The sequence below is a fragment of the Oryza glaberrima genome, chromosome 1 (genome assembly GCF_000147395.1).
Source record: "Oryza glaberrima chromosome 1, OglaRS2, whole genome shotgun sequence".
Classification (NCBI taxonomy): domain Eukaryota; kingdom Viridiplantae; phylum Streptophyta; class Magnoliopsida; order Poales; family Poaceae; genus Oryza; species Oryza glaberrima.
In genome coordinates this window covers 25,957,427-26,095,720 of record NC_068326.1, presented here as the reverse complement: position 1 = coordinate 26,095,720, position 138,294 = coordinate 25,957,427, and the positions used below count along the sequence as shown (strand labels likewise).

At 44.7% G+C, this 138,294-nt stretch overlaps 19 protein-coding genes and 1 pseudogene across 22 annotated transcripts; 8 read left to right on the top strand and 12 right to left on the bottom strand.

Moving 5' to 3' along the window:
* Window positions 1–971: 971 nt before the first annotated feature.
* LOC127784455 (threonine synthase, chloroplastic-like) lies at window positions 972–2,882 on the top strand. Its single transcript, XM_052311774.1, has one exon. The coding sequence runs from the start codon at window positions 1,046–1,048 to the stop codon at window positions 2,630–2,632; it is 1,587 nt and encodes a 528-aa protein (XP_052167734.1). The 5' UTR covers window positions 972–1,045; the 3' UTR covers window positions 2,633–2,882.
* A 29,016-nt stretch (window positions 2,883–31,898) lies between these two features.
* On the top strand, window positions 31,899–33,561 carry LOC127777287 (AP2/ERF and B3 domain-containing protein Os01g0693400). The gene has a single exon (XM_052307266.1). It carries the CDS (start codon window positions 32,112–32,114, stop codon window positions 33,297–33,299), a length of 1,188 nt encoding a protein of 395 aa, XP_052163226.1. The 5' UTR covers window positions 31,899–32,111; the 3' UTR covers window positions 33,300–33,561.
* An 11,240-nt stretch (window positions 33,562–44,801) lies between these two features.
* On the bottom strand, window positions 44,802–48,092 carry LOC127767160 (lipid phosphate phosphatase 2-like). 2 transcript variants are annotated; one of them, XM_052292415.1, is made up of 8 exons: window positions 47,641–48,092; window positions 47,126–47,438; window positions 46,948–47,035; window positions 46,750–46,859; window positions 46,553–46,646; window positions 46,172–46,360; window positions 45,991–46,050; window positions 44,802–45,694 (listed from the first exon to the last, which is right to left on the bottom strand). In XM_052292415.1, exons 2-8 carry the CDS (start codon window positions 47,357–47,359, stop codon window positions 45,501–45,503), a joined length of 969 nt encoding a protein of 322 aa, XP_052148375.1. In that variant the 5' UTR covers window positions 47,360–47,438; window positions 47,641–48,092; the 3' UTR covers window positions 44,802–45,500. The 2 variants fall into 2 exon arrangements, with proteins under 2 accessions (XP_052148375.1, XP_052148367.1); XM_052292407.1 differs by having other exon boundaries at window positions 44,804–45,694; window positions 47,636–48,091.
* A 4,562-nt stretch (window positions 48,093–52,654) lies between these two features.
* Window positions 52,655–53,605, bottom strand: LOC127785053 (uncharacterized). The gene has a single exon (XM_052312507.1). The coding sequence runs from the start codon at window positions 53,603–53,605 to the stop codon at window positions 52,655–52,657; it is 951 nt and encodes a 316-aa protein (XP_052168467.1).
* A 12,303-nt stretch (window positions 53,606–65,908) lies between these two features.
* Window positions 65,909–69,944, top strand: LOC127774715 (uncharacterized). The gene is made up of 5 exons (XM_052301001.1): window positions 65,909–66,695; window positions 67,299–67,475; window positions 69,204–69,299; window positions 69,374–69,526; window positions 69,636–69,944. The coding sequence occupies exons 1-5, from the start codon at window positions 66,198–66,200 to the stop codon at window positions 69,765–69,767; spliced, it is 1,056 nt and encodes a 351-aa protein (XP_052156961.1). The 5' UTR covers window positions 65,909–66,197; the 3' UTR covers window positions 69,768–69,944.
* A 132-nt stretch (window positions 69,945–70,076) lies between these two features.
* On the bottom strand, window positions 70,077–75,047 carry LOC127774705 (uncharacterized). Its single transcript, XM_052300991.1, has 9 exons — window positions 74,541–75,047; window positions 74,374–74,451; window positions 72,620–73,318; window positions 72,422–72,524; window positions 72,139–72,239; window positions 71,889–72,063; window positions 71,322–71,492; window positions 70,701–70,801; window positions 70,077–70,629 (listed from the first exon to the last, which is right to left on the bottom strand). The coding sequence occupies exons 1-9, from the start codon at window positions 75,030–75,032 to the stop codon at window positions 70,564–70,566; spliced, it is 1,986 nt and encodes a 661-aa protein (XP_052156951.1). The 5' UTR covers window positions 75,033–75,047; the 3' UTR covers window positions 70,077–70,563.
* Window positions 75,048–77,518: 2,471 nt separating this feature from the next.
* Window positions 77,519–79,955, bottom strand: LOC127764335 (protein PLASTID MOVEMENT IMPAIRED 2-like). The gene is made up of 2 exons (XM_052289206.1): window positions 79,654–79,955; window positions 77,519–79,507 (listed from the first exon to the last, which is right to left on the bottom strand). Exons 1-2 carry the CDS (start codon window positions 79,783–79,785, stop codon window positions 77,741–77,743), a joined length of 1,899 nt encoding a protein of 632 aa, XP_052145166.1. The 5' UTR covers window positions 79,786–79,955; the 3' UTR covers window positions 77,519–77,740.
* Window positions 79,956–83,166: 3,211 nt separating this feature from the next.
* On the top strand, window positions 83,167–86,670 carry LOC127784952 (uncharacterized; annotated as a pseudogene).
* Window positions 86,671–89,277: 2,607 nt separating this feature from the next.
* Window positions 89,278–90,197, top strand: LOC127757617 (uncharacterized). The gene has a single exon (XM_052283170.1). The coding sequence runs from the start codon at window positions 89,449–89,451 to the stop codon at window positions 89,950–89,952; it is 504 nt and encodes a 167-aa protein (XP_052139130.1). The 5' UTR covers window positions 89,278–89,448; the 3' UTR covers window positions 89,953–90,197.
* Window positions 90,198–93,232: 3,035 nt separating this feature from the next.
* Window positions 93,233–97,805, bottom strand: LOC127756501 (phytochrome-associated serine/threonine-protein phosphatase). Its single transcript, XM_052281847.1, has 10 exons — window positions 97,479–97,805; window positions 97,095–97,241; window positions 96,915–96,982; window positions 96,179–96,236; window positions 95,423–95,533; window positions 95,289–95,339; window positions 94,558–94,701; window positions 94,344–94,439; window positions 94,157–94,228; window positions 93,233–93,616 (listed from the first exon to the last, which is right to left on the bottom strand). The coding sequence occupies exons 1-10, from the start codon at window positions 97,557–97,559 to the stop codon at window positions 93,533–93,535; spliced, it is 912 nt and encodes a 303-aa protein (XP_052137807.1). The 5' UTR covers window positions 97,560–97,805; the 3' UTR covers window positions 93,233–93,532.
* A 2,192-nt stretch (window positions 97,806–99,997) lies between these two features.
* Window positions 99,998–108,178, bottom strand: LOC127767450 (general transcription and DNA repair factor IIH helicase subunit XPB1-like). Its single transcript, XM_052292800.1, has 19 exons — window positions 108,027–108,178; window positions 107,809–107,919; window positions 107,513–107,681; window positions 105,929–106,151; window positions 105,788–105,844; window positions 105,131–105,274; window positions 104,973–105,053; window positions 103,879–103,966; window positions 103,076–103,413; window positions 102,906–102,981; window positions 102,625–102,818; window positions 101,983–102,146; window positions 101,840–101,912; window positions 101,642–101,755; window positions 101,074–101,154; window positions 100,890–100,949; window positions 100,729–100,812; window positions 100,491–100,633; window positions 99,998–100,393 (listed from the first exon to the last, which is right to left on the bottom strand). Exons 1-19 carry the CDS (start codon window positions 108,040–108,042, stop codon window positions 100,309–100,311), a joined length of 2,301 nt encoding a protein of 766 aa, XP_052148760.1. The 5' UTR covers window positions 108,043–108,178; the 3' UTR covers window positions 99,998–100,308.
* Window positions 108,179–108,289: 111 nt separating this feature from the next.
* On the top strand, window positions 108,290–112,149 carry LOC127767460 (uncharacterized). Of its 2 annotated transcripts, XM_052292812.1 has the most exons (12): window positions 108,290–108,432; window positions 108,562–108,660; window positions 108,822–108,906; window positions 109,001–109,070; window positions 109,397–109,457; window positions 109,668–109,721; window positions 109,950–110,103; window positions 110,278–110,374; window positions 110,751–110,860; window positions 111,189–111,295; window positions 111,408–111,518; window positions 111,600–112,149. In XM_052292812.1, exons 1-12 carry the CDS (start codon window positions 108,346–108,348, stop codon window positions 111,714–111,716), a joined length of 1,152 nt encoding a protein of 383 aa, XP_052148772.1. In that variant the 5' UTR covers window positions 108,290–108,345; the 3' UTR covers window positions 111,717–112,149. The 2 variants fall into 2 exon arrangements, 1 of the variants encoding a protein (XP_052148772.1); XR_008016456.1 differs by lacking the exon at window positions 111,600–112,149 and having other exon boundaries at window positions 110,751–110,856; window positions 111,408–111,517.
* A 257-nt stretch (window positions 112,150–112,406) lies between these two features.
* LOC127767472 (reticulon-like protein B9) lies at window positions 112,407–113,747 on the bottom strand. Its single transcript, XM_052292825.1, has 5 exons — window positions 113,631–113,747; window positions 113,340–113,520; window positions 113,080–113,221; window positions 112,769–112,838; window positions 112,407–112,636 (listed from the first exon to the last, which is right to left on the bottom strand). The coding sequence occupies exons 1-5, from the start codon at window positions 113,728–113,730 to the stop codon at window positions 112,470–112,472; spliced, it is 660 nt and encodes a 219-aa protein (XP_052148785.1). The 5' UTR covers window positions 113,731–113,747; the 3' UTR covers window positions 112,407–112,469.
* Window positions 113,748–113,770: 23 nt separating this feature from the next.
* LOC127767487 (non-specific lipid-transfer protein 2-like) lies at window positions 113,771–114,894 on the top strand. The gene has a single exon (XM_052292844.1). The coding sequence runs from the start codon at window positions 114,402–114,404 to the stop codon at window positions 114,738–114,740; it is 339 nt and encodes a 112-aa protein (XP_052148804.1). The 5' UTR covers window positions 113,771–114,401; the 3' UTR covers window positions 114,741–114,894.
* A 59-nt stretch (window positions 114,895–114,953) lies between these two features.
* On the top strand, window positions 114,954–115,821 carry LOC127767479 (non-specific lipid-transfer protein 2-like). The gene has a single exon (XM_052292833.1). It carries the CDS (start codon window positions 114,961–114,963, stop codon window positions 115,480–115,482), a length of 522 nt encoding a protein of 173 aa, XP_052148793.1. The 5' UTR covers window positions 114,954–114,960; the 3' UTR covers window positions 115,483–115,821.
* Window positions 115,822–116,133: 312 nt separating this feature from the next.
* Window positions 116,134–117,011, bottom strand: LOC127784864 (PR5-like receptor kinase). The gene is given in 2 exon segments (XM_052312305.1): window positions 116,134–116,546; window positions 116,549–117,011. Coding segments are annotated over 2 exon segments (876 nt in total).
* Window positions 117,012–117,867: 856 nt separating this feature from the next.
* Window positions 117,868–119,234, bottom strand: LOC127784782 (acidic endochitinase SE2-like). Its single transcript, XM_052312190.1, has 2 exons — window positions 118,277–119,234; window positions 117,868–117,935 (listed from the first exon to the last, which is right to left on the bottom strand). The coding sequence occupies exons 1-2, from the start codon at window positions 119,232–119,234 to the stop codon at window positions 117,868–117,870; spliced, it is 1,026 nt and encodes a 341-aa protein (XP_052168150.1).
* Window positions 119,235–120,156: 922 nt separating this feature from the next.
* LOC127762468 (LEAF RUST 10 DISEASE-RESISTANCE LOCUS RECEPTOR-LIKE PROTEIN KINASE-like 2.1) lies at window positions 120,157–128,254 on the bottom strand. Of its 2 annotated transcripts, none has more exons than XM_052287005.1 (3): window positions 127,412–128,254; window positions 121,870–121,902; window positions 120,157–121,531 (listed from the first exon to the last, which is right to left on the bottom strand). In XM_052287005.1, the coding sequence occupies exons 1-3, from the start codon at window positions 128,196–128,198 to the stop codon at window positions 120,477–120,479; spliced, it is 1,875 nt and encodes a 624-aa protein (XP_052142965.1). In that variant the 5' UTR covers window positions 128,199–128,254; the 3' UTR covers window positions 120,157–120,476. The 2 variants fall into 2 exon arrangements, with proteins under 2 accessions (XP_052142965.1, XP_052142958.1); XM_052286998.1 differs by lacking the exon at window positions 127,412–128,254 and adding an exon at window positions 123,946–125,291 and having other exon boundaries at window positions 120,167–121,531.
* A 3,502-nt stretch (window positions 128,255–131,756) lies between these two features.
* Window positions 131,757–135,128, bottom strand: LOC127762485 (LEAF RUST 10 DISEASE-RESISTANCE LOCUS RECEPTOR-LIKE PROTEIN KINASE-like 2.1). The gene is made up of 3 exons (XM_052287011.1): window positions 134,268–135,128; window positions 133,687–133,719; window positions 131,757–133,154 (listed from the first exon to the last, which is right to left on the bottom strand). Exons 1-3 carry the CDS (start codon window positions 135,109–135,111, stop codon window positions 132,100–132,102), a joined length of 1,932 nt encoding a protein of 643 aa, XP_052142971.1. The 5' UTR covers window positions 135,112–135,128; the 3' UTR covers window positions 131,757–132,099.
* Window positions 135,129–135,136: 8 nt separating this feature from the next.
* LOC127762513 (uncharacterized) lies at window positions 135,137–136,702 on the bottom strand. The gene has a single exon (XM_052287026.1). The coding sequence runs from the start codon at window positions 135,792–135,794 to the stop codon at window positions 135,174–135,176; it is 621 nt and encodes a 206-aa protein (XP_052142986.1). The 5' UTR covers window positions 135,795–136,702; the 3' UTR covers window positions 135,137–135,173.
* Between the last annotated feature and the right edge of the window lie 1,592 nt (window positions 136,703–138,294).

Below are 138,294 nucleotides of genomic sequence, written 5' to 3'. Positions count from 1 at the left end.
ACAACTTTGACTTCTTATTTCTATAAAAATATTTATTGAAAAATGATATATGTATATTTTTATGAAAGTATTTTTCAAAATAAATCTATACATATAATTTTTACATTTTCAAACTCAACAACTTGAGAGTTATTCATGATTTATATTCCCAAGGTTTGACTTAAACATTGTCCTAAACGACTTCCTTTATGAGTATGAAGTAGTATATCTATCTAGATTCATTAACATTAATATGAATGTGGGAAATGTTAGAATGACTTATTGTGAAACGGATGGAGTATTTATTAGGATGATCCAAACTATAAGATGATAATAATTATTTTCTTGGTCTTTGAGTTAGGGGTGATTATGCCTTATACTCCCTGCATCTACTTTTGATAGCCATATTTCCAAATCTGAAAAAAAATTATTTTTGATAAGCATATTTTAATTCAACAACTTATTATCTTAATGGCTTTCTTGGATTTAATGCTTGACTCTCTATTCTTCCATAAAAGATTAGCTACATGGGCATCGAGAAATGTAAATATTAATGAATCGCTTGTTTACTAAGAATAATTAGTAACATATTTAAATAGATGATAAGTGGAACCATTTATTCTTGGTCTGTGTGTCAATATGAAATATTAGTATCAAAAGTAGATGGAGGGAGTATTCTGTAAAGGAGGGAGTAATTATCTTGGGACGGGGGAGTATATAGAATATGAATGTTGCAAAATTGCGATTGTTGTCCATGGTATTAGCATTGTTTATAGATGACATGGTATCTACATTAGTAGCAAGCCAAAACTAGCTTGACTACTGTTACTGTATTTGGATTTAAGCTCACGGAGAGAGTAAAAAAACTAAACGCAAATATACCATCACAAAGAATCTGCCCCACCTGTCGGCCTCCTAACGGCTGCGCGCCCAATTAACGTCCAGATCAATCGAATCCTCCCTCCCCTAAAGCCTAAAACCTCCCCATCCACGTCACCCATCCTCCTCCCTAATTACTCCCCCCATCCCCTCCTCCTCCGCCGCCAAGCACCTCGCCTCCTCCGCCATGGCGACCGCCGCCGCCGCCACCGCCTCGTCCCTCTCTCTCCTCTTCGCCCACCCACACTCCTCCAACCCCAGGCCCTTCGCCGGCGGGTCGCACCTCCGCCGCCCGCTGCGCGCCGCGCCCGACCGCGCGCGATGCGCCTCCGACGCCGCCACGACGACCACGAAGCACCGCCGCCCCGCGGAGGAGAACATCCGGGAGGAGGCTGCGCGGCTCCGCGGCCCCGGGAACGACTTCTCGGCGTGGTACGTGCCGTTCCCCCCGACGCCCGAGGACGACCCCGACGAACGCTACTCGCTCGACGAGGTGGTCTACCGCTCCAGCTCCGGGGGGCTCCTCGACGTGTGCCACGACATGGAGGCGCTCGCGCGCTTCCCGGGCTCCTACTGGCGCGACCTCTTCGACTCCCGCGTGGGGCGCACCGCGTGGCCCTACGGCTCCGGGGTGTGGTCCAAGAAGGAGTTCGTGCTCCCGGAGATCGACTCCGACCACATCGTCTCCCTCTTCGAGGGCAACTCCAACCTCTTCTGGGCGGAGCGCCTTGGCCGCGAGCACCTCGGCGGGATGACCGACCTCTGGGTTAAGCACTGCGGCATCTCGCACACGGGCTCCTTCAAGGACCTCGGCATGACGGTGCTCGTCAGCCAGGTGAACCGCCTCCGCCGCGCGCCGCTCTCACGCCCCATCAACGGCGTCGGCTGCGCGTCCACGGGCGACACCTCCGCCGCGCTCTCCGCGTACTGCGCCGCCGCAGGTATCCCCGCCATCGTGTTCCTCCCCGCCGACCGCATCTCTCTGCAGCAGCTCATCCAGCCAATCGCCAACGGCGCCACCGTGCTCTCGCTGGACACGGACTTTGACGGGTGCATGCGGCTCATCAGGGAGGTGACCGCCGAGCTACCGATTTACCTTGCCAACTCGCTGAACTCCCTTCGGCTTGAAGGCCAGAAGACGGCAGCCATCGAGATATTGCAGCAGTTCGATTGGCAGGTGCCGGATTGGGTCATTGTTCCAGGAGGCAATCTCGGGAATATCTATGCCTTCTACAAGGGGTTTGAGATGTGCCGTGTTCTTGGGCTTGTTGATCGTGTGCCGCGTCTTGTATGCGCACAAGCTGCAAACGCAAATCCGTTGTATCGGTTCTACAAGTCAGGGTGGACTGATTTCCAGCCACGTGTAGCCGAAACTACATTTGCATCTGCCATACAGATTGGTGATCCAGTATCTGTCGACCGTGCAGTGGTCGCCCTGAAGGCAACTGACGGTATTGTTGAGGAAGCTACGGAGGAAGAACTCATGGATGCAATGTCACTTGCTGACCGCACCGGAATGTTTGCCTGCCCACACACCGGGGTTGCACTTGCTGCTTTGTTCAAGCTTCGAGACCAGCGCATAATCGGGCCTAATGACCGCACAGTGGTTGTTAGTACAGCGCACGGGCTTAAGTTCACACAATCGAAGATAGACTACCATGACAGGAACATCAAGGACATGCTGTGCCAGTACGCTAATCCACCGATCAATGTGAAGGCTGACTTTGCTTCTGTGATGGATGTTCTCCAGAACAAGCTGAATGGTAAGATCTGAGCTTTAGTTAACCCCCCATGGCCGTTATCTTGCTTATTGTCACCATGAACTCCTTTTTCTGCATCTTATTCAACTGCAGTTGATGAACTTGGTGTGTCACAGTAATCTTTAATTTGTAGTACTAGGTTTTGAGGCTCTTCTAACTATACACATAAGTGGATAGAGCTGTTCCTTGTACTTTATATGTGTATCATATAATATGACAATAAGTGGTTATGGCCCTAGCACTTGATTGAATAATTGTTTCGAATGGATACCTGTGACTGCCTTTCCGATTGCTTTTATACTCACTATTGTCTGTCAAATTGTCAATGACAATAAGAAACCCTCTTTGGTTGCATGGTTTGAAGTCTGAACTGATAGAATTTATTAAACACTTCAGTTGCTGCAAATCGCTTTAGTTTTGTTAGTCAAGAATTCTTTTCTGAAAAGCATAATATAATCCTTGTTCTCAAGACAACAAGTGTTATGTAGCACCGTTGTAAGTATCTAAGAAAATAGTTTTATTAGAACTACATAGCAATGTTCCATGTTCAGAGTAAACTATAAGTGGATATCCTAAATTTAGTTCGGTTAAAACTGTAAAATCTCTAGTGTGCTGGACCTATCACTATTTCTGAATAGATTGTCATAGAGGTTGACCGCAGTACCAGTCTTTCCGTTTAGTAGCTTTAAGCCTTTAAGCTAGATTGTGTTACAAACCGACCAATCACTCTAGGTGGTTTGAATATCCTGTGACAACAAATAAAATGTGAGATTGATCTTTTTGAGTTATTATCATCACGGCATAATGTTTCTAGTATAGCCTTTCAGCTTGATTCTGAGTTGGAGTTTTTATACCCTATGATATTGGATAACATTGAGTTTTGTCTCCCTGTAACTTACTACTACTACTACTACCTCTTTTTTTTTTTTTATTTGGCTTCAAATTGAAACTAACCAACGTCATCTAAATAAAAATGGAGGGAGTACCATTTAGTATTTGCATAACTCTTCCTTAATTTGGTTGTCTGTGGCTTCCACTTCAGTTTACTGTGCCTAAAACAGTAAAGGTAATAATAGTTTCCCATCAGAAACCGGATGCTACGTTCCTCACTGGAGACTACATGGCCCCCATAGACCCAATAGTTATCCTTGTTACGTGTTTATCACTGCAAGTTTGCTTTGCATGTCTTACTCAGAACATAGGCACATTGTATATTGTTTCTTAATCAAGACACACAATCTTGTATAATACTCACAACTGTTTGTTCTGCTAAAAGTCGAAGGCCTTCTCGTCAGTCTACAGAACTTCGGTGAGCATGATACGATGGTAGACTTAGTTTATCTTCGCCGTGAGTCGTGAACTGCACAAGGGGAAGCGAAATATTTGCTAACCAGGTCAGGTCCTCGTTGGTATGAAGCCACTGTTATTACCACATAAGAGTCAGGTTCTCGTTGGTCTGAAGCCACTTTCCTTTCGCAAAACGGTTCTGTTGAGGGCACACAAGGAGGAGATGCAGTTATCTCAACAATGTCCGTCACTTGAGCTAGAGCTAGGGAGTCTTCTGCCAACCCTCTTACTGATAGTTGATTCCTTCCCTTCCCTATGTTAACTGTCAAGGCGAGGAACCGAGGAATGAGTTGTTGGACTGAATCCAGCTTCACAAATTGTAGAATTCTTTAGATTTGGGCTATCTGTTCCATGTCACCTTAGTTCTAACCAGTCAGACATATTGTGGGCTTTGACACTTTTACCATGTTAGTGGGCTTATACTACTAGTACTAATAAGTTCATCGGAGGTCCCTTCACTTGTCAACGAATCCGATTTCCGTCCTTCAACCAGAAAACCAGATATAAAGGGTCCCTCAACTATTAAAACTGGTGCAATATAGGTCCTATGGCAGTTTGGGCGGCGATTTTCGCTGACGTGGTGCCTATGTGGCTAATTTAACTCGGTCTTCATATGACGTGGTCAGTGACGTGGCACTTACGCGGCAATTTTTATTTGGAAAATAATAAAATTTGTGGCATGTCAGTTACACCAAAAAATTAATTCAAAAATGGTGGGCCCCACATGTCATTCTCACCCCTCCTCTTCTTCCTCCTCTCTCTCCCCAACTCCCCTTTCCTTTGTCCTCTCTCCAGGCCGGGCGAGGCTAGGCGGCGCGCGGCAGTCGGGAGAGGAGGGCGGTGCGAAGCGGCCGGGCGGGGCGGCGCGCGACGGCCGGGAGAGGCGGGTGGCGCGGCGGCCGGGCGAGGTGGGGAGGCACCCATGACCCCGCACCGCCGCAGCACGTCACGCAGATGCGCGCCACGCCACACGAAGGTTGAGATGGCGCTGGCAGTTGAAGCCGACGGTCTGGCGCACCATGCTCTGCTCCTTGTGTTGGTTGCCCGCGCAAACCAACATGACGGGGAACTCCACGGTCAAGCTGTTCCATGGTGGCGAGCAATGAGTCGTCGAGCAACATCGACTTGTTCCCATCCACCGGCGACAACCGTCGGTTCGGCTCCAAGACCAACTCCGACGACGATGACGACATACCACCGGACTGAAGGTAGTTGTACCACTCGCGCCTCGAGGTGGAGCCTCCCGTCAATGACCCATACGACGAGGCCACCTCTGACGCAGTGACGCGTGGGTGCGTCGGCACCCGGTGCTCGTCCGGCTCACCGGCAAGCAAACCCTTTAACTCCGAGCCGCTGCTGCCGTGCCTCATGCTTGACGGTTTCATCACGCCGACGCCACTCCACTACGTGTGCAACCACGGCGCCGTGCCCAAGGCGGACTGGTCGACAAGGATCGTGGAGGTGACCGGGCTCGTCAAGCGCCCCGCGAGGCTCCACCGGCGCGGAGCCAACTTTTATTCAACCGAGTCAGCCATTGTTGCCGAAGAGGGGAGAGAGAGAGGAGAGGAGAGGAGATGGGGAGAAGGGAAAAGGAAGACGAGAGTGTTAACCATTGGACGAGAGTGTTGGGGCCTGCGTGGGTCCCACGCTGACTCAGCTTACCATGTCAGCTAAAACCAGACGTAAATACTGCCTAGGACCTCATATGATCCGGTTTTGTAAATTGTGAGGGACTCGTTATATTTGGTATTTTGGTATAGGGACGAATTTCAGACTCGACAATAATTTGAGGGACCCAAAGTGAACTTATTCCTACCATATATTGGTTAGGAATAAGTCCACTTTGAGTCCCTCAAAATATATGTATAATCTAATTCGTATCCCCAAACTGTAATACCGGATATCTTAACTCCTCAACTATTAAAATCAGTGTATTTTGACTCCCTCAGTGGCTTCAAAGCAGTTTTATATAGGTGTCATGTTTACCTCGGTTGACTTAGCATATGGACCCATTTGTCAGTCACCCTTCTCTTTCTTCTCTTCATTTCCTTACCCATATTTCCTTACTCTCTCACCCATATTTCCTCATGATGGCAAAATGGCAGCATAGCAGCGGCGAGATAATAGGGTGGTCCGGCAACACAGGGTGGGAGTTGGGGACTCCGTTGTTTTGGCACCCAGAGACGGGCACAGTAGCCATCGAGCGGCAGCAAGTTGAGGGAGATGGGTGGCAGCGGCTTGTGAGCTTGTCTAACCCTGGGGATCCAACTTCCAAGGAGGGCAAATGAAGGTGGCAACCTGTAGATCTCGCTGCCCTCGATCGACACCTATAGCTCCATGCCGTTGTCGCCTCAACCAGTCGAACGAGCTTTTCCTTCCAAATTAGTTGCATAAACGGATTTCTCTCGATTTCCTCTCCTTTCCCCCAAGAAAACCCCATCAATATTGTGTTAAATCCCGTGAATTTCGGCCCCGTTTTAATCCCGAAGAACTCAGGATGAACCCTAGTTTTCCGCCACTGAATCCATCTGTTTCTAGCCCGGTCTCTTTCTCCTCCACCTATATATAGCTTACCCAAGGTCCTCTCTTCCGATTCTAACCCTAGTCCGAGCTCGTCCCATGCACTAGCCGCCTCCCTGCGCACTCTTCGTCGAAGGCCACCGCTCCAGCCGAGCCAACCGTGCCACCACGTCCGTCATCATCACTGTTTGGTTCGTAAGACGAAAGAGAATCTCAACTGCACCTTCGCTTCACTTGGACATCACCGGAGCGCCGCCGTCGACATCAACCCGAGGCCACCGCCTTTTCAAGCTTGTTGCCGCTTGCCGTTGTAATTGCATCAGTAAGGATCGTCGTGTTCCCCTCTTCTCGCTTGTGCCCTCAATTTCCGGTGTCGCACCTTCGTTTGCCGTAACGCATGGCCACCGCCGCGTACAACCACCAGGCACTGCCACCGTCTACAAGACACTGACATATGGGGTCCATGTGCTAACTCAGCTAGTTAACGGGGCCAAAGATGCCACATTGGACGAAACCACCTCCCAAACCGTTCGAGGAGTCGATTTGCAACGGTTTTATGAGTTGGAGGATGGGTTGTATCGGTTTTGCGGTTGAGCAGGGTTTACGATACCGACAGGCCCTTCCGTTCCGGGCACCGGCGGAATTCGGAATTTCGCGAAATCCGGTGGAAAACCGGTAAATTCCAAACAAATTTTATAAACCAAAATTTGAATACAAATTCCCTAAGTTGCCGACAAGTTCTAGAAAACTGGTCGGTTTTGGCGAAATTCTGATCGAAATCATCGAAATTTCGATCATTAATTTGTAATAGAGGTAATTTTCTGAAATTCTTTTTTTTTATTATGTAAGTTTTAGTAAATACACATAATACATCATTTTTTTTTCAAAAATTTATATCCCAATAAGTTCTATGAATACCATAGTATTTATAAGATTTTATTTTATTTTTTCTTTTTTTATCAATTTAAATTTAAATTTAGATGAAACTTCTCGGAATCTCAAACGGTTTCTACTTTCGAGCCTCGTTGGAACGTCGAAATTTCGCGAAATCCGACCGGATTTCGTCGGAATCGTAAACCCTGCGGTTGAGGGATGCGATTCAACCAGGGGCATAAGTTGAGGGAGTCAAAGTAGACTTATTCTCTCTGGATATGACATATTGTGGGCTTTGACCATGCTATTGGGCTTGTAGCAAAGTTGTTACACTTTATACCCTTCAAACATGATACCATGCAAATATAGCAGTATATCGACTAGGCTAGCTAAAGTTTATCTGCCCTTGCTCTTATAAAGCCATAAAGCTGCCTTTGATTTTTATTTTTCTTTTCCTTTTCTGGGCGAGACTTCCACTGAAAAAAGTTCCTATATTTTTTTTCTCAGTCAAAATCAGCCAATTCGAGTATAATGAAATTTATTTATTGAACTGTAAAGCTATCGGGACTAGTAAAAAAGATAGCATGAAGAAATTATCAAACAAAAGGCACGAAGAAAGTAACAGCGCATGTCCACTGAGTACATTGGAGATTTGGAGGTGGAGACGAAACCCAAATGGAAAAAGATACTTGGATGTAGTACCATTTTGCTTCGAGCCTGACGGCGATGATCAACCACAACTTAGATTAATTCCCTTCTTTTCTGACTTCTGTTGTGGTCTCTTCACAACAACAGTAGTAGTTATAACAATCTGCTAACTATCCAACGGTGAACGCTACTTTGGCCCACCAAATGGAAAGATGATTGGATCCCAGCAGACTTCGCTTTCATGTTGTGATGTCGCCATGCATGTTTTCTCACTGGCATTCCCATCTGCATTCCCATGCATGCTTAATTACCAGTAATTGACGGCGGAAATGAGAAAGCTAAGAATTATGCTGACAATTTTGGGAAAGCTAGATGATTCCAGTAAAAGTGAGCTATCTGTTGGATCCAAGTCAACTAGTCTGTTCAAGCACGGCGGCTACCTTGTACGTACTCCACGTAGGACGGACAGCTCTTATGATTGACAGCTGGTCTGGAGACGGCCACAGGTTAGTAGTCCGTTTCACTGTCCGATTAATTACTGTCCTAATAATTTTTTTGGGACGGATGGAATATCATTTTACCAGGTCTTGCACGTTTACCTGCTTAGGAGGGGCTGTTTAGTTGGTGAAATGAAAATTTTTGAATGTCACATCAGACGTTTAATTGGATGTTGGAAAGGGTTTTGGACACGAATAAAAAAAGCAAATTTTATAACTCGCCTGAAAACCGCGAGATGAATCTTTTGAGCCGAATTAATCCGCCATTAGCACATGTGAGTTATTGTAGCATTTATGTCTAATCATGGCCTAATTAGGGGGTGTTTGGGAACTAGGGACTAAACATTAGTCCCTCTCACAAAAGCATAAGTCCCTCCCTTAGGGACTTATGTTTAGTTTAGCCTCTCTCTCCCAAACACCCTCTTAGACTCAAAAGATTCGTCTCGTGATTTACAACTAAACTGTGCAATTAGTTTTTCTTTTTATCTATATTTAAACAGGTGGTTCCAGAAACGACGGTCCGCGGCTCGTTACGCTAGGATCACGTGAAAGAAATGTGAGAGTGTTTGTTGATGCAATACTTGGGATGACATTGCTGGCATGTGACAGAGCAGTTTGCTAGCTTTGCATTCCCACGATCATCCGCTGTGTGCACCGAGACTGAATAGTACCCTCACGAATTCCGAGGTCAAGAATCACCGTACTAGAGGCGAAATCACATGGAAACTGCTCTTCCTGAACTCTCAAGAAGAACAAGTGGCATCGCGAAGACTTTGACTCCTGACTCGCTTCACACAGCACACATACGTGCAGCTGTGCCACTCTAGTCATGTGACCGAGCGAGTGATCGGCTGGGGCAACGACGACTGGTGCATTGTAAGCGGTCACCGATTTTCCGTTGTGCGCATGGCACACATCGGTCGAGTTAAGAGGCGGCGTTGACGCGCGCGACAGATGATCGGGTCAATGCAAATTACTTCCTTCATTCCTTTTTTTTTTAAAAAAAAAAAGAAAAAAAACTTAACCTGAAGATAGGTGACATCATATTTTTTTGCGGGGAGGTGACATCATATTTAGGTTGAGTTTTAGGAAGAAAATACTATTCCCTCTGTTTTAGGTTACAAGACGTTTTAACTTTGGTCAAAATTAAACTGCTTTAATTTTGACCAAGTTTGTAGAAAAAGATAGTAACATTTTCAACCAAGACAAGTTTATTATGAAAATATATTCAATTATTGATTCGATGAAACTAATTTATTATTATAAATATCATTATATTTGTCTATAAATTTAGTCAAACTTAAAACAGTTTAACTTTGAAACTTGAAATAGTTTAACTTTGACTAAATTCAAAATATTTTATAACCTGAAATGGAGGGAATGGAGGGAGTATAATGTAATGCATGCAGCATCGTGTGAGCGAGTGCGTGGTGCGAGGCCTACTGCTGAATTGCATGTAATTTCTCCATGGCTGACGGTGCTGTAGTTAAGGGCTTACGGCTACGCTAAGAAATACTTTCTCCGTCTCATTAAAAAAACAATCTAGTATTGGATGTGATACATCTACTACTACGAATCTGGATATGCATATGTCCAGATTTATTATAGTACGTATAATGTGTCATATCCAGTCCTAAATTTACTTTTTTTTTAAGAACGGAGGGAGTAGAGAGAGATAGACATCATGAACTATTGTTACATTTGCATTGGCAACACCAGTTGCGCGTTAGGAATAAGCCGACACTGAAGAAATTTAGGGGGCAAGGGCAAATGAAAGATTGAAGGGCCTTGGTTTCTTTAACCACGTAATTTTTTTTCTTGAACTCGTAAAAGCCTTACGCATTGGCATATTAACATAAAAAAGAATTTTGTAACTGCAACCTGCTAATGTAGATCATGGGTTACAAAGGAGAGGAAGGGCACACCGACACACTAAATAGACTAGGAAAAGGAACCAGACTCGTAAGAACAACAAGCAAAAAAGGAGAAAAGGAGAAAGAGCCAATGACCACTACTCCATAAAAAAAAACCAATTCTAGCTACGAATCTTGTTCATATTCATAGCTAGGATTAGATTTTTGTTTAATGAAAGGGTAAGTGCCAAAAAAGATCTCCTAGAGGATTAGGTAATGCAGCAACCCAAAACTCTCCTTGCACAATGCGATTAGCCACTGTCTCCATTGTGAAAAGTATCCCCTTGATGATACGAGTGTTTCTTTCTAGCCACAAGTGCTAGGTAACAAGGAGATCGAGGGAGTCGAACCTCCTTTCTATTGTGATCCTGTGTTGATGATTGACCAACATCATAATCCCTACTCCCTTCATCTTAAAATTTTGTAGTATTAGGTTGTGTTTAATTTGATACTAGTTCCTTTATTTTGACGCGGAGAAAGTATGAGCTAATGGAAAAGCTATCACCATATAGTTGTACACTGTCGCAGATTTTAATTGTAACTGTTGTGTCATTTTGTTGCTTACTACTCCTTCCATTCCATAAAAAATATAATCAGAATTGATTTTTTTTACCATGTTTCTTCACCCTTGGCTGGCAGAAATCAGATAATACAATGCCCCCAGAAGCCAACAGCTTATCTCTGATCCAGTCCTGACCCACCCAAGTAGAACAGTGGCTCGTGCAGCTTCCAGGAAGGAAGTGTCCAAATGCATTGCGTCTGTACTACCAAGAAGTAACTATACTAGTAGTACGAGTAGTACTAGACAAGAGACGATCTCTATCTCCCTATGGGCAAAATCAGGTTGATTTGTTGCTGCTATTGAAAGCGGCCGGGTGGTGGCCGAGTTTTTGTGGCGCGCGCATCGCCCGTCGAGATAAACGTCGACTTGGGCTTGGCTGGCCGGAGGACCACGTACGCGGCTGGCATGGCAACGGGACAAGCGATCTTACTCGGTATTCGGGGTGGGATATGCGTGTTGCCCTTGGGATGCTTTCCGCCTTTCCGGTGGTGTGGGCAGATGGGCACGCTGGTTCGGCTTCGGCACAAATGGATCATATTCTAATGCATGTGCCCGAGTGAGTACCTGACCTCCTTGTTTTTAACTACTTTTTTAAGTGCCAATTTGTTCGCTGCGTGTTCGTTGTTTAAAATTGTGGAGTTCGGATGAGAATCATGGTTACAACGTGGACTACAAAAATGAAAAATCCTAGAGAAAGTGGATGAATAACTAAGCAGTGTGAGCATACTTCACCTGTACTTCAATATTTGTGCAAATTTGTGGAGATGATATGTGTGTGTATGTGTGTGTGGGAGCTTTTTACAATCCTTTAGGGGAGAAGGTACCATATCCTTGACCGTTAATTACGCATGATCTAACAGCTCAAAGAGCCCAGTACCGCCCAAATATTGTGCCCATGCAAGAGCAAGTGTACCAATCGTGTGTTGGTCGTGGGAGGGTAAGATTATAATTTCGCATCAACCTTTCTCCCGATTCCGATTGAGCGACCTCCCGATCTCCCTCGTACGCTCGTACACCACCTCCCTGCCTCCTCCATTGACCGCTACCTCCAGCGCATCGCCGCATCGGTGTCGACCATTGTATCCTCTTCTCCATCTCTCTTGCAAACATCAACGGTCATCACCTCATCTACTCCCTCCCATTCACGATCCGATGCCACCAGCTACCATCTGCTCCACTCATGCTCAACCACGATGCCGTCTGCCGCTGCATTCTTCGCTCATGCTTGAACACCGAGACCTAGGTTACTCAGGTGGTAGCCACAATATTATATCCCTTTTAATTAACAATTAGCACAATAATTTTGGCAATATAGATTATTTTGTATATTACCTATGTACATACATAGGTGGATCAAATGTATAATAATAAAATATATATTAACTCATAGGTTTGCGAAGAATGGTGATAGACGAGTTTACATATAACTGGGATAAAGTGATTTTTTGTTTGAATATAATAGATATTATCATTTAGTATATCAGAGTCTATGTTCTTTTTCATGATATAAATAATCTATTATTCGCATAGTGAATATGATGAGATTTAACTATTTTTGTATTTTTTTATAATTAATAAATAAATTGTTCGCACATCTTAGCGGTCTTTCTTTCTAGTTGAAATAATTTAGGTAGCTGGTCTAGAAGTGCATCCTTTTATTATTTGGTTATTTTCACACATCTTGAACACATGCTAGGCTACTGTACACCTCGGGGTGCATGCATGTCCTTGTCGATCTTTTAATTTGCATGCTACCCAAATACTGTATTTATGGAAATTTCTCAAAACATTAACAAACATATATGTGGAATCATCTATCGATTCACAAATATACACAACTAACTTCAATCTACAGGCCTGTAAAAAAGACAAATCCTAATTAAACTTGTGTGCGCGCGCCTGTGTGTTTGCGTTTTTTCAGTAAACTTGGTGGGCGCATGTGTGATCTTAGGGTTAGGGGCTGCGTACATCTCCATGGCATTATTATTGATTGGCGAGACAACACAATGGTTCTTGCTATGTCGTTACACTTTTTTTTTTTTTTTTTGAGAACCATGTCGTTTACACTCGTTACTCCTATATCATCAGGTTTCATGTGGGCGGCCGGTGCAGAAGGCTTAAAAAAAGCACGTGTTTACTAGCCACTCTTCGTCTCGTCGGCGCCCTTCACAAAAGCTTATTGTGATCCGTTGTACGACGGGACGAACGAGCCTACAGTGTTTACACTGTTTGAATCTGACTCTGATTTATCAAGAGAACCGTCTCACATGTACAAATTAATGGTTAGTTACCACAGTTCACGTTCGCCTCGTTGGCCCTAGCTAGTTGCACCACGAGGAAATAAACATGTACTAGTACCTGGACGAGTGAATGCGTCATGGGAAATCTTAACTAAAACTGCTTTGGTTCTACGATAGTAGGTAGATGCGTCCAATGCAATCGTTGCAACAACAGCTAGCTACATTTTGCTCCATAGATTGGCACTTCCGAGTACATTAACATTACCATATTGTTGTGACTGTCACGTTTTCGATTGTTTCTCGCGTGACGCACTAACTTGGCTCACTAGCTAGTTTAGCTGGTAGTGGCGGATACATGTACTTCACACGCACAAGTACTAGTGTATAGTTTGGTGCATGTCCATATCATCATGTGTAGCTGTCCAAAGTCCAAACACCAGCAGATTATCTCTTAGGATCCTTGGCTTGTCTTTCTTTACTAGTGCCTACTAATCTCACGTGCTATATCTCAAAACTAGGAAAAAAAAATGTTCCAAGTCAACTACAAGAAAACAGAGTCCACTGTCAAAAGTCAGAAGAGCGCTTCTTAATCAAACTATGCTAGCTGAGCCTATGCGTTCTTTAATTAGCTCGCCAGCGCTAGATTACAGTCAGGGAACTGAAGTCAGAATATACATTTCAGGCCATCAGATCACTACACTAGTTATGTTCAACCACAAGAACAGTGTGCTATCTACTACAACTAGCCACAGTGCTGTAGTCACCGGTCAAAAAGACTACACGAGAATCTCCATGTTCATGCGTGCGAACAATTAACTCCTCCAAGATTGTCTATACGAGAATCTCCATGTTCATGCGTGCGAACAATTAACTCCTCCAAGATTGTCTATTGAAACTCCGAAATTAAAGTGATTCACAAACAGATCCAGTACACACGCACAAAGCAGAACTGAAAGGTGTTCTAGCTACCGTCAATCAGTAGGCTGATGATATACTACACCAAATACCAGAGAATTAATTTGTAAGACTACCCCATTGTTTAGGAATCCGTCTGTGGAAAACAAACTTCACATGGAAAGGAGAAAAGAAATGGCGCAAGTACAGCTCCAAGCAGGGCAACCACCACCACCACCACCCCGCATATCTCTCGGGTCAAAAGTGCGTCTTAAACAAATCGCTGAACCAAACCGGGGTCAAGTTAAATATGCAGGCGCGCCCAATGATCTCATCTGCCGACGACGATGACGGAAAGCTAGCTAGAGCCCAACGCTTTTCTGCTAGCAGATCGCTCACATTCACAGGACCGATGAGCTCTAGAGTCTAGAGCGTCTAGATGATGGATCTGTACGCTAACTACCGCCATGTCAGCCAGATAAACTCCAGGGATTAATCTGTTCACAGACGACGCTCCAGTCGGCGGCTCGCTAGCTAGCATGTGATGTTAACGTACGGGCTTACGTGTGCACGCAGTAGATGGAAGGAAGTGCTCGTAGTAGTAGGTAGATTAACTAACAAAAGGGACAAAAGCGAAAGCTCGCGTACCATTTGCTTTGGTGATATGGAGGAACACATGCGTGGGCGGCTGGGCTCGCGCACGCGTGCTGCCTGTACATGCAGGATGAGCCCAAAAAACCCTTCCCCTCATGTAACGATCTAGCTGCAGGGTACCTAGTACGTGCTGGACGCTGAGAGGGATACTAGCGCAGTAGAAAAACGTGCTTGCGCGCGGGCGCGGCTTGCGACGACGAGATAAGGATGGGGGGACGGGGCGCCGTACACGTCCGGGCGAGTGGGATTACTCTCGATCGGCGTGGTGCAGTGCAGGAGCAGGACGGCCGGTGCGCGGTGCGCCGTGCGCCGCGTGGTGTTTCCTTTGGTTGGATTCGGATGAGATCGGCGGGGTTTTAGCGCGGTTCTCCTCGACCTAATGGCTTTAGCTGTGGCCTTTCTCGTACGTGCCGTGCCGTACGCCGTGCGTCTAGCCACGTTTCGCTGCACAGTGGGGCGCGCGCGCGCGCGGAGGAGGCGACACGTACTACGGGCCTGTTCGGTGTGACTAGATAGCAGCCAGCCGCTACAGTAGCAACATGCAATTTCTACATAACCGCTGATCCAATGCGACCCTCAGCCCGCAGGTTGATCTGTGTACCTAGGCGTGAAGCGTGATAGGTTGGGGAACGGTTGAATCGCTGCCGCGCGTGCGTACGTACCGATCGTGATCGATCTAGCTAGAGCTGCGCAGGGGACATTATTCAATCTAGCAGTGCGACATCCCGGCATGCACCATCCCCCGTGGGACACTAAACCCGCGTAATAGAGTCCCGATTGATAATTCGATATGGATGCCGGCTGACCCTCCGCTAACAAGTTTTAATTCATATGCCTGTTTAATTTTCTTTCACTAGTATGAAAAATGTTATCGTGCTACTATATCACAAAATAATTACATTTCAAAATAAATTAAAGACAGATTAGCAACAAATATAATTTACCATGATAATCCTATTTAATAGCTGCACACATATTCCATACGTACACTTGGTTAAAGGAAGATTGAGACCATAAGCCAACTTAATTGCTATTCTTGATTAAAAGAAATGCAGTATTTCACCTCACTAAAACTACACTTTTTAGATTAAATGATACAAATTAACTCCTCTGTCTTAAAAAAAAAGTTCCAATTTTAGAATATATATGGACATTATATATGTCCAGATACATCTTTAAGATTAGATTTTTTTTATGGAAGGAGTAATTATTTTAGGACAAAGGTTGCGTATGTTAACGACTGTCGAGGAGTGGTCCTCTCTAGCGGAAGATCGTGATATCTCCCTTTTGTGAGTTCGGCCGGGGGAAAGAGCTCGCCTCTAGAAATTGCGTATCCGCCCTGAAGGCTGCTAGGTAGCGTGTGCGCGACAAGATTATACAGGTTCGGGCCGCTATGGAGCGTAATACCCTACTCCTGTGTGTGGGATTAAGGTTGAGTGTTACAAGGGTTCCTAAACTCTGGAGAGCGTTCCCGCTTCTCTTCTCCTAGAGCTCAGGCTTACTAGGAGTCGTCCCCTTTCTCGGTGGGCAGGGTCCTCATTTTATAGCTCAAGGGGATACCACATGCACCGCCTCTACCTACTCTTATACGGGGTGGGGACCCACCCTACCTTGACCAAATCATGATCTGTGCCTTCGCCCGGAAGCTAAGCCGCACCCCATCCTTGAGCGGGACCCAGCGCCGCCCCCCGCATGACACGGGGGACAGCACTGTCATTCCCTCATAAATGGGTGAAGACTTAGGGTGGTCCTCCTCTCGTGGAGGAAGCTCCGAATGACACTCCGATGGGACGGGTCACACCTACCTCCACTCCGCCGGAGACAGAGGCGACATGGGGACATAGCCGCCCGTCCAATCGGTCGTGTCTGGGACAGGTCGGTCACAGACCGGTCAATCCTGACTGACGTGCGTCAGTCGGGCGGTACCGCATGTCTGCCTCTACCGCATTAAATGCGGCGAGAGGCAGTTGGGGCGCCGCGCGCATTGATAGCGGTTCAGCCTGGGTCCCCTCCCTGCTCGCTTCCCCCCGCCACATGGCAGTTGGGCGAGGGCCTCGGGGCAAGGCGGCACGAGGGCCCAAGAGGCATGACGTGGCACCCCGAGGCCCCGTGGCCGCTTCTGCGATCCGCGAGGTCCGGGGGTAGGGCCAGGCTGTAGGGCCACGCGGCTGGATGGGAAGGCAAATTTCCCTCACTTTGCATACCTCCGAGCCCATATATCCGACGATGACCCTCAAAATTTATAAGTTGTCCACATGCATTCTCGTCTTTAAACAAAAATATACCCCAAGTATCTAGGCCCAGCATCCGTCTCAGGGCATACTTTGCACCTCTTGATTGGTGACTTCCGAAAATTAGCATCAACATTAGGGACATCGCATAAAATTAAGTTAGGAGGTTATAATGACATCGACAATGATCATGTAAGAAGGTAGTAATTATTCCCTCCGTTATAAAATATATTAAGTTTTGGTTTTTAGAAATTGTTTTAAAATATAATAACTTTTCTATCAATATTCTCTTTTCAACCAATTATACCTCTCCACCGTTCAATTTCTTCACTTACTTCCATTTTTCAACCAATCACAATCTTCTCTCATTTAATTCTACTTACTTTTATAGTACCATGTTCAACTCTACAAATTTTTATATTCTAGGATAAGATAGTAGTAAATAGAGTTCATCAACATCACCCATGGCTGCATTGCTTAATTAGGCTATGTTCGGCTCCCGCACACACAAAACGGAGCGACATATTTTCTTATAGTTAACTACTCTCTCCGTCCCAAAATATAAGAACCTAGGACCGGATCTATCCAGATTCATACTACTATAAAATGTCCCATCCGATCCTAAATTCTTATATTTTGTATTTTTCTAAAAAAAATCTATACGAAAGTTGCTTTTAAAAATTATATCAATCTATTTTTTAAAAAAATACTTAGCAAGTTTTGTATATTTTTTTCAAAAAACATATCATTTAGTAGTTTGAAAAGTATACGCACAGAATACGAGAGAGAGGAGTTGGGAATAAATACTGCCGAACATAATGCACTAGCATTAGAAGAAGCCAAAGAGGATTACGACCTCGTTCAGAACTAGGAGTTTACATCCTTTTCTTTCTCGTTCTCTACGCACATACTTATCGAGCTACTAAATAATGTGTTATATATAAAAAGTTATTTTAAAAATATTATAACCTATTTTTTGTTTTTTAAAAATTAATACTTAATTATTTATACACTAATAAGTTACATTGTTTTCTGTGCGGGACAGGTAAGTTATGGACATAGCCATATGTGCGGGGACCAAAGAAAGAAGGCTTTCGAAAGAGTTGGATTGGATCGAATCAAGCAAATGATGAAACAGTGCACCACGAGAAAGGGAGAAATATCACAGAGAGCAAACTATTGAATGGTTACATAGCCACTCTTTTTCTGAGCCTATTGGTGGTGGTAAGTGGGGATGAGGTGGTTTTTTTAACCGCTATATGTATTGACTTTGTTTTTTTAAGCGGGCAGTGAAAATTGCATGATTATGTTTTAAAAAAAGTTTGGGATGAGAAGGTGGTGCAGCGGCCTCTAAACTGTTTAACTGCCCTATATCATACTTTGCTTTTTTTTTTTATCAACCCTCGATATTGTACCACCTTCCAATGTAATTTAGGATTGACCTTTCATTGTTTTGATCAGTGATCACCCATCTCACTAGTATGTTGTATAGCTCTACTCGTGATCACACCGTTTTATCATTTTTCACGTTTCAGCAATATAAATATTGATATAACTTGTCAAACACTGTGAATAAATTTGCTCTAATTTAGCATCTATCACTGTCAATCAGAGTATTTACCACAATAATTGAAATATGCAAAGCAGCTAGATAGTTACTCCTACCGTTAATTATTTTTCAAACTCAGACGTGTGCTGTTTCTATGTGAATGCAGGCCAGCCAACCGCCCAACCTCAAAAGGCTGTTTAGCACACCTGGTATTGTTGTCGGTTGCTTGTCACCCTTTTCTATGAGGGGAATGAATTCGTCAGCAGAGAGGGGGGGGGGGGGGGGGGGGGGGATAATGGGACGCGCTGCGGCTAACGATCGCTTTCAGGCTTTCACTCTCTCCACTCCAGTCCAAATCTAGCAACAAGACAACCCCAAGTTTCATGCACCTCCGCTGGGATAAGCCACCTAGCTCTCCCCGTCACACACACACTGGGAGTACTTCAAATGTTTTCATGTGAGCTGATCTGATAAGGGAATGCAACAGATTGTCTCTTCTGTTTGAAAAATTCCAAGCGCTTCAGTACACAAAGAACAGTCTCAACCCATAATATCTATAATCAGTGTCTATGGTGCCATATCAATAAGACATCACAATAGAAACTACACTCTACAACCCATGGTTTTTTAAAGTGGGCCATTGATAAATACATCATCTCACTTCTCTACTAATCATATTTATTCATCATCTATTATGAATACATTATTCTCCCCCAATACAAAACTTGATAGTGTCTAGTGCATAGGTTATCGTATTGAAGCTGTGTCTTGCATGAGACACAGTTTTTTCCTCTCTTCACTCTCTCTCTTAATTAATCACATAAGTTAAAAGTTCTAAATGACAATGTAGTTAATGCCATAGACACCATCTTAGATGGAGGGTTAGGACTGCCCTAATCCGCTCAGAACTTGAGAAGCATTAGCAACCAGATGTCCTTCAAAACTTCCATCAATAAACCCCGATGCCTAGAGCGATATTTAAGCGAGCAACTGCCAGTATTAAACGTGCACAGACGTCACCTCCATGATAATACAAGGTCAATTAGAAGCATAGGCCAATGGGATGTGCAAGTTATCTTGCGTTCTCATCAACCTTATCTGTGGCAGAATCGCCAAAACCAACAGCCCAATCACAGGTAGAATCTCTCCCTCCATCCCTGCTTAAAAAAAGAAGCACCACCACGCTTTCTCGTTATCCCTAGCGACAGCGAAGCCACGCATGGCGCTTCTCTCCCATCCCCCTCCTCCTCGCCGCATTATTCAACAAGTAGTAGCACTAGTGGTCGCAAGCATGGCCATATACATGCCCTGGTCAGATTAGAGAGAGACAGAAACAGCAGCAGCAGCAGCTGGATGAGGAGAGTGATCGAAATGAATGAGAGCCGAAACGAAACGAAACGAAAAGAAGCGGCCAATGGCAATGCCAGGCGGTCAGCCACACGTCCTAACAACAGCTGCAGATTATTCTCATCAGGGGGAATGCACTTGGCCCATGTGAACGCCACGCCCCCTACCTCATCCGCCTGCCCCTCTGCCGGGCCCACCCCTCGAATCCCCGTACCACAGCGACACCTGCTAGCTTTCTCCATGCTTCGCTTCCTACAACAGTAGAGGCAGCCTGCAAGCCTGATGCCCTGATCAGCGATCACACACCACGCGTGGTCGCGTGCTGCGGGTTCCTGTATACTACTACAGTACCATCCTTACTACTCCTATACAGGTAATCTGAAATAGTGCTAAGCAGCTTGCCGAAGCTCAAACACAAACCTATACTGTAGCTGACACATTGGACGTTTCACATTTTTATCTGCAATGAAGAATGTACTATGGCTGTGTTTAGTTCACACTAAAATTAAAAATTTGGTTAAAATTAGAACGATGTAACAAAAAAGTTAGAAGTTTGTGTGTAGGAAAGTTTTGATGTGATAGAAAAGTTAGAAGTTTGAAGAAAAACTTTGGAATAAACACGGTGTACGTACTCCAGTAGATGAGATACGGGCAGTTGGTTGCGTTTCACAACACCTCCTGTACGGAGTGGTGGTGATCCAGGTATGCATGGAATTGTGCATCTACTCCTCTTTACAAAACAAATTCACCAAGAATCCAGCCAGTCGTGTTGGTTTATTTTTAGAATAAAGAGAGCACCTTCTATATACATGTCATCTATGTACTGGATAATGTTACGTCACGCTCTAAAGTAGAAGAATTTTGAAGGGAAGAAGTGGTAACATGGTGTGGTGAAGTGCAAGACCGTATTTTTCTTTATTGGTATACACTCTTTGTCCAAAATAAATTTTTCTATGTCCAGATTCATGTATAAAGATTATCTTATTGGGGATGAAGGGTGTGCTAGTTATGGGCTCTCAAAAATCTGAAAAGTATCATTTTTTTTCTCTCTTTTTTACCACTTTAAACAATGGCATACTCCATCTATTAAAAAAATAGACTTACAAGACGTAGATCGGGTGCATTTCCTATAGTTATGGTGGGCTAATCCGTTAGAGGACCTAACAAAGGCTACACGAAAGTTAGAAAGGCAATGGCTAAAAATAAGGTTGTAGCTATATAACACTAAAAAATTTCAACATAAATATTTTAGTTACATTATAACTAATGCATAACTAGCATGTAAAAATATCAAACCAAAGTGCTAACTCAGTTGATAAGGCACACATTTAGCTGTAGCTCTGACCGTAGGTTCGATTCCTCCTACTATCGCATTATAGAATTTGTTTCCTACTCCCTTATCTGTACAAATTTCGAAATGAATCCAATGATTTGGAGCCAAATTTGATAGTGTCAAAACCTTACTGTCCACGTTACCTACCCAAAACCACGCGTCAAAAGGAAGGAGCAGGAGCGGAGAGAAGGCTCTATACGCTCCGCCAACATGATCGACATGCAAGTTTAGGGCTGATAGTGGGCTCCGCCAACTGTCGTGTGACAAGACCAAGCATACCAACCCCTGTGGGTTAGGTTCCACTTATATATGCATGCATGGGCACCGTGGTATCTCTTTACGGTTAAAAAAGGAGGGTCAATACCACTAGAAAAGAAGGAAGAGCTAGTCTTAGAACATCTCTATAGTCTCCACACATAAACAAATCGGCTTTAGAGCCTAAGAACAAAGAGAAAATCCCCTATGTACCCATGAAAGTTCACCTAATCCCTTCTATACCCCTGAATTTTGTTCAATCCCCTACATACCCTGAATTTTAGTTTGGATCCCTTCCATGCCCTTTCCACTAGTTGACTGTTAAATTCTTTTGAAAAAGTCCATTTTGCCCTTTGCTATGAAGAAACATAATAAATTAATGAAGTATATTATTGGAATGTAAAAATTTATCGGATGGGATTATTATATTTATGAATATGTGATGCACCATATTATTTGTGACAAGTTTATTTTTACATATGATATAAAAAGTTAATACTTATTTATTAGTTATTAAAAGTTCTTTTATGTAGCATATGTGTTTTCATAGTAATACAAAAAATTTGTTTATTACTATCAGAACACATATGCTAAAAAAATCTTTTAATAACTTAATAAATAAGTATTAATTTTTTATGTCATATCTACAAGTATATTTATCGTAAATAATATGGTGCATAACTATCTCATAAACATAATAGTCTCATATAATAAATTTCTATGCTCCAACAATATACTCTATTAATTTATATATATGCTTCTTTATACCAAAGGGCAAAATAGACTTTTTCATAAGAATTTAACGGTCAACTAACGGTCAACTAGCGGAAAGGGCATGGAAGGGATTCAAAATAAAATTCAGGGGTATGTAAGGGATTGAGCAAAATTCAGGGGTACAGAAGAGATTAGGTGAACTTTCAGGGGTACACAAGAGATTTTCTCAAGAACAAAAGTACACCAATATCCTATATACATTTTAGCAAGGAATCTAGACAAGAATATATAAGTAGAGTGTTACACTTTCCAGTGGCCTGTTCAGTAAATGGGTTATGAAATTGGAAAGTGGAGCACCTGATGTATGCCTGGAGGTACTGAGAAGGAAATATTTGAGGAATTGAAATTTTTTCACAAGAAATGGGAATGGTGGCTCTCAATTTTGGATGGGTTTGCTGAAATGCAAAGGGTGGCTTTCCAGGCTGGTCACAAAGGAAGTGCACAGTGGGAGAGATGTGAGTTTTTGGAAGGATGTTTGGTGTGATAATATACCTCTGAAAGTCAGATTTCCTGATCTCTTTGAAATTAGTCATGATCAAAATGCTACTGTCAAGGATACGGTGGTAGGCAGAGAATGGAGCTTGGAGTTTAGAAGAAATTTAGATGAACAAAGGGTTAGAGAGGTTAGGGAGCTTGTAGAGTTAATTGGGAAAGCTCAACTGGGAACTGAGAATGACAAGGTCTGTTGGCCTCATACTGAAAAAGGGGTGTTCACCACAAAATCAATGTATAGAATTTTAACTTTTGGGGGTATTAGGGATACTAAAATGGGGGAAGTTTGGAAAGGTAGAATTCCTCTAAAGATAAAACATTTTTTTATCTAGTTAAGAGAGGGAGACTCCCCTGTGCTGAGCAATTGGTGAAAAGGAATTGGAAGGGAGGAAATGAGTTCTGTAAACTTTGTTCACAAACTGAAAGTACTAACCATGTTATCTTTCATTGCTCTTTAGCTGTTTTTTTCCTGATGTGTGCTTAAGGAGGCTATAAACCTGAATTTCTTACCAGGATCATTGTGGGATTGTTTTGGGCTAGTGAGGGGTGACAAGTAATCTAGGGTTTGGTTGTTGATGATGGCTAGCTTCTGTTGGGCTATCTGGCTAACTAGAAATGATCGGGTTTTTAACAATATCTTGGTGAAATCACCCTTGCAGGTGGCCTACAAAGCTCTGTCTTTCTCTCAGAAGTGGAGCGTGCTGTTAAGAGAGGAAGAAAGAGTAATCTTGGGAGGGTGGCATGAAGCTGGGCTAGGGAAACTGGTTCAATTAAAACCACAACATCTACCATCATCTATCTAAGTTGTTTTTGCTTGTATCTAGTTTGTCCCCAGTGCAAAAGGGTTCTATTTGGGTGTTGTTCCTGCAGTGTGCTGTATCTGGAAAGCTGGATATACCCAGCAATAATGTAATGTGTTGTGTTTCTTTTCGTTTTGTGTAAGACTTTGTTCCTGTAATCCTTTCGGCTTTCTCTCCCAAAAGCCGAATCAATGCAAGTTGATCTGTTCCAAAAAAAAAAATTGTCTAAACCATCATCTTTTGCAACCCTTGTTCATTTGCGTGACGCCAATAGCCTCGTTTCTATTCATTCGCTCCCTGGCTGAATACATCAAAGGGGGTGCCACTTCTCCCTGCTAGAGGAGCTTCGGCTCCAACAGTGGCGTTACTACAAACCAACAATGCAGTTTATTGGTTGTTGCAGCGAAACAAATAGGTTGTGCGGCACAAAATACCACAGCATGAACTCCCGAACATCCAGAAACGACAAAATTTAAGCTTCAATTCAGACAAATCTTAAAAACCAATGCTATCACTATCGATCAGGCCTGGCATGCTAACACTATCCTCTCTCTAAAAAAATAACCTAGCTAGGTAGGGATTTAACATCACGTAGGATATTACAGCTTCGTTGTTTAGCTAGTGTTAAATCCTCATTTAGAATAGCTTTTTTAAAGATATAGAGAGATGTCGATTATAAACTGAGCATACATGGTCACACTAAGGCCCCTCAATATTACACTTGAACCTACGGTATATAGAGGAAATAAGTTAGTCCGAGTAAATTTCAAACTCTGGATTTTGGCGCTCAGTAATATCCATATCCAAATATATACGCTTGCAGAAATTTCTATGACGTGCCTGGCGATACCAGTATATACGTACAGTATCTGTGGACGGAACAACAATATGCTCTCCCGTTCGATCCCGTTCAAAATATCCACCTCGATTCCCAGGAAAGTTCAAAATCCAACTCAGTCAATCTTGACGCGTACTATTCTAATCCCTTTGGTTGTAAAAAAAAAAAATACATACCGTAGTAAATATTTTTTTCCCCAGGAGACGAAGACCTGATGAACCCCGACGTATAGGATACGTATCTCCAATGCGCCCCTTGTAGGTGCAGAAAAGGATTTTCTCTACCCACAGTGACACTATCGAAGTCAGATTGATGCGCAGCAAACATGGTAATACCTCCGTTTTAGTTATTAGACTTTTTTATTGCCATATACACATTAGTATCTATACGAATATAGATAATACTAAAAAAGTTTTATAATATAAAACGGAGGAAGTACTAGTTTACTCTAGTTTCCTAGAGAGAGCTGTCCTATATAGAGGGTGTTTGGGAGAGAGGGGCTAAACTTTAGCCCCTCTCTCAAAACCATAAGGTGGTGTTTGGGTGGAGAGACTAAAGTGGGGCTAAAGTTTAGTCCCTCTCACAAAAACATAAGTCTCTATGGGAGGGGCTTATGTTTTTGAGAGTTTAGCCCCTCTCTCCTAAACACCCCATAATACGCCTTTCATTCACGTATTAAGTTGCCAAAAATTAAACTACACAGGTAGCATATTTTACCTGGATTTTACAACATCGATGTTTGTTTGCCTTTTCGTTTTAAGGTATCATCTTAATTTACTTAGATGAAAATCTAGTCATGTTTCCAATGACAGTGCCGGACAAATATTTTGGAGTAGTTATGTCTAGCGTTTTATGCTATTATCTTGGTTTTTAAGGTACTAGAAAAATATTCATGCGTTGCAACGGGTGAACTCTACTTTAATCTTATTATTGTTATACGGTATAGCTAGGGTGAAATTCACTGTTGGAATTCGTTTGGATATTTTTTTAGAAAATTATAGGTTACAATTAGGAGTCCGACTTTTATCTCAAGTTAGTATGTGAGTTTTTTAAAAAGAGATTTATTGTACGACTCCATTTGTATTTTCAAAAGCAATAGAACTTAAAATCCGTTTGTATTTTCAAAATCGAACAAACTTAAAAAATCAACTTAAATATGGATGACTTATCAAAATACCGGCAAAAACATCTTCAATTTTTATAATAGTAGAGATTATCTTGCTTTTATTTAAGTGAGTTGCTGTAAAAATAACATCATGATATTTCTTGGCTGTTTGCAGAGACCGAATATAATTTTATTTCTAACAAAATTATTTTTATTATCTACTCCTTCTGTATCTAAAAAACCAAACTAATACTAGATATGACACATCATAGTACTGTAAATCTGGATATACCTTTATCTAGATTCGTTGTACTAGAATATGTTACATCTCGTTCTAGATTTGTTTTCTGTGGGATGGAGGGGAGTATAGTGGTGGCGGTAGTGAATTTGCCACCCCCACCTACTCTCATGGTAATTTTTTAATTTAGCGCTTAAACTCTCTTAGTATCAAAATCAATCAAATTTTAATGGATAGTCACAAATAAAGTCAAATTAAGATGAATATTTCTTATAGCAAAATGATTTAATGATACTCCCTCCGTCCCAAAATAAGTGCAGTTTTGCACTATTCACGTTCAACATTTGACCGTTCGTCTTATTTAAAAATTTTTTATGATTAGTATTTTTATTGCTATTATATGATAAAATGTGAATAGTATTTTATGTGTGACTAAATATTTTCACAAATTTTTCAAATAAGACGGACGATCAAACGTTGGGCACGGATATCCACGAATGCACTTATTTTGGGATGGAGGTTGTAAGTAACATATTTCATGGAGAATACATATTTTGTTTATTTTAAGTAATATTATAAGATATTTTTTTTACTTATAGTAAAACATGCACATATAACTAGTCTAAAAAAAATACTACTACTATTCTTTATCTGTTGCCCATCAAGAAGACGCACCAAGTCTCCGGTTTAGACCCCCCAAGTCTTCCCCCCCCCCCCCCCGCGCGCGCAACAGCACTCCGGTTTTAGTAATGCATACGCCGCAGTTTTAAATTGCCTCATTAACTTTGTAGTGGTACCTTGCTTCCCCCACTGGCACACTACCTAGCTGGATCGGGGTATACATCCAACAGTGGCATATATCTGGTGTGTGTTGTGTTGTTTTCAGTTTACACAGGAGTATTAAAATCCCACGAGACGAGAGGAGAGATAGCACAGCTAACACACTCATCACTAGCAGCCGCGCGCGTGAGAGAGATACTATGGAGAGCGGAGGCCGCGCATGCGCCACGCAAGTTGCAACGTGCAAGTCGCCGCTGCAATTACTCTACTGGTTCGTAGCGAGTCCACTTGCGCGCGTCGCGGTCGCGGCGGCCAGATCGCTCGCGCCCCGGTTGCTGCTTGGCTTTGGCATTGGCATACGCATTCTCTCTCAAAGTACGCCCGCGTCGCAACAAATCTGGCCAAATTTCTCGCGCTGTTGTTTTCGCGGCGCGGCCCGGGCCGCGGGGGTACCAGCGGGCGAACAGTGTACGGCCAAAAAGCACAGCGCACACCCACATCGGAAATTCTAAGGCAACTTGCAGGGGTTTGGCACGCGCCGACTTATCAACCACCACTACTCAGTACTCACCATCGCGAACGTTATCTCTTCGACGCGGATCGACCGGTTTGTTCAAGATAGAACCGATCGACGTGCAAGGGTGCAGCACTGGAGGGGGCAACCAAAATCGTTTTTTTCATGCGGCTCAGCGACCCGCCTGGACCCACAGGTCTACGAAAATCATCTTTTTTCATACGTAGAGCCCAACCGCATGTGAAAAACATGATTTTTATATGCGGTCACCTATATCAACCACATACAAAAATAGTTTTGGTGAAAAAAAAATAAAATAAAAATCCCCAAAAGAAATTTAGCAGAAATCCAAGATTTCCATTCTACCGAAACCCTAGCTCCTCATCGTCGTTGCGGCGGCCACCGCCGCAACACACGGTGCCACTTCTAAGGGTGGGGGCAGCCGGATCCGCACACCACCGCCGCTCCCGAGGACGGGGGAGTCAGATCCCCTCACCCCCAAGGCTGCCTCCGCCTCCGCTAAGGCCACCATCGCCGCTCTCTCGGACGGGTGCAGCTGGATCCGCGCGTCAGCACCGCCCACACCCGAGACCGCCTTCGTCGCTCACCGGCGGCGCCCACCTGCGAGGTCATCACCTCTGTCTCAGCCGTTGGAGGTGGAGAAGAGATAGGGTAAAGAGAAGGGGGAAGAGATGAGGTGGAGTGGGAGAGGAAGGCGAAGAGAAGCGGTTTTGGAGAAGAAGAGAGAAAAAAAAGAGTGATACGGTGGAGATAAGGAGGAGAAAAAAAAAGGTGTGGGAGAAAAAATAGTGCGGGGATGCGTAGGGCCCACTTGCTTGCTGCTCCAAGTTGCCGGTATGAAAAAATCTATTTAATTTTCCATACAATCTCTTAATAAGTCCGTCTAAAAAATAGACTTATTTTCGTATGTGATCTTGATAGTAAAAGAAATATCGTTTTTATAATAGTTCCAGTAAACCGCAACGTTTAGTTCTCGTTGTTTCGCACATCATTTCATTTTTACCTGTCGTTGAGGATATCAACACTATATCGATCTAACATGTGCCTTGACCGTTACCTCTTACTAATTTGTAGTGGTCGTACGTCAAGGGGTGAGATTAATGTCCATCCCCGGTGTCAAGGTCTAGACTTTGTGTTGTTTCCCACTAATCTTCATTACGATTACATATAAACGCGGCGTAGTTCAGTGAACAAATTAATGCATTCCACACTCCACTAGGGATTGGGTATGCCACCAACAAGATGTGTGCGCGTAGAGTATATGATAGTTTGTTAATCCCTCCGTTTTACAATATAAGTCATTCTAGCATTTTCCACATTTATATTGATGTTAATAAATCTAGACATATACTAGATAAATATATATGTTTAGATTTATTAGCATTAATATGAATGTGGAAAATGCTAGAATGACTTACATCGTGAAACGGAGGAAGTACGCATCTAGAGTACGTTTTTATCGTAGTTAGTACCTCCTCCGTCTCATAATATATGGGATTTTGAATTTTTGCTTGCAACGTTTGACCACTCGTCTTATTTAATTTTTTATAAAAATTATTATTTATTTTATTTGTGACTTACTTTGTTATCTACAGTACTTTAAGCATAACTTCTTGTTTTTTATATTTGTAAAAAAAAATAAATAAGATGAGTGGTCAAATGTTGCAATCGAAAACTCAAAATACCTTATACTGTGAGACGGAGGGAGTACCTTTTGTTGGTAGCTAGGTTAATCTATATCGTTTTAACACGAGAAATTCAAATATTCTGCAGCTCAGCTGGCCTCCGGGTTGTTGAAGTTTGACAATAGAAATGCTAAAATGTTACTAGCATTGCTTACATTCATATAAATATTAATAAATATATGTACACATATATGTCTAGATTCATTATTATATATATATATATATATATATATATATATATATAATACTATAAAGTCTTATAATATGAAACAGATGAAGTATCATTTTTCTTCCCTTTCAATGTAGGCCATCGATAATCTCCAATGAATGTATTTTATTGTTGTTATTCTTCATCTTATATCTAGCGCCAAGGAACAATGAAAACATGTATTTAAAAAATATCAATAAATAAAGGAGTAAATTTCACTTTACGCTATGTTATTGACCAAAGTTGCACAATTGAGTAGGTTGACTCGTTTTTTCCATCGACGCTAGGAACCTTGCAATTCGTTGGGAAGGAGCTCCTACGTTACCTGGATACTCCTCCTAGGCCACGTATCCGTATTAGATACGGCTGCGGATACGGATACGTATTGCATATGCCCTGATACATATCCCATACGTATCAGCCATTTTCACGATTTTCAGATAATAAAAAATATTTTCGATACTTCTCCGATACGCTGTAACCCTAAAATCATCGATCAAAATCCCCAGCCAACACACAGCGAGCAAAAACCCACCAACAACGCCACCTCCCTGACCCCAACTCTGCTCGCCTCTTCCTCGCGTCATAGCGCAGCGCCGCCGCCGCCACGCCGTGCAGCACCGCGGCCCTCCGCCGCCGCAACGCCGCACAGCACCGCCGCCCTCCGCCGCCGTGCCGCACCGCCATCCCCTTCCGCTGCGCCGCGCCGCCGTCGCCCTCCGCCCCCGGCCACAGCGCCGAGCGCCGCCGGCCGCAGCCTCCAGGGCGCAGTGACTCCGTCGGGCTGCCGACTGTCAACCCCAGCCTCCGACGACGGCCTCAACTGCTTCTCTAGAAGACTAGAACTCCTACGTATAGCACATTATCCATGGGAGAGCTACCTGATGGGCTGATCTCCTGTCAGAGTGCTAAAAGATTTTTGGTGCATTGGACCTGTTCGATGATATGGCACTATCAATGATACAAACACCAATTAAACTTATTTACCTATTGACAGTTGAACTTGATATCCTGACTAGTTCATGCCATGTAATGCTATCTCTTTTTTCTCTATTTATACTCTTGCAGTTATTTATGTTTTCTTTCTATATTTTTTATTTTTTAAATATATATAAACGTATCCCCGTATCAGTGTTTTCCAGGAAATGTCGTATCCTCGTATCTTCGTATCGCGTATCTATATCCCCGTATCAAGGTAACATAGAGGAGCTCCATCCCCATTGCTCTTTGTTGAGTCCGCGTTGTTGTCGTTTGTGGTTATATCCATAACAGCAGAGTTAGCAATCAAATCTAACGTGCTTCTCTCTCTAGCTTATGCACTGCTACTGAAGATGCATGTAGGAATCGTGCACGGACGTACAACAATGGCTGGACGCTCAGATAATGGCGATGGCGCTCTGACCAAGTGCGTGAACCAAGAAGAACTGCATCATGATGAACATTTTAGTTTTGTTTACAAGTGGAAAAATAAAATCTCCAGTGCTGGCAACGCACGTTTATATTACCATTATGGATACAATTTTGAGATGATATCATCAAAGTCGGAGCTAAGGAAAGTAAGACATTTTCCAACCGAATGAGAGCCTCATTAGTTGCTCATATTTCATAATAAACCAAAACATGTTTATTTGGAGCAAATTAAAAGACAATACTAAAAATAAATTACGTTGAAAATATCTTAAAATCAACTTTAAAATGAAGTTCGAAATTCAAATCTTGACTTTTGCTTTGGCGTATTAGGCTAACTGATGGGGCTCTGAGTGAAGGAGAAAGAGTGGAACTTGAAATAATGGATCAGAACCCTTTAATGTTATATTAGCATTGATTGAAACACAAATTTTAGGGGCCCTAGTTTTTGGAGGCCTATGCCATCTCTTTACCTTGCACTTATCTAGATGTGGGCCTATTTATATTTTTAAAAATCTAACTATATGAAGGTTTTTTGCATAATATAATCTTTATATATATGGGGACAAAGTATATTTGAAACCAAAGATAGCACTAGGGCATCATCTTTTTCATGATTTATTACTACATACACCATTGCTACCTTGGTCACCATACGCATAACTGATTTCAATTAATTGTATATTTGTGTTCATGGTTTTTACTTTCCAAAAGTTTTTCCACGCTAAATTTGTGCCTCAGTTCTTTTGGCATCATGTAATAAAGCTATACTTTTCTTTCTGTCATATGGTACAAAACATGTCCCAGTATACTTTACATGGTGTTTCCACTTTCCAGTTCCTTGTTTCTATCATTCTCACTAGGACCAAAGAATTCCCCTGTTGACGCAATATCCCACCTGATTCCTCCAAAATTTCCAGAAAAGACGCATACTAGTCCATGCATGGCACAACAGAACACTCCACAATGCACAGGTCATCACACGCAATATATATCCACCCGAACAGAATAAACCATGGATATTTAAGCAACACTAATGCAGCCATTGCTTTGATCAAAGCAACTGCCAAATCAAACCCAATAAAAAGAAGAAGAAAAAAGAACACAGAAAGGGGCCAAGTGTGACATGGCGAGCTGCCCCCAAGGGCACATTTTCCAGGCCAAGCCAGCTCACATCACCAGAGCAACAAGAACAATCTATCCTCCATCTTTATCCAGCTACCAGCTCTCGATGAAGCCATCCCGCGGTACCCATGGGCTGAGCTGACTGCCCCCACAAACCAACACTTGCCACTCCCTCCCTCATCTCCCCTGTGCCGTGACGTCGTTCTATCCAAAGTCCAACACAACAGCAGGGCATTTTTTATACGGTTCCAGCCACCGAAAAGAGGAAAAGATAAAAAAACACACACACACACACACACCAGAACAAAAGTAGTATAGCAAACCATCTGCTTCCTCCTCCTTCCCTCCACGCGGACATGGTATAGCCGTATAGGGGGCGCAGTATGGTAGCCCCCATTGCCCCCATACACAAACACATTCCGGCATCTATCGCAAGCCAAACCACCCACCCACACCCCCCACCCACCGCTCCTATATATCCCTCCTCCCCCTTCGCTCCCTCCTCTCCTACTTATCCTACGCTTGCCGCCTATAGCATCGCCAACAGAAGGAAGCAAGAGATAGTTCGAGTCGAGTTGAGTTGCATCCGTCCGTACTGGGGTAGAGGAGAGTAGGAGTGTGCTAGTGTGTGAGGTCTACTGAAATGGACAGCTCCAGCTGCCTGGTGGATGATACCAACAGCGGCGGCTCGTCCACGGACAAGCTGAGGGCGTTGGCCGCCGCGGCGGCGGAGACGGCGCCGCTGGAGCGCATGGGGAGCGGGGCGAGCGCGGTGGTGGACGCGGCCGAGCCTGGCGCGGAGGCGGACTCCGGGTCCGGGGGACGTGTGTGCGGCGGCGGCGGCGGCGGTGCCGGCGGTGCGGGAGGGAAGCTGCCGTCGTCCAAGTTCAAGGGCGTCGTGCCGCAGCCCAACGGGAGGTGGGGCGCGCAGATCTACGAGCGGCACCAGCGGGTGTGGCTCGGCACGTTCGCCGGGGAGGACGACGCCGCGCGCGCCTACGACGTCGCCGCGCAGCGCTTCCGCGGCCGCGACGCCGTCACCAACTTCCGCCCGCTCGCCGAGGCCGACCCGGACGCCGCCGCCGAGCTTCGCTTCCTCGCCACGCGCTCCAAGACCGAGGTCGTCGACATGCTCCGCAAGCACACCTACTTCGACGAGCTCGCGCAGAGCAAGCGCGCCTTCGCCGCCTCCACGCCGTCGGCCGCGACCACCACCGCCTCCCTCTCCAACGGCCACCTCTCGTCGCCCCGCTCCCCCTTCGCGCCCGCCGCGGCGCGCGACCACCTGTTCGACAAGACGGTCACCCCGAGCGACGTGGGCAAGCTGAACAGGCTCGTCATACCGAAGCAGCACGCCGAGAAGCACTTCCCGCTACAGCTCCCGTCCGCCGGCGGCGAGAGCAAGGGCGTCCTCCTCAACTTCGAGGACGCCGCCGGCAAGGTGTGGCGGTTCCGGTACTCGTACTGGAACAGCAGCCAGAGCTACGTGCTAACCAAGGGCTGGAGCCGCTTCGTCAAGGAGAAGGGCCTCCACGCCGGCGACGTCGTCGGCTTCTACCGCTCCGCCGCCAGTGCCGGCGACGACGGCAAGCTCTTCATCGACTGCAAGTTAGTACGGTCGACCGGCGCCGCCCTCGCGTCGCCCGCTGATCAGCCAGCGCCGTCGCCGGTGAAGGCCGTCAGGCTCTTCGGCGTGGACCTGCTCACGGCGCCGGCGCCGGCGCCGGTCGAACAGATGGCCGGGTGCAAGAGAGCCAGGGACTTGGCGGCGACGACGCCTCCACAAGCGGCGGCGTTCAAGAAGCAATGCATAGAGCTGGCACTAGTATAGAGTTAGCACTATTAGCTCGATCTTCTCTAGCTAGTGTCTTTTTTGCTCCCATGCATCATAATTCAGGTGGTAGCTAGCTTAGTCCCTTGTTGATCCTATCTACTAATCTCACTTGGTTTTTTTTGTTAATTTATTCGCCCATGTTCTTGCTTGCTTTGCTGTAAATCTTTTCATCCCAAGTGTACACTAATGAAGCATAGCCCTAGAAGGCTAGACCAACTGACACACAAGAAGAAGAAGAAACATTTGAAATTATCCATCATCATATCTGTCAAATGTCAATTAACCACAACCACTGGAGATATTTCCCCATCTGCAGCTTCTTTTTCTCCTTTAGCTTCTCTGATGCGTTTGTGCAGTCCGCGAGACGTGACGTGTTGTGTGCCGAGACCGATGATCTCTCTCTCTACCTGCACCTTTGCCCCAGGTGCATGCATGTCCCGGGGGGTGCCCTATGTTTGTTGTTTGATTGGAAAGGGAAAGCTCGTGGTGGCCTGGAGCTATCTGATGGGCGCGCCCATGGCGGCATGCATGCACAAATTGCACACACTGACACACGTAGCTGTAGACATGATATGCTAAACTTATCAGCAACAGGTGGGAAGCCGGAAACAGTGACTTTTGCAGGGATATGCTCGCCAATAGAGAAGATAAAAAAGAAAATTTAAAAGAAAAGGAGAGAGAGAGAGAGAGAGAGAGAGATCTGGAAATGAACAAAAGCAACGCGTTGCAAGTACTACTGCTCTGTTCCCACGGTATCTAAGCTTATCGCGCATGCTTTTGCTGGTCCTGGCGCCGCATTGCAACAAATCGCAAGCTGGGGGGAAGGAATGGTATGGTATGGTGGGTGGTGGTCTCTAGCTATCCAGATGAGCTCGGTTAGGTGCCTGTTCGTGCCTTGATTAGTTTAATCAGCTGCATGCAAGGCGTGATCTTTTGGCATGTGCAACACATTGACGTCGAGAGGTGATCAGAGTGCCAGTATATCATGCTTGATACTGTAGGAGTAACTAGCCATGGTAGTGAGTACACTACCACTAGCAGGCTAGCAGCTACCTCCAGCTCAGCCTGAGGTAGGATTGTTGGCAATGGTACCGGCTATATCTGAATCTTGCTGTGATCGATCTCGAATTGATACGGCCATTGGAATCAAGCTGCTGCGCTGATGCGCGCGGCATATGCACACACCATCATGTCACGAGGAGACTGACGAGAACCCATCATGTCACGACATTAAACCGCACCGTTTAATGTTGTCTTGACGACGACCCGGCCGGCCTGGGCGAAAACGAAAAACCCAGCGGAATCAACGTTGTTTCGACGACCGGCCCTCCCGGCCAGGTGAAAACGGCGTCCAGGCAGCCGGTGGAATCTTTGATTGGAACACGGCGCTGGGGTTTCTGGAAGAATAATTGGTGGAGACTTGTAGTAGTAGGAGTAGTATCAGATCGGGTACTATAGCTTGGAGCAGGAGGCCGGCAATGATACGCCTCTCTATAGTACTGTTGCACTGATCGGTCCGTGCAAAATCTACGGGAGATGAGATGGAGATGCTGCTACTACGAGCTTGCAATATCAGCGACGACGACGTACGGATGCGAGGTGATCCACTGGTGATTGATGGGTCAGGCCCTAGTCACCAACAGGTAGTAGACTCCAACGTCGCCACGTACGGAGAGAGAGAGAGAGAGAGAGAGAGAGAGAAATTATACAATGTGTGTGAAAGAAAGAGAGTTGCTGGCAGGCACGGCTCTTGAGGAGATCAGGGGGCCCTCCGACCTGAGCAACAATAAGAGCAAGTCTAGTAGTACAGCCCACTACTAGCTCCAATTCATCTATATCCAATCTAATAGTTAATTCATATAATAATTGCTTACTCTACTATTAATATATAGTCCCACCTGTCATATACACATTGTGTCTTAGAGTCTGTACTGTAGCTGGCTATATATCAGTAGTCCGCTGCTCTTCTCTCTCATCGTTTATATCATTAATATATGTTTATAGCTGGCTAATAGCCTGCTATTGTACCTGCTCTAAGTTTAATAGTATATATAGCCAACTACGGGCTCCAATTCATCTATTCAATCTAATAGCTCATTCATACAATAGTTACATACTACACTATTAATACCTGGTCCCACCTGTCATACACACCCTGCGTCTTGAAGTCCGTGCTACAGCTAGCTATAAATTTGTAGCCCAGTGCTTTTCTCTCTCCTCATTTATCTTAAAATATGTTTACAGCTGACTTATAACATGCTATTGTACCTGTTCTAATCTGCACGCGGCGGCAACATGGGGAGTTGGGGACAAGCCAAGCAAGGGGGTCGCGAAAAGTCGTAGTAGCTCTTCTCGCCTGGCAACCTAAATTTTTGCTGGTGAATGGCGATGGCGTAGCTTGATACTGTCTCCGTACCATTTTAAATATAATTATAATTTTTCACGCTTAACTTTAATCGTTTGTTTTATTTAAAAATATTTTTTAAAAGAATTAAAAGAAAGTCGTGAGTAAAGTACTATCTATATTTTATCATCTTATAACAACAAAAATACTATATATAAAAAAATATAAAATAAGACGATCGATTAAAGTTGGGTACGGAAACTTACGTTTGCACTTAAAATGGTACGGAGAGGGTAGTACTTGCTCCCCTTCACGAATATATGGGATTTTATGTTATTTATAACACATTTTATGGTATTAAAATTATTTTGATATTTTTAAGACTTATATATTATTATGAAAGATCATGTCTAACAATACAATTGATGGTGCTCCGGTGTTTTTTACTAGTAATATATAAACCAGTAATGATCTGAACCGTTCATTACTGAGGGTAAATTAGTAATTTACTAATACAATAATTAGAGGATTTTTCCGGTTAAATCAATATGTGGTCATCCATTGTGTTTGTATCGCTCACATTTTATTGAAATAGTAAAAAAAGAGAGAGAAGAAAACAAATGTTTAGTTACGGCTAAATAACGATAATACCCTTTCGCACCAATTTATTTTACAATAATGTTATTTCACGTTTCTACTACCACAAATTAGGATGGTAGTATGAATAAATCTGAACTTTGTTTTCTACTGCGCGTAACGAGTATCGGAGTGAGACTCACAATGTTTAACACTAAAATTCTTTATATTTATGTTTAAGGGTAAGTGAGAGAGAGGAGAGAGCAGAGAGTGACCCAATGGCCAATGGACACAGAACCTTAACTTTAATATTGATGAGTGAAGTAACACGAACAACCGACACCCACTCGAGCAAACTGTAGGCCTCTGCTTGATTAGAGTATATATTTGTTCATGAGTAATTTGTTGATACTACTAATAGTGCATTGTTAGAAAGAAATTTTAGAATCTTTTTGTGCTTATATTCCCTCCATCCTAAAATATAAATAATTTTACAATTTCAAAATTTTTCATATGAATTAAATGAAGGATAGTTGTAATTTGTTGATATGGAAAAATGGATTACCAACCACAGCAACGGTTCAATCGTTCGTGGTCACACTCGTCCGTTAGGTCGGTATTTTTGCAAGCAGCCATGTGAGGCTGCCCGGTATTTCTTTTTCCGCTGCTTAAGAAGGCAAGCATGCATATACACTGCATAGCGTTAAAGTGTCCTTAAATCACGACGCGCATGTAAACTCCATTTCTACACACTAGCACAGGACATTATACCACTACGAAGCAATGCATTGATTTACTGTAGTTAGCCATATTATACTCCTACTACTACACTTCGGCTGTGTTTAGTTCAGCACAAAGTTTAAATTTTGGTTGAAATTGAAGATGATGTGACTGAAAAGTTGTGTGTGCATGACAAGTTGATGTGATGAAAAGGGACTGAAGTTTGGATCAAACTTTGGATCTAAACACAGCCTTCTTACATTATGAAGTACCATCAGTTAGTTATGGGTACGCAGTACTGTACGTATCACAGCAGCGAGGCTGCTAAACTGCTCAGCCCCAGTAAAGCATTCATGTTAAGATGTACGCAGGTGTACGCAGGTGATAGGAGCTTTTGTTGCATTCCAAGCCCTGAAACCCTGAACCAAAGCTGTCTTTTGAGATCGGCATTCTTTATTGCTGTCAAAACTCAAGAACAGCCAGCGCGTTGCCTCAATCCCCAAGCCTAGCCCCCACCCATACCTTCCTGGAAGTTTCCCACTTGGTCACACAGGAAATGTGCAAACCATGCGGTAGACGAGCTAGCTTCTGGTTAAAGTCATTTGGCTCAACAGCCACACAGACGCACAGTAGTATTGGGCAGAGAGAGAGAGAGAGAGAGAGCGCGCGCGCGCGCAAAGGACACAGGCACAGGAACAAAAATACCAGAGGGGCAGCCTGTCTGACTTGGGAGACCGATCGATCCATCGACAGGATTACCGGCACGCGGCTGCGTGTGGAAAGTGGAGACGCGAGCAATGCAAGAAGCAGCTGCTCCTTTCCGGTGGCCAGCGACCCAGCGCCGCAGCTAATCGTTTTCTTTTTTTCTATCTTTCCCTGCGGCTCTCGCTGACGCCGTAGCTGCTGCCTCGCTGCGTGCTGGCCAATGCAGGGCCCGTAGTGGCCACATGCAGCAGGTCCAGCCCCTGCCGTGTTGTTTCTGCCCATCTGATTCTCATTTTTTAACTCTCTCCCGCGTTAGTATGGTCGATCGCCGAATCATGGAAAACAATCAAACATGCACCGGCAAGACAATCTTTTTGCCTTGCTTGAGAAACATATTAACTAGTGCTAAACGCAGATAGGGGTTTTTGCACAATCTCTAGCATGCATGTGGATGGTTGCTGACCGGCTGTTATGGCAAGTCAACCCAATGTTTTATGCTCGGATCTCGAAGTTTGCATAGTTGCATTGCCTACTGTGGTTAGGTCGTTTTCCTGGGTCTTCCAAACGTTGGCGTTTTGCATGCGAGCCCTTGAGCTTTTGGAAGATTCATAAACAGTATCGTCGTTTCATTTCTCGCAGGTCGCAGCATACAGCAACAGCAAAGTCTCTACAATGTCACCTGCGAAAGAGACGGTGGGTGACAGCCAAACTCTTCCCGTGGTGTATGACTTGATCACGTGAAGACAAAAAAACTAAGACCCGGCCGCTAGCTAGGGTTGATGCATCAGCAATTCAGCATGAATGTGCGAGTAGTACTAATAGTCTGCATTTCTGCTGCATTTCGTGCTTACGTACGTATACGTATACATACGCATGTTTATTGCGTAGATAAATGCAGGTCCTAGTGGTGTACCGTGGGCTACAATCTGGCCACATCGATCGATGGCCAAGTGGCTGTGTATACTCTAGTAGACCTGGGTAGATTCTTCCAGCTGATTCACAAAAAAATAAATGGTTCAGTCAGGATAATACTGGTCAAAGTCCACAAGTCTACGGTTTTTTTTTTCCTGAAATGACAGTGGGGATTTTATTTTTACCGTCTTGTTCGTTGTTTGCTATAGTAGCTAAATTATAATGTGTGGTGGTGTACTGGTGTGTTGGCCAAATTGCAGCAGCTTACAACAGGCATAAAAGAATTGTAGAACGCGGCATCTACCCCTGAATTTCAGCTAAAATATATGCGTACTTGCTGCAGGTACAAATGTACACCCGCATATGGAGTACTTGTCTGGTGAGTTGTACATAAATACAAGGAGCAAATTAAAAAAAACATGGGATTATGCTAAAGTCTTAGGGCTAAATTACAAGATCACCTTGTAGCTACCAAGCCTACTACCACATACACTATCTTGTCACCAAAGTAGTATTGTGAAATGGACAAATTGGCATGCTCTTTCTCCCCCCTTACCGAATCAAGAAGCAAGAGATATATTTAACTACCAACTAATTGATCAATCAGTATGCCCTGCTTGCTGCTGCTCCGGTTAGGCGATTAGTTAGTTAATTAATCCTTTGTGTGGCTCTTGGGGGATCAAAAGAGGATGGCGCCACATGTGCTCAACCTTCACTTTAATCGCAAATTGGGGGCCGGATAAGCACGTCTTTGGTATACGTAATCCATGGACGCCTGCGACGCCATTGGCGGCCATTGGACACCGGTCAAACTTCACAGGCGATATTTCGATGTCGATCTCGCCATGCCATCCTGCTGCTGCTGCCTAATTAATCAACGTGCAGGTAGCTATAAGCTATTGTAGCGCATCAAAAGCGAACTTGCCCAAGTGGTTACATTGTTTAGGTTAGCTCACCATCACTGGATAGTTTCTTATCTTTCTTTATGTGTGTCTAGCTGCACTCCCAGTTCAGTACGTCCGGTCTGAAAGCTACACATCTCTCTATCTCTCTCTCTCCACGAGCTCTTTCTTTGACTTGGTAGATAGCAAAGAGATCAAACCGGATTAACTAGCTATTTGTAGTTAACTTTTCCCCTTAATTTAGTCGTCGTTGAGTTGTAAGGCACTATACAACTTGCACTGCGTTTTCTGTACTGTACACATGCATGTTGGAGTATACATATATTACATTATTACAGGCTTGCACGTATGACGGCACGACAACAACGAAGCGTAAAATCACCAGTCGTTTTCTCACTTGATGCGCATACAAGTTTGAGATTCACATATCGCCGGAAATTTTTTGAGTAACCAAATGATGCTCGCATCAAAAGCAGTCAGAATGGTGTGGTATTATACTACAATATGGTATGAGAAAACGGAAAGCTACGTAGATATGCACACATAGGTACTAGTTAAACAAATACTCCAGTACACTTTACTTTGAGTGCTTGCTGTTAAGAGCTGACGGCCGAACCTGCTGGCCCATCCATTCACATCTTCAAGGATCAACCGTCATCGTCAGTTAATCAAACCATATAATGTGTACGTCGTCCTAATTTGACAATGGATTATCAGTAGTACTATAGTACATATACAACGTACTTAAGTGAAGTACAACACATGGTGATGGTGAGGGTTTTCCAAAAGAAAAGGGACATAAAGTACAGATAAGGATTGTATGAATTGCCAAAGGATCTAGCTAGTTTTGGCGTACAAAAGAGAAAAGTGACAAAAATAATCGCAAATAAGAAATGAAAACTGACAAAAATCTTTAAAGTCAGCTAGCTACCTTTATATGCTGCTGCAGATGGAAAATGTGCTCCAAAAACGACGATCATCTGCTAGTCTCTGTTTAGCACCAACAATTAAACTGCTTAATTTTTAGTACTGATTAGCCCTATATTACCAGATTGTCAATACTGCAAAGCTAGCTAGTAGTTGTTTGTATGGTTGTATCATAACCAAATCAAATTGGCATAACAATTTTTTTTAGATCAGAATAATTAAAACTTGTCTACTAGATCTGAACAATGTACCTGGTCAGTCTTTCCACTCAATCAAACTGTCAAAGTAGTTTCACCAAATAGTTGGGCTCGTACAGGTTGATACTAGTATTAATTAGGTCAAGTAAACCTTGCATATCTACCTGTGAAGTTAATAGTACATCTACAATGCACCACGCTGATTAAACCACAAACCGACAAGCCCGTGAGTACTATGCTATCCAGCGTTTTCATCCGTCCCGGTGGTTAGCATTTGACCGTCAAAAGCTATAAACTTCAGAAAACCATATGCATGCGTAGACATCTATCTACTGTTTGCAGCAAATGCATCTACAAAGACTCAAGAAGTCACGAGTAGTTAATCTAATCGATGGCTTAATTCGAGGACTTCACGCCACGATTGGGTCAGCCGTGCACAGTACAGATCGGCACAACACAACTTGTCTTAGGACTTAGGCTTAATTACTTTGGACGCCGGATTAGCGTCCGAGTCAATCCCGTTTGTCATCATGTAGCCCATCCGGCTGATCGATCGATTGAATAATCACTCTCTCTGAAAGTCATGTGCATGTTGCTGCCAACTTCGCCTTCCGTGGTGGGCTCTGTGATTTGACAAAGCTTGCATCAGACAGCTGGAGGACGAGATCAAAGAGTTCAAGCCACACAGATTGAGACTAGATTGTGGACTGTCCCCTCTGCATTCCTTTTTTTTCTTCACCTAATTTTGCTTCTTTAATTTGGTCAGTGATCTTTTCTCTCTTCTCGTAAGTTTTTGGCAGTTGTGCAGCAGAGATGACCAAAGAACCCAATACAAACATACTTTAGTTCAGTGAGACTACCATCTAATCAGCTGTTATATGCACGACAGAATCCATACCAGAATCAACAATTTTCTTCATACCAGAATTAAACAATGTTCTCCCAGGTTTTTCGGCAAGGAGACGACCTAAGAAACCTGAGAATTGACACATACTACTCCTCAACATCCCTGAATTATTCGCAATATAGCATGGGGACAGGTATTTGGTTGTTGATATATTAATTCAGGTCCATATATCAACTGTAATCTGGTCAGACCACAGATGGACGGATCACTGAATTTTTTGATGGGGGCGGGTGCCACAGAAATTGATGAATTGTGAATCCAGTGGTCACAGACAATTCAAAAGTATGCTGAAGAAAAATCTCTCAATGTCAGAAAAAGCCATAAGTCGTCCACCATTTAAATCTGATTAATTTGAAGCCCCGCGCTGGACCATCTATCTGTTGCGGCGGCTTCAATGGTTCCAGCATATAAAAAAAAACAGCATGCTTGGGTGAGAAGTTTGAGCAAATTTGACCTGGTGTTCTGGAGAGCTAAGACAAATGTGATGTTCACAAGAAAGTTACATTTATGAAATAATCTACCACCTTTTGTTGCCTAACGTGGTTGATTATGTGGAGAGGAAAAAAGGAGTAGGTTTCAGCTGTGGTGTAGTCAAAGTAATGGCAACATAATGGCGACCCATATCTTGTTGGAAAGACATTATCATTCGTGTCATAACAAAATTCTTCTCTCGGAGTCATCTAAACAGCTCATATCTGGCTCATCTCCACTAAAAGTTTTCTGATCATCTCTCGGTCTTAGATTAATCGAGAGCCACCCGTTGCCCGTTGGTATGTCAGGTTCAGCTCGCAGGTTTTTGTCTGTTCCAAGTTAACTAGGGGCAGGTTAGGCTCAATTTGGCCATGTTGCTCCGATGCCTGAATATGTTCATTGATTCAAACTTTACCACCTTATTCAAAGTATACAGCCTGTCCAAGGAGGCAGACAGAGCAACATGGTTTTTTCTTGGAACAAGGTGAGCAAACTCAGAGCAACGTGCCACTGCGATAGATTCAGATGGACGAAATGCAAGTGTCGGCGACCTCCATTACCTTGCAAATTCAGGGGGAAATGTTCCGATGATCATCACCTGATTCACATGGCAGGCGAACATATAGTACAGCAGAGAATCATATTATTCATATTCAAGGGTGAGGTCATCAGGGCACTTTTGGCTGACACCAATGATAAAAGATAATGAAGCATCATTTCAGTGTTCAGGCCATGTTGATCTCATGTTTCTTTGTGTCACATGAGTACTACTACTGCAGACGACGCATCTGCATCAGCACATATATGCTCCAAAACAAAATGCGTGTCATGATTACAGGGACCAGACAGATAATTTAGATATATGATGCCGATCCTCTACTCACATTTACACGTACTGGTATCACATGTTTTATGCTCTGTGACACGGAATTTGCACGACGCATAGCGACAGAGAGAATGTGTTCATGTTGGAACAATGAAAAATCTCTTGCAAAAGCTAGAAGCCTGATATGCTTGCAGCTTGACATAGCCTATCCACCCAAAACTCACTTTGTTCAGGAGTCGCAATTTGATCGGCAAACTCAGAATGCTCAACAGATCGCAGTTCAGTGCAGGCTTCGACGACTGAGGCTGCCCGTTCCTGGCTCAGTCCATCGGCGGCCGGCGATGGGATTCTCTGCATCAGGCGGCCGGATGTTTTAGGCAGCAGGTTTGCATAAATGGGCCGTGCCGGTCGCACTCAATCCCGTTCAGCCCGAATTAAAATGGGCCGCACGCAAGCCACTGTCCCGTTTCGGCCCAATAAACGTGGCACGCATGTAAGCCACAATTATGTCGCGGCGGCCTAACGAAAAAGAGAACACACGCTATCCAGAGTTAACGGATAATGCTGGGTGTCGGACGTCCGACGGAAGGGGAGAAAAATCGGACATGTGCCTACTATTACATTCAAAGAATTTTTCCCCCACATGCTCACATCTCTCATTTATTCAAAAGATTTTTTCTCGTAAACTAGTTATCTAATCTACTATCTGATTGCACCACTAAATTCGTTACAATTAAATATTTACAACAAGACCACACATGATTATATTTTGAAAAAAAATATTTTAGTTTTTTTATTGATTTTTTTAATGTTGCATATGGTCTCTTTTGATGTTTTAAACCAGTAGTTTTACAATGTTTCAGCTAGTGTACTCATGATGTTTCACTATGTACGGATTAAATGTTGCAGTGAATTTTGATATTATGGAACGTGTCGCATTGCAACAAATCACCCACATATTTTGGAAACCATCTATTAAGGGATTTCGTTTCATTTTTTGTTTCACAAAAAATGTTTCACCTAATGTACTCACAATGTTTCACTATGTATAGATCTAATGTTGTAGTCAATTGGAATATTCTTTTGCAACAAATCATCCACATATTTTGGAAACCCTCTATTAAAGGAATTCGTTTTATTTTTTTCCAAAAAAAATGTTTCACCTAGCGTACTCACAATGTTTCACTATATGTGGATCAAATGTTGCAGTGAACTGGAACATTCTTTCGTGTTTTTATAAAAGATGAAACAACGCCTAATTTAAATGATTGAAACATTTTCGATCTACTTAGTAAAACAATTCCGATATACTTGGTAGAACATCGTACAATATTTAAAAATAATTCAATAATAAGCTAAAAAAATTTCGTCGGAATATATCCATGTGTGGTCTTGTTTTAAAATTTTAATTGCAACGAATTTAATGGTGTAATCGGATCATGATTTAGATATATAATTTAGGAGAAAAAATAGTTTAAAGTTTGCTTAAAAACTTTAACCACCCTAACAGTTACTAGTATACATGCATTATGTGCGGATAGGCTGAATTAGTTTGTATGTGTGTAGGCGCGTCTGCATGCGCTGACGAAGATTGGGGCGGACGTCCGATTTCTCCGTAAAAGATCGGACGTCCGATCCGTAGACGCCCCCAGAGTTAACGGGCCGCTTGTTAAGCCGCAACCCCGTTCCGGGCTATTCAGAGTTGAGACGTGTTCAGATCTTCATGAAAGTGAAACATTTCCAGTTTTTTATGATCATTGTAACTCAAAGCTGCTTGTTTTATGGATCCTCATGAAACATGTCCTATGATCATTGTAACTCCAAGCAATAGCCCTTCTTATGGATCCTTATGTTAAGAACACTAGCTGATGTTTGTTTCACATCATCACATTAGCACACTTATGTGTTATGCTCAATTTTAAAACAAGCATTTTTTTTTTGAAAGGAACCAGCACAAGAATGTGCTTATTCATTGGATATAGCAAGAGAAAAATACAACCCCTAAGGGTAAAGAAAAAGCAAAAAACAAGGAAAGCTGTACACTATACAAACTGCGGGATGATCTCTCCAAGAAGCTTGGCGCCTGCCAAGGCCCACATGCCAGCCTCTTCTTTTATCTTTGAAAGGAGATACAAGGTTGCGGCTTCCTTATAATCAAATATCCTCCTATTTCCCATACAATGAGTAGAATAAGGGTGCGGAGTCCCTTCTTAGGGACGCCAGACACAGAGGCCAGTATTTCCCACCAATCTTTGGCCGATTGCGCCACCCCCAGCGTCGGGGTTCTAGTTGGTGAAACCCTACCCATGTCGCAACGAGGTTCCAAATCCTTCTCGTATACCTGCACTCGGCGACGAGGTGCAAAGCCGTATTATCTTCTCTTATATGCAGAGAGGGCACCTGCCATTATTTTTCCAACCCCTGGTCGCAAGCCGGCCAAAGGTCCAAACCCTATTCTGTATGATAAGCCAAGCGACAATGTGACCATCTACTGTCAGGCATACTTCCGGATACCCAAATGTAGGTGCATTATTTTAATCTGGTATAGATTTACATGAGAAATAGCTAACATCATCATGTTGAAATGTACAAGTAACAATTCTACACGGTATATGTACCAAAGTGAACCTGAAAGGTCTCCGTATAATTCTCAGTCTATCAAAAAGTGTGTCAGGTATGTCTGCTACCAACAGTAGCAGGTTTTTATCTCGTTATTGATATCTACGACCAGCTTCCATGAAATCTAATGCTTGGCCTTGGCCCGTGTTTCCCATTTCCAATCCATTAGGGCTTCTAAAGGACCCGTTCGGTAGAGAGTTAGGGCGATCCACGGACGTGGGTTGCGCGTTGTTCTCCAGCTGATCAGGGTTGAGAATGTGCCGGGCGTATGCGTGAGGCCATAATCCTGTCATCGAAAATTTGAACAATGTAAAGCCGTCAGAAACATTAGGAGAGACAGATATCTGAAGCTCGAGAATATACAAAATTACAGTACAACTTCAGATATTTCGTACAGAACATGGTATTATCAATCACGCGATGCCCAGGAAATTGTCCATAAAAATTTCAGGTCAGCGTATTACAGTACGAAAGATATGTCAAAATACAGTATCAAATTGTACTACTCAAAATGACCCTTTGGAGGTGATTTTCATCTCTGCAATAATCATGAAGAAAAGTAGTATGAACTATGAAGCATACCGTTTTCATCAGATGGCATTGGAAAAAATTGGAGGTAGCAAAATGAAGAAACCACCAACCCTGCAAAGTTTTAACAGTAAAGTTAGAACCTTCCAAGAATTACATGCAGCACACTTGTCAGTACCTCCTTTACTTGTTGCGAGGTATAATCTGCAAAGGTAACACTATAAAATTAACCTACCCAAAATTCCACCGGTGAACACATCTTGCCAATGATGCCAATAGTCATCTACCCGAGAAACAGCAACCAAGGCTGCAAGGAGCAGAGGGAGAATAATAATGCAGAGTTTTGCAACATGGCCTCTTCTGTCAAAAACTTTTATTTTACCAGCCAGATACCATGACAAGAAACCAAGGCCAGCAAAAGACCCTGAAAAACAAAAATAAATTCGTCAGCGATCCACACTAACTCCACAAGAGCAGGCAGCACGTAAAAGCTCTTGCAGTCTAGAGTATGACCAATCCTATGTGTTTGATAATGCTAACTGAAACTCCACTGAGATTTCGTAGTAACAAGGTAGAGAAGTACATATGAAATTATCAACTGACAGAATTCACTTACAAGAAGTATGGCCACTCGGAAAACTCTTGTGACCTTCTTTGATAACGCTCGCCTTACCATGACAAAGCACTCCTGTAGTGAAATTATCGTAAGCCTGAAATCCAAGAAAACCCGTAAGTTCCACATACATGACATATGCAACAAAGGACTCCGATAAAATCATGCTTAGAGAATCCAATTGAAAGCTAGAAATTTACAGGTACTCCGTCAGGAAAACAGCGCCAAAAGAAATCTGGACGCGGTCGACCAACCCCATCTTTAATGGCATCAGTTATAACCGCCGTGATAAGAACTGAAAATAGGAGACCTGCAAGGGCATTGCTAGGTTTCAGATAAGAAATTACAAAATGTGTAGACTAGCAAAACAAAACAGAATAGAAAGAACATGAGCTCACCTAGTATGGCATGATGGAAATCATACACATTCCTCTTCTTGAAGTATATTCCAGTGATGATAATCATTGGTCCAATGATACCAATTATCTACAAAAGCATGAATTTTCAAGAAACTTTAATTACCTGTACAGGCCAAAGGAAATCTGTTGGATAGAACTAGAAAGGTAAGATGTTTACCGGCACCGCCCAAAATGGGACTGTGTTGTCTTTCATGGGGTATCTGAGGTCTGTCATCATATCCGATCCAACAAATCGATGGAATGGTTCTATTATGTTCAGTATTCCATCTACTACGACTAGAAGAACCAGCACAATCCAGTCATACATGTGTAGGCGAGCAATTTTGGATCCATGAGATGTTATGTACGGAGTTGGAACTCCCAGATGGATGGATGCCGATGGTGCCGGCATATCGTACGTATTGACTTGAATTCCCAGATTAGGTTAAGCAATCCAATTCGCAAGATAAATCAGATGGATGATATTTTGCCTGTTCATCAAACGAAGTACAGAAATCATACTCAGAACCTTGAATTCGTGCTATTTAACAATAGTTGTACTTGTCCCTAGAACTCTAAGAACTAGCCATGCATCCAGGATAGCCGAACCTCAGCATCATCAGTAATTAGCATCAACACAGCAATACGATTTTCTTCTGAAACGGACATGAGAGGTAAGACACCGAACCTTACACGACGGACAGAACGGCCGCCTTGGCTTGCCGGCCGGGCAAACCACTCGTCGTCTGCCTTCTCTTCCACTTCTCCTCTTCTCCGGACACCATGCGATACGATCACAATTGAGATATCCTTCCGTGCGGGGGATGAAAAAGTAGCAGAGGCCAGAGGCGATTCGTTCTTGGCTGCTATAAATTAATTGGGACGTTTGAAGACGAGTGGGAGAGGGCACCGGCCGGCGGCGCGGCTGACTCTTGGAATTCAAGGATGTCCAACTGTCCAAGCATAGGAATTAGGAAGGATCGGCAGTCGTAGAGGGCGGTTGGAAATTGACCGGACGGTCGTTAGCTTCCTCCTCGAGGCGGGGGAATTTGGTGATTTTGTTATCTGGGGAAGGGGGAAAGCGCGTGCTTCCAGATGGATTTGGCTGAGTTTGGTTGGGTTGTTGGCCGGGCCACAAGCCCACGAGGGAGAACAATTGCCAAGCCCCCCATCCCAGGTATGGTTTTGAGTTTGGTGCATATCCTGTAACAGGGGCACCAAAAAAAAATTGCAGCCAACTATCTCAAAATATAATCGGTTTCAGTATTGATTGTGAAAATGTTGACATTGATATTGATATATATATACAAGGTGTCCTACAGATCATGCAATTTGAAAACGGGCATAATGGGTGCATTTTTGTACTTTGAAAATCTGTTCGAATATCTGTAGTATTAGACATTTTAGGGGGGGAGGGGGGGATTCATTATTACTAGAGTTGAGAAAAAACGAGAACAATTATCAAAGTTAAACTCAATAAGTTTTCATAGAAAATAAACAAGTTTGCAACTAAAATTTGCATGGATATCAAGTATTTGATGCAAAAATGATATTGCTTTGTTTTCTTTTTTTAACTAGCAAAATGCCTGTGAGTTGCAACGGAGAGAACTACTAAAGACAATGCTCGCAAGTTACAACGGAAAAAGCTAATATAGATTCGTCATGATTTTTAACCTGTCTAAGTGATTGTTGATTCTGATGCAACCTTTTCACCTTCTCACTTTCTTTCGCAGTCAGATACATAAATCCTTTTTTTCCCCCTTGGAAGGCCTGGTCAGATACATTCTATTATTAGTTCACAGGAACAAATTCAACTTAATTAGAAAGTATAATAAGATTTTGAATCGAAAAGTCTAACCATAATAGGCTCCTTGAAATGCTATGAAACCCCCTTGTCTATGTACGAGATTTTTGATGTACAGCACAATGACATGATAGGTGGGGAATCGTGATTGAAACAAGACGGAATATCAGAATATGAAAAATTTAGCAAAACATACCTAGTTTTTCTTAAGGACTTACTTGGATGTTAACAAATCATAGGAGCTTATCGTGTGGTTCGACTTGTGGAGGCTTAATGTGCTGAACCTTCTCAAGGCAGGCTAACAAGTCCGCACCTTTTCGTAGGATCATGAGCAGAATAGTTCGGAGCAGCACAGTTCCTCCTGTCTCTGAATAGATTGAAATAGGAGGTTGATTATAGCATACTTGAGGAATCACTCCTCAGCTTGAAGAGGGATGTCTCAATCCATCATCGGCTTTTCTCCCCCACACAGAACTGTCGTCCCTGACCCTGACCACATATTTCTTTGATTCGCCCACACTGAAATGAAGAACATTAGATGAATGCGAAGGGGAAGCAATGGCAATTAAACATGCATACCATTTCGAACCGCTATATGATTATAAGTGAAGGTCGTCCCGTGCTATCATTCCCGGGCTCCCGGCTGCCATCTCCACGCTCGACCAATCAATCACAAATATGTGAATGTGAGATCGGTAGTAGGTTCCCCTTCCATAAGAGAAATCAGGCGGAGGATGGGTAGTAGTATAGTAGGATGAGGCTACTCACTTTCTGATTAATTTTAGACGGAATCGGCTGGGTCAGAGAAACTCGCCGCAGGTGACGCGGGTTGCATCCTCCCCGGGCAGTTGCGGTGAGGGAATGGAATTGAACCGTCATAGCGGGATGGAGCCCGTTGCCGGCAGCTTCCAGCGGCGAGCGTGGAAACCCGATTCTCCCAGGCGGCAGCGGCAGCGGCGTGGCTCGTGACGGGCGGTGGCGCGTGGATTAACCTGTCTCCCGCTATGTCAGGCGATGCAGCCATGCAGCCATGCAGGCGATCGAATCGCCAGCCATGGAGCAAATCGTAATAGAACAGGATTGGTGCGAGTGGGACCACACACGATCTATGCGGACTCGTTCACTTCTGTTTGACGGACGGCGCGATGCGATGCGAGACGAGACGAAGTCGGTCGCATGAAACTGAAATAAAATCGGATGAAAAACCAGCACGACGATGGATGAAGTGCGCGATGAGTATAGAATCACATTCAATTTTTATAAAAGAGCTAAAGATTTTACCACAATACAAAGTTTAGAAACTACATGTGAGTCAACTCTTTTCAGATTATGTACCGGATTAATGAAATGGAATATTTGCTTCACACTTCCAAAAAATACATTTTCTAAAAATTAATTCTATCAGGCCACTTGTTCAATCTATTTGTTTGTTTGTAAAATATTTAATTTATCCGTGTAATCAAGTAGATAATTTGCCGCAACAATCTGCTCAATAATCTGTTTCAAACTAAAAGTAATAAGGTTCTAGTAGAAGAACACATAACAAAAAGGGAAAAGTACGAATTACCCCCCCAACTATCGCGGTCGACCGAATTACCCCCTGAACCACGAAACCAGACATTCTTCACCCCCAACTATGCAAACCGGACAAATTACCTCCTCGACCCAATCCGCAGTGGTTTTGGTCTACGTGGCGTACGCGTGGCAGTCTAGTCAGCATTCTATTCTATTTATATAAAAAAAATATGGGACCCACATGCCATACTCTTACACTCTTTCTCTCTCACTCACTCTCTGTCTCACTCTTCCTCTTTCTCTCTCACGGGTCGGCGGTGGCGGGGGATGAGGAGTGGAGGATGGCGACGGAGGAGTGGAGGACGACGACGAAGGGGGATGATGACAATGCGTTGACGGCCATGGAGGTGAACGCGACCGACGGCGTTCTACTTCTGTGGCAGCGTCGGCTGCTGATTTTGCTCCGTGCGCGCAGGTGTGGTCGCCGTGGTACACGACATCGCCGTCCTACCCCTGCCGCCGACGCCCCCATGTGTGCCCATTTCCACCTCCAGTTGCCTCAAGATGCCTTGCATCTGCACCAGCTCCGCCACCAGCACGCATCTCTCGGCACCGTCCACACCCGCCCACAACCTACCCCCGCCTCCGTCCGTCCGTCCCGTGCTGCCGCGGCCTCCTCGTCCCCCGCCGCCCCCGCCTTCGTTCGTCCATCCCGCGCTGCCGCCGCCTCCTCGTCATGGCCTCTGTCCATCCGTCCCGTGCCATTGCGGCCTCCTCGTCCCCCGTCGGCGCCGCCGCCGCCTCCTCGTCGTCCCCCGCCGCCGCCGACCCATGACCGTGAGAGAGAGAGAGAGAGAGAGAGAGGAAGAGTGAGACAGAGAGCGAGAGAGAGAAGAGAGAGAGGAAGAATGAGAGAGTATGACATGTGGGTCCCACATTTTTTTTATAAATATAATGCTGACTGGGCTGCCACGCGTACGCCACGTAGACCAAAACCACCGCAAATTGGGTCGAGGGGGGTAATTCGTCCGGTTTGCATAGTTGGGGGGTGAAGAATGTCCGGTTTTGTAGTTCAGGGAGGTAATTCGGTCGACCGCGATAGTTCGGGGGAGTAATTCGTACTTTTTCCAAAAACAAATGTTACAGTATGAAGCAAAGGCTCTAGTACAATGTAGTGATGTACTACCCTATATATAGGAACAATTTTATATAAACTTATATCCATCAAAATACTTCATAACATACTAAGATAGTGGCAATTGTCGGTCATAGATTTAACAGAGTCAATCCCATTGACAAAACATCTAAAAATTAATATGAGATTAAGGTTATCACACAACTACACAAAATAGGCAGAGTTTTTAGTATCAACATAATAAAATCCAAATGCAAAGGACTAGCAATTTATTAAGACTCCAATCATCCAATAGTCACTAAATTATCTAAGATTTCTCCAAACCATTGCACACTAATATTAATAAAGAATAGTTCAGACTCAATGATGTTCCATTTAAATCTATGGAAACTTAACTTGACACCTAAAACTTTGAATTTTATGAAAAATAAATTTCCGGTGGCATGAAAAAAAATAAGGATTTTGTTCTTTCAAATTGTGTTCATCAAATGCTCGTAAAACCATGTACGATTATTATCCCTAAGAGTGAGGTATTGGAGGGAATCTATTTCACATCTATTGTACTGTGGAATTATTCTCCCTTAATACCCTCCAAACTGAATAAGGCCAAAGAGATATTGGAGGAGATTTATTTCATAACAATTCTGGTGTGGAATCATTCCTCCTCAATCCCCTCCAAACCGAACAAGGTCTGGTATAGTTAGGAATCATGAAGGGTAATTTGTAACATAAAAAAAATACACCACTTGGAAGATGGTCCATAGAGTGAACCGTATAGAAGATTGAACTCAAAAAGGTTAATACCTAGCTAAAATCGTGGGTGATATACAGACCTCATTGGGAAGCAAGTACTTCAAGATATTACATTCCAGGCAAAGTTTTATGGGTACAGTATAATGGAACCTGCATGTACGGATGAAATAAATAGGCAACATCACAATTAAACAGAAGTGTTAGAAAAAAAGTGTACGGAACACATATTGGTAACAAATGTGAATGGTTGTATGAAAAGTGCACGTCCTACAAAAGAACATAACCAGTCCTTTTTCCTGCAAAAACTAATTATCAAATTGATAAATGGATGAATCTTAACAATCAGAGCTAAAACAAAGGAAAATTAATCTCTTTCCTAGCCATCTATTCATCTGTTACATTCACCCCTTAAAAGTACCGGATAATCAAGCAAACAAAAACAAAATAACATAATATCCAACATATCTAGACACACGGATGCACACGCATGCATGGATCAATCAGATAATGAACGGCCCCTGTGGGTCGAGCTGCCGGCACATCTCAATGTAAGCATAGTACAACACGCGGGTCTTGGCGCCAGTGCAGTGATTCTTGGTATTCTTGCAGAAGAACTTGAGGCCTTCTAGTGTGCAACAGCCCAGCATCTGGCCAAGGAAGAGGAACAACCAGTTGATCTCACGCTTCTCGTTTGGGATCTGTGGCCACATGCAGGCCTTCTTGCCGCACGAGCCGCAGTCTGGCAGCCGCGGGCACATCCAGTGCTCCGGGGCACGGTCATCCATGATGTGGATGTTGGCCGCAACATAGTCGCGCACCTCCCGGAACTTTGCGTCCAGATCGTACGCGATGGGCACCTCCGCACTGCAACGATTGCAGGTGGCTTTGCCCTCCACAGACGTGATGCCCTTCAGCAACATGCTCTCTAGGGTGCAATGCAACACTGGCAGATCAGCCGATGTCACCCATGGAAATGACGTCGCCATGACTAGCACTTCATTGTCCCCATTCGCCTCCTCACCGCGGCCTCGTGGGGACTGGCCTTCATCGGGGTTGTTGAGGCGGCGACGATTCGAAGGTGGAGCAAGCAGCGAGGAACGAGGACTATTACGGTAGTGGCGAGTCGAACCCGGAGCAGAGAGCGAGGAAAGAGAAGATTGTGGCACCTGCGGTGACGAGGGAGGGAGCGCGGGGACGAGGTCGAAGTGAGGCTGCATCAAGAAGACCACCGGCTGTGTTGGCGAGGGAAGCAGCATGGGGACAACCACAGGAGTTGGTGAGGAAAGCAACGTGGGGGCCGCAACCAGGAATGATGAGGGAGGCGGCGTAGGGGTCACCACCAGGGACGGTGAGGGAGGCGGCGTGGGGGCGCTAGAGTAGATGGATCCGAGGGTGAGGGTGAGGGGATCTTCGCCGCCGCCGCCGCCACCATGGCGTCCCTTCCCATCCATTCCCCTCCTATAGTAGCTACTAACCTATTTTGTTTGCTGCATTTAAAGCCTGAAGAGCTAGGGTTTTAAGGACAGGTTAGAGCCGAGGCAGGCAGATCGAAAGGTTGGCCGCGTCCACATGAACACAAATCTAAGATATCAAACCACAGAAATAGCAGGTGTTTGCTTGCGTCCACACGGGGTCACACCTCGTCTCCCGAAGAAGATTCTAACAAACCGTGACAAAATAGTATAGACGGCATTTTGACCATATCTCTCGTATGCATTTAAATTAATCTCTATTACTGAAACGGTACATGTTCAATTGGTCTCACGAATACGAAGGAAAACAATCCAATTCGAGTGAAGTCTTGCTACATATTTCGCTGAAGATGGTATGAATGGAACTGGTGAGACCTTGTAACAACTAACGAACACAAAACATATTTGGCACAAAGGTTTTATTTGGTTTGCTACCATCCAATGGATTACTTTCAATTCATATAAACCAACATATTTGGCAATGCCTTTCTTTTTTCCACAAACCAAATGGACTACTTTAAATGTTGCCGAATTTTCGGTGTAATTCATTTAGGTCATGAACTGAACAAGTCCTAATAACCGCATTTAAATGTTGTCAAATTTTTGGCATGGTTCATTTGAAATGTCAATTTCCCTTTGTTGAAACAGCCAATTCAACAACAAGTTATGATGCGCTATAAATACATTCCACATAACCGAACTCAACGGGACGGACGCGTTCAAACTTACAAGGGGCGGGAGGACTACAATGTAAACAAAAGTTTTCTGAGGGATCTTGTTAGCAGTTTACCTTAATTCAATGTTTTGTGTTCTATTGGATAGCTTTAGCAGTTTATTTTGCCGATTCACAAAATAAACTACCCATTTCGAGCAGATTAGAGCGGCTCAATTAAATGAATGGTCTTTACACAGTGAAGTTTTACGAGCATATATAATGTGGAATGCAATCATGAAATAAATAGGCCACATCAAAACTACAAAACAAAAGTGTACGGAACATATATTGGTAATAAATGTAACACACGATAAGTGTATAAAAAGTGCATGTCCCATAAAAGAACATAACCAGTCCTTTAATTTTCCAACAAAATGTAATTCATCAAGACCAATAAAATCTTTTTAACTATTGATACTAAAATGAAGGAAGGATAATCTCATATTGTGTCATCCGTTAAGTTCACCCGTCAAAATTAAATTATGCATGGATGCATTGATTGATCAGACATTGAATAGCCCCTGTGGGTCGAGCTGCCGACACATCTCAATGTAAGCATAGTACAACACGTGGTTCTTAGTGCCAGTGACACAGTGAGGTGATTCCTGGTATTCATACATAAGAACTTGAGCTAGTACAGAGAGCGGGGAAGGAGGTTGTGGCACCTGTGATAATGAGGAAGAGAGAGCGGGGATGATGATGAAGTGAGGCTGCGTGGAGGAGACCACTAGCTGCGTCGGCAAATGAGACAATGTGGGGATGACCACCGGCGTCGGCGAGGGAAGCAGCGCGGGGTCCACGAATAGGGACAGTGAGAGAGGTGGCGTGGGGACGCTGGAGTAGATGGATCCGAGGGAGAGGGGATCATCGACGTTGTTGCCTCCATGGCATCCCTTCTCTTGTTGTGCCGCTTGCTGCCTTAACCCCTGAAGAGCTAGGTTTTAAGGACATGTTAGAGGCAAGATAGGCAGATCGGATGGTTGGCCGCGTCGACATGAACACAAATCAAGATATCATGCCACAGAAGTAGCAGGGGTGTGTTTGCGTCCACCTATGGTCACGCCTTGTCTCGTGGAGAAAACTATAACAAACCGTGGCAAAATAGTAGTATAGACGTCATTCTGACCATATATGTTGCCTGCATTTAATTAAATCAATCTCTATTACCAAAATGACGCATCTTCAATTGATCTCACGGGATACGAGGGAAAAAAATCCAATTCTAGTGTAATCTCGCTGCATATTTCGCTTAAGACGGTATGCATGGAGCTAGCGAGGCCTTGGTTTTCCACATGTCAGTCACGCTCTGTTTGGTTTGTAACAACTAAAAACAGTAAACTTATCAAATTATTGATAAAGGTGGGCAAAGGTTTTATTTGCTTTGCTACCAAAAAAGCATTCTAGTGGATTATTTTCATTTCATCTAAACCAAAATATTTGTCAATGCCCTTCTTTCTTCTACACACCAAATGGACTACTTTGAATGCTGCCAAATTTTTGGAATGATTCATTTGGGTCATGACCAAACAAGCCCCAAAAGCCGCATTTAAATGTTGCCCAATTTTCAACACGGTTCATTTGGAATGTTGGTCTTTTTGTTGTAACAACTAATTTGCTATCAACCGTTAGTTATAATGTGTTATAAATACATTCCACATACCTGAACTCAAAAGCACGGACACGTTCAAATTTTGAGAGGCTGGAGGACTACAATGTAAAGTAAAATTTCCTGAGGGGTCTTGTTAGCAGTTTACTTTGATCCAATGTTCGGTGTTCATTGAACTACTATATTGGATGGTTTTAGAAGTGACAAAACCCAATGAAAACCAAATCCTTTGATGTAGAACATCAGGCATATGTCCAGCGCTAGATAATCATCCTTTGCATTTCCAACAATAGCATTAGTCTAACTTTGTTTTTTCGTCTTTGGCCCAAAAGCAACTGCCTGCTTGGTTCATCCCATTTGCAGTCGTCCACATCATTGGGGATCTACGGTTGTTAGGGTATGTGGCACGCTAGTGGCTTCATGTCACTCTCCCTGAACGGCTATCGTTGAAGTTGTCGCTCGACCTGCTCAAGCTCCTCTCTCGCTGGTGAAACGCATTCGCCGTTGATATTCCCCATGCACAGGGATACGTGGTGCAGCTGACAGCGATGGCAGGGGTGACATCTCAATGCTTGTTGTTGGTCCTATCATCGATGTTGGCTTCAAATTGGGCAACCCAGCCACACTCTTCATCTTCATCTCTGCTGCTACTGCAGGTCAACAACATATCGATGTCTTGCTATCTCAGAATAGCTACATGGATCTCATCGAAATATTGCCCTGCTCTTTCTTTTTCTGCATAAAGAGCCATCATTCGATGCCTTGCGTCTGCTTCTTTCTCGATAGTCGTAACGCTTTACTGAACCTAGGCAACAAGGAGCCAGGTTGTCCAAACCTTGCAAAGGACTATGACGCACCGGACAATTCCTGCTTCATCTATGCTCGCTTCCCTACTTCTTCGCAGGCGAAAGGACAAGGATTGCTTCCACGCAGCACTTGACACGCTCAAGGCATTTTTGCTGGCAGCACCACCATTTGACAAGGCTAACAGCTGAGGCCGACGAACACCAGCAAGAGCGACAGGAAGCCTGAAACGGTATCACATACCCCGACGCATGGTGGCTCTAGTGGTCAAAGCTCCTAGATGTTGTGGACATCTACGAATGAGATGAATCGAACAATCTATGTCTTCTGGGCCTAAGATAAAGACGGTGTGTCCCTCTGGCGTAGAAGGATTTGGTTCCTTCCCAACGATAGACTAGATTTCTTCTATTTTTTGCTAATTTAGATATATCCATGCCATATCGATCTTTTGAATAGTTATTAAAAACATACCGGTGATTGAACTGGTGCGTCCGACGGTTCACTAGTCGGACCAGCAGTCCATCGATCAGGACAAGGGTGCATACTAAGTTTTTATGTAGAAGATTTCATAAAATTGTGATGGTTGTAGGTTTGATGTTGATTTGTGCACGAAGAGGGTTACATGTTGTAGCAAAACATGCTTGGCTCACATTTCACGTTTGACCAAACAATTTTTGAGAATTTAGATCATCAGGACAATACTTATATTGGCTCCTCGTATATAGGGGTGGGCGTTCGGTCGGACCGACAAATTCGGTCTCGGTCTTCGGTTTTTCGGTTAGTTTGGTCTTTGGAAACTCAGACCAACAAATTCGTTCTCGGCCTCGGTCAGACCGAATTTTTTCACAGCCGTTGGAGAGTAGAGACGGAGGCGACACCAAGGCAGAGGCGGCGCGATGATCGATGGGTGCCCGCGACAACAGCGCGATGGAGGCGGAGGCACTGCCGGTGCTGGAGGCGGAGGATGGAGGCAGAGGTGGTGCCGGCACTAGAGGCGGAGGCGGCGCACAGGGCGGCGGCGACCTACGGAAGGCGAAGGAGCGGCTGCGGGAGGCCATCCGGGAGCTTCACCATCGCGATCGGCATCACCAGCACGGGGGAGGAGGGGATAGGGATGGGAAGGGCCCGGTGGATGGAGAGGAGGATGATGGTGGTAGTGGGTTGGATAAGGTCGTGGGGTGGATAAGGTTTTGCTTTTGCTGAGGAGGTATTGGGCCTAATGGGCCAGTGCTATATTTCGGTTTTTTTTCAATTCGATTAACCGAGCCCCAAAACCGAATTGACCAAACTAAATTCGGTTAGTAGAAAGTGCTGACCGAATTTTTCGGTCTCAGTCATTTCGGTTCGGATTTTTTCTGCCCACCCCTACTCATATACATGTTCATAGCTTAAGTGATGCAAATCTAGTCTTACTATCTTGGTTTGTTAGCTTTGGTGCTAGTTGCTACCGTCGTGGACTCATAGCAGTAGTGTTTGTACCACTTCCAATTTATTTCTACCATTTTAGAGCGTTAATCTAGGGAAGAGCACGGAGGGTTAGACCAAAAGTGTTTTTACCACTTTCAATTTGTTTCGAGTTTTTTTAGAGCGCCAATCTAATCAAGAGTACAAGCGTTCGCAAAAAATCTAATAAAGAGTACAAAGGTGTAGACTGAAAGTGTTTGTACCACTTTCAGTTCATTCGTTTGTATTTTAAGCGTACCCCTCCATTCAGCCCATGAAATTGCCAGGACCAAACAAGGCAACAACTCCATCAAGCCCGAGGTCCGTACGCAGCCCGGTAGGCCCAGCACGCACGCACGCGCGCGCTAGCTAGACAACAACAAGGCGAGGCGCCACGCCACCAAGGCCCAAAGCGCGGCCTCGGCAAAAGAACGGTTGAGCTGACCGGATCAATACAACTCGTCATCGCGTGGCGTCGCAGCGTCGCCTCTCGTCGGGGAGCACAAACCCGGCCACGCGCCACGGCGCCAGCGAGGGGAGGAAAGGAAGAGGCCGCGTCGCACCGGGGCACGCACGGGCGGCGGTGGCCGGTGGCAGCTGCACTGCACGGGCTCTCGAGCCGTGCGCATATGCCCCGCCCCCGCGGGCGCGCGCGCGGCTGCCTTGCGATCCCATCCACGGATCGGATGGCTGTCTGTCTGGCAGGGCAGCGGCACGCGCGGACCGGTCTGGGAGGGCGCCGCCACGCAGACGCGGACAAAACGAGGCCTCCCTCCTCCTCCACCGCCGGCTTTTGCAGATGCGAGGACGTTGGCAAGTTTGTAGTGGAGGTGGAGGAGTACCCATTTTTTTTGTGCTACCGGCCGCTCTGCATCACTGCGTGGCGTCGACCTCTCGTCTTCCAGCGAATGTTCGGTCTCTATCCAGGTTTAAAAAAAAAAAAAGCACTCCTATTGGTAGATTGATAGTTGCATTTTCTCACCGGCAGTAAACCACCACTTATTATTAGTGACAGATCAAGGGTAGAGATACTGGTGTAAGTGCCACGAGAAACACCTGAGGAAGGCCGGGATGCTGCCAAATGTTGTTTCGACACATTAAAATATCCCATCTCTTTCTCACGAAAGAATGAATAGACAAATGCGTGTCAATCTATATCAAAGCATGTGTAGCGTTTTGGACGCTCTCAAAATGTCGATCTTTACGTAAAAGGAGCAGGACAACGTACAATTATGCCCCATCATTTCGGCAAGGAGACTATGAATCATGAACTCGTTTTCATTGCACATACCCCTCCTCAACCATCTTTAATCATTGTATTTTTTTTCACCCTATATATTTTCTTTTCTCAGGATGCCGAATGCTATGCTTGCCTGGTTGCATTGTCCTTCGTAGATCATGTACAGCAGTACAGGCCCATACCGTAAAAAAGTAGGCAGGCAGGCACTGTTCACTATTCAGGTGTAGAGAGCATTTTCATATGCATGTCTCACTTCTGAGTTTGACTGGGCTTTTCGGCGTTGCTTTGCTTCCAACCTGTAAAGCCTCATTACCATTTAGTAAAAAAAATGAAGTTTGAACTGCTCGTGAGAGGTAGATGCTGTAGCAGTATCCGTTGCCACTTGCCAGTGTGTCATGTTTCTTCTACTAGTAATGCCAGAGAGAAATTTCGTCAGCCTCATCCTAACATGATTAATCAATGTAAAGGTATTCTACTAGCAGCGTCATCATCTGAATATCTGTCCGCACAATGATATGTCTTTTTTAAAAAGAAAAGAATGTACGCTGATGAAATCATCAGAAGTTAGAGTAGGCATGCTACAAAACACCAAACTGAAAATATGAAAATGCATATAGCATCACACCATAAGATATTAAGATAGAGTACAGAAATGTTGCTTTCCTCCAATCGCTTGCAGGATGAGATTCCCACGGGAGATATATATCAATATATGCATGGCTAATTGGCTGCAGCGAAATGATCGAGCCCGTTTTAATGGATGCGCCGTCTCGCAACGTCCAACGTCTCGTGTTCTTTCGGTTGGTCATCCATCGAAAGGGAGAGATGCGAGATGGAAAGCTCAACCCGAGCTACCAATCTCTCTGTCTGCTGCTAATAATCCTCAGCTCCTCCTTATCCAAGGAGCTAGCTTTGGATGAGCCTGAATGCCTGATGGCTCCGGGTTTGTGCTTTAAATTTCTTTGTATAATTCCATTAAGATAACGGCTGCATATTTTCTACAGTCGGTTTTATATCCATCCTTGTGATCATCTATGATCCATGACCTCTCAACCATCAGTAGTGTTTTGGATTTTTGGATGCACCGAGTAACCTACTGTCCTACCGATGTGTCATGCATGTGTGAGTACTGAAAGCTGCCCTTAAATGGTACTAGTAGTATTTGCTTACATACATCACCCTATTGGACAGATTAGCCAAAAGATATATAGGAGTATATATAGCTGGCCAGTTCTTGTGTAATCGTGTGGTATATTCCTTGTGTTACTAAAAATCTGAAACAGCTTCCCCTGTTATGGGAAACAATACCTTTTTGTCTTTGACAAGTCATATTGAAAGCACGGCCAGAATACGGAAAACATCAGCCTCGACAAAGAAGGGTGAAAGCTCAATTTAGTCCATTTTACAGCGCAGTCTGAAGAAAGAAAGCCGATGCTGCTCAGCGTCACTAGTCACTACTGCCTATAGCTTCCTGCTGGTCACATCCACTGGACACTGCTGCCTTTTTCTTTCTAATCTTCCTCCATGAATTGAACCATACAGCGTGCTACCTTTGTTTAGGCAAAGGACACACAGCAAACCAAAGTATAATTAGCAGTAGGGAGTCAATTACACCACGCATCTGAAGACAAGGAAGTGAAGAATAAAGATGAGGTGAGCTGAAGCCCAAGTGCAGGAATGATACTTAACCCTCCTCCATCCCTGCCCTCCGTCGCTTGCTTGCTTGCTTGAGGTCGCGACCAGTGACCACAGGCCCACAGTGAGTGATAGCTGAGATAGGAGGCATCTCCTCTTTCTTTCTACTGCCTCGTCGCTTCTCTTTGGCTGCCAAAAGCGGCTGCGAACTGTATTCCCATCGTTTAGGTTTTAGATGCGCGCCCACTAGATCAAAAAGCAAAGAATATTTCTCCCATGGAGAAGAGCGCTCCGTTGGACTCAAGCTCGTCGTCAATAGTGGACTTTTGATTGGGCGATGCTGGTACAGCTGAATACTTTAACGTGACGACCTGCTGACTTCTCTCTGCTGCTTAAACCTGCATGGGCAAAACCAAAAAACGACACCCATCCGTAAGACCGTACAAGTAAGTATATCAGTCCCACGGTCCCACTCCAATAAGAGAGGAAATGTAGGGTAAATTACTGTGTACTGTAATCTCTTTAGGTTAGCACTTCATTCTGTAGTAGAATCAACAGCAAACGCTGCCCAATGTCCATCACAGAAAAAAAGAATCCAGAAAGATCGAGTAGAGAATCCACTACTACTATACAGTCCAAAATTTGAAGCCATCCAAAGAGGGTCCATCAGCATTCGGCAGTGGAGAGGGTTTTTCTTTTTTTCCCTTTAGGTTTGATTAAGAAACAAGATCAGTACAAATTCCCCAATCAAGGGGACCTCTGCTTGTCTTTGCATGCATCGGTGCATGAGTAAAAGAGCGAGATGGAAACGAAAAAGGAAGCAGGGTATCTTGTATTCTTGCAAGCTTGTCCCCTTTGACTCGGGGATCTCCTCCCTGCGCACTCTGGCAGGATCCAAGGCAAACGACGCTGTGCGCCTGTGCGGCGTGTGTGCACTCGATTGCTTGTACACACCTATGAACAGTTCACGTACACGCTGTTAGCTAACGTGGATGAGTGATGGAGCGAAATGAATTTGTCAAGGCCTTTTACGTGCTGGTGGATCCCCCAACTGAGTAAGGATCTTTTGAATCAAAGGATTTATATAGGAATTTTATAGGATTTAAATCCTATAGAAAATTTTCCTATTTGGCTCTTTGATTTAAAGGATTGAAGCTTTTCAAATCCTATGAAATTCCTATGGAATGACACATTGCATGTGGTTTTTGGAGGAAATATAGCAAGAGCTTCAACCTCTTGGAAAATTTACTTTGAGTCTATCTCTCTTATCCGATTCCTGCGTTTTTCTCGCGCTCCAATCAAACGACCATTCATATGTTTTTCCTATGTTTTGCAATCCTCTGTTTTACACTTCAATTCCTATCAGAATCCTATGTTTTTTTTATTCCTCTATTTTTTCAACCCTGCGATTCAAAGGGGCCCTAAAGGTATTTCGGTTCAAAGTACCCTGCCAAAACGTTGGAAGGGTTGAAACATGGCAAGTTTTAAGATTACCAATATTTGGTACATTGGTCATATTTGATTGGAAAAAGTACGAATTACACCCCCTCACCCCCACCCTCCGAATTATCGCGGTCCACCGAATTACCCCCCTAAACCCGAAAACCAGACATCGTTTACCTTGAACTTTTACTACCAAACAAATTACCCCTCTCGACCCAATCCAAAGCGGTTTTGTTCTACGTAGCGTATACGTGGCAGTCCAGTCAGCATTTTATTTATAAAAAAAATGGAACTCATCTGTCATACTCCTCTCTCACTCTTCCTCTCTCTCACTTTTCCTCTGTCTCTTCTCTCTCACTCTCTCACTCTTCCTCTCTCTTTCTCGCCGGTCGGCGGCAGGCGGGGGACGCAGAGCGACAGCGGCAGTGACGGCTGGGGACGAGGAGGCGGCGGCGGCTGCGTCCATGACGAGTAGCTGCCCCTCGGCGCAGGGATGGATGGAGACGGGTGTGGGCGGCAGCGCGAGACGCGGCGGCGGCGGGTGGCCACGACGAGCAACTGCCCCCTTAGCGTGGAGACGGACGGAGGCAACGGCAACAGGGCACGCGGAAGCGGTGGCTCGGCAGGGTTAACGGAGGTGGCTGCGGCGAGTGACGCGGGACGACGAGGCGACGGCGACGGGGGACATGGAGGCGGCGACGGCGCGGGACGGACGAATGGAGGCCACGGCGAGGAGGTGGCAGCAGCGCGAGACGAACGGACGGAGCCAGGGGCAGGTAGTGGGTGAGCGTGGATGGCGGACACGGAGGCGTCACGCACGGGGCGGCGGAGACCTACCTGCGCCGGATGGAGTTCCCTGCACCGAGGCGGTGGCTGCTCGTCTTGGTTGTCGCTGCGTTCCGTGCCGCCACCCACACCCGCCTCCATCTGTCCCCGCGCTGAGGGGCCGCTGCTCGTCGTGGCTGCGGCCGTCGCCGTCTCCTCGTCCCCCGCCGCCGCCGCTCCGTATCCTCTGCCTGCCACCAACCGGCGAGAAAGAGAGAGGAAGAGTGAGAGAGAAGAGAGAGAGGAAGAGTGAGAGAGAGGACGAATGAGAGAGGAGTATGACAGGTGGGTCCCATATTTTTTAATAAATAAAATGCTGACTGGACTACCACGCGTACGCCACGTAGGACAAAACCACTCTGGATTGGGTCGAGGAGGGTAATTTGTCCGGTATTGAAAGTTCAGGGTGAATGATGTTTGGTTTTCAGGTTTAGGGGAGTAATTCGGTCGACTGCGATAGTTCGGGGGTAATTCATACTTTTTTCCTATTTGATTTGATACATCAGAAACCAAATTTTTGGTAGAATCAAAGTTTATCTTCTAACCAAAATCATCATATGCAATATTCAAACTACCAAAATATTGATAATGAGTATTTTAACATCAGTCTAAAACGGTCTAAGTTATGAACTTGGTTATGTTTCTCGTGGTGAAACCTGTTTATCTAAATTCAGATTATAAACTTGACATGAGTATTCGTCGATAGCGAGATATTACATGTTCTTTCAGTTATTGTGGTTTAGGACTCCTAATGTGTTTCTTTGATGGCACACCACATACCCCTCCTTGATATGCCAAAACTTGCAGTGGTACTACTACTGCTCAATAACTGCCCACTCCGTATCGGCCTATTGGTGAGCTGATGTTCCTTCTCCTGTGTCACCAACCAAACACGGGAAATCCATGCGTACACATGATCCTCGTTTGTTGTCCCGAGGCATTGGCTATGCTTGCGGAGGCACATGTTATTGGGATCCATAAAAACCAAATGTGAAGTGTATTTGTCTCAGAATGTGAAAATATAGGAGCATTTTCATAGTCTACTGGAGTACTATGAAATATGTTTGATTATACTATAAAAATACATTTTGACATATTTTATGTAATATGAAGATACTCCATATGTAGAAAAATAATTTGATTACGATGAAGATTAAGTGATGGCACACAACTAAGAAAACCATTAACACATGATTAATTGAGTTACTATAAAGCAACTCCTATATAAGTTTCACACGAAATATACTAATTAGTAGTTTGAAAAGCATGCTAACGAAGACAAAAATCTTCATCTTAATCAAGTTAGAAGAGGGCCTAAGTGATCAAAGCTTTTTTCCCCTTTCTGCACCCTATTACTCCCTCTGACTAGTATAACGGATCTGGGTATACTCTATATCCAGATTACATGTCACATTCTAGTATTAGTAGGAGTGTTTCATAAAGAATTTAATTTGATATTTTTTTTGGGGGGGGGGGCCTGGTAAATCAAGACATCTATCTATAGTTATTAGGACCGGACCAGACCGGCGGTTTGACCGGAAAAAACCGGAACCAGTGTTTCATAAAGAATTTAATTTGACATTTTTTTGGGAGGGGGCCTGGTAAATCAAGACATCCATCCATAGTTATTAGGACCGGACCGGACCGACGGTTCGACCGGAAAAAACCGGAACCAGGGCCCTCACCGGTCCGGTACCCTTAACAAATTGGGCATGCAGTCAGACCAGATGAAACCGGTTAATCCGGGTGTTATTTTTATAAACCGGAGATGGGGATTCGACCTCTGGTCGTGGGTTTAAGAGCACCGTGCGCTAGCCAAGCCACCGTTGTACAGCTTGTGCCATTAGTAAGGGTGTGTTTAGTTCCATACCAAAATTGAAAGTTTGACTAAAATTGGAAGTTTGAAGAAAAAAAGTTGGATGTTTGAAGAAAAAAAAGTTAGAAGTTTATATGTGTAGGAAAGTTTTGATGTGATGAAAAAGTTGGGAACTAAACCCGGCCTAAAACATAGTACTTTCTATATTACCAATCAAACCACCGTTCGACCGGGCAAACCCCCTTTGATTCAAAGGAAATTCATAGGAATTTTAGAGGATTTTATTTCTATAGGAATTTTTCCTATAAAGTCTTTTGAATAAAAGAAATGAACCTTATGGAATCCTATGAAATTCCTATGGAATGTCTCTTCCCATACAAGTTTTGGAGGAATTTTAACAAGAGGTAGAACCTTATGGAAGAAATCCTTTGAGTCTTTATATCTCCTCAAATTCCTGTATTTTTCCTGTGGTCTAATCAAACGGTTATTTCTATGTTTTTTCTGTGTTTTGCAATCTTCTGTTTTACACTTTCATTTATGTCAGAATCCTATATTTTTCCTATTTCTCCGTTTTTTCATTCCAGTAATTCAAAGCGACCCTAAACCAATTAACCAAGAGCTTTACCGGTTCATTTACCGTCCGGTCTTTTAACAACTACTACTAGTACGTACGTATCCATCCCTCGATCAAATCCAGTGATGCACCGAACCCGCGACAAGAATTCACTTACCAGTCACCACCTCTCATTTCCTCGTGCTGCTTCCACCCCTCCCTCGTCGCCTTGCCAGTTGCCAGTTTGCCACCCTTCCACTCGCTCGCGCTCTCTCTGTCTCTCTCTCTCTCCCCAACATCTCTAGCCTCCGCTGTCTCGCACAGACTTCTTTCTCTCTACTCTTCTACTAGTACACTACGCAACAAAGCCAAACGCTGAAGCGCACACGCGCGGACGGGAGGCGCGGCGCTCCTCTCCCCTTCTCTCCTCCACGCACCCCCGGCTTCCGCGCTGCCATTACTGCCCCTCCACCTACCTCTCTGCGCGCCTGATGGCCGGCGACCGCCGCGGCGGCGGCGGCGTCGTCTCGGCCGACGGGGAGCGACGGCGGGGGATCCGGCGCCTGCTGCTGCCCCGCGGCGAGGGGTCGTCGTCGTCCTCGCCGCCGCAGCCGCCGCCGCTGCAGGCGGAGGAGGGGAGGCGGAAGGGGTTCGCGTCGGCGGCGCTGCGCGGGCTGGGTTGCACGTCGGCCGCGGCCTCGCAGGCGTACGCGCCCGGGGCCGGGGCGGCCGCGGCGGCGGCCGTGCGGTCGTCGGCGGACTGGCACGGGCGGAGGCGGAGGAGGGGGAAGGAGAAGAGGAAGGAGAGGGGAGGAGGAGGAGGGGGCGGGGGAGGTGGCCACCTCGTGGGTGGAGGGATCGGCGCCGACGTGTGGTGCGCGCCTGGGATACCGTTCGCCGCGGAGGCGTCGTCCGTGGACTGCGTGGTGGCGCGGCACCAGATGGTGGGGAGAGGCCGTGGCGGCGACGCGGAGAGGCCGCACAGAGAGGTTCGTCGCTTGCGTGCGTGGATGGATGGATGCCGTTGATCCTTCGCTTCTACTTGTTGATTTCGCCTCATGTTCGGATCTGTTCGTGCTCTTGGAACCGATTGGTTTTGCTTGTTCTTTGCTTTCCGGTGGGTGGTCGATCGATTCGGAGTTTTCGTCTCTCATTTACTTGTGTTTCTTTGTGCCTTTTCTTCCACTCCTTTTTGTCTGTTGGCGAAAAAAGATTTAAATTCAACATTCAATACTCTGTTCTTTTTTTCCGTTCTTCTGTTGCTGTTTTCCTCCCACAATCAATTCTGGCGGCTTTAAAAAAACCGTAGCATTTGCCACTGTTCTACCACTTGTATAGTCCTGAGTTCCTGACGAACCAATTAAAGCCAGTCTTTAATGTCGTGTTTGGTCAGTCTAATTAAGTTCTTGTTATCTAAACATGTGACATGTATCTCTTCTGGGCGTACTGAATTCCCCTGTACCGATGCGCGCTGTGCGCGAGCGGAATCTTTGCCATGTTTCTCTGAAATTCTCTCTCCCTCCTCACCAAGTTGATGATGATCTCACCCGCTACGCTTTTTTTTTTTTTTTTTTTTTTTTGCCTTTGCGCAGAGACCGTGCCTGTCCAGGAGGGTGACCGTGCAGGAGCAGATATCGTCGTCGTTCATGGACTCGCCGCCGCCGCCGCACCTCGACGTCGCGCCCTTCTTCGGCGCCGACCTCCTCCCCTCCGGCCGCCTCCGCCGGATGCGCGGGTACCGCCACTCCCCCGTCGGCCTCGAGGAAGAGGTAAAAAACGTCACAGGCTCACAGTAGTAGCAGCAGTACTAGTACTGGCACAGTAGCGCACACTGCAACAAACGTTCGTTCGTTTCCTCGTTGCCCCCACACTGCATTTTGCTTGCTTGCACACTTGTCCTGAGCCACCGCATTGCATGCATCGGTAGATACATTTTTCCAACGTACTCCTAAGTCGGAGATGGACACGGCCCGCAACAAGTGCGAATGCTGACAGCGGTTGGTGGTGCGACACGCTGCCTGCCTGCATAAGATTCCCGTGCGTAGGGTAGTTTAGCGCGTGATCTGACATGCGTATTAAGCAGCTGTAACGCGTGATAGATTAATAGTAGTAGTATTAGAAGTGGAGTAGATTGATTGTCTGGTGGTGCGCGAGTGAACCTGGGGGGTGGCCGGCCGGCCGGGTGGGCGTTGGAAGTGGTTGACTTGCATCTTTCGTGCGCTAAACGTGACGTGAGATCGTGGCCTTCTTGGAGGTTAACTAATCGGCAGCCTTACACAGGCGCGCACAATAATTGTATAAGCGGTTGCAGTTGCAAGCCATGGCACCTGCATTATGCGCGCTGGTTAGCGTAGTGGCCGTACACTCGTTTAGGATTAATGCGGCTGAGAAGGGAGGGAACGAGACAGTGGGATGTGGCCACAGCTTCGGAAAGAGACCTCTCAACCATGGTCATACACTTCCATGAATGCTTCTCGTTGTGTGTATACACCGTGCCAACTACAAGTATAAATGCTGGATACTCTTGCTGAGCTGATCAGAAATGTTGCCGGTAATGGTCAATTGTTGTCTCAACGGTGCTAGTATTTCAGGATGCGGGCAAGGAGTGCTGGAGCACACCTGGGAATGCCAAGCAATAGTATGGTTTATTCTATCTACTGTCATGCTGTTCTGTGGTGGATCGTACGGTTGGTAGGAATGGGCATGCTGGTATGGTGCGTGAATGATTGGTTGCCTCCGATGGCAGATCGAGAGTCCTAGCAGTTCACCATTTATGATTAGTGCTCGGCTGTGCTGCTTGACTGAACTATTCTTTTGGTGCTTAAGGGGGACCAACGCTCCTTATCATGTTCCTGTTGCTTCAGTCATAATCAGATCTAGAGTTGTAGTCATTCCTTCTGGTCCTTCTGGATTTCATGTGGGCATGTGATTGGTGATGACTCCTTAATAATAGCTCAACATCAAGATCCACAAGGATTGTCGGTCCCGCACTGCCATTGCCTATCAAGATATATATTAGAGGGGATTTGCTTTAATGTGCTTTGGTGCCTAGTTCAGGGAAGTCCATTTCCTTACCTATAAACATTTTTTCTATCTAGTTTTACTTCTGTGCTATACCTCTGTTTTCTGACTTAGGTTTTCCACTGTCATAAGAATTCATATTTGATTTTGGTGCACATTCCAAACAGTCGTAAAGAAAGCTACTATATATTTATCTGGTGCTTCAATCTAACCTTTCTATGTAATCGTAAAGAATATAAGAGATACTTCAGTGCAGCTGTAGAAGCATATTTAGCTGCACACTTTGTACTCTACTTGGAAGAATAACCAGCCCGATGGTCAGTGATTGAGGGTTAACTTGTGCTAAGCGGTGCAGTTGTTAATCTGTGATCTTCCTGGCAGACATATACATAATTATGCATGTTGCTAGCTCAATAAGCAGCCTTATCAAAGGTAGCGAGTTCAAATACTTAATGAAACTGTTTTTGATATGGCAGATCATGATGTTTCAGACAAGAGTTCTGTTGGGAGGAATGAGCATGTATGATCGGTACCAGGATTGGCGCCTTGATGTTGATAACATGACATACGAGGTTTGTCTCTTTGCCTTGTAGTATCACTTTTCACCACCAACACCACCATCATCATCAATTGCTTCGTTTTACAGGAGTTGCTTGAGCTTGGAGATAAAATAGGTTATGTCAACACTGGATTGCGTGAGGATGAGATAGTTCGCAACCTTAGGAAGGTCAAACACCCAGCCTTTGACTCCTCGTTCCGGTATTCAACAGAAATGGAAAAGAAATGCAGTATTTGTCAAGTATGCCACAACCTCTTCTCTTGAGTTATCTTCTTCCCTTCAGTCATTATACAGGGTATCCAGTGTCTGGCATGTTAACAAACTTCATTCTCATGTCAATGTGTTGCAGGAAGAGTTTGAAGCCAATGAAGAGATGGGGAGGCTGGATTGCGGCCACAGCTACCATGTTTACTGCATTAAGCAATGGCTTTCTCAGAAGAACGTTTGCCCAGTTTGCAAGACTGCCGTTACCAAGACTTGAAGTCCGGACTCCGGGCAACGACGATTGTATACCTGGGTCAAACTTTCAAAACATGTTTGTTTGTGCTCTGTACAGTCAATTACATATGTTATTGTATAAACACATCATCCATTCTTTTGCATTTGCAGATAGAAATGCCATATTGAGGCATCCTTTATCAAATATATGTTACTCTTATCTCAGGTGTCAATATTGGCACAGTCCGGGACAGCAGCTAGTGTCTTGTGCAACCTCATTCGATCCTTCACGTGTTAGTTGCTTTAGCTTGAAACAATCAGATGAGCACGTCTGAATATTACCACTCTGCGAGTTTCTTTTGACAAAATCGTGTTTTCAGTTACGTTTCCAATGAAGCTGATTCGGCAAGTAGTCAATACTGTATTAGCAGCTATCTAGCCAAGATACTAGCTGCTGCGGTGCTGCCATTACAAATACTTGTATCTTCCTGGCAAAAAGACCTTTTCTTATTTATCTGACATTACTAGTGAATAGTGATATGTGTTTCTGGCATTTCTGCAGGCGATGATCAGTGCCACCGTGCCCGTGTAAGCCTCTTGTCTTTTTTTGTGAAGGAATAAAACATTTACATATATAGGTTATAAATCAACTGTTGTGGTAATAAACTACAAGCTTGGACCTTGGATATAGAAAAGGGAGCGAAACGAATAACACACTTTTGTACCTCACCATTCCATTACCATTTTGATGATTTCAGTTCCAATATAGGATGAAATTGTGCACTCGTGCAATAGCGTGTTGGAGCTCTAACATCTAACATTTACGCCAATAACAAAACTTAGGAAGACACTTCATCATGCTGGGAGAGGAACTCTATTATACAAGGGTACACTTCGTGGACAGCCTACATGATAAAACATACCACAGTAAACAAACAGCTTTATATCCTTTAAGTACTCATTAATGTAAACATACCTTTCGCCCTCCAACCAAGTCATAATGCGCATAATGAGGGCCTTCGGGCTTTCCAAAAACCTTATATGTCACCAAATGCTGAGGAATTAACTTCACCGTTTCTGCAAATACAAGAAAATGTTGTTGTGATATGTATTTATGAAGAAACTAAAAAATACATAATCAAACAATGAAGCCAAAGAGAGATCATAGTATATGCATTATCTAATAGCATGGCGTACTTTAGCTAGGGATATAACCCAGACCAGTATAGGCCGTGTTTAGTTTCCCCCCTATTTCCAACTTTCCATCACATCATATCACATCAAAAACTTTCCTACACACATAAACTTCCAACTTTTTTTCCAAACTCCCAACTTTCTTCAAACTTCCAACTTTTTTCAGGAACTAAACACACCCATAGATGAGAACTTGAGAATTGCAGTTAGGCAGTACGATATGAGCTAATCTTGTGACTACAGATCTTTGGGGTCCAAGAGTCAGCTGCATTAAGTAGTTCACTATAAATGACTTTCACTTGGCTAACTTCAGATGATAACCTGAATAGGTATTCATTTTATAAAATTCCAAAAAAGTCCTCATCGCGAAATAACAGTGCAAATATGGAGCTTATTACCATACCATAAACAGCTTCCGGGGGGCAAATCAGATCCTCATCTCCAGCAAGGGCAAGTATTGGCACTTTGATTTTGTGCAGATGCTGCTTGAAGAAAAAGGTACCAGCCCTGTTGCGCAGCCCACCATCACGGAATGCAGTTGTCAGCTGTAGTAAAACCTTTGCTGGCACCGTGCCTGAACAATCATGCATCAAGTCATCACAAGAACTTCAAGGGCTTCCTTATTGAAATTCATGTATCATAAAGATGGCAGGCAGATAAAAATGAACCAGTGCAATCAATACTCCTACAGATGGTAACAGAAACTTCATGGTGGAACAGTGCCATATGAGCATATCATGCAATAACATTCAGGCTATGTATATCTATCACATGCTTACAGTATAAGGTAAAGATTAACCTGGCTAGGCTATATTTGTAAAATGTGCAACTTCTTAGGAATAGAAGTGTTCGCTTGACCATATCATCATACTACACTTGGATGGCAAGTTCCTCCGTGAACAATATCAGGTTGTTGTACCTTTTTATGAAACAACTTACAGATATGACAAAGCTTAAATATGAAACTTACAGAAGTTATTCAAGACAAGCTTCGAAAGCAGATCAGGATCCATCATGTCCTTTGATGAAATTTGAGAGCGCAGCAATGACAGAATATAGGGTGCACGAGACGATATAGGGTAAGTGGTAGACAGTAATGTTCCTAGAGGGATAGCAGGAACACGTAACATCTCAGCTGGGTCTGCCTAATAAAATTGAAGATTAGGTTCCTCTATATGTATATTAGTACAGTAAATTAAATTGCACGATGGTCAACTTACAAGAGGCAATAGCAGCTTGAGTGATGAGTTAGATGTTGTGTAGTCAACTGATGAGGCCAAAGTAACAATTGCTACCAGCTCTGGCTCAGCACCTTCACATCCTTTTGAGGCAGAAACACAGAACAAGAATCATGTATTGATAACAGAATGTAAATTTCTGATTCATAGCATAAGAAATATTCAAGACTATCCTAAAAAATGTGGAATATCAACATTGTTAAATAAATATGTTGTTTTCTTGCTATCTGAGACAGATCAAAAGAAGATTTCCAGTTATACATACCACACTTTGAAACCATTGCATATAATAATATTCCCCCCATTGAATGACCAATGGCAAGCAGTTTGCCATCCTTTGTTGGGCTTTGCTGTTTAATATAATTCATCTGCATGATAAAAAGAGAAAAGATTAACACTTTTTACCAGGGTTCCCAGGTATCAATCGAGTGATCTTTATAGATGGAAGGCTATGTTAACAAACTGCGGCAGGTACATCCTCCTCCAAATAATGGTCAAAGTCCCAATCATAGCTAATAATGAGCTCCAATTGTTTCTGTAGATCTTCTATTGTTGCAGACAGGCGTTCTTGCCAACCAAATAGCCGAGGTGATATATTCTGTTGACCTTCCCCAAGAATATTCACAAGACGTTGACTTAAATGGCTTATTTGATCTGATATTGCTGATGTTTGTGGCAATTCCAGTAAGCCCAAAATTTTTTCTGAGACTTCCTCAAGACTACTAGTTAATGAGGCATCAGGAACAAGTTCTGACACTTGATTAAAAAAGCCATCAGCGATACTTCTCAGTCGACTATCTTTTACATAACCTGAGAATGTATCACCCAATCGTGCCAAAGTATTTGATAACTTTGTCACCAGCTGTGGTTCTTCTGATGCATTACTCTCTATTACATCCTTATCTTCTACTACTGGAACTTCAAATTTATCTTCTACTACTGGAACTTCGAAATTTTGAGCTAGACAAGTGGAATCATCCTTGGCAGGTCCAGCGCCATTTAATTTCTGTGTAGTAATCTCATCCAATGCAGAACTTCGAGACATGTCAGATGTGGTGTCAGCTACAGCTAGTTCAGATCCACGCATGCTCAGGCCTGCACCACGCACTTCGACAATCCATGTGTCAAACCCTTGCATGGACATATGACGTGCAAATGAAGCCTGACAAAATTATTATAGTCAAAATCAAGGGAAAATATAAACAGAATTCTATAACCATGACCGGCAATAACAAGTTCGTTATACAATTTTTGCTTATGAGTAAACAATATAGAATATCAAACAGACAGTGACCAAGGCATGAGTAAACAAACTTCTAAAACGAAATACATTTACATTTTTTTTAGAAAAAAATAAACAGAGGTATCTTTAAAATAAGAGTAAGCAAAATGCCCCAAAACATGTGTTTTTTTAAACTTACCGCTATAAAAGCACAACTACTACATCTTTTATCTGAAGCCTGAAGTAGGGCGCACCAGCATAACTTTTACTGGAAGATGTGTACAATTTTACCAATGTATCTATGCAATTTTTTTTCTTGCACAAACTCGTGTTCTGAATTGTGTGATATGTCCGCGAGATTCTTACTCAAGAAATTCTGCCCAGCTGTATCGTAGCTTTAATGCTATCTTTTATGCACCAAAACCCCAGTTTCTGTTCTCATGAAATTTCATAGCTGTCAAAAATGGAGTATTTTTTTCCACCAAATTTCATAAGAGATGCACTTAAACTTTTTAAATTTTCGTTATTCCCTAGTTCTGCTGATCTGCTTTGTGCCATGCTTGAATCAGCATTTGGAGCCTTATTGCATCCTAAACATTGCAAAGTAAGGAAGCATTTTCACACTAGTTGGTCCAGAAAGTTCTGTTTACTGCAGCGATTTGTTTTCCAACTTATTTTTGTTCAGTGTATTTACAGCATGGAGTAAATTCTCTGTTGTTCCAAAACATAGTTACTTCTCCACATTAAGTGTACAGAACTATAAAATTGTAACAACAATGATCAGCTCTTTCCGAATTTTATTCCCTAATTCCCAAGATAATTGCTAATTTATACTCAGATTAAATCATTCATCCTATCTGGAACTAAGCGGTAAGCGATTTGTAGCGATTAGCTAAACCTCATATTTTTTTTTGTCAAAAAAGAATAGAAAAGTACTCTTTGCCGATCGATTATGCACACAACTCCACAAGTTAGGATCATATAGATATACTAACCCCAGGAGACAGGTCAAATCCAATCGCATTGGTGGCCACTCCCGAGAGCAGCATCAGCGGGTGATTCCTCTTGGGCGCCTGCACAAACCAAGCTAGAACCAAATCAACAACCATAACCACTAACCAGCCGCCACCCTCTCCGCTGGGAGGGGAATAAGCACGCGCACCTCAGGCGGCGGGCGGTACCGCCAGAGCGCGAGCCGCCACTCTGTGCCGGGCACGGGCACGTAGTGCAGCTCATCCGCCGTGCAGATCGCGGGCTTCGCCCCCTGCTCGCACGCGGCGGCCGCGGAGGCGAGGGCGCGGGATGGCGACGGCGAGGATGGTTGGGGCGGCGGCGGGGGAGGCGGCGAGGCGCGGTAGGAGGCGAAGGCCCGGACGCGCGGCGGCGGCGGGGGAGCCGGAGGGGGAGGGGCGGACGGGGAGGAGGCGCACGCGGTGGCGGCGGGGGAGGAGAGGTGCGCGAAGGCGGCGCCGGCGAGGAGGACGCGGAGGTTGGCCGCGTGGAGGAGCGGCATGGCGGTAGGAGTTGGAGTCCCTCGCGCTCTGGCCGCCTCTGCTGCGTTCTCCGGCTTTGGTTGCGCCGCTTCAACATCGAAGGCCGGTGGTGACACTGACCGATGGGCCAGTGTATGTGGAGAAAATTGACATTTAACCATGTTCGGGATGGGGTTTCGCTGGAATGCTACTTCCGAATATGGCTTTGTTATAATGTCATTGTCAAATAAAGCCAACTTGCTAGAATGCCATTTCAACCATTTTAACTGATTTCCAAATGTTTTTTTATCGTGCTCTGACATATTTGCCCCTAGTCATTTTGTTGACTTTGCAGGAGAAAGGAGAAAAGGGATCGATCCCCATCCGGTCGCCGGCGGTGGAGTGTAGCGGCGGCGACGACGGGGCGTAGCTACGAGTCGGTGGCCGCCGGCTCCTCGTCCTCGTCACCACCACCACGCCAGCATCCGTCGGCTCGCCGTGGGCGCGACGGAGAGGGCGAGGAGGGAGGGGCGGAGCTCGCCGTGGGAGCGACTTAGGCAATGGGGCGTGGTGAAGTGGTGGGGAGCTATGGGAGGGAGGCATAGGGGATGCCGGCGAGGCACTCAAGGAGGAGGTCGTCGAGGAGGATGGAGATGGGGGTCGGCGATGAGGTGGGCGGTGCCGGCGCGGCTGGGGACAGGGACGGCGCCGGCGTGGGTTGGGGAAGGCTGCTCGGCTCAGCGGCGCCATCTGCATCGGCGTAGGAGAACATCCCACCTGCCCCAAACATGTTGGCGCTACCGCCGTCCCCGTCCCCGTCCCCATCCGCAACGCCGCCTTCTCATCCCCAGTCGCGTCGCTACCGTCCCCGTCCACACCGCCGCCTTCCCCGTCCCCGGGCGCGCCGCCGCCATCCCCGTTTCCGGTTGCGCCGCCGAGCCGAACGGAGAGGAGGAAGACAGAGAGGAGAGATGAGATAGGATCAAGGATATTTTGGTCATCTCAGCAATAAAAAACATTAAAAAAAACATTAAACTGAGAAGAAATGGATGGAATAGCATTGCAACATGTTGTCCCTGTTTGAGGGTGGTATTTCAGCGAAACCCCGTTTTGACAATAGCTAAATGTCAATTTTCTCGTCTATGTGGCAGTCGCCATCTAACGGGAAAGGAATTTCGTGACACGTTCACCGCCTTAACAAGCAACACGTATGAAGTAGCTGTACAGATCGGGCCGGAAATCTGTGTTCGCGGGGAGCATCTTTGTGTGAAAAGTTTGTGTGAGGTCATTAAAACGGGAAGGAATGCGGAAATAAGCCAACAAAATTTGCCTAATTTGCAGCTGTCGTCGACCTGTCGTGCTGCACGCATGGTCCAGAAAGAAGCACGCCCGGGCCAGCGCTAGAGTCCTTACTAAATTTTGCAGTTCTAGAAGCTTCCTCTCTTAAAAACTCTATCAGAATTTACAGAAGTGCTATATGACGGGATCCCATCCCAACCGTGATGGATGGGATAAGTTAGCAACCAACCAATCCATCGATTCTATCTTCTTCTACCTTATCTATTCTACCATATTACCACATCTCTCTCAAAGCATGACTGCTGCACGAGCTCGGCGCGGCACGGGGTGTGGATGGCGGAAGACACGGTCGCAAGCGACGAGCTCCGGCGTGGCCGCCGGCGACGAGCTCCCAACGTGGCATGGCTGTGGACGGCGGAGGATGCAACCTCCGACAACGAGCTCCGGCGCATGGCTATGGACGGCGGAAGATGCAGCCTCCGGTGACGAGCTTTGGTGTGGCCGCCGGCGACGAGCTCCGACGTGGTGCAGCACGTGGACAGCGGAGGACGTGGCCACCGGCGACGAGCCCGGCGTGGCGCGTGGCGGCAGAGGATGCTACCGCCAGCAACAAGCCTGGTGTGGGGCGTGGTAGCGAAGGACGCGGCTACCGGCGACGAGCTCCGACGTGGGGCGTGGATGACGAAGGACACGGCTGCCGGCGACGACCTCTGACATAAGGCGTGGACGACAGAGGACGCGGCCGCCGGCGACAACCTCCGACATGGGGCGTGGAGGGTGGGGCTGCCGGCAACGACGCCTCGGTGCTCAGCTCCTGATACCTAGTAGGAATTACCTGATATCTGGTAGGTATCATCTGATACCTCGCAAGTATCACTCGATACGTGGGAGAAATCGTCTGATACCTGATAGGTATCACATGATACCTCACGAGTATCACCCAATATGTGGTAGAAATCGTCTGATATCTGATAGGTATCACATGATACATCACGAGTATCACCCGATACGTGGTAGAAATCGTTTGATACTTTATATGTATCACTTGATACCGGTTAAGTTTTAGGACATGATACATGTATAGCAGCCCGTTCGAAAACGGGATTCCGTTGTATAGCAGCCCTCTAGAATTTAACAAATACATCAAAACAAAGTAAATAAAACCAACACTATCAAAATTCGATAATGCCAAAATGTGAAAAAAAAAGAATAGATTATCAAAATATGGTATGGTTGATTTGGGTAACAAGGTCAACAAAGCCCCCTTAAAGCTGATGAACACGAGTTTAATTTTAACTCTGCTAGGGCAATAACCAACAACTGATCCAAGCCATCCATCCTATCCAACAGACCACACAAAACTCGTCACTTGTTGACGTCCAGCCATCCATTTAGGAACGTGCAGGTTACATTATGTAGTGAACGGATGGCCAGCTTAATATGTACTTACATCTAGCCCAAGTATACAGTATCAGTGCCATTAATCCCGCGAAACTGATGATCAAAACATTCTTGTGCTGCGCCGCCGGAAATCAGAACAAGAAAAACGGTCGCAGCGTCGCGAGCGGTCATGACAATCTACGCAGCTCGATCAGTTGGTGTTCTTTTTGCCGCCTCTTTTATCCTTGATCAGCTTCAGGAGGTTGGGCATCACCTTCCTCTTCCTCTTGATGGTGAACGACGGCGAGCGCGGGTTCCATGCGCCCGCGGACACCGACGACCGCCGGGGCTTGGACCTCCTCGACGTCGCCGACACCCTGCTCGACCGCCGCCGCGGGTACGCGCACTGCAGGCCGTCCCTCTCCGCAGCCGCGTTCAGGTCGTACAGCTCCTGCTCCAGCTCCTTCTGCTCCGCCGCCGTCTTCTCCGCCTCCGCCGCCACCTGCGCCGCCCTGGCCTCCATCTCCCTCACCTCCCGCTCCGCCGCCTCGGCGCGCGCCGCGGCCTCCTTCTCGCTGGCCTTCAGCGCCTGCACCCACGCCTGCGCCGCGGCCACCTTCTTGTCGGCCACCACCCGGACCAGCGCCGCGCGCCCGGTCAGGTACTCGTACTCGAACCGGGAGATGGTCATCGTCCCCTGCCGCCGTGCCGCCGACGACGCCCTGGCCTGCATCGTGCTCTCCACGGTGTCCCTGAGCTTCCTCATCGCCTCGGCCTCCAACGCTTTCGCCGCATCCAGCTCCTTCACCGACTGCTTGATCCGTCCCTCGGTCGTGGCGATCTCCTTCTCGATGTTCTCGGCCTCCGCGATCACGCACCGTTTCTCCAGCTTGGTGAGGTCCTCCTCCATCCTCGCCGCCTCCGTCTCGGCTTTCAGTTGCTTCATCGCCGCCGCCAAGTTGGACACGATCGCCTTCGACCTCTCGTCGGCCGCCGTGACGGCCTCCAGCCGCGCCTTCGCCTTGAGGAGCTTGGTGTTCAGCTGTTGCACCTGCGCGTCCGCTTTCTTTTCCTTCGCCTTGAGCAGGCTGATCTCCTCGGCGACGCGCATGATCTCGGTGCGCGTGCGGTCCATGGACGTCATGAACTGGAAGCTCCCGGCCTTGATCGTCTCCAGCTCCTTCTTCGCCGCGTCCAGCTCGGCCTCCGCGGTCTTCAGCAGCGCCTTGTCCTGCGCCTCCTCCTTCTTCCTCCTCGCTGCGTCCTCCGCCGCCTCGTCGCTCTTGGCGTGGCTCTTCTCCATGGCGCGCACCAGCTCCATCTCGGCCTGAAGCACCTCCACGTCGGAGTTCGTCACGGCGAGCTTCGCCTCCATCTCCCTCGCGCGGCTCGCCTTCTTCTGCAGCGCCCTGACCCTGGCCCTCGCGGCCTCGATGTCCGCGGCGAACCGCTCGGCCTCGGCGCCGCGCTGGGCCTCGATCTCGCGACGCTCCCGCTCGGCCTCGATGCGCGCCAGCTCCACCAGCACGTGCTCCTCGTTCGCCTCGTCCACCCGCCGCTTCATCTCGTCAACGGCGCGGAGGCTGGACTGGATCGTGCACGCCGACGCCACGATGTCGCGCTCGGCCTTCGCCTTGGCCTCCGCCGCGGACCGCACCTCGAGCCGCAGCCGGAGCAGCTCCTTCTTGGCTTGGTCCAGCTCCTGCACCACCTCCGCGTACCGCGCGTCGCGCTCCGCGCCCGGTGCGTCGGTGCCCTTCCTCCTCGTCCTCGCTGCCCACATTGCTTGGAGCTCCGACCTCTGGGACGTGGCTTTGGCCGTTGTCTGCTCGATTTGGCGCTCAAGCTCCTTCGCCATGGCTCGCGCTCTCGACAGCTCGGACTCGGCGCCGGCTCTCTCTTTATCCACGTACGCCTTGCGTTCATTCAGCTTGTCCAGACCGGATTGTGCTAGCTGCTTCATTTCAGAAGACAGATTCTGCACATATATATACCGAAATGGATATAAAGATACAGATACAGTGCGTTTTTACAGAAATCATATAAAAATACAATGAAATTGAGAACTGTTGAACTTGAGGTTTGTTCACAAGAATCAGAAAAGCGTGTGAATTCAGACACTACCTCTTGGGCTGGAACAGTTCCTCTGTTCTTGTCTGCCTTCCTCCCGTTGATGCTTTCGCCAAAGATGCTCATCGCAGCTCGAAATGACCCACTTCGTCCCAAGTTCTCATCCATGGTGATGGCGGCCTCCATTTTATCGCACCAAAGAAAAGGTGAATTGCACCAAGGCTGAATCTTTCGAACGAAAAATTCTTGGAAGTACTTATTTGTTTGGAGAACAGTTAAGACAAGGGAGAGCTTGTGTGTTGGTAAATGAGGACAAGTGTCGCAGCTCGCGGGTCTATCCTGCTTGCATGACTAGAGGAGCTCACTACCACACAAGTACACAACATGTCGATCCCGTTATATTATCCACCTTGTTCTTGTCTGAACTTCGCAGTTGTTAGTTTTCACTAGCCAATAATTTTTTGTTATTATTTTGAAACTGACTAGCCAATAACTTACAACGCTCAATTTACGCCAAATAAAAGCATCTCTTAGAGTTGGAGGTCAGCTAAATAGTTTCAACTCATCCAAAATAGGAATGGAGCTGGATAAAGCGCTCTCACAAAATAAACTAGAGAGATAGAAATAGGTTTAGAGCATATTTCCCATCCTTAACTAAGTACCATGAGGTACGAGATAACATGAGGTACCAATCTAATCTAACCGTTGATTTAACAGGGGTATGATTGGGCTAACAAAAATTAGGTCTCTCTTCCATTCTTCCATGTCGTCGTCGCCCATCGAGGGCCGTCCCGCGTCGAGGCCGGCGCCGTCGTCGCCCATCGAGCCCGTCGCCGCCCTTGCCGTCGGGCATCGACCGCCGCCGTCATCGCCCATCGAGCTCGCCGCCGCCGTCGTCACCCATCGAGCCCGTTGCCGCCGCTGTCGTTGCCCATCGAGCTCGCCACCGCCATCGTCGCCCATCGAGCTTGCTGCCGCCGTCGGGCATCGACCGCCGCCGGCGCATCGAGCCCACCGTCAGGCATCGACCCCCGCCGCGGCGCATCGACCGCCGCCGTCGGGCATCGACCTCCGCCGCCGCACATCGACCTCCGCCGTCGCGCATTGACCGCCGCCGCCACGCATCGACCTCCGCCGTCGCGAATCGAGCCCGCCGCCGCCGTCGCGCATCCAGTGCCGCCGTCACGCATCGAACCCTCCGCCGTCGTCGCCCATCAAGGTTGCCGTCGCCATCACGCGTCACGCATCCAGCCGCTGTCGTCGTGCATCCAGCCGTCGCCGCCGCCGCCGCTGCTGCCGGCGTCGGCCATCGAGCCCGCCGCTGCCGCCGCCGTCGCGCCTCTCGCCGGTTGCCGTCGCACCGAGCCGCCGTGCCTCTCGCCGCAATCTCGCTGCTCTCCCCGATTTTTTCTCTCGTGAAACAAGAAAGGACAGAAATACCCTTCCATCAATGGTACCACTTCAATGAGGAGGTGCAGTACCATGAGGTACGGATGATTTCTAACCGTTGGATAATGCTAGATCAACGGTCTCCTTTAAATCTAACTCCTGATTTTAGAAATTAGAGTTTTACCAAACGAACCTTGACGTGTATTGTTGAATACTATTAGAGTACAAGTTTAGAAGTACTGAGAAGAATAGAGAAGAAAAGGAGTACGACAAACGGTATCTTTCAGATATTTTCCGGCCACTGCCTTGCGAGTGGTTTGTATTTCGTTTCGTCGATGAGGATGCTGTAGTTTGAAGTTCACGCATGTGTCTTTTGCAGAGATAGATTAGAGCAAAAATTGGATCACGTGCGTCAGTACATGAGATTCATCGATCAAAACTGTGAACTCGGAGTGACCATTGAATCATCGGTTCATTGCACATTCACACAGGGGCTTCGTTAAAATATCGTCGTATCATGTAACATTTCTTCTACTTTTGCGTATTGGAGTTAAATCTTAAAATCATGATCTTAGGCTATGCACGATCACCTAATTTCTCTTATGCGGAATTTGATGATGTACTGACCGGATGAAGAAGCCATATGGTTGCCTTAGATGCGTCGGTGTACTAGTTGTGAGGCGACGGTGATGAAGATCACCATGCAGTGACGGCGATGGGAATTCGCCCTTCGCTCCCCTTCAACACGCCTTAAAATCGGTAGTTTGAGGGTTTGGAGAATTGGCTTAGCGTACGTGAGTCGTCGCTTGTGCACGGGGTTAAGGTTCCCTTTTTAAGTGTATTGAGGGGATCGGGGGTGATTCCTTCTCGAGAAAAATGACGCTTCCGATCATAAAGTTAAAGAGAGAAACGTGTGAGAGAATGCGTGAGACTCGTTCCTCAACATTAGGGATCGCGTGGGCTTTGGTGGGCTAAGCCCAACGCTCTCCTTTCTGGCTCGGTGGCCAGACATCAACCAACATTGCGTACTCGTTTTGCACATGTACTATCTTGGTGTTATGCATCTATTTATATATGCCTTCTGCGTTCCAAACTTCCGGGCGTCCCCAACCTGCAATGGAATAAGTTCACTTTGAGTCCCTCAAATACTGCTCCAATCTGATTCATACCCCTCAACCACAATACCATATATCTTGATTCTTGACCCTTAAACTATATTGGAACCAGTGTAATTTAACTCCTCGAGTGGTTTTCGCTGACGTGGCTCGTTGACTTGGTCAACCCCTACGATAATGTGGCAGCCCAGTCACAAATTAGAAGTGGGCCCATATGTAAGTGACTAGAGAGAAAAAACTATGACCCATTTGTCATACTCGCTGACACTGTACCCCTTATATCTCCCTTCCCTCTCCTGCTCTCCCCGATCGACAATGTCGATTGGCGAACGAGGGAGCGGTGGCATGGGCCTGGGGTGGCAGGTGGCGACGATAGCCACTAGCAAGTGCCGGAGAGGCGGAGAGGGGGCTAGGGAACTGGCGTGCCGCCAGCACTAGGGGTTGGGGGTTGGGGAATTGCCGTGGCAGCGGAGGAGGTGCACTGAGGAGAGGAGGGGTGGGTAAGGAGCATATGAAAGCGGAGTAATGGTCGCGGCGAAGGAGGAGCTCGAGCTCCATGACGTAGTAGAGAGAGAATGTTAGTGGGCCCACATTTATGTTTTTTTAATTTTTATATGCCACATAAGCATCACGTCAATGTCACGTAGGACGAAAACTGGTCAACACCACCATGTAGACGCACGACAGTGAAACCGCTCTTCAAAACCACCGAGGAAGACAAATTGCACCAATTTTAATAGTTGGAGGGTCGAGATACCCGGTTAGTCAAGGCAGTCAAAGTGAACTTATTCAACCTGCAATCCCTCTGTCTCCGAACGCAGGCCCGTTGGCCCAGCTGCGCAATGCCTGCTGCCGTGCTCCGTCTCGAACTCTCGATCCCCTGTAACCTGTTTCTAGTCTTCCTTCTCCTTTGGACTACTAGCCCGACGCGACCAAAGCTGAATCAACCTATGGATGCAGTGGCCCAATGCCCACTGCCCAGCTGGTCCACTCCGTCGATCTCGTCTTCTTCCTTTCCACGGCACACGGCAGGGCTGACGGGATCACTCACTGGCCACTCAACTTGCTACTCATACCCGATGATCAACTGAGCCAATATATACACTCGTTCTCTTCAGACTTCAGTGCAAGATCACGATTCACGAGTCCGCGATGGCAGGACGTGGTGGAGGAGGAGAGCTGCGGCTACTGGGGACGTGGTCGAGCCCGTGGGTGATCCGGGTGAGAGTGGCGCTGGGGATGAAGGGGCTGAGCTACGAGTACACCGAGGAGGACCTCTCCAGCAAGAGTGACCTCCTGCTCAGGTCCAACCCGGTGCACGAGAAGGTCCCCGTCCTCATCCACGGCGGCCGGCCGGTGTGCGAGTCGCTCGTCGTCCTGGAGTACATCGACGAGACCTGGGGAGCCACCGGGACGCCGCAGCTCCTCCCTGCCGATCCCTACGACCGCGCCACCGCGCGTTTCTGGACCAACTACGTCAACGACACGGTATAATGACTGGACATCAGAACGGCAGATAGGAATTCTGTTTGATTGGTTGATTTCCTTTGCAATTTTTTCTGCAGTTTTTCCCGTCGTGGAAAGTGCTGTTCAGGTCGACGGCAGCGGAGCAGAGAGCTGAGGCGTTCAAGAACGTCGTCCCTCGCGTGGAGGCGCTGGAGCGAGCGTTCGGGGAGTGCTCCAAGGGGAAGGCCTTCTTCGGCGGGGACGACGCGGGGCTCGTCGACGTGGCGCTCGGGAGCCATCTGGTGTGGATCAAGGTGGTGGACGAGGTGGCCGGCGCCAACCTGCTCGACGAGGCCAAGTTCCCGGGCTTGGCGGCGTGGGCGGAGCGGTTCTTGGCCGTCGACGCTGTCAGGCAGGTGATGCCCGACGCCGGCGATGTTCTGAAGCAGTACAAGGGGTTCCTGGCCAAATGGACTGCAGGCGCTGGTTCGAGCTGAACCTGAACACAACGGCGTTGCCTGCTTTCGTCTTCGTGGATTTTCTAGGTGTAGAAAATACTTTCTGCTTCGGGGATCTGTACTTTGAGGAGTACGTTGACACGCGTGATGAATAACAGTTTTCTTTTTTGTTTCATAAAAGGAGGGAAATGTTGACACGCTGTTCAGTGAACTACTTTAGTGTTTCTAGACGAACCACTTAGTTGATTTGCTAAGCACACTTTTAAACGGCAAATATCGTTCTTCCTTGTCACGAAATTCGTATCGTTCCATTAAGTTGCGTTCTTTTGGAAAACTATATTTCATCCTTAAGGTACATCCCCTCGCTTTGCATGTCACTCAAAAAATCATCTAAAGTCTTAAAAAAAGAATTGGTATGACAGATTGATCTATCATGTCAAAAATTTTAAAACTTTTTTGATGACACGTACAAAACGAGCGTATGTCTTCTGTTAAGAGATAAAAATCCACTTCCTGTTCCTTTTAAGCGTCCCAAGACATTTTTGGAGGATGACAAAATGGTTCTTCATGTTTGAAATCGTGGACTAGAAGTAGGTACAGACACCAATACACGATATATATTGTATTATCTTACTCCCTCCGTCCTATTTTAAGTGCAACCATAAATTTCTGCGTCCAAGGGCCTGCTCGGCTGCCCTTTTTGCAGCCACACAACACAAGGTTTGCAGCCGCAGCGCTGCCGCAGATAGGACGCCCTAACTTTGATTATCCGTCTTATTTAAATAAATTTTATAAGATAATAAAATATAAATAGTATTTTACTCGTGACTTATGTTTTTAAATTTTTTAAAAAAAGTTTAAATAAGACGAATGGTGAAAGTTGAACGCGAAAACTATGGTTACAATTAAAATGGGACGCAGTAAGTACGTAGCTACTACTGCTACAACAGTAAAAATAAACTTCAACTAATCACCTCGTCAAGCTCAATCATTCATCCACTAGTCAAGGCCATTCCAACTCCATCATCTGCTGTCACGTTTGGTCGACGCATGTACAACATCGCAATCAACACTGACGGAATCAAGTGGCCTGTGGCCCCTTCTCCAAGCCAGCAACGGCACGGAGCAATCTCCTGTCGCCGCGCACTCGCCGGCCGATTCCAACTTTGCTTACACAGCTTAACTAAAACCAGTCAAACACTCAAACCTCACACTAATCACCTGATAGATGAACTTAACAAATTCGCCATGTCCTTATAAAGACATACAGTTATACCCATCTTGTACACAAACCGTAAAACCGATCCAGACAGCAACAGCATCATACTCACACAGTTCGCGGCAGCAATGGCGGGAAGAGGAGGAGGAGGAGGCGAGCTGCAGCTGCTGGGCACGTGGTACAGCCCGTACGCTATGCGGGCGAAAATCGCGCTGGGGCTCAAGGGCCTGAGCTACGAGTACATCGAGCAGGACCTCTCCGGCAAGAGCGAGCTCCTGCTCAAGAGCAACCCGGTGCACAAGAAGGTCCCCGTCCTCATCCATGGCGGCCGGCCGGTGTGCGAGTCGCGCGTGGTTCTCGAGTACGTCGACGAGGCCTGGCCCAGGGCCGCGCCGCCGCTCCTCCCGGCCGACCCCCACGGCCGCGCCACCGCTCGCTTCTGGGCGACCTACTTCGACAGCACGGTAATTGATGGCATCTTCCTGAAGAAATCAACCTTAGTTAGATAGCAAAGTTCATGTCGGTGATTGAGAAATCAATATTAGAGAGATCGACATTTTTGTTTTGATACTGCATTAAGTTCTTCCCGCCGTGGAGGGCGCTGATGAGGGCGACGACGGCGGAGGAGAGAGCGGAGGCGTTCAGGAACGCCGTACCTCAGGTGGAGGTGCTGGAGCGAGCGTTCGTGGAGTGCTCCAAGGGGAAGGCGTTCTTCGGCGGCGACGCCGTCGGGCTCGTCGACGTCGTGGTCGGCGGCTTCGTGGTGTGGTTCAAGGCGGTGGACGAGGTGGCCGGCACCAGCCTCCTCGACGAGGCCAAGTTCCCGGGCCTGGCGGCGTGGGCGGAGCGGCTCTTGGCGGTGGACGCCGTCCGGGAGGCGATGCCCGACGCCGGGAAGCTCCTGGAGCACTACAAGGGATTTCTGGCTAAATTGGCTTCGCCAGCTGGTTCTACCTAATGGCAATCTATCTGCCTTGCTCGCCTGCTTTGGCGATGAAGAAGTTGTTAGGTACTGTGTCATGTGAAAATATTTTGTTAGTCTCTGTTGAGCGGTGTTCAGAATGCAAATGTGTACATCTTGAATAAAAGGAGAGCAAAATAGTGAGGCGACTTTTAGTGTGTGCAAATATAATTTTGCTTAATCAGCGGTCTGATCACAAGGGTAGATATGAGGGGGCATAGTCACCACAGATGAGGTGCACGATTTTTTTTTTTTAAAAAAAAAGACGAATCAACTCGAGTCGATTGCTTCAAGTAATTTTTTTTTTTGCGCAAATTGCTCTTCATCAATCACAAATTATTTATCAACATCGCAAATCATAGAAAGTGAATTACAAATTTTGGTACAAATACATTACTACTCAAATCAGAATCCATCTACTATCCAAGTATTACCTATCCATTTCAGCATCAAAGGAAAAAAACTACATCAACAAGGGAGATCGGAAAAACCAACAAATCATTACCGAATCCATAAAAAATCAACTTGCCAAGGGGATGGGGATGGAGCCACCAATTCTGCTAGTGGTCACCTCCGTAGTCGTGGTCCCACCCGTGCCGCCACTCGCTATGGGTGAAGTCTGCCCGCTCGCTCACTGACATCGAGTGATCCACTCATGCGTGTATCTAGCCATCCCCAAGTTCCTGGTGGCCAAATCTGGTGCTGAACTCACAGCGACCAGCAACCCATGGTGACGTGGAGGCCAAGGGAGCGAGGGAGGCGTGGTGACATCAAGCAGGCCACAATTGCTCGACAGGGAGATGGAAGTGCGGCACTGCTAGGCTAGGGGAAAGGGAGGGGGGTGCCCCTGAGCTCACGGCCATTACGAGAGAGAAGTGCGAGAGAGAATGAGGTGTTGAGGGAGATTCCGAGGCATAAAAACTAGTGTCAGGCTTGGTTCGTTGGTTCAACTCCCTCGGAGGTGTTGGTTTTTCTTTTAAAAAAGGCAACGCAATGATATCACACTTATAAATGTCTTCTTTTAAAAAAAATGGTACTTATAAGTGTTGTTGGTGCACGTTTTAATTTTAGACTCGTATAAGGGATCGAAAGGACGTGAGAAACCCTATATGTGCTGATTTTAGATGAACCGATGGCACATATGAGCACATCATATTAGGATTTTTAAGTAGTGGATCAATTTAGTTACTATGCGTTTGGTTCAAGGGCTGGGATGGGGTTAGATTGGGTTGAACCTGTTTTTTAAGAGTGTTTGGGCTGGGGACATGTGGGATGGGATATCCCTAACAGAAAATATTCCCCTAGGGTTGAACTGGTCCCTCAAAAACTGATGAATCAATTCAACCCATTTTTTTCTCTTTAAGACATGTGGGTAGTTCCTTAAAAAGTAGGATAATATTATCTCTCATGCCAAATAAATAGATGAGACCGTCCTATTTAAAAACAAGATGAGTCTAACCTATTCTATTTTGTCCTCAAACCAACATACGCTAGAATACAACGTTCATGGTAGAAAACTAGAAACTAATTGGGGCCAATTGGGCCATTGACCATTCGTATGTAGACGTGGCCATTTCTCAACATAATTTGTTATGGACTACACCTTGATGTAGGACTACACCTATTATGATTTAAATCATGGTTCCCACAAATATTACGCACAATAGATGTGAGTAGCTCTGGTTTCTAATTCTAGGCCAATCGAATTTTGTTGGCCATCAGGCCATGGATCTTCGTAATGGACATCCTTTCTCGTTACCGAAGCCATTTTGCTTCTCTATCAATTATCAAAGTATTAACACGGTAACACCTCGCTCAAGTTGCTAGTTCTAGTTGCTGATCGCTATCAGCTTTTCTCTGAAGCTAGTGCAAGTGTGCGACCCTGCTTTTGTTGCAGCTGGAAAAGAAAAGATAGGACCCCTGAACTAACCCTGTGATTCACTGACACTGCCTTAAAGCAAAGCGCCGGGGGCCGGCCAAGTGGAGCTGTGGAGCCAGTCGTCACGCGGTCCTGCAAATAGTAACCGCACTTGCGCCGTTCTGAAAGGTGACTGCGTTTTGACCGGATATCTTAGGCTGTGGCCTGTTTAGATCCCTCCGAAATCTTACTATTTAGAAGTATTAAACGTAGATTACTGATAAAACCTATTCCATAACCCTCGGGCTATTTTGCGAGACGAATCTAACGAGGTATATTAATCCATGGATTGCTACAGTGATGCTACAGTGATCATCCGTTAATCATGGATTAATATACCTCGTTAGATTCATCTCGTAAAATAGCCTATGGGTTATGGAATCGGTTTTATCGGTAATCTACATTTAATACTCTTAAATAACAAGATTTCGGAGAGCTATTTAATAGCCCGAAGGATTCAAACAAGGCCTGTGTTTAGTTCTACGCTAAAATTGATAGTTTGAAGAAATTGAAACGATGTGAAGGAAAAGTTGAAAGTTTGTGTGGGTAGGAAAGTTCGATGTGACGAAAAAGTTAGAAATTTGATGAAAAAAGTTAGAATCTAAACAGGCCTAGGGCCTGGTTTTGTTCCCAATTTTTTTTTCCCAAAAATGTTACATTGAATCTTTGAACACATGCGTGGAGCATTAAATATAGATAAAAACAAAAACTTGCACAGTTTGCATGGAAATCGCGAGACGAATTTTTTGAGCCTAACAGTAACCATATGTGCTAATGACGGCTTTAAAAGATTTGTCTCGCGGTTTACAAGCGAGCTATGAAATTAGTTTTTTTATTCGTGTCCGAAAACCCCTTCCGATATCCAGTCAAACATCCGATGTGACACCCAAAAATTTTCTTTTCGCGAAAAATACCAAACTCCAAATTGTTCGGCATAAACAAGCCAAACCTAATTAAACAAGGGACATACACATACCCATGGTCGTATTAATAAACCAGACTCTTCAAAATGAGACTACTTTGAGAAAAGATATCCAGGTCTATTCTCACTTAAGTGAGCTTTCGGTTGCTCAATTAAAAAGAGACCGATATCCCATTCTATCTCTGACCAGTGTTGTTAAGATCAGTTTAAAAAAGTTTTTAAAGAAAAAAAAAACTTGCGTGGAGGCGTTTCTCGTTCAAACGCGGAGTATTGGCAACCGAGGCGAGAAGCACTCCCTCCTCTCGTCTCCACCTCCCACGCTTCGTCCCAACTCCCGACCCAATCGAATCTCCCCACGACAAAGGCAGAGGGAAAGGAGCGCGAGGTGGTAGTAGACTGGCAGAGAGGGCAGGGCAAAGGCATGGACGCAGCCGGCTCGCCGCGGAGGAAGAAGAAGGCGGCGGCGGCGAAGAAGCGGCGGGGGGGAGGGGACGAGCGGGAGCGGGGGCGCGGGCGCGGGCGCGGGCGCGACCTGTCTCCGGCGGCGCCACCCGTGGGCGCCGGTGGAGGGAAGGACGCGGCGCTCGCGGAGTGCGCGGCGGCGTGCTGCGTGCTGTGCGCGTGCCTGCCCCTGGCGGCGCTCTGCTGCGTGGCGCGCGCGCCCGTCCGCGTCGCGCGGCGGTGCTGGCGGTGGCGGTGGAGGAGGCGGAGGCCGCAGCGGCGCCTCGCGCCCGGGGGGTCGTCGTCGTTCTCCGACGCCGAGCTCGGTGACCTCCGGCCCGGACGGCCCAGGCGCGCAATGGCGGACCAGGAGTTCCGGCCACGGGGGACGTCTCCAACTCCAAGCGGCAGCCGCCAATCCCCGCCGCCGGCGACACCGCATCCGCAGCAGCAGCAACCACCCCCTCATGATCGGAGAAGATAGTGCAAGTTAGTTAGCATTTTTTTTCTCCATCATTTCGCACCAATTTTGCTTCAACCACACCAGAGCGTCCACCAAGTAGGATCGATCTTTGGTTAGTGCCTAAGCTCATGATTAGGAGCAAAAAAAAAAAGAAGAAATGATTTTTTGCCAAGGAAGAGGGCCACCCCCAATGTATCACACCAATCAAACGAGGCCAGGTTGCTGATCAATGCACATCCGATTGTCATCATTTTCCTCCGGTTCCAGATTGTTCGATCGTTGCACACGCGCGCGCGCGCGCACACAAGCGGATCGTACGAGACGATAGCTCTGCATTATCGGCTGCTTCTTCCATCATAACTGATCCCCAATATTTCGCTGGATGTAACTGTTCCGTAAGAACAGTGGATCACTGGTTTTCTTTCTCTCTCTTGATTACAGGCTGGAAATTGGAAAACAGCGGGTTAAACTGCTTACCGTTCAGAGTAATCCGTTGCTAGTCAAACATACGTGCACTTTGGGCAGTTGCGAACATGGTGAGCTGTTAATTCGTTTTTAATCAAAGACCAATGAATAATTAAATCATGGGGAGCAGACAAGCCGAACAGTGAAATAGTTTCCTACCGCCGCCCCTACCTGAATGATCATGAGTATCGAGGGAAAAAAATCAGAGTGCCGAAAGATGCGATGCCCCCCTTCTTCAGGAATCAATATCAGGAGGTATATGTCTGGCACGGTTCGAGTTTGCATGATTTGAGAGTTTTGAACGGTTGCAAAGGAGAATGTCCTTTGCAAAAAAATGCTCGAACCTGGAATATGATGGCAACCGAACCGATGGTTTGGCACAGCGGTACTAAGGCTTTCAGCGCAAAGTTTGGATTTTGATTAAAATTGAAAATAATGTGACTGAAAAGTTATGTGTGCATGACAGATTGATGTGATGGAAAATGACTGAAGTTTGGATCCAAATTTTGAATCTAAACACAGCCTAACACATGGTGTTTGACTTGTCGTGAGCAACCGGGCAGCCGGCGCGACCCGACCCTGACAGACAGGTAAGCGACGTGAGATCAGGCTCAGCAGCGAACCAGCACCACGGATGTGAGATCACGTGAGGATGATCCGAGGCCGCTGCCCGCGGGCGCGCCGGCCAAACCACCCCAACCAGGCACAGGCAGAGGATGGGCGAAGCAGCGAACGCTGCGGAATCACGGCAGGGCGGGGACGCAGTCACGCAGCCGCACGCGGTAGCTGTCGGCTCGGTGACTCTACGGTGCGCGCGGGCGGCAACGAGGCGGCCGCGTGCCAACCCCCCCACAATGCACTCGTTGCACCTCCGCCCGTGCGTGCGTGCGTGCTGCGTGCGAGATTCTTTTGTTCGTTACGGGTGGACGAGGGAGACCGGCGGCGGAAGGGCATGCCTTCTCCGCGCCGTTGGAAAAGCGGCACGGGCACGGGCGATGGCTCACGTCACGTGCGCGTGAGGGATCTTTCGTTGCCGCGAGCCCGCGACCGGCGCAATGGAGGGTCGCGTCGCCCCGGGCATATGCGCTGGTTTTGTTGCGAACAAGCAACTACTACTACTACCAGGTATACCACTATAGTTATCAGGCTTGCCGCCACCGCCCGCCGCGACCAAGACTGCCACTTCCAGATGCTCGGCTCCATCCTATACCAGATTGCAGTGGAACCAGCACAGGAGAGTATGGTACGTGGGAGCTATATATACGGTGGTTGTACTGTAAAATCTTCAGCGATATCATGTGTAATCAAGAACAGAAAGACACACGAGCGGTAGGGAAGGCGATGCCCCCGAACCTGAAGAATGCGAGCGCGACGTCGGAGGCGGCGGCAGCGGCTTCCCGTCATCCCATGGCTGAGTGGCTCCACCGCTTCCTCCACGGGAGGCAATGGGAAGTGGGCTTCGGCTCGAATGAGAAAAAGGGAACTCTCCAGGAGACATCAATCATTATCTACATATCACTCAAAGTAATGGTTATGAAAAAAAAAAGGATAGATTAATACGTGGTAAATCAATCAAAAATATACAAGGTAAAATTTAACTTTTATGTATTACAATGAAAAAAAATAAATTTTACAGTGAATATACATTAACTAGTTGTAGTTTATTTTTTTTTCAACTTGTAAAAGTAAAATTTTAACTTACATGTTTGTGGAGTGATATATCACATATTAATAGATCTTCTAAAAAATTTCCATTCCATAACTATTTAAGTTTACACGCAAACAACGAGGGAACGAGAAAGCCATGATTTCTTAGCCTTCTTTCGTTGGTGGATTGCTACCGGTGATAGCAATAGCAACCAGGTTATTTTAAAGTTTTGTGGCCTACAGAATAAGACCAACGACATATTTACAAACGAAAAATAATACGTGAATAAAACTTTTATATACGTGTTCTTAGTGATCTAAAAGCAAATGCTGGAAAATAAACTTTGATAAAGAAACTTTAAAATCACCTCCAAAATTAAGGTTGAAAATTCAATTTTTGGATGATACGGATAAGTGTAAGCGAAAAGATGAGGCGCTTCTTCTCCCTTCATCTTAAAATATAAGACGAATAACCTTTTCACAATGTCTCATAACATATGGTATGTATACGTATAATTAACTAGCACATCCCTCTACTATAAATTTGTTTTTTTAATCCTTTAGTACCTTTGATACCATTAGGTGATTTTTTTAAAAAAAAATCCTTCACTCTTAATATTTTTAATACCATTGGGTGCTTGAGCCTTGAGGTGACCAAAGCGAAGAAATGATAATAATTCTCTTATGGTATTTGTGTTTAGAGCTTTATATTTTGAGATTGAGAAAATATTTGGATTTGCCACAAGTTTACCGTGCAAATAATGTACTATCGTACTATAAATCATGTAGAGAATCAACGTGACTTGCACAAATGCAACTTATTTCATCATCCGTTAACAAGTTCAATGAGATAAACGTGTCCGAATGTAAGTGGTCAATCTTACATAATCGACGAGACAGGATAGTGTACTCCGTTTCATTTCATAAATCATTTTGACTTTTTTCTAATAAATTTTTTTAAAGTTTGATTGAGTTTATAGATAAAGTAGCATTTCCAACACAGAACAAACATATTACCAATGTATATTCATTGAATCTAATTTAGTGTTCTCAATGTTACTAAATTTATCTATAAATTTAATAAAACTTAAAATGTTAAACTAAAAAAGTCAAAATAACTTATAATATTATAGTACATGATACGACCTACGCGCAAATCGCATGCAAATTTTGAAGTCACGGGGCAGGCTTATCTGATCACGTGAGTGGGAAGCTGTAGCTGCAAATATAACACAATAACGGCCCAAACCTCCTGTGTGGCAAACTGTGTCGACCCGAAATAAATCAGAAACAAAACTTGACAACGCCACAGAAGGAATACAGGAGTGATGACACTCCAAATGGTCTATTGTACATGTGGTTAAAAGAACAGAAAAATCAAACGCATTAGATTGCACTATGACCTGGACCTACAACAATAAATAGGTCTGCTTCATCTTTAACCCTTACAGATAAAAACATGACTTCTAAAATTGTACAATTGATGAAGTCAGAGGAAATATGGGACAGCAGTCCTCGGTCCTCGCATCTGGTTATTCTCCTCTGTCTCTGTGAAGAATTTGACCTCTCTTTCCTGATGTTTTAGACAAAGGATATAAAAGATCAGAATCAGCTGCGAGCCTTAGAGCTCATGAAACAAATCAGATACTTCACAGCAGTATTTGCAAAAGAAGACATGTTAACATATTCAGATCAACTAATGCAAAGGTCAGACCACAGATAAGATAACAATTTCACACTAGTAGCAAGAAATCTTCCAGTACTTGTAGATGAGCTAAGTTACAATTGGAACTTCTATTCACTGAGGAATGGTTTATTGAGGTGGCCACAGTTACACAACTAGAAACGAATATGCTAGTTGCTCTTGAGTCCAACTTAAGTCTCCCCCAATCAGTAGTCAAACCAAAGTGCTGTGTATCGTTAATTCATTGCTGAGTAGATTATAGATAGCATGGGGTGGCATTTGTTATTGTTGAGCACACAAAAGCAGCTGGGTGCCTAGCGCTGTTTCATCTCTGTATTGTGTGTGCACAAGTGCACTAGCAAATCCTAGTACTCCTATATGAAGTTTGATGCAATTACATAATGCTTCCACCACAGGTGCACAACATACCATTGTCTCACTGAAGCTTAGTATAGAAGCAACATTTCCACATCTGTAGCAATAATTAGGAGCGGACCACACCTGGAAAAAAGGTATTGCAGGGTATGTGAGCATCAATATAACAGTATTGAAAAAAGAAATACAAGCTTAGTACAATGCTATGATTATCTGGACTGAAATGTGAACAGAAACTTACAGTTACAAGGCCTTTGTCCTGAAACATGTACTTTAAGCCTTCCTGAACCAGCTGGTGAGCTCGGCAAACTAGATCGAGATTGTTAATATGGTTGAACTGCAAAAGGTAGATGAAAAACATTTACAAGGAAACAATTAATAGATGATCCAGAATGTAGTGACTGTACACACTCTCTGAAAAATAGAGTAAGAAATCATCAAATGACTGTACATACCTCAGCTGTCACTCGTGATCCAAAAAGCCAACCTGCTCCACGAGGGCTAACAGCCCATGTCTCTATTTCTTCAGGGTCACTCCACATTAGATCACAGAAAGGACCTTCATGAGGAATTTCACAATTGCGATCAATCGTCCGAATCTGGTCAATAGAATTAACAAGGATATTCAATCACATGATTAATTTCATTGTAATATTGCGTTGAGACGGTTTTTAATTCTTATCTGACAACAATATATCTTAAGATAAAACAAATCACAGAATCATGTCTTACTAAAAAATTGTGAACATGCAAAGCTATGAACCAACTAATTTCTAATAGTACACAGTCAGATATAAAGTATATATTTTAACGACAAAGAAAAGTATACCACAACTAAGTTAGCGAACAACCATTTATTTTTTCTTTAAAGGATGGGTCAGAGATATATGTCACTGAAAATAGCATACACTATTTCAACAAATTATCTAAAATGGCAACACCCAGTTGTTTACCCCTTCAAAAGTTTCAACGGATATCACCTGATCAACTGAGGATATTCATACTTAAAAGGCAGAATTATCTAACTCTTTTCAACTTAGTGCCAGACCTACTAATTGTTGCATCGACAAGGTGTAGTACAGTAACTCAAAATAATAATGTTAGTATTACAATTAATTAGAGTTTGATAAACAACACTTAGACTTAATGATGCTTATGAAACTTCAAGAAAAGAAGCTCAGCAAACCTGATCAACAGTGCGCACATCAGGAGAAAGTCCACCATGAACACAAAGAACCTGGATTTTTAGCATATGGTTTGATGATCATTTGGCACAAAAATTATAAACCAACAACTTACAAAATGTCCACACAAACTTACCGTGCCATTAATGATTGCTGAAAGAGTAAGGTAGTCAAAAACATCGGTGCAATACCGCCATGCATTCGCATTCCCATACTTCCTTTGGCACTCATCGTAGAAACCATACACCTAAAGTTAGAAAAATACTATGTGTTACTGCATCATAAGCACCAAATACATGTGTAGTGCAGATATATGAGCACAAAGTCTGTCAGGAGGATGAACTGTACAAATAAAGGAAACGTAAGGAACCATGTAAAAAACATATTCCAACTCATTAAACAAAATCTAAGGATGACAACACAGGTTGCTCATCATATGGTGCTGATTAGGAACTAAAGATACACTAGTATGCAACACGTGCGTGTATTTCATTCCAATGTGCATACACTGAAACGAACATGAAACCAAGGGAAAATCATAGATATAATGACCGGATTATTTGACATTGCTCAGGCAGAAAAGCAATACGAGTTAATACATCTCCAGAATCAGAACAGTATGTAATGGAGCTATGCATATTTATGTCCAACGCATGATACCCTCATAGATAATTAATACAAAACCTACAAATGTTTGATATGAGCATACATGCATGTACAGGCCAACAAACAACTAAAACAGGACCTCTTGGATGCAACAGTTGAGATACAACATATAAATCATCAGAGCAGTTGAGATACAACACTTAAAAGTGCAACATAAGTATCTCAAATCTCAAGAAAAGAAATAAATTGGATAATAAATGAAAACATTGTCCGCACCAGGAAATACCTGTGTCAACTGTCTGCTTTCATGATTTCCACGCAGAAGCGTTATGTGTGCAGGGTACCTAATCACAATCAGGAAACCCAATAGCAAGAATGAGCCACAGATAGTAACACTTGGGTACAAACTATAAATCAGAATCCTTGAGAAAATGAATGCAACCAAGAACAAATGAAACTAGCAAGGACTAGGGAGTCTTACAGGAATTGTTCACTACTTAACAGTGCAACCATTCTACTCAAATTAGCAGTCCAAGTTGTGAAACAACAACAGGAATACCAATTTCAAAATTCAGCCAACTAGACTCAATTGCACGAGCCACAATTAGATCACACAGTGTGTCTCATCCTACAACTATTCAGCATTTCAGTTCAACTCCTGGGAGCTATTTGTATTATATAGAAGTATAGAACAACACATTGACCCCATACATTGCTCATGGTTATCCAGGCAAAATAAGGGGAGAAGGCAGTAATGAAAAGACAACAGGATTTGGCATATAATCAAACGACAGGCAGGACCATACAACAACATGATTCACATCTAAGGAAGGTAAACTACTGCTGCAACCATTCACATCGTTTTTCATGTAATGTCCCTGTAGAAAAAGGTAATATAACATCGAAGTACTGTAATACCAAACGGAACAGTGAAGCAGCTGCAGCTATGTGCCAGAAAGGTCAAAGCTTTCGAACAAACAAACAGAACATTCACGATCCCAAACAAAAAGGTAGACAAATACCTCGCTTTTAGTAGCAACAGAATGGTGAAGACCTCCAGACTGTTGAAGCCGCGGTCTACAAAATCACCCTGCACGTGAAGCACAGCTGAATTCAGGAACACAGCATCATCCAGAACCATCTCAACCAACAAGCTCACACACACAGAAACACATAAACACAAAATGCTCCAGAAGCCACACCATGAAAATATAATTCGTCTCGGGCACATGCCCCCCAGTCGCGAAGAGCTTCATCAGGTCATGGAACTGCCCATGGATGTCTCCGCACACGGTCACCGGGCTGTTCACTGGCTGCACGTTGGACTCCTCGATGAGGATCTCCTTCACCTGGAAGGATCAGCGGAAAATCAGCCGCGGTTACACGCGACCCCATATACATAACAAAACTCAAGTTCAGTACGGAAAGCAAAAGGCAACGGTTTCCCCCCACGTCCACCCCCTACCAACGAACCCTAGCAACCGCACGCGCGCCGCCGCCGCCGCCGCCGCGCGAGAGCACGGGGCATGGCAAAAACCCTAATAACCGAACCAATCGGGGGACACGGCGGGGGGAGGAAAGCTCACGTATTCGCAGAGGGACTGGAGCTCGTGCTCGGCGAGGTGCTGGCCCTCCTTCACCTTAGAGATCCACAGATCCAAATCCATCGGGAGGGGCTCGCGGGGGCGGGGGGGGATGGCGGCGCGCCCGGGGGTGGGGTGGGGAGGCAAAGGGGATTTTAGGGCGCGGATTCGAGAAGGGGCGGGGGCTAGGGTAGCGAAGCCGCGGCGGATCCCCCCTCGGATTCCGGTGTTGGTTTCGCCGCCGTCTCGATCGCGGCGGGGGGGAGGGGAGGAGGGACGAAGAGGGAAGGGAGGGAGGGGAAGAGAGAGGAGGAAATAATACTAAGGTTGTGATTTGCGCCGGGCTTTGGGCGCTGGAGCAGGAAGAAATCTCGAGTGCCTTGGCTTGGCTGGCTGGCTGGCTCGCTGCCTCACACACGGCCTCGCGACCACACGGGAGACGGGACGGCGTTTAGGGTGGACGTGCGGCTCTGATTGATGCAGAACCTGACTCTTTTGTCTTTTTATTTTGAGATTTTGAATTCGATTAGGATGTAGGCACTGTTTAGATCCCAGTAAAACTTTACACTCTGTCACGTCTAATATTTTTTTTAAGATAGGGGTTTTATTAAACTTCAGAATAAGGATTACAATTCTTAGCAAGTTGCTTAGCAACACACCGGCGCCTGCAGGCGCAAAACCACTGCCTCCCTATTCCGAATGGCTAGCTGAGCAAGCTCATGAGCCACCTTATTAACACCCCTGCGAATCAGAGCCGTGCGAGCTTCAGGAGCAGCACGCAGACCCGCTCTCGCTTCAAGAGCAGCACGCAGTCATGTCTAATGTTTGTACACATGTACTCCCTCCGTCCCATAATATAAGGGATTTTGAGTTTTTACTTGCACTGTTTGACCACTCGTCTTATTCAAAAAATTTGTGCAAATATAAAACCCGAAAAGTTGTGCTTAAAATACTCTGGATAATAAAGCAAGTCAAAAAAATATAAATAATAATTTCAAAATTTTTTGAATATGACTAGCAGTCAAACAGTACAAACAAAAACTCAAAATCCCTTATATTATGGGACGGAGGGAGTATAAAGTATTAAATATAGGCTAAAAAATAATTAAGTGCACAGATTGCGACTAATTTGCGAGACGAATCTTTTAAGCCTAATTAGTCCATGATTTGACAATGTGGTGCTACAGTAAATATTTGCTAATGACGGATTAATTAGGCTTAATAAATTCATCTCGTGGTTTACTAACGGATTATGTAATTAGTTCTTTTATTAGTCTATGTTTAATACTTCAAATGTGTGCCGGCATATCCGATGTGACATACCAAAACTTTACACCCCTAAATCTAAACACAACCGTATTTACGTCCTTTCAGGCTCGTTATGAAACCTCAAATGGAAACAGGGGCTACTGAGACTCTTATAACCACTAGGCTACATGCTTTTTCGCATCTTAGTAATGCCTTTATTCACATGGAAAAAAAATCTAGCGTTCAAAGCGGTAACTGGGCCCCATGTTATTTTTAACTACTCCAGTAGATTATTATCGTAAATTAGTTGCTCGACATCTTTCTGAGGCTTTTATAACCACTAGGCTACAGGCCCTTTGGCGTCCGAGTAGTGGCTTTATTCACATGGAACATAAAAATTTAGCGTTCAAAGGGGTAACTGGCCCTCGTATTATTTTTAACTACTCCAGTAGATTATTATCGTAAATTATTTGCTCGACGTCTTTTTAAAGAAATAATTTTTTTCAGAAACACAATACAACGACGCCTCACTGCCGAAAGTCACTACGGACGCCTCACTATCAACAGGTACGCCGTCTATCACTGAAATAATAATTAGCTGTAAATACAAACACATGTGTCAACTTTATAACTTGAACGGGGTGATCTGGTTCTACCACAAGCAACCTAGTCAGTTGATCTAAACTCACTTTGCTTTAAAGTCTGAACTTTCTTCCAATCCCTTGTTATGAGCTATCTGTGAAGTTTATTTATTAAAATATTTAATTTATATCTATAACCATGTAAGATAAAATAATCTTGTCAATAGTCTGTTTTAAACCGGTCCATTCATAACATCTTTGTCCTAAGAAAAGAAATAGGAAACATTTTAAAAAAAGAAGAGCAACAAGAAATTGTCAACGGACGACGATGCAGTACTAACACCTCACCAGACTACTTGTGTGTAGCAACCTGCATCTCATCTCATCAGCATAATTCTGATGTCACTGATTTATACTACCTCCGTTTTTTATAGATGACGCCGTTGACTTTTTCTCACATGTTTAACCATTCGTCTTATTTAAAAATTTTATGTAGATGTATAAGATATAAATCACACTTAAAGTACTATGAGTGATAAAACAACTCATAACAAAATAAATTATAATTACATAAATTTTTTGAATAAGACGAATGGTCAAACATGTGAGAAAAAGTCAACGGCGTCATATTAAAAAACGGAGGGAGTATATAAATTGATGTTCTGTAAAAAAAAAGGATATGATGCGTTCACGTCCGGAAAATAACTAGATGTCATATAAGCCTTACAGAAGTATTTGCATCAACAGTATTTACATCTTCAGGACCAAGGCAAATGCCAAGTTTTTTCTCATTAGCAAACACAAGTGCGTGCGACCAAATAAGTGCTTATTGCCGTTGGATGTTGATGCAAATATCTCGGCAAGTTAACAAAAATGCTGGTCGATGCGCTAATGGGAACCTCCCCCACTCCATGTTAATCATTGGAATTCCTTAACCATAACTCGTATTCAGTATTTTTGCAGATGAGATAGGCAAAGGAAGGAAACAACGCCGGTTATCAAGATCATTGATAACGCTTCTTAAACAGGTAATGCCTCTTTGAAGGGTCCTTCGGTTTCTTGGAAGCTCCAGCCTTCCCCTTACCAGTGCTGGATGAAAAGAGCTCACAAGTTAGAATTGAGTAAATAGAATAATGAAATCAAATAATTGACGTAAAAACGAAATATAAGCGGAAAGAAGAAGCACCTGTACTCCATGTAGACCATTCCCCCCGATCCAGAAAAGGCACTCATTGATCCAGCAGATCGCCGTGCTTTCATAAGAGCCTTGCCATCAGAATCCTCTTCCAAGTGCTCAATGCCAATCATGTCATCCCTTGCACTCAGCGACTGGTTTAAGTGGCGAAGTGAGTTTACAAGCAAGCTTGCACAATTAGAAATAAAGAAGCAGCAGCTTACAAACAACAGGTACAGAAAACACCTACTTGTGCCAAAAGTTCAAGCTGATCATTAAGTGTGTAATATTTCAGGTTAGGTAATTCTTCAGGTGGCGGCAAGCTGGTGATCACCTGGTAAATGAAATGTTACAGTAGGAATCAAGCCAAACAATCGATTTTTTTCAACATATAGAAGCTCGCAAGTTTACCTTGAAGCTATATCCCTGGTCAATAAGAAATTGTTGCCTTTTAGTTGAGTAGTACATCTCCTGCATGAATAAAAAAAAAAGTCATGGTCATATACAGTTTTGACTTTTGACAAATCGCCATTGTTGGTGGATTTCACAAACAAGAAAATTGATATGCCAAAAGAGACACAGTGGTGAGACTCACCTGAGTGTCAGTCGATACAAGAGAGTAGAAGAAAGCATTGTATTCTTCTTTTCCACCAGCCATCCTGTCTTGATGCTTACCCTGATGTCACAGTAATTATCAAGATCCAATGACATTTCAATAGAAAGTATTATCTTAGAACATGACTGCAGCAGTTTGAGATCTAATGCTTCCATCATCTGATTGGACACGTGATTCCTTAGTCATAACTAGCATATAACATACTGCAACTACTTTACACAAAACTATTCTTTCAGATTCCAGAGCTGTATTTACAACACGATAATAAATTATTACATATATAACTTGTATACTAAAATCAAATTAAATTGTTACAGATTCCAACAAGCTTTAAAAACATTTAAGCAAATGTGAGCATGCTTGATATCTTCAGCCAGAATTATATAAGAACAATATTAGTTTGATCCATCATGCATTTTATTTTTCTCACTAATCCTTATTATATAAAAAGCATTAACATTTTATGATGAATTTTAGATACAAAGAGAAGTATCATGGTAACATCATTCCGTTCCATGAACTAATCATCAGATTCAATCCATTTTACCTTTGCCCTGAGAATACGTCCCAACCGTTGAGCTTCTTGACGCCGTGAACCAGCATGAGATGAAATTTGTATGATCACATTTGCTTCTGGAATATCAATCGAGTTATCACCCACCTAAGTGACAGTAGATATGCAGTTAAGATGATGATGGTTGAATTTACAAAAGTATGTTTTGAATCAGAATGTCAGTTACTGCACCTTTGAAAGGAAAATTGTATTCACATCTGAGCTGTTCTTGAATTGATGCAGAATTCTCGTCCTCTCAACATGGCTGAATGTTTTCAAGCAGATATAAGCATATAACTAATGGAACACAAACATCTGTATAAAATGAGAATCACCTTGTGGAACCATAAATCATTGGTTTACGGAGCTTCATTGCGTAGCTAGTTAGTGCAAATAGATTATCGGCAAACACAATTATCTTGTCCCCACGTTGTTGCTCATGGAATCGAATTAGAAACTCGCAAGCTCTGAATTTGTTTGGGTTCATCGCATAGAGTACCTGATAGGCCAGGGTTAGTGCAATCCTCAAAGATGACAAGATTTGATAAACAAGCACATTGACCAATAAATTCATGTCTGGTATGTACAAAGCACAAGAAAACCAACATTTTAATGTAAGATGATTTGGTTTTCTCCTAAGTCAAACTTCTCCAAGTTTGATCAAGTTTATATATAGAAAAAATGTAATAACATTCACAATGCCAAATTAATTTCATTAAATCCACAATTGAATATAATTTTATAATATTATTTGTTTGGTGTTGAAAATATAGCTACGTCTTTAGTTATTTATGAACTTAGTCAAACTTAAAGAAGTTTTGACTTATAACAATAGCAAAACATCTTACATTCTAAATGGAAGGAGTATCACAAAAAGCTATACTAGAAATTGGAACATGTGGACTTTATATTGCAAAAATAAAGACATGAATCTTAATATGGAAAAGGCATATCGAGGAACTTCAATAAAGATTCACCTGCTTCTTCTTTGAATTTTCTTTTTTCAAATACTCAGCAAAGAACTCTTTGGTCATGGGACACCAAACTTCGGCACACTGCACATTTGCAATAAATCCACCTTTCACTAAATCCAACCAGTTTGCTTCATACAGCTTTGGTCCAATAAGAAAATTTAAATCAGTGATGCGTTCATCCTCTCTCACAAGTGTAGCTGCAGTTACAGTAATCTGAGTTACTTAGAATACCTACATAAAAGTGAATGGTAAAATCATATGTAGGGATATAAATCGAAACTGACCAGTAAGACCAAGCTTGCAGTGAGATTTTGTAATGCTGATGACCTTTCTGAACATATGTGCAGGAACAACATGGACCTGCAAACACAAATAAAAAGAAGAACATGGACATGTGTGAAGACCTGAAATATTTAATATTAAACACCTCAAATATCACTAATGGATATCCCACCTCATCCATTAGGAGCAAGCCCCACTCCCTATTTCGAATTTCTTCAATTATCTTCTCAGAGTCTTCAGACCGTTTACCTCCAAATGCAACCATGTTATATGTAGTCACAACTACACCGGCCATTCCACGGAATTTCTCCTTGTTATCTGATGTAAAACGGCTGATATGTTCATCTTTTATAGTTGACCAAAGCTTGAACTGAAATGCCCATTGATCAACTGATACAGCATTTGTGGCCAAACATAGACAACTCTTCTTGATACGACATGCAGCAGATACACCAACCAAGGACTTGCCAGCACCACAAGGTAACACAATAATGCCTGACCTTGCTCTGCCTGCAAAATCATAAAAAAAATATTCAATGAGGAAAGAAGCATATAATCTGTTAAGTCCTTGTAAGTTAATGAAAATTTGAAGTGAAAAATAGCAAATGAAGGGAATAAATTGCTAATTAACGACACAAGCAAGAGGACTGCCACTAGCAATTTTAGTTTTCACTCTTGGTAAACAAAGTTCCCCACCACATCCCTTTAGTTCCTACACTTCAAACAATACTGACAACATTTTTACTAGGATATTCTAATTTTCTTATTACTGTAACACTACGCGTTTGTTCTGTCATTAGATCTGGATGTGAATCAGTACGTGATTAGGTAAAACCGGCAAGGAAACAGCATACTTAAAGACTCAAAGTCATTTGAAAATTAACGTTCCCAAACTTCATATCGGTTTGCAGTTATTTACCAGTTGTTCAAATTTACAAATTCAATATTCATGTGCAAATTGCATAATAAAGTTACCATTCCCAAACATCTTGCTGAGGCTCTTTTCTTGATATGGCCTTGGGCGTGCCTGGGGCTTTAATTCCATCTCCAAATCTGGATTCACCTACAATTAAGACATCAGATTTTAATTCTGAATAATATAGCAAATATATGTACATGGTCATGCCCCTAAACAGCTGCATAACCACAAAATGGTAATACTGTAAGGTTCCTACTAACATAAGAAGTAAATATATTTTGATTCTTAAGAATACCACAGTTTTCAAGTGGAAATAGGCTCAACGATGTCCTATCTAGTTGTGCTGTGTTGGATATACAAGTTTTACCAAAAACGAAATGCTAAAAAACAGAAAATGCTCTAAGCAAAGCTTAATGAACTGTTTTTTCTCTTACTCTTATATATGGATTTAATTAAAAAAAAAGGCTTTGCACACTAATGAGAGTTTTTTTACAGTATACACTAATGAGAGCTGTCATGTAATGTACCAAAAATATTAATTGATTTTGACATGGAATTCATTTCTGAGGTATATATGCTCATTCTGCTGGGCTCCTAAAGATGTGTTCCGATGCTCCAGATTTCGAATCATTCTTTGATTTCAATATTGGACTACCCTTCTTTTAGAATAATATGTTTAGCTGCACTATATACATCAGAAAACATGTGTTAGTTGTTTTCAGCACCACCAAACTAAGCCTGAACATCTGTGATTCTGCAATCTAAAAGCTTACTTTTCATTATCCATATATATGAAGTTGGATCTTCTCTATTAATACATCGCTGTGCAATGTCTAGAGATAACAATACAGTAAATAAACACTTCTATTGCTTAGAAGTTTTTGTTTTGCTTATAGCATTTATGTTTGGTGTAGCAAAAAAAGAACTAGCCCCCATTGAATTGGTATGTACAATATCTTGTATAGCAGAAGTGGTGGTGGGAGAAATTCCATGGGTGCAAAGGTAAAAATTGTTTTTTAAAATTTTGACGAGGCAAAGTTGGGTCAGCCCCCATTGTGGTTTTCTCTGGTTCAATACAGACCAATTGCATGGACAATATGATTATACGGACTAAAAATTATGCATGTCTCTTGATATGCAAAGAACTTACTGTGTCGTTTCTAAAATCGTACTCCTCCAGCATGGGGAAGTTCAGTGCATTTGGCAAGCAACGCTGCTTCACATTCTCAACCTGCATGACATGAATTAAACATCAGTCTCCATCACCGAAAATTTTTCGTGAGATTCTAATTGAAGTAAATGCATGACCTGAGAAGGATCAATTTCAAAAGAATGTGTTTCCTTGTCTTCAGTTGCAGCAGCCAGTTCCATTCCATCTAATAAGTCCTCATGGCCACTAGCCATTTCACCAGCTGTTTTGCTAATAGTAAATGAAGGTGCCCCAACGGAATCCTGGATAAATTAGAATGGACTTAGGCCCTGTTTGTTTCAGCTTAAAATTATTGTAATCTAGATTATTAAATTGGATTACTCTAAGCTAGATTATAATAAGCTAACATAAAATAAGCTGCGAGTTGTTTGTTTCTCTAGATTATTGAAGGCATCTGAGGGTAGTGGGTCTTTAGCCACCCAATAATCTGGAAAAAGCTCCTCCAGAGGAGATTATTAGATTATAGTAATATGGCTTACAGATTATAATAATCTATCATAATAATCTACTTGTTTGTTTCAGCTTACTCCTAATAATCCAGATTATAATAATCCTAAGCTGAATCAAACAGGGCCTTAGATAACAACATAGAAATCAGCTTGCATCGATGGAAGTTACACGATGGTTTCACGCAGACAATGTAGTAACACCAGACAGACTAGAGCTCGCATAAGATAATGGGTAGGAAGGCACGACTTTGCTACTAGTATATTGCCATAAGAATTCTATTCAAGTGCACAAAACAGATGAATAACCTCAGGAGATATCCGTGCTCTGCAAATGATATCATCTTTCAGAAGCGTCTTCAAAACCTGGAGATGAGATATCGCAGCTCACATAAATAGAAAATAATAGACAAAAAAGAATATTTTTTAATCACGGAAGTATGGTATGACCTCAGGGAATGGAGACTCCACAAAATATCGATTCTTCTTCAGAACAAGCTTCACTTTACCATAATTGGCAGTTGATGCATGGATAAAATCAATTATTTCACGAGGCAGTTTAGTCTTGGAGAGCTTGCTCATGACACTGATTATAGTGCTAGTCTCAAGCCCAACTGAGACCGCAGCATATAGTGAGTGGGGTGTTAGATTGTACTCGTGCATGGATTCTGGCCTGCACCACCAAAGGTCAAAATCAAATAGTTTAACGGAAAATCAGAAACCCTTTGACAAAGTAATACATTTCAGGCACTCAACCATGCACATATACTCCCTCCATTTTTTAATAGATGACGCCGTTGACTTTTTCTCACATGTTTAACCATTCGTCTTATTCAAAAAATTTATGCAAATGTATGAGATATAAATCACACTTAAAGTACTATGAGTGATAAAACAACTCATAACAAAATAAATTATAATTACGTAAATTTTTTGAATAAGACGAATGGTCAAACATGTGAGAAAAAGTCAACGGCGTCATCTATTAAAAAACGGAGGTAGTATTTCAAAAGAAGTTCAAATAAAAAAGACGACCAATTTGATCATCTCGTCCATCAGAGTATAGGCATCATTTTGTTTTGCAGAAAGACTTCAGGTCAAACTCAGTCCCATCTTAACTTAAGAAAAAAAGGACTAATAATCTCCTTAACCCACCATCCCATCACTCAAACTAAAGAATCCTAGAAGGCTAGAATTTACTTTGACAGTAACAACGGAATGGTTATGCTCTCTTGAAGTCATGCTGGGGTCATCAACTTGGTTGCAACTTATATATGTCAGTATACTTTCTAGGTTCTAGATAGCCACATGGGGCATATTAAATCTATTCAAACAATCTAATGGCACAATGATATGCCTATCACATAGCTGTGCTCACCATTTTCAAGTAATACATGGTTAGTTCCATTACAAACCATTGGTTTTCCCCTCAAATTCCAAACAAATTAACCTATTCTAAACAAATTATATCCAAGTGGTTCACAGAAAATCAAATTGAGTAATCACATGGCAGTACCAAAGTCCCTAAAAGATAAAGTAGTGAAACCCTCAGAATATGATATGATCCCCACAGCTCTCAATGAAGATAATATCACTAAATTCAACTTCTGTTTCACTGCATGACAAAAACAAGCCTATTCCAACATGAATGCTGAAACCATGCTAATTTTGGGGGAAATCAACCACATAGATGGAACCCCATGAATGCTGCAGGAAATTTGCATACCAAAATGCTAAACATGAAATGTGAGGTGGTTTGTTTTGTAGCTAGGAGGTTTTGCTTTGTGCTTGAGCACAATCTGAACCTTTGATAAACCACAAAAAGGAAAAAAAAACTAAAAACAGTTGAGATGATGTGACTTCACAAGATAAGAGAGAATTAACAATAACTTAGTGGCTTCTAAGTGTATAAGATATTGAGATTTGGACTAAAATCCACTTGGTGGATGCAATTTCAGTCTCAGGAAAGTCCAAACCTACTATGCAATTAAGGTACTAAGGTTAATGTTGAGGCTAGAGGTGACTGAAGTTGACCTGCAAACAGGCTCCGCAATAGCGATCAAGAAATCGTAGGCTTGTTTGTATAGGGGCGAAAACGTCTCCAGGAAGATGCGGCCATCGGCGCAGGCCCAGAGCGGCCTGTTCGCGTGATCCGGCTTCAGCTCTAGCTTGGTGAAGTCCCTCTTCTTCACCTCCCTATCGGCTGCACCGAATCAAAGTTCCAACCCCCACAAAACAAAAATCCCCAATCAGTTCAATGTTCCGTGTAAACCCTCATACATTGGGGGAGGGGCGGTGAGTTTAGGGCGGATTCGAGCGCGCGGTGTTACCATCGCGGACGTCGTCATCGACGTCATCGGTGTAGTCCAGTTCGGCGGTCTCGTCAATCGACCTCGACGGCGCCGAGGACTTGTGCCGCTTCGGCGCGCGGGCGCGATCGCCTGCAGAGGGGAGAGGGGGGAACGGTGTAAGGGAGATGCGGTATATAGGACAGAACGGGGGGGGCGCCGGTGCCGGGGATGGTGCCGCTTAGGGTTTGCTTCCTCACCGTCGCCGCCGGCCATGGCCGGAAGCCCTGGAGCGAGGAGCGAGGAGCGCGGCGGCGCCGGTAGCCGGAGAGGGGAGATGTTGGCGGCGCACGGGGCAGTTTCGTCTTCTCGTCGCCGCGACCCGCTCGGGCTGGGAAATGCTTTATCGATCGATCTGGGAATTCTGGAGTCCTCTATCTCTCTCTTAAATCTGACGAGTGGGCCCAGGGGCAAAATCGTCCGATGGGAAGACCGATCAAACGGTTCAGCCGGCCAGAGGCGTAAAGGGAACCGGACAAATTCCTCCGTCGTCTGGTAGCTTCTTCTCGCGGCTGCGCGATGGCGAGCTGGGTCCGCGCGGTGGTGGAGGCTATCCACTCATCTCGCGCCCAGGCCGTCATCTACCTCGCCGGCGGCGCCTCGCAGGTAACCCCCCTTCGCCTCGCCGCTGCCCCCCACTTGCGAGCCGCCGCGCCGTGATTCGCCGGCAGATTCGATCCGATATGGTAGTACTGTTTGGCGCCTAGACTAAAGCAAGGCGCGCATTCGCCGCAGGCGCTCGGGTGGCTGCTGTCCGTGCCCGGCGCGTCCGGCACCGTCCTCGAGGTCGTCGTGCCCTACTCCATGGCCTCCATGGCGCAGCTGCTCGGCAAGGTAATTCCTCGGCTCCCCCTCCGAGTAATCCCGAATTTGAACTTGTTTTGAACCCATCTTGTGAGCACGCTTTGAGCGCGTGAGCCAATTCGGTGGATTGTTCAGAAGCTGGTATCTTCTGTGCAGACATACTGTTGTACTGATAATGCTTCATTGTTCAGATGCCCTTGCAGTTCACCAGCAAGCAGGCCGCAGAGGACATGGCATTGGCCGCGTTCAACCGCGCCCTCAAGCTTTCTGGACCAGGTATGTGGGCCGTTCTACACAAGAGTTTGCAGTTCCCACTCAGCATCATCTATCCGTTACGCGAATTGAAGTAAATCGACGTGGATATGCTCAGGTCTACAAGTAATGGGTGTTGGCTTCACTGGGTCACTGGCTAGCTCACGTCCAAAACATGGTGAGCATAGGTATAACTAGCTCATTCGCCATGTGATCCTACTTCTTAGTACTAACATATAACATTATCTACCCTGAAATTGTCAGATTAAGTTAGTGAAACATGGCATGCACATCAAATAGCAACATAGCATGATATTAATCATACAGAAGCAGACATGCCATTTATATGAACTACTTGCTGACATAAAATTAGTAGTTTTACATTTGTTGTTAAAGTCGGACATATGGGCTTTAAGACATGTTATACCACACCATATTCTCTGCTTTTGCAGAGATGTATTTAATTCCCATTTCTTCAATGCATGGTATAATATTTGTTAGCGATTTTGAATAGGTTCTATGTGTCAACACGAACACAAAATTGCCTCAGGACATCACATGTTACATTGTCAAAGGTACTTGTATTGCTATCCTTTGTTTTCAATCTTAACATAGAATTTCTTTTAAGAAAGTGCAAAAATGGTATGAGTTGGTCACATTATATGGTGTGCCTTATTACTAACACATTTTACCATATGCACATTTTTGGAAAGTGCAACAATATAAACATAACAACCTCATTACTTAGCTATGATGTATCACATTAACATGGTCTTTCTACCCAGGGTTTACGGAGCAGAGAGGAAGAAGATAAAGTTTCAAGCTACTTTCTGCTCAAGGTTTGTTATGTATAACTAGGTGTACTCACACTGTCACACATATTTATGTCATCACTAGCAACATGCACTTGAGTTGGACTTCATGATAACCTAGTACAATTGACCAAACCTTTCACTTGGTCATGATTCAGCTATACAATCAACCAATCCCGTCAGGATAGGCCAACCTTCTTGCTAATTGGTATTCTTCCAGTTAGTTCTCCGTTGTAAGAATATACTGTGTTGCAGGCAATTGCAGACGGCTGCAAAGTTCCTGCAACCATTCAGTCAGATGTTCAAGAACCTGAACTTCCAAAAGAAAGCGTGGAACAATTTGATGAAGACCAAGAACTCCAGCAAGTTATTGATGGGCAAGTCTGCATGAAAGTGTATCACTTTTCTGGTATACTTTGTCACTCGATGTTGCTATGTGTGCACACTTGAATATTTCATTTTCACTCTTAAATCATACTACATCCATCCCAAAATATAGCAGACAAGTAGTATCTCTTAATACTAGTGTGCAGCCGTCCTGGGTTTTTCTCTCTCTTAAATCTATTTCTTTTTTTCCTTGCAGATTCAATGGATAAAAACTTCAACAGGAAAATAATTCTACCTGGTTCATTCAATCCCCTGCATGATGGACACCTTAGGCTGTTAGAAGTTGCATCAAGGTGTGATTTTATCATGTGAAAACACTGAAGAGAATAGATCATAGCATTTTCACAACTGGATTTTTTTTCATGTTAAAAATTAGCGAGGAAGCAAGAATAGAAATGAACAAAGAAGTAATTTAATGAAAAGGCACTCTGTTAAACTGGAAATTACAAGTCACATAAAGATACATACTGTATGTCTGTATCAAGGACTAGATTGCCCCTCTCCATTTTGACGCTTCAATTATTTTAAAACTATAAGTGTGACGTTGGTTCCACGAGCTGCATGTGCATAAAAAGTGCACAACATGACATATAAAGCTTTTAGTCTGCTTGTTCTGACCTCAAGAGAGTAACAACTAATATTTCCTCCCCACAAATCTGCTTCTTGTAGCATGTGTGATGATGGTCTTCCATGCTTTGAGATATCAGCAATCAATGCCGACAAACCTCCACTATCTATCGCAGAAATCAAGCGCCGGGTTGAGCAATTTAGAAAAGTAGGTATGACCCACTGCCATGAATGAAAGTCTCAATGTGATATGATACACCAATTAGATTGGTAACAGCGAACAGATGGGGTGTCTTTATAGATTTGAAATTCATGTTTCTGATTCAGTTTGTTTTTATAATCAATTGTATGAAATAATAATTGAAAAGCGACAACCTGAACAACTCCTTTTCTATTTACTGAAATCTGTCTTCAGCTAACCAATAATCCTTCACATATTTTGTGTTTTGGGGGGCTTGATGCTTGAGATAAGAATGTACTACCTTTCTGTAGGTAGGAAACTCCAATTGATCGATGGTTTTGTTCTTCTTTCTGATGCAGGGAAGAATGTGATAATATCTAACCAACCATACTTTTACAAGAAAGCGGAGCTATTTCCAGGCAGTGCGTTTGTAATCGGTGCAGACACTGCAGCTAGGCTTGTTAATGTAAGAAGTTAGATGGAACTAAACACAATATTTCAAGCCAATTGCTGAATTCTGAAAGACAGTTTAACTGCTTTACTTGTTGCTCGTACTGAATGAAGTTTACTTGTTGCAGCCTAAGTATTATGGAGGCGATTACAATAGAATGCTAGAGATACTTCTCGAATGTAAAAACACAGGTACAACATTTCTTGTTGGTGGTCGAAATATTGAAGGAGTTTTCAAGGTATGCATTCACTGTAGTTTTCATCTTCTACACCCATTGGAAAATAAGGTCTGATCCTATACTTCTCTATTTATTTTGAAGGTCCTTGAAGATTTGGACATTCCAGTAGAGTTAAGGGAAATGTTTATCTCTATACCAGAGGAGAAGTTTCGCATGGATATTTCATCTACAGATATAAGAAAAAAACAAGGGCCTTGATGTATCAAACATGCTGTTCTTCTTATATACTCCCCCCGTCACCCCGTCCTAAAATATAGCAACATGTCTAATCGATTACTAGGTTGCTATATTTTGGAACAGGGGGAATAGTAGATTCAAAATAAAAAAATTGGTGGTTCAAATTATTGGATGAACTTCGTGAACCGTCATGGCAGTGTGTCATGCCATAGGTTTTGGCCCTACGAATAACAACTTCTTTTCTGTATCTTAGTAAAACAACAGTGATTGGAGATGTAAAAAACCTACTTCCCTGTTTATCTTTCTCTTTTCTTGGATGATTAGGCAATTATGCCCAGTTGTCCTTTATACTATTCTTTTTTTGTTTGGATGCTTTTCACATGTACCTGTACAGGCTCCACAATGTCACATTATCAGTTGAAAAAAGGACACCGCTGAATTCTTGATAGTGACATACTCACATGCTTTGTCAATTCAAGTATCAGTTCTTTTCATATTGATTTCTTAGTTGATGAAAGTATACATATTTCTTGCCATCAATTCTTTTAGTAGGTACATTTGGACACTAGTGGTCAGGGTTGAACTCTCAACTGGAGTCTCATCTGATTTGCTTATCTGAGACTGGGTTTGTGCAAATCCTGTCATGAGGCAAGGTGGACTGTCAGTCCATGACACTTTGCTACTTCTATTAAGTTCTCGAAATCTTTTCCAGTGTATGTCCATTCTCTTTCAAATGAATTATTTATATGTTCTGACAGCCTCGCGGTGTACATTTCATTTAACTTTTGTCTTCACAGGGCCTCTTGGTATTTTGTTGAGCAGATTGGAATCAACCTTCTTGTAGAACTTCTTGATGTCGTCGCTACCCTTTGCAACTAGATGGTCAACTTCTGTCTTATATCTTTGGTACAACACTGGCAAAGTGTGCGCGCACAAGAATCCTGTGAAGTAAGAAATACAAACTTGTCATTGTGAAAGTTTAGCTTTATATGATCTTGACTCTAAATTGTTTCTCCTCAGATCCTTCTGTGTGATTGTTTTATTAAAATTTAATATTTATCTGGAATACCTACCAATATATAGTAGACTTGTCAAGCTGCAAGAACTTCCAATCGCCGACAATACCAATAGAGATCCAACCACCTTAATATCATAAACAATCTGATTGTTAGTCCAGAACTATATTGAGTAGTGAACAACAATAGCACATTAACATTATGAGGATTATTGGCTAACTCTGCAATTCAATATTCTGATGCGTCTAATCTGGTCAATTTTAGCGCTCCAGAAAGAATTGCACAATCCTTGGACAATGTTGGCACTGGAACTGTTGCATGTTTTTACATCTCTTATTAACGTAGCAAAGGAGTAGATTATTATGTACCAGGAGAAATCTCTTCAGATCCTTTCCACATGCAATGTCGTAAAGAACAGATACAGTGTACGTTAGTTTGTAATGGACGGTCAATGCCATTTCTCTGAAGGCATGTTCAGAGATGATGATTTCTGGGATCCTTGGAGGGGCCCTGAAATTCGGAAACAGTTAGTTGAGTTTTAGTACCTAATGTCTTGCGTTATACTACGTGAAATGCCATTTCTGTAAGCTGAGTTTTCTACCATCTCCACAGGAAATAAAGCTAATACCTGTCCAAGAGTGGTGCGGCATTTGACCAAATGAAGATCACAAGCATGGCAAGAATGGCAATCTGGCAAAGGAGCGGAATTATATTGTATTCTACTACATCGAACAGGAACCATATCAATGTTGCCCCAGCAAGGACCCCCGCAGATAAGTTCCTGTTCTTCCACAGCAGAATATCCGCAACTGCATAGCTCCCAACAATGAAATCCAAAACCACATCGGCTCAGAGAGAAGTTATGATAAAAGGCACTAATTCTGAATAATTTCCTAGAAAGCGAATAATAATAGCACACCTTGACCTCCACCAAGAAGCTTGTGGATCGACTTGTGCCCATGAAATGGCATTCTGACATTCTGGTCACTGTCAGAATCTCTCGGAAAATGAGGAGGCATAGCTTCGTGTGTGTATGTGTGTGGGATATTACGCTGCTAAAACTTTGTGTTTCTGATCGATCTGGTTAGAGAACATCGTCTTTATAAGCACTTAAAAATGGTAGTATAATCTCTCAAGGAGCCTATACTGCCAAGGAAAGGATAGCTTGGCCTGTGGGGATTGAGCCGTTGAAGGGAACAAACGAATACAGTTACCTTACCAGATGTTTGCCACGACATGGGCAGCGTCATTGCTAGACCAAGAAGGCAAGAAGCAAAGTTTAGCTGTCAAAAAAGAGATGCTAGAGGCTTTCCAGAATATGTTCTATCTCAGTCAGACCAATGGGGGCAAAATTTACTACTATTTGCCATACATTAACCACGTAAAAGTCCTACACTCAACCTAACTGTTGAACGGTCCTGTTCTGGGCAACGGTGAGAATGCACCTAATGGACGGGACAACACTTCTTTCACCGTGCTACTGCTACATCCTGTAGACGGTGGACGCGTGAGGTGCTTTCGCCATGACCGTCCTTGGTTGTTGCAGTCACTTGCGCACGCTTGCACCGTGACTCACCTGCCACATTGCCCCCGCCGTCGCCGGCGCCTACAAAAGCCACACACGCACGCCGGCCACGAGAACCCATCCTAGCATCCCGGTGTCCAGCAAGAGATCCATCAAGCCGTCGCGATGACGACGAGGCCTTCTGTTTTTTCCACCGTTGTCGCGGCGATCGCCATCGCCGCGCTGCTGAGCAGCCTCCTCCTCCTGCAGGCTACCCCGGCCGCGGCCAGCGCGAGGGCCTCGAAGAAGGCTTCGTGCGACCTGATGCAGCTGAGCCCGTGCGTCAGCGCGTTCTCCGGTGAGGGGCAGGGCTCGCCGTCGTCCGCGTGCTGCTCCAAGCTCAAGGCGCAGGGCTCCAGCTGCCTGTGCCTCTACAAGGACGACCCCAAAGTGAAGCGCATTGTCAGCTCCAATCGCACCAAGAGGGTCTTCACCGCGTGCAAGGTGCCCGCGCCGAACTGCTAAGCCTTTGCATTTAACCATTGTTCAGTGAGGCAGAAAACCTGTCACTGCTCGCAGTACTTCTCTCGAGAAAATTAGCAGTAATAAACTCAGTTGAGTGCATAACAATCTTGGCATGTACTGTGCATACAGTGTACTTCAAGCTACCCAAACTCCGAAGCAGTTCTGTCTTCCATACTGACAAGTGACAACAAGAACAGATTCAGAATCCCCAAGCACTCGCATGCGAACGACCGTGCTCTACCTCTTACGCTATCGTGTGCACAAGTGCACAACTAACGCATCATTTCCCGGCGCGCCATCCTCCGCTTCGAAGGCAGCAGCAGCACAGCTCCATCTACAAATACCACCCCCTCTCGTGCTCTTCCCAAACCATTCCAACCTTGCTGCTCATCTCAGCACTACTTACCGGCGTTGCCGTCAGCGACGAGCCATGACCATGAAGCCTAACGTGGTGCTCGTCCTCGTACTCGTAATGGCCGCGGTCACCTCTCCAGGCACGTTGTGCGGGGCGTCCCGGACAGCGCCGGCGGCCGCGACGAAGTGCGACCCGCTGGCGCTGCGCCCGTGCGCGGCGGCGATCCTATGGGGAGAGGCGCCGTCCACCGCGTGCTGCGCGGGGCTCCGGGCGCAGAGGCGCTGCCTGTGCAGGTACGCGAAGAACCCTGACCTGAGGAAGTACATCAACTCCCAGAACAGCAGGAAGGTGGCAGCCGCCTGCAGCGTGCCGGCACCCAGGTGCTAACTTGATGTAATCGTATTGTAAGATTCCGGTCTTCTCCGGATGGAACTATGGATCGATCTCATGCTCCTTGGGGCTTCATCTCGAGCCCTCGACTATCATCTATTTTCTTTGAGTAGTGCTACCATGTGAGATTGCGAGTATGTTATGTGATGTGTGATGTGTCCATGTGGCAGAAGTATTAGCTAGTAGCTGTTAGTGCTTTCTGTTAAGTTAGTGTCTTTTAGGTGGTGTGCTGTTTTAGCAGTGATGGAAAAAAATCAGAAGATTAAAAGTGGTGTTGCTCGTCTTCATGCTTAATGGACCTTTTGTTGTGAGATTTTCCAGAAATAATAATTTCGAATTCACCTGTATAATATATACCACTGATTCCCAGATTACTTGGCTAGAGGTTAAAATACGGAATGAGCACTTTCCACCTGCAGAGGACAACACTATACAAGTATGCATAGTTCCTGAAGCTACTACTGTATATATAAAGAAAGGAAGATTGTCTGAAACTATTCCTCTTCTGGCAAATAACAAAATGAAATATTTCTGTGTTCTTTTGAATTTAACACTATACGGTTATGCAAAGAGCGCGGCAGTTCCTTTCTTGGCGAGGTACAAACACTACATTTCTTGATTTTGACAATGTTTACTATCGATGTTTAACTACTCGATAGATTTTCTTGGGAAATCCATGTTTGTGCTGCTACTTTCCAACATCTCGACGACTCTGCTCATCGAAGGTCGATTTGCAGGTGCCGCTTGTATGCACCACAGACCAACTATGATGATCCTCCTTACAGACTCTCTTGTCTCATCACTGATGTCAGAAATACTATTGCAGAACTGATCCAAGTGATCATACAGCCACTGAGCAAAATACTTAGTGGTAGTGTCAGCACCAACATTAATACGTCTTTTTGCTCTAATCATCTCAAGGACCATCACGCCATAGCTGTAGACATCAGACTTGCTGCTGACTGCTCCGAATTTCCTGGACACTACTTCAGGTGCATCATAGCCATCTCTCCCCCTCGCATTTTGAGCGGATTTCTTGCTCTCTTTCCACAAGCACAGGTTGCTACTCCAAAATCAGATATCTTTGGACATAGCTCCTGATCCAGTAGAATGTTTCTTGGCTTGATTTTGAGATGCATGATGTTCGCATTGCCGCTTCCGTGGAGAAACTCTAGCCCTCTCGCAACACCAATTGCAATTTCATATAGTTTCTCCCAGTATATCCAAAGGGAATAATTCTCCTCTATAGAGTCATCATTGCTGAAAGCATAGGTTTCAAGGGAACCATTTGGCATGTACTCGTAGATTAGAGCTCTTGCTGTCCCTTGCAAGCAGAACCCCAGCAGAGGAACAACATTGGCATGCGAAATTGTGCCAATGCTGGCAACCTCGTTCAGAAACTCCTTGTCATTACCTCTGCAATTCTTCAGTAACTTAACCACTATCTGATGGCCATCACGGAGGTTGCCTTTGTAGACATCACCATAGTTGCCTTGGCCTATCTTGTGAGCAAAGGTTTTGGTCATTCTTTCAACTTCCGAATAGCTGTATCTTTTCAGATGTTGAGCTCGCTGTTTTTTCTGAGATGGCTCTGGCTTTGGAGGGGTCGTCAATTCTTGTACAGGAGGATGCTGCCCGTGGCCGTGGTGTTTTTTATGGCACAGGAAATAGGTTATAAGAAGCAGGAACAGTAGTAGTACGCCGGCGAAAACTCCTGCTATTATATCTGCATGGCCAAGAGCCCAAGAGGAGGTTGAAAATGCATGGAAATGAACTGTCAAAAAAATCACAAATCTTTGATGTTACAGTTTCTTGAGTTCCATTACAAGTCTAGTGTCAGTCTGTCATATAGATTAGAGAAATTCTGGGATCCCAATGCTAACAATGCATAAATCACTCGATTTCAATTGTAAAATCGCAACTGGCCGGGATAATAGTGCAGCACTACATACTGGATTAGAAAGTCAGAATAGACAAAAGTTAACCACTTACATATTCTCCCCCGCAAAAAAAAAAAAAAACCACTTACATATTCTCCTTTTGTTATGTGAGGATGCGCCGGCTCCTGCAATTTGTCAAAGAAAAGAATTGTCATTGGCTTGATGTCAAAGAGACCTACAAAGTTTACTACTCGCATTTATCACTTATTTGGTAGATAACACAATTATTATTATTATTTTAGTAGTAGTAGTCGTGGCGTCAATTCTTTTCTTTGATAGCCACTCTGCTTGTCCTTTTGTGTTTATGAGCTTAAGACGGTAAACCACATTCTCCTCGATTACGTGTTCACTCGGCAAACTTGGCACCGTTTGTTGTTGCCCCTTGGCTGGACTGCTCTCCCCCCTTCCTGCGACAGTTCACTTCAGGACTGGTGGCCATCTTCTAGGGCTTGTTTGCCTGAGCATCTTCGCTCCGGCTTTGACTTACTGCTCCTTCTAGTCTTTTGGCAGCTGTGGAAGGAGCGGAACTCCAGGGTTTTTGACTTGGTACTCTCCTTAGTCCCCATTCTCATTGATTCCATTCACTCGGAAGGTTGTTTGTGGTCTGCCTCGGGCATTGTCACTTTTGGGGATTTGCTGGGAGTATAGTGTGGCGCCACCCCCTCCCTCTTGTTTGTTGAAATAGTTTTTCTTTTCGCAGTTGGTTGTTAGAGTGGTTTTTTTACTATCCCCCTCCCGGCATTGGCCTGTCTAGCGGATTGCGTTGTGTAACAAAACATCTATTCTTCTAATATATTGATGTGTGATCCTTTTGCGTGTTCGCAAAATAAGTAGTACCAGTAGTGTCGTACCAGTTGGCTTGTTCCTGTTCTGCAAGGCGGCCTGCAGCTTCACACTGAAGCTGGAGTCCTTGTCGTAGGAGCGGCTCCACAGCATGATGCCGCCGTAGTTGGCCGCGCCTTCCACCATCGGCAGCACCTGCGACGCGAGCGTGTCCGCGTCGACAAACCCGCTGTTCGCAGCTTCCAGCGACGCCGGCAGCCCCAGGAACACGGTCGACGCCGGCAAGCCGGCCGTCCACTGCTGCCACGCGCTCCGCAGCGCGCTCGCATCCCCTGGCGCGGCGGCGTACTGGCACGGCGGGTTGTTGTAGAACTGCACCCACACGTGGTCGAACAGCCCCGTGGCGAGCGCCGCGGCGAGGGACGCGTCCGGGTACGGGCACTGCGGCGCGGCGGTGAGCAGGTACGTCGTCTTGCCCCACCGCGGCGGCCGCGGCGCCCTTGTGTACAGCGACGCCAGGTTCCTGGCGAGGTCGTCGTAGAACCTGGAGGGTGACTCTATGTCGAAGTCGACGCCGTCGAGCACGGCGTCGCCGAGCGGGCGGGGCGCGCCGGTGGCGCCTTCGCCGCCGAGGAAGTTGTCCCAGAGGTACGCGGCCAGGTCCCGCGCGTCGGAGGGCGACGACAGGTTGTACCCAAGTGCGCCGCCGCCGATGCTGAGGAGCACCTTGACGCCGGCGGCCTGGCAGGACGCGATGTCGGCGGCGAGGGACGCGCAGGTCCCCGACGGGGCGTCGCAGTGGTCGGCCAGGTTGAGGACCGGGGCGCGGCCGGCGCCGAACGTGGAGAGGAAGGCGAGGTTGACGTACGCGTAGAGGCCGGTGCCGCATGTCTCCCCGAGCGTGCCCTCGCTGCCATTCTGGCCCCAGTAGACGGCGATGTTGGCTCCGCCCGACGCCGCCATCGCTAGGTCGACGGTGGACATCGACAAGAGCACGGACGCCAAGAAGCAGAGCTTGCCGTACATGGCGGAAGCCGAAAGGTGCCGAGGCGGTGCGTTCAAAGTGCAGATGTGCTGCAAACATATAGTTTGGTTGATTTATGGAGGAAATGGTGCGGTATATTGAGGAGTTGGAATTCGTTGCAAATGGCAAGGCGGCCGTGTTGTCTCTTGTGCATGGATTAGTCAGGAGAGTAGGCTGAAGCGGACATATGGAAGCTGTTTAGTTTGTCACAGGCTTGAAAACTTCTGTGCTTACAGTATATATTTTTTTCTTTGAACTACAAAAATGATCGACAGGTTTATTATAGAAGGGAGAAGAGGGATGTGCCACTTACATGTGGGGTCCACTACCCTTTAATTTATTTTTAAACTGAAATGCGACGTAGGCGGCCACGTACTTTATGCCATGTTTAGATTCAAACTTTTTTTTCTTTAAACTTTCAACTTTTTCGTCACATCGAACTTTCCTACAAACATAAACTTTTAACTTTTACATCACATTATTTTAATTTATTTAAACTTTTAATTTTGGCATGTAACTAAACACAGCCTATATTGCGTGGAGAACGGAATTCAAACTCAATGACAACATGGGGTACCTCAACTAAACTTATTCTTTCCCAATCCAACAGCTCAAGGCCCACTAGAGATGAACAGAGAACAAATCCAACACCAGAATCCGACTGACACGTATGCTAATGCTAAGCATCGCATCGCCCTTCGTCACGCCACCGCATCCTTCTCCCGCAGCTCGCCGCGCTATACCAGCCCATCCCCCTCGACCCTCCGTATGCAGCCAGCCGCGCTAGCCTTCTCTGCGCTCGCCGCATCCTGAGCCACCGCGGTCGCCGGGCCTTGACTCCGGAACCGGTTCGGGCGACGGCGGACGGTGAACTTCTGAGATCTGAAGTCTGAACTACTACTCTGACTTCAGGTAAGCTCTGACTCTGAAACTGCGATATCCAGTTTAAAGTTCAAGTATCCGTAGTTCCGCATTGCAGCGCAGATGGGAATTTTAGTTGCGGTTTCTAATTTATACAGTATTCTATAGAATTTGGAACTGTTTGAAACCATAGCCAACCGATGAATTTGTAACGTACAGTCAATCTAGAGTATAACTGGGCAAAAGAGGGTCGACATTGTAGTGAGTTTGGTTTCATATTCCAAATCTCTTCTTACATTTTGTTACTGCTAAATAGTATTTGCAGTTGTACAACACTGGAATAAGTGAGCAACAATGTTCATACAATCGAAATTTGTGGATGCTTACCAGCTCAATAGCACTTTTGGTGGCAATTCCAGACCGCCCGTGCTACCTTCTAGCATTTCAACGACTCTAGTCATCGTTGGGCGGTTAGTTGGAACTACTTGTATGCACCACAGTGCAACCACTACCATCTTTCTTACAAGCTCTGTGGTCTCACCATCAATCTCAGAAGAACTGATGCAGTATTCATCTAGATGTTCGTAAATCCATTGTGGGAAATAGTGGCTACTAGATTCACTATTGGCATCTATGTTCCTCTCCCTTGCCCCAACCATCTCAAGGATCATCATTCCATAGCTATAGACATCAGACTTGCTAGTTATTGCTCCAAACTGCTTTGAATAGACCTCCGGGGCAATATAGCCTATTGTTCCTCTTGCACCGGCAATGGAGACGATACTCTCTTTGTTAGCACAAAGCTTAGCCATTCCAAAATCTGAGATCTTAGGGCAGAATTCTTGATCTAGTAGAATGTTGTGGGGTTTAATATCGAAATGCACAATGCGGGTACTGCATCCACGGTGAAGATACTCAAGCCCTCGGGCAATTCCAACTGCTACATCAAATAACTTCTCCCAAGTTAATGAAAGTTCGCCTTTGGAGTTCTTGCGGAAAGCATATCTTTCAAGTGAACCATTTGGCATATACTCATAGATCAGAGCCCTTTTGGATCGATGCAAGCAAAATCCTAACAGAGACACCACGTTGACGTGAGAAGTTCTACTAATACTAGCAACCTCATTGATGAATTCTTCACCGTCACCCTTGGAGTCCTTTAACATCTTGACTGCTACCTGACGGCCATCAGATAGGTTGCCTTTGTAAACAGCACCAAATCCACCGTGACCTAGCTTTTCAGCAAAAGATTTTGTCATCCTTTTTACTTCTGTGTAAGTGTATCTCTTTGGATGTAGGGTTCCATTCCTTTGTAGGAAGGACTCAATCCTTGGTGTTCCCTTTGAAATCCTTCTATGCCTATACTTCTTCAGACTGAACAAACACGCAAAGTAAAGTAAACATAGCAAAAGGACGCTTGAGGTGCCTGCTATTATATCTGCATGTAGATAATTTGGGAGGGGGAAGGCATCAGAACGGAATGCAAATTTCTAGTTTTGCTGTGGAGTTTATCCATTAGATCACTACAGCATAGCCAGAAACTGATAGAGGCATGAAGATTTGGCTAGATAGGAGCAAAGCATGTACAGTATAGTTCATAAAGGCATAGATAATGCATAAAATTCATTTTGAATTTCCATGGCAGATTTCGACTTTCTATAGCACAAATTTTTCTGTCTTAACAGATTGTGGACACAATCATTTTAAAAACACATGGCCAGAGTGAATCTATATGGACGCAAATAAGAACCATATAGAGATTGAGTAGTCTCTTACAAAGTTTTTTTCTCCTCTCTAGGCTTGAATCTCCTGCAATATTCAACCAGAAATTCTTGTAAATAGATTAAATATGAAGTTACTAATAAATAATTGCATATTTACATTATTTGCACTATACTTTTTTCCCAAGATGTTGCTTGCACTATACTGACAACACACTTTCGTATGAATAGTTTTCACATTTAGGATTGGTAACATATACTCTGTAAATTGTTGCTGGCAATGGTATATCAAGGGCTGGCCCGGGGCTAGGCTTCCACTGTCCTGGCCCAAATGCCTGGTAGGGGGAACAGAGTCCGGGGATGCTTATGCCCATAAACTAGCTAAAAGGTTTTCTCTAAGTTTGCATGTAGCCTTTGATGCAGCCATGCAGATCCATGAGACCATGACACCATTATACCCTGTATTGACCTGCATAACACTCTTCTCATGAAAAAAAATAAAATCCACACCTTGGAAAACACCTAAATCCTGGACAAAAAAAGTTCGGGCGATTTCAAAAGAGGAAAAAAGAAACAATAAGAGAAGAGGGTAGTACAATCGTCCGATGGCTCACCGGTTAGGTCGCTGGCACTGCACCTGAGAGAGCATTCTTCCATTTGGGCACAAGCAGCTCACGAATTCCCCGGCTTGGCTAAAACCGCACCGTCCTTTGGACTCCTCGCACTGCGTACAATTGGGGGGCCTCCTGCTATCGTTCACTGACAACGGGAAGCCCTGAAGAAGAACCTGCCTGTATCCACCCTTCCTCCATGCGTCACCTTTTGGGTCCATCGGTTCATATTTGACCACAGGAACTTCGTAGATTTTCTGGCAAAACTGCGTCCAGCTCCCAGGCGGCACTTGATCCTTCGGAAGCACGTAGGACTGTCCAGTGAGACCGATAAAGCTGCAGGTGATCGGATCGATGTTTTCCGGTGGGAGGAAGAGATTCGGGAAGGAGCAGCCGAGAAAGAAGACGAGGTAATCCAACGACATGCCAGCAGGGCAGAACAGCCATGAGCCCTGTGCGAAGGTCACGTTGTGATCGACTCTTGGGCAGCCGCTGCTGTCGTCGACGACCTCCTGATCGACCAGGGACACGTTGGTGGTGCTCCCGTAGTTGATGTAGTTAACCTTGTACTTCTCGGTGCCGTTGAGTTGCAGGATGGGCTTGCCGTCGTCATAATCGATCGCCAAGCCGGGGTATCCGCAGTATGAGTTGCTGGACCCGATGATATCTTTCGTCTTTGTAGCAAAGTAGAACGGGTAGCTGATACTGACGTTCCCGCAGGTGGTTGGTTTCTGCAGGCACATGGAGGTGTCATAGGTGTCATCGGAAGCATCGCCATGGGAAGCGGCAACCAAGAGGAGGAGGAGCGGCAGCAGCCGGGAATACAGCGAGAGAAGCATGGCTAGCTAGAGATCGAAGTCAGCATGAGCAAACAGTTAGGTTCTGAAAAATGGTTAGATGACTTGATGCTTAGTGCCCCGCCCGCCCGTCTGTTTACTAGTAAGCAGAGAGCTGGTACAGACATACAGTTGTTTGGCAGATATCGGGGAAGATGAATGAGTTACGGTACATGACATTACATGGCAAGATTAGTATTCGTAGACGTCTAGTCAGGGCCACTACGGTCTTCCATTTTGCTCCGGGAGACACGGTGCGTATCGACGTCCACATAATGCTCAAGACGGATTTTACACTTTTTTGTACGGGATAATTTCCATTTTGGATTACCAAGTACCAAAGTATAAGAAAACGACGGATCGAGGTGGCAATGACATGCAATTAGACGTTTGGATGAGATTTCAAATGAGTGATTAATAGTAGTTGTTTTGATATTGTTTCAAAGTTGTTTTAAACCCTAGGGTCTATGAATATTATGCACATAGATTTTCAACAACATATTAGTGAGACTAGGAATATGCCGCTGGTTTTAATATCTTCGAACGTGTGTTAAGGAGTGTGAGTGTATCTTCGAACGTGTGTTAAGGCAGGTGTGTAAGTGTGGTGTTACATGTATAGTGGTGTATGGATGTGTATCAATCATGTAATAAAAAAAAGTTAATCATCAAATTTGCATGACTTACTTGATGCAGACCTGCAATCCTGGCTCTGGCTGCCCACCTTCCCGTCGGAGCACAAACAACCTAGGAATATCCTGTTCTGGCTGTAGGAGCAGTACCCCCGGGATTGCTCGCACTTGTTGCATTGATCATCTTTCCTTGAGTTCCATGCCAGGTCGAACCCCTTATTAAGCACTTGACCGTATCCACCACTTGGCAGCGCACTCTGGTTACTTGAATTAAGAATACTCCCATTTACCGGCACGACGATGACCTGGCTGCAGCGCCTGGCCAATTCGGACTCTGCTGGTGCCTCGAGCTCGCCGGAGGTGAACACGAACGAATCTCCACCGTCAGGACCGTTGCTGAAGGTTTTGCAGTTGATTTGGTACTGGTCTGCAACACTAACCAGCCCTGGAACGATTGGTGGTGCAAGGTTGAGTTTGCAGCCGAAGAAGAAGGTGAGGTTGTCAGGGGAGCCGGTGTATTGAAGCCACTCATAGGCCTGGCCGAAGGTGAAGTTGTGGCGCACTCTGGGGCAGCTGCCGCCGCGGAGCGCATCGGTGTCCGCGAGCACGATGGTTTGACTGTCGTAGATGATGTTCAGCACAGTGTAGTTGTCTCCACCGAGTAGGATGGTGGGAGTCTCGTTCCTCCCGGGCCGGTCCCGGCTGCAAAAGATCTTCAAATCGGTGTAGCCGCAAGAAAACTGAGTGTAATCATAGGTTTCGCCGGTTGCGTTGGAAAGATAGAAAGGATATGAGATATTGACGCCGCCGCACTTGTATGACTTGGAGCAAATGGAAGTGTTGTAAGTGGGTGGGAGAGGCGAGCCATGGGAAACGGAGGCATGGACGCCGATGAGGAGGAGGGAGAGGAGCAAAAGCGGTAGGTGAGCCATGGCGAGACGACGTGAAAAGAGGCGTCCCCGTGTGGCCGTGCTCTGTTCGTTTGCTCTATATATCCAGACAACGAGTTTGGTTTTTGCTGAGATGTAGTTGATTTGACCGGCATTAGCGACTTCAGTACACGGTGCTAGTAGTCAATTTCGGAGTACATCAATTGACTAACTGGACTACTAGCAGCGTTGAACATGACAGGAAATTTTAGACCTGATCTGATTTCTTTAATCCCAACTTCCTAACCTCACCCAACTACTCCCTCAGTTTAAAAAGAGTTGCCCCATCTGTCACACAATATAAAAGATTTTAAAGACACGTGACGCATCCTATTATACGAAACTGGACATCTGATTTTTGAGGGATGTGACGTATCCTAGTACTACGAATCTAAACAAATATATTTAGATTTGTATTACTAAAATATGTCATATTCCTCCAAAATCCCTTATACTCCCTACATCCCTAAATGTTTGACGCCGTTGACTTTTTTAAACATGTTTGACTGTTCATCTTATTCAAAAATTTTAAATAATTATTAATTCTTTTTCTATCATTTGATTCATTGTTAAATATATTTTTATGTATATATATAGTTTTACATATTTCACAAAAGTTTTTGAATAAGACGAATGGTCAAACATATTTTAAAAAGTCAACGGTGTCAAACATTTAGGTAAGGAGGGAGTATTATGGGACGGAGGGAGTAAGATACAACCTCAAAAGTGATTTTTAATATATTTTTTAGATAGATGGAGTAAATACTATCTCTGAACCTTTATATTTTATAGAATGAATGTAGTATTTTTTCCGTTTCAAAATATAAGGGGCACAACTACCTTTAATTAAAAGGCTACGGTCTTCCATTTTGCTCCGTTGAGACACGGTGCGTATCGACGTCCACATAATGCTCAAGACGGATTTTACAATTATTTTGTACGGGATAATTTCCATTTTAGATTACATCTGAACGGCAAAGATATATAGATTTTAGGGGTCTACCGAGTATAAACAAAATGACGGAGGTGTCATGCACTTGGACGTTTGGATGATATTTCAAATAAGTGACTAATAGTTGGTTTGATATTGTTACAAAGTTCTAAGAAAAACAAATTTGCAGGACTTACTTAATGCAGACGAGTCGCTGGCACAGTTGTTTCTGCAACCCTGGTCGCCCACCTTCCCGTCGGAGCACAAGCAACCTAGGAATGTCCTGTTCTGGCTGTAGGAGCAGTGCCCCTGGGATTGCTCGCACAGGTTGCATTGTTCATCTTTACTTGAGTTCCAGGCCAGATCGAACTCATCTTAAGCACTTGACCGTTCTGCTCACCTTCCCATCAGCGCACAAGCAACCTAGGAATATCCTGTTCTGGCTGTAGGCACACTGTCCCTTTGATTGCTCGCACTTGTTGCATTGATCATCTTTCCTTGAGTTCCATGCCAGGTCGAACCCCTTATTAAGCACTTGACCGTATCCACCACTTGGCAGCGCACTCTGGTTACTTGAATTAAGAATACTCCCATTTACCGGCACGACGATGACCTGGCTGCAGCGCCTAGCCAATTCGGACTCTGCTGGTGCCTCGAGCTCGCCGGAGGTGAACACGAACGAATCTCCACCGTCAGGACCGTTGCTGAAGGTTTTGCAGTTGATTTGGTACTGGTCTGTAACACTAACCAGCCTTGGATCGATTGGTGGTGAAAGGTTGAGTTTGCAGCCGAAGAAGAAGGTGAGGTTGTCACGGGAGCCGGTGTATTGAAGCCACTCGTAGGCCTGGCCGAAGGTGACGTTGTGGCGCACTCGGGGGCAGCTGCCGCCGCGGAGGGCATCGGTGTCCGCGGGCACGATGGTGCGATTGTCGTAGAAGATGTTCAGCACAGTGTAGTTGTCTCCACCGAGTAGGATGGTGGGAGTCTCGTTCCTCCCGTCCCGGTCCCGGCTGCAAAAGATCGTCAAATCGGTGTAGCCGCAAGAAAATGGAGTGTAATCATCGGTTGCGTTGGAAAGATAGAAAGGATAGGAGATATTGACGCCTCCACACTCGGATGACTTGGAGCAAATGGAAGTGTTGTAAGTGGGTGGGAGAGGCGAGCCATGGGAAACGGAGGCATGGACGCCGATGAGGACGACAACGAGGATGAGAAGAAAAAATTGTGAGCAAAAAGTGTGGTAGGGGAGCCATTGCGACACAGTCTGCTCTGTTTGTTTTGCTCTATCCTCACGCGTTTTGTTTTGTGAGAATCCCCGTATGCAAGTCGCGCGAAGACTTGTAGTTGACTTGATCGGGCGTTAGTGACTGGGTTGGTGGGGACTGGGGAACACGAAAGCCTGCGATTTTTCAGCCCGAGCGACACAAGATGGAAACTAAACAGCCAGTAGTGGCAGGCGAGCTACTGAAGCCCATCAATTGATTTTGTGTTTGTTGCCAGAACCATGTGTTTGCTGTATCCGTTGAAGTGGAATTATTATCAGGTGTGAGCTAAATATTGGTATGATGCACATGTCCACCCTCCACCGCGTGAGTTGCTAAGCAAAATACATACAAAATACTTGAAAGCCATATGCACAAGCAAAGCAACTAGGCCCATACCGCAGTGGTCGTCGGTGATCGCGCTGCCGTCGCAGAAACAGGTGAAATCCATGGTGGTGGACGTTCCGGTGTGCCGGTAGCCGCACAACCCGCCGGTTCGCTCGCATTGGCCGCACTTCTCGGATTGAGCGCTGTAGGTCAGCTCGAACCCCGCGCTCAGCACATCGCCAAATGATCTGTCCGCGGGAGGAAGACCCCCGTGCGCATCCACCATGGCCTTCTTGTGCGCATCAATCACCGGCGCCACCACCACCATCTCGCACTCGTAATCGTACGCTTCACCCGTGATCCAGCCATCCAGGAACACGTACGAAGTACCGATGTGCTCTGGTCCAGCTCCACATCGAGTTAGCTTCACAGCGGAGGTCGAGGACAGCAAGGAGGAGTTGCTCTTGCATTTGTAGAGGAAGGTGATGTTGGAGTCAGAGGACGCGAGCTGCAGCCAGGAGTTGTCGTCGATGGTGAGATTGGCGTGTAGGTGCGGGCAGCTGCTGTTTGTGTCAGAGTGTTCCATGTCGGCGTCGGTGAGGGAGATGGTGTGCTTGCCGTACTCGATGTCCAAGACCCTGTACTGGTGTGTCCGGAAGGGGAGAATCAGAGTGGTGCTGTCCACGCAGAGGAGACCAAGGCCGGGGTAGCCGCAGTCGAAGGCGGAAGCGTTGAGCAGCCAGAAGGGGTAGGCCACGGTTTGGCCGCCGCAGGTGGCGTTGCGGCAGGCGGAGGGGGAGGCATCGGCCGCGGCGAAGAGGACGAGCACGACGGAGAGGAGGAGGAGTAGAGGCGGCATGGCTTGTGTAGCTGTGTGAAGGAGGCGTAGTGCAGACTGTAGAAGACTGCTGCTTTTCGCCGTGATTGTGCCGCACAATTATATCACCCGACTCCACTATACAAATTTGTGCGGGAGTCGGGTGATATAATTGCTGAAAACGACCAGTGGGCGTGGAACAAATCAGAGTCTGAGAGAAGGCTCTTTCCTTGCTTGCTTGGCTCCACAAATTTATTACTTGGACTATCCCCTAGTACTTGATTGCTGTTCGGGATCATGCACATTTTGGACCTACACACATGCATTGCTGTTTATTATGTACTTTTAAAATTTTTAGTTCCGATTAAATTGTAGTTTGAATGAAGGCTGTGTGACAGAAAAAAAAATCTTTAGGACTTTATTTAAAATTTTGGCCCGAAGAAAAAAATACCGCGTTGAAGTTTTTCTATCCTTTTTTAGGGAAGGTTCTTACCTAAATATGTATAGTAAGTTCTCTTACCTACGGCTGTGTTTCTTTACGTGGGTTGGAATTCATCTCCTGCGCACGAAAAATAGAACGGTTTATTAACGCGTGATTAATTAAGTATTAGCTTTTTTTTCAAAAATAGATCAATATGATTTTTTTAAACTTTCATATATAATCTTTTTGCAAAAAAAAACGTACCGTTTAGTAATTCGAAAAACGTGCGCGCGGAACAAGAAGGAGAGAGGTTGGGAACACTGAGCAAAGAACATAGCTGGCTATACTTCACCTATAGACCTATGGCTTGTCCAACATACTTCCTCACAGTCCTAAAACCACCCAAAAATTTTCCTACATGGCATGGACAAAATAAGAAAAAAAATTCTCTAGGCTGGCGATCATGAGATCAGTGGGGGCAAATGCAAAGTAAATTGGACAATGGTTTGCTCACCCACCAAGCATGGGGGATTGGAAGTGTTGGATTTGGACAAATTTGTACGAGCATCGAGAATGTGATGGCTATGGTTCAGTTGGGAGAGCCCAAATAAGCCTTGGGCAGGGACACCACCTCCTTGCGATGAGATGGATATAAAATTGTTTGCTTCAGCAACTAAGGTGTCAATATGATATGGACACAAAGCGAGCTTCTGGAAATCAAATTGGATTGGCGGACAACCAATCAAGGAATTAGCTCCGACCTTATACAAACCTGCCAAAAGGAAATGAATGTTAGTCCAAGAAGGATTAGCAAAATGACCAATGGATAGCAAATATTAGGCACAACCTCACAGTCGAGCTTATCAAGGAATTCTTTGATGTCGTCTACCAGGTATGGAACAACGACATCATCCTCACAAAAGGTGTCAACGATACCAGAACTTGGCGATGAATACAATCCGAGGTCAACCTACATAGCACAGTTTAATGGAAGGATAAGCTCAACTGCAGCAAAACTAATTTAGAAGCAATGGACACCTTGCAAATGCAAACACTTTGCATGTCTCTTGTTGCAGAATAGGATTTTGACAATGGATCGGTTACATATCTGTCAATGACCAAATAATTACTTGTCAACTATACTATAGGAACCTAGAAACCACTCAACACTTCTTAAAGATTGCACTTTTGTGCGTCAAATCTAGGAGAGTATTCTGAGAGAAATAGACCATCCACGTTTGCTGGAATGGTGGATCAGAGGAACATCTCAAAAAGGGAAAAACAAAGCTAAAGCACTTAAATCAATCCACTTGTTGATAATATGAAAAATATTGTGTGAACGAAATAAGAGACTGTTTCGGAATAAAGAGAAAAAAATGTCGCAACTATTGACCAAAATACAAGATAAGATTAGCTATGGAGCATGTGTGGAGAAAAAAAACATCACGAGAATATCCGCTTAAGTTTCTATGTTAGCGTGTTTCTGTTTCTGTTTTCTTCTTCCTTTCCATCACTATTTTGGTGCTTAGTTTGGCTTCGGTTTCGATAAAAATTGAGCGACTAGGACTCCAGAAAACATCAATTTTGCAGGTATGCAGAGACCCACGATGCTGGAACCACTGTTTATGCAATCCTGGCCGGCCAGCCAGCTGCTTTCCCGTTGCTCGAAGCACGTGCAAACCTACAGATATACTCCCTCCGTCCCAAAAAAAAATCAACCTAGGAAGGAATGTGACCCACTCCTAAAACAAAACAATATATGTGGACACAGGGACATGGTTCATGTCCCTGTGTCCACATACATTATTTTAGGAGGAGTCACATCCCCTTCAAGGTTGATTCTTTTTGGGACGGAGGGAGTACTACTCTAATGGGCCGATGAACTACTATGGTATAAATAGGCTATTGGATTGATAATAAATGATTTAAAATTAGTAGTTGGCTATACTATTAAACTTACTCTTATTCCAGGTAGCGTGATGCTTGTAACTACAAGCAACACCGTGAAAACCAGGCGTTAAAACACAAGCCCTAAAAAACAAGTTCTACTAGTAGGGAGGAGAAAACAATTCGAGAAGTTTCCGATTTTCGGATGTGTTTTCGAAAACAGAAAGCGTCCGTCGGAACTTTTTTGAAAATTTCAAAAACGAAATGAATTTTAAATTTTCTTTTTCTCATAAACAAAAACAAAAACGAATACAGTAAGGCTACTATCTATCAAAAACTGAAAACTAATTCGAAAACTTTCTGGAAACATAGAACTAATTAGTTTCAGCCTTCTCTACTCGATGTTTAGATTTCTAATGAGTATTGAGGTGGTTAGTTGAATGAAGGTATTTTTTTTAGTATGGTGCTTTAGATATATTTTTCTTTTGCCTAATTACTATTTTATGATATACTAATTATAGTTATAGATGAGTTTCTTATTCTCCTTGAAAGTGCAATGTACAACTAGTTATATTACTATTAAAATTGATAAAAACTAGAAATGTTGATTTATTATTATAGAAAAAATAAGGAGCAATAAATCTCTTCGTTGATTTGAGAAATTCAGTTTGAGGGATTTTTATATTCCGACAAATATCTGATTTGTACTCGCCCTTTTCTCATTTTCGTATTCTGTAGTATTCGATATTTCAATTATGTTTCCGTATCCAGGTAAATTTCGAGGGTGGGATAGAGTATCTACTAGCGTTTTTCTTCTCGCAAACGCTATTTTCTCGATGGATGTCTGGATGGAGTATCTGCTGGGGATGGTCTTAGGTATGTAAAATGATCTGGTTTCAATAGTTCAGGTTACTCTATATTGGTATTGTGTTTTGAGGATGGAATTCAAACTCATGGGGTACCTTAAGTGAACTTATTCCTTCCCAATCCTTCAAGTCCAAGGCCCAGTAGAGATGAACAGAGAAGAAGTCCAACACCAGAATCCGACTGACACGTACGCATGTAACGCATCGCATCGCCCTTCGTCACGCCGCCGCATCTTCATCCGCCCGCAGCGCGCCGCGCTATACCAGCCCATCTCCCCCGATACTCCGTATGCAGCTAGCCGCGCTAGCCTTCTCTGCGCTCGCCGCATCCCGAGCCGCGGCGGTCGCTGGGCGTTGACTCCGGAACCAGTTCGAGCGACGACGGACGGTTAACTTCTGAGATCTGAAGTCTAAACTACTACTCTGACTTCAGGTAAAGCTCTGACTCTGAAATTGCGATGTCCAGCTTACAGTTCAAGTATCCGTACTTCCGCATTGCAGCGCAGATGGGAATTTTAGTTGCGGTTTCTAATTTATACAGTATTTTATAGAAATTGGAACTGTTTGAAACCATAGCCAACCGATGAATTTGTAACGTACAGTCAATCTAGAGTATAACTGGGCAAAAGAGGGTCGACATTGCAGAGAGTTTGGTTTCAAATTCCAAATCTCTTCTTACATTTTGTTACTACTAAATAGTACTATTTGCAGTTGTACAACACTGGAAGAAGTGAGCAACAATGTTCATTCAATCGAAATTTATGGATGCTTACCAGCTCAATAGCACTTTTGGTGGCAATTCCAGACCGCTCGTGCTACCTTCTAGCATTTCAACGACTCTAGTCATTGTTGGGCGGTTAGTTGGAACTACTTGTATGCACCACAGTGCAACCACTATCATCTTTCTTACAAGCTCTATGGTCTCACCATCAATCTCAGAAGAACTGATGCAGTATTCATCTATATGTTCGTAAATCCATTGTGGGAAATAATGGCTACTAGATTCACTATTGGCATCTATGTTCCTCTCCCTTGCCCCAACCATCTCAAGGATCATCATTCCATAGCTATAGACATCGGACTTGCTACTTATTGCTCCAAACTGCTTTGAATAGACCTCCGGGGCAATATAGCCTATTGTTCCTCTTGCACCGGCAATGGAGACAATACTCTCTTTGTTAGCACAAAGCTTAGCCATTCCAAAATCTGAGATCTTAGGGCAGAATTCTTGATCTAGTAGAATGTTGTGGGGTTTAATATCGAAATGCACAATGCGGGTACTGCATCCACGGTGAAGATACTCAAGCCCTCGGGCAATTCCAACTGCTACATCAAATAACTTCTCCCAAGTTAATGAAAGTTCGCCTTTGGAGTTCTTGCGGAAAGCATATCTTTCAAGTGAACCATTTGGCATATACTCATAGATCAGAGCCCTTTTGGATCGATGCAAGCAAAATCCTAACAGAGTCACCACGTTGACGTGAGAAGTTCTACTAATACTAGCAACCTCATTGATGAATTCTTCACCGTCACCCTTGGAGTCCTTTAACATCTTGACTGCTACCTGGCGACCATCAGATAGGTTGCCTCTGTAAACAGCACCAAATCCACCGTGACCTAGCTTTTCAGCAAAAGATTTTGTCATCCTTTTTACTTCTGTGTAAGTGTATCTCTTTGGATGTAAGGTTCCATTCCTTTGTAGGAAGGACTCAATCCTTGGTGTTCCCTTTGAAATCCTTCTGTGCCTATACTTCTTCAGACTGAACAAACACGCAAAGGAAAGTAAACATAGCAAAAGGACGCTTGAGGTGCCTGCTATTATATCTGCATGTAGATAATTTGGGAGGGGGAAAGGCATCAGAACGGAATGCAAATATTTAGTCTTATCCATTACAGCATAGTTGAATACTGATATGGGTACAAAAGATTTGGCTAAATATTAGCAAAGCCAAAGCATGAAGAGTGTAGTTCATAAAAATAGTCCTATTACTTCCTAAATGGCTAGTGCATAAAATTCATTTTCAATTGCCATGGCAGATTTCAGCCCTGTTTGGCATAGTTCCAGCTCCACCTCTCCTGGAGATGGAGCTCAGCCAAACAATTTCAACTCCACTTAAAATGAGAGCGGAGCTGGGTGGAGCACTCTTACAAAATGAAATAGAGATGTGGAGCTGGGTTTTGGCTGCTCCACAACTCCACTCCAGAACCAACTCCTGGAGCTAAATTTTCGAGTCTGGTGTAGCACAAATTTTGTTGTCTTATTAGATTGTAGACGAAATCATTTTAAGAACACATGGCCAGAGTGAATCTATATGGACACAAATAAGAAGCATATAGAGAAAGATTAGTCTCTTACAAAGTTTCATTCTCCCCTTTAAGCTTGAATACCCTGCAATATTCAAACAGAAATTCATGTAAATAGATTAAATATGCAGTTACTAATAAATAATTGCATACGTGCAAATATATTTGCACTATACTTTTTTCCCAAGATGCTGCTTGCACTATACTGACAACACAATTCTGTATGATTAGTTTTTCGCATTTAGGATTGGTACGTAACATATACTCTGTAAATTGTTACTGGCAATAGTATATCAAGGGCTGGCCCAGGCCTAGGCTTCCACTGCCCTGTCCCAAATGCCCGGTAGGGGGAAAGGAGTCCAGGGATGCTGATGCCCATAAACTAGCTAAAAGGTTTTTCCAAGCTCGCATATAGCCTTTGATGCAGCCATGCAGATGCATGAAACCATTTATGTACTGTATTTGATTTGCATAACACTCTACTCATGAAAAATAAATTCCACACCTTCTCGAAAAGGGGACAGTAATCCACCTAAATCCCGGACCAAAAAAGTTCAGGCTATTCCAAAAGGAAGAAAACGAAACAAGAAGCGAAAAGGGTACTAGGGTTAGTACGATCTTCAGATGGCTCACCAGTGAGGTCGCTGTCATAGCACCTGAGAGAGCGCACTCGTCCGTTTGGGCACAAGCAGCCGATGAATTCCCTGGCTTGGCTGAAACCGCACCGTCCTTCGGACTCCTCGCACTGCGTACAATTGGGGGGCCTCCTGCTATCGTTCACTGACAACGCGAAGCCCTGAAGAAGAACCTGCCCGTATCCACCCTTCCTCCATGCGTCACCTTTTGGGTCCATCGGTTCATATTTGACCACAGGAACTTCGTAGATTTTCTGGCAAAACTGCGTCCAGCTCCCAGGCGGCACTTGATCCTTCGGAAGCACGTAGGACTGTCCAGTGAGACCGATAAAGCTGCAGGTGATCGGATCGGTGTTTTCCGGTGGGAGGAAGAGATTCGGGAAGGAGCAGCTGAGAAAGAAGACGAGGTAATCGACCGACATGCCAGGCAAGAACAGCCATGAGATCGGTGGGATCGTCATGTTGTGATCGACTCTTGGGCAGCCGCTGCTGTCGTTGACGACCTCCTGATCGACCAGGGACACGTTGGTGATGCTCCCGTTCCCGTAGTTGATGTAGTTAACCTTGTACTTCTCGGCGCCGTTGAGTTGCAGGATGGGCTGCGCGTCGTCGCAATCGATCGCCAAGCCGGGGTATCCGCAGTATGAGTTGCTGGACCCGTTGATATCTTGCGTCTCCTTAGCGAGGTAGAACGGGTAGCTGATACTGACGTTCCCGCAGGTGGTTGGTTTCTCCAGGCAAATCGAGGTGTCGTAGGTATCACTGGAAGCATCGCCATGGGAAGCGGCAACCAAGAGGAGCAGCAGCAGCAGCAGCCGCCGGCGGCATAGCAGGAGAGGCATGGCTAACGAGCTCAGAGAAGGCGTTTTTTTTTTTTTTTTTTTTGGGGGGGGGGGGCTTGCCTTTAGATTAATTTTGTGGTGGACTGGTCGTTGCCGCCACTAACCAGCCTTGGATCGATTGGTGGTGAAAGGTTGAGTTTGCAGCCGAAGAAGAAGGTGAGGTTGTCACGGGAGCCGGTGTATTGAAGCCACTCGTAGGCCTGGCCGAAGGTGACGTTGTGGCGCACTCGGGGGCAGCTGCCGCCGCGGAGGGCATCGGTGTCCGCGGGCACGATGGTGCGATTGTCGTAGAAGATGTTCAGCACAGTGTAGTTGTCTCCACCGAGTAGGATGGTGGGAGTCTCGTTCCTCCCGTCCCGGTCCCGGCTGCAAAAGATCGTCAAATCGGTGTAGCCGCAAGAAAATGGAGTGTAATCATCGGTTGCGTTGGAAAGATAGAAAGGATAGGAGATATTGACGCCTCCGCACTCGTATGACTTGGAGCAAATGGAAGTGTTGTAAGTGGGTGGGAGAGGCGAGCCATGGGAAACGGAGGCATGGACGCCGATGAGGAGGAAGAAGGGGAGCAAACGCGGTGGGAGAGCCATGGCGATACGACACAATACAGGCGTCCCCGTGTTCTGTTCGTTTGCTCGATCCGGAGTAGTCCGGACGAGTTTGGTTTCTGCTAAAAAAGAATCCATCGAACACTTGTTAGTTGACTTGACCGGGCTTAAGCGACTCAGTACAAGGTGTTAGTCCGTCTCTGTGTACGGCGCAATTTAGGCTGTGTTCCCGACTCCGCTATCTTGTGGGCACGTTTTTTAAACTGCTAAATAATATTTTTTAAAAAAATATATATGAAAGTTGCTTTTAAAAATTATATTAATTTATTTTTTAAGTTAATTTTAGCTAATATTTAATTAATCACGTGTTAATGAGATGTTCTGTTGGATAAGTTCCAACTGGATAACCGACCGCTTTGACACGATGGGAAACTATGGGCGTGATTTAATTCTTTTCCAATCATAACCTTATATCAATTTTTGAACAATGATAAAGAAATTTTCATTGCCAATTTTTCGTGGGAAGGTTGTTTAAATTTGGATTCCAAACTTTGGCTATATTTCTTGCAAAAAGTAGATTAATTATCATTTTGTTTGATTTAATACTATCACCAAACTTGTGTTTTGTGTTTATGTGAGCCATGGGCAATTCAACAAGTCGAACAATTTGATAGGGTCAATTTGCTTTCTCCATACCAAATGAACCCTCCATCCCAAAATATAACAATTTCTAGTACTTCAAATTTATCTTAAAATATAATAATTTCTTCATTTACATTATCTTTTCAACTAATAAAAAATAAGTTCACGTGTCCAAACCAAACAAACGTTGCAACATCTCGTGTTGTAAGTTAAATGTACTCAACTACTCCCACCGTGAAAAAGGATTAGAAAAATAAGCCACCACGTATTGATTTTTTTAAAACAACTTTTCAATAGAAACTTATTGAAAAAAAAACACCGTTTAACAGGGTGAAAAACATGCGTGTGAAAAACGAGGGAGTGAAGTTGGAAAGTGTTGCAAAGAACACAGCCTTAGGTGGTGTTTGGATCCAGGGACTTAACTTTAGTCTCTGTATTTAGACACTAATTTAGGGTATTAAATATAGACTACTTACAAAACTAATTACATAAATAAAAGCTAATTTGCGAGACAAATTTTTTAAGCCTAATTAATCCATAATTAGAGAATGTTTACTGTAGCATCACATAGGCTAATCACGGATTAATTAGACTCAATAGATTCGTCTCGCAAATTAGTCCAAGATTATGTATGGGTTTTATTAATAGTCTACGTTTAATATTTATAATTAGTATCAAACATACGGGAACTTACTTTTTAAGTACCATATAAACAGGGTCTTTGGAGCTAAGCCCAAATGAGTACCCTGATGCGCGATCGATCGCTAACCACTGTATCGCGCGGTTCCAACCTGACAAAGCGACACTAAATCCATTTCACAAAAGCCCAACCCTGTAACTCATGTCTGACAATCTCTTCTTCCTTTAGTCCATGAGCACCTGCATGTTGCCGCAATCCAAAAACAATATACATAGATTTTTTACAATATATACATATATTTTGCACATATGACACCTTTCTGTATGGAAACTTTCTACGTATAAATTTGAAATAAATTTAACATGTTGTATAAATTTGAAAAAAAATTAACATGTTAACCTAGGCAAAGAAGATACTTAGAACTTTAAATGCAAACCAGTTTATACATATGTATAAATTTTATGTACATAAACTTTTGTACGTATAAATTTTATTGATATACATTTGAAATGAATTAAAATAATTTACTTTTTTTAAAAAAAAACATATATGTGGGACGTGAGGCCCATATGATGTGGTCAAGCCCATGAAAGATTAGACTCATTTTACCGATGGCAAGGTCCGACGGCCAATAATGGATGACGCGGGAGCAGGCGAGCCGGTGATGTCGGTAGCATGGGCGCGGTGGATGGATGAGGACGGGGAGGACCAGTCGTTAGTGTTGTCGGAGCTATGAGAGCTGTGGGGGATGGCGGCGCCAATCATGGAGCTCAACTGCATCGTCTACCTGCGGACGATGGTGTCTATACTCTGCCTCGGTTGTCTCGGCCCGCTCACCTCGCCGATGGCCCACTTGCCATCAGCCCCCAACATCTCCGGCCACAAGAAAGAGAGGAAGAAAAGAGAAAAGGAAGAAAGGGTTATGACCAGTGGGCCCACTATTTTTCTATTATTTTATTATTTTTTCGAATGATAATGCCACGTAAGCGTCGCGTGGGATGAAGACCTAGTCAAAGGAGCCACGTAAGCGCCATGTCAGCTAAAACTGGAGACAACACTATCGACTGATATCGTTTGCACAGGTTTTAGAAGTTGAATAGCTAATTTAGTCCTTCAAGTTTTATCGAAGGCTCAATTTGGTCCTTCAGGTTCATTTTGTCCACATAGGTCCTCTAAGTATTTGTTTTGGCCTAAAATCATCCTTGGGCCCACTTAATATGCCTTATGACTATTTTTAGTCCATAATTATGTTAGAAAATGTCCCTTTGCCCTTAATTTGTATACAACTATACACTAGAAAAAAGAAAACCAAAATAAATAAACAGCATTGCATATGTACTTCTCATTATTTCAACA

Coding starts and splice junctions, on each gene's coding strand:
- LOC127774705 (XM_052300991.1), bottom strand. CDS start 75,032: ATGGTTAAATGTCAATTTTCTCCACATACACTGGCCCATCGGTCAGTG. Junction 72,064..72,138: donor TCAAGCTGCTATTGCCTCTT/GTAAGTTGACCA, acceptor CAATTTTATTAG/GCAGACCCAGCTGAGATGTT. Junction 70,630..70,700: donor ACTTGGTTGGAGGGCGAAAG/GTATGTTTACAT, acceptor TTTATCATGTAG/GCTGTCCACGAAGTGTACCC.
- LOC127762513 (XM_052287026.1), bottom strand. CDS start 135,794: ATGGATTCTTTTTTAGCAGAAACCAAACTCGTCCGGACTACTCCGGAT.
- LOC127777287 (XM_052307266.1), top strand. CDS start 32,112: ATGGACAGCTCCAGCTGCCTGGTGGATGATACCAACAGCGGCGGCTCG.
- LOC127767472 (XM_052292825.1), bottom strand. CDS start 113,730: ATGCCTCCTCATTTTCCGAGAGATTCTGACAGTGACCAGAATGTCAGA. Junction 112,839..113,079: donor ATCTGAAGAGATTTCTCCTG/GTACATAATAAT, acceptor TATGATATTAAG/GTGGTTGGATCTCTATTGGT. Junction 112,637..112,768: donor GACAAGTCTACTATATATTG/GTAGGTATTCCA, acceptor CTTACTTCACAG/GATTCTTGTGCGCGCACACT.
- LOC127762468 (XM_052286998.1), bottom strand. CDS start 124,822: ATGGCTCACCTACCGCTTTTGCTCCTCTCCCTCCTCCTCATCGGCGTC. Junction 121,903..123,945: donor GGATTGCAGGTCTGCATCAA/GTAAGTCATGCA, acceptor TGAATATTGCAG/GAGATTCAAGCCTAGAGAGG. Junction 121,532..121,869: donor AGAGAGGAGAAAAAAACTTT/GTAAGAGACTAC, acceptor ATCTACATGCAG/ATATAATAGCAGGCACCTCA.
- LOC127784782 (XM_052312190.1), bottom strand. CDS start 119,234: ATGTACGGCAAGCTCTGCTTCTTGGCGTCCGTGCTCTTGTCGATGTCC. Junction 117,936..118,276: donor GAACAGGAACAAGCCAACTG/GTACGACACTAC, acceptor CTCCTTCCACAG/CTGCCAAAAGACTAGAAGGA.
- LOC127767460 (XM_052292812.1), top strand. CDS start 108,346: ATGGCGAGCTGGGTCCGCGCGGTGGTGGAGGCTATCCACTCATCTCGC. Junction 108,661..108,821: donor TGGCGCAGCTGCTCGGCAAG/GTAATTCCTCGG, acceptor TTCATTGTTCAG/ATGCCCTTGCAGTTCACCAG. Junction 111,296..111,407: donor CTGCAGCTAGGCTTGTTAAT/GTAAGAAGTTAG, acceptor TACTTGTTGCAG/CCTAAGTATTATGGAGGCGA.
- LOC127767450 (XM_052292800.1), bottom strand. Junction 105,054..105,130: donor TTGAAATTGATCCTTCTCAG/GTCATGCATTTA, acceptor CATGTCATGCAG/GTTGAGAATGTGAAGCAGCG. Junction 103,414..103,878: donor CAGCAAGATGTTTGGGAATG/GTAACTTTATTA, acceptor ATGATTTTGCAG/GCAGAGCAAGGTCAGGCATT.
- LOC127785053 (XM_052312507.1), bottom strand. CDS start 53,605: ATGGATGGGAAGGGACGCCATGGTGGCGGCGGCGGCGGCGAAGATCCC.
- LOC127764335 (XM_052289206.1), bottom strand. CDS start 79,785: ATGGAGGCCGCCATCACCATGGATGAGAACTTGGGACGAAGTGGGTCA. Junction 79,508..79,653: donor GAACTGTTCCAGCCCAAGAG/GTAGTGTCTGAA, acceptor ATATATGTGCAG/AATCTGTCTTCTGAAATGAA.
- LOC127767479 (XM_052292833.1), top strand. CDS start 114,961: ATGCGAACGACCGTGCTCTACCTCTTACGCTATCGTGTGCACAAGTGC.
- LOC127767487 (XM_052292844.1), top strand. CDS start 114,402: ATGACGACGAGGCCTTCTGTTTTTTCCACCGTTGTCGCGGCGATCGCC.
- LOC127757617 (XM_052283170.1), top strand. CDS start 89,449: ATGGACGCAGCCGGCTCGCCGCGGAGGAAGAAGAAGGCGGCGGCGGCG.
- LOC127767160 (XM_052292415.1), bottom strand. CDS start 47,359: ATGCCGGCACCATCGGCATCCATCCATCTGGGAGTTCCAACTCCGTAC. Junction 47,036..47,125: donor TCCCATTTTGGGCGGTGCCG/GTAAACATCTTA, acceptor ATGCTTTTGTAG/ATAATTGGTATCATTGGACC. Junction 45,695..45,990: donor AATGCCATCTGATGAAAACG/GTATGCTTCATA, acceptor TTTCGATGACAG/GATTATGGCCTCACGCATAC.
- LOC127774715 (XM_052301001.1), top strand. CDS start 66,198: ATGGCCGGCGACCGCCGCGGCGGCGGCGGCGTCGTCTCGGCCGACGGG. Junction 67,476..69,203: donor CCGTCGGCCTCGAGGAAGAG/GTAAAAAACGTC, acceptor TTGATATGGCAG/ATCATGATGTTTCAGACAAG. Junction 69,527..69,635: donor AGAAATGCAGTATTTGTCAA/GTATGCCACAAC, acceptor AATGTGTTGCAG/GAAGAGTTTGAAGCCAATGA.
- LOC127762485 (XM_052287011.1), bottom strand. CDS start 135,111: ATGCCTCTCCTGCTATGCCGCCGGCGGCTGCTGCTGCTGCTGCTCCTC. Junction 133,720..134,267: donor CTATGACAGCGACCTCACTG/GTGAGCCATCTG, acceptor TGAATATTGCAG/GGTATTCAAGCTTAAAGGGG. Junction 133,155..133,686: donor AAAGGGGAGAATGAAACTTT/GTAAGAGACTAA, acceptor ATCTACATGCAG/ATATAATAGCAGGCACCTCA.
- LOC127784455 (XM_052311774.1), top strand. CDS start 1,046: ATGGCGACCGCCGCCGCCGCCACCGCCTCGTCCCTCTCTCTCCTCTTC.
- LOC127756501 (XM_052281847.1), bottom strand. CDS start 97,559: ATGGATTTGGATCTGTGGATCTCTAAGGTGAAGGAGGGCCAGCACCTC. Junction 95,340..95,422: donor CAGCAATCATTAATGGCACG/GTAAGTTTGTGT, acceptor CTAAAAATCCAG/GTTCTTTGTGTTCATGGTGG. Junction 94,702..95,288: donor ATGTGCGCACTGTTGATCAG/GTTTGCTGAGCT, acceptor TCTATTGACCAG/ATTCGGACGATTGATCGCAA.